Raw genomic sequence first — 124,198 nt, 5'->3', positions numbered from 1 at the left:
GCTCCCTGTGTGTGGGAATCTCTCCGCTTTGCCCTCCGCACCCCTGTGGCTGCGCTCTCCTCCGCTACTCCGAAGCTCTCCCCCTCCGCCACCCGCAGTCTCCGCCCGAGAAGGGGCTTCCTAGTGTGTGGAAACCTTTCCTCCTTCACGGCTCCCTCCCACTGGTGCAGGTCCCGTCCCTATTCCTTTTGTCTCTGTTTACTCTTTTTTCTTTTGCCCTACCCAGGTACGTGGGGAGTTTCTTGCCTTTTGGGATGTCTGAGGTCTTCTGTCAGCGTTCAGTAGGTGTTCTGTAGGAGTTGTTCCACGTGTAGCTGTAATTCTGGTGTATCTGGTCAGTAAGTACTGGTTTTTGTAGGGGTCTCAATTCCTTGTGACATGGAACCTATATAAGGTTGTCTGGACTTCTTTGGAAGCTGATAAGTGCTTCTGCCTGAGCAAATGATCGGTTACTCTTTACAGCGGTGCAGGAGGTGAGCAGAGCGTGCTGGAAGCGGCAGACACAGTCAACTTCGTGGAAGAGACTGCGGGAGGCGGCGCTCAAGGCGGTCCTTTTTTCTTTTCTCTTCCTTTGTGCTTAGTCTTGTTTCACTTGCTCACAGGGTGCCACGTCGTGAGACCTCGCACCAGGCACTTCACAGCAGAGTCCCTAGTGTGGAACAGCCGCACCGACACCTCAGTTCAAGATGGCTGCGGTGGGCCACGTGCAGAGACGCTACGCCCACACTGTGATCTGGAGCCAAATGTAGCACAGCTACCTCCGCCCCACCTAGTGAAATTTTTCTTAAACGGAGTTTTCAGTTCATCTCTATTTTTGTATACTCATGCTCTGCCTCTGCTCCTTGGCTCACCTCACAGAAGGCTTTGAAGCACGAGCAGAGCTCAGACTTTCTAATATGCCTCAACTATTCATCAGACTGGTAATTTAGAGCATTCGTTTTTGGAAAATTGGATTTTGACGAATTTTTCTCTCTGGAGGTGGCTTTCTGTAAATTTATTTTCAGCAAATTGACCTAGAGTCAAACAAACACACTATCTGGATTTTGAGGCCCTCCATAAATCAGTTTCCAAGGTGTTTATTAAATATTCACTAATTGCTAACACTCAGCTTGGTACTGTGTGTTGGGTATTCCTTGAAAAGTCAGACTTGGATAGAGGAGTGGGCCTGGGGGACATAATGCATTGTTCATCTTAGTAAAAAGTTGGGGGCAATGTACCGTGCCCATCACTAAGTGAATCAGTAAATACATTATGCTACATACTATCCAAGTAAAAATCAAAAGTAATAAAGTGTAACTAACAAGGCAATGTGGATAGATCTTAAATATAAACACAAATAAGAATCCGAGTGGTATTCATAGCACAGTGCCTATATTGGCTGCACATCTCACGTACCTCCTCAGATTCCCTCCATGCTGCCCACCTCCCCAGTGCCCTGTCAGTTGCCCTGGAAATGCCAGTCCTTCCTCCGCTGCCACCACACAGCCAGCTGGACCAGCTGGACGTTTAGTTTCTGACTCCCTCCAGCCACTTCCAGATTTGGGTGAAATACCCCACAGAGCATGAGACTGACATCCCTAGAGGCCACCAAAGGGGCCAAATGATGCACATGTTACTTTCAGCAGGACTAAATTGCTATAATTTTTTTAGTCTTTGTACATTATTTTAATTAAAAACATTGTTATGTATAAATATATAGATCTCAAGTATAATATAAAAACATAGACTACAATAATGTAGCATTATAAGTTTTCTTCCCAGACAGACCTGTCAAATTTAGACATTGGACTATTAACACAGTGACCAAGAGAAGTACAGATTTTCCAACCTCATGATTAATAAATTTTTTTGGAGAGTGGATGGAAGTATTAGAAAACAGCAAATTAGATGGTCCTGCCTACATTATATAATGTAGGCGACACAATAAAAGCTGTAAGAAACTATAGTTAAATGTTAGAGGCAATATAGCTTTCTTAGACTTTTACCAATGATTATGTAATTCATATAGAGACATCCTTAAATGTAAAATTGTTCAATATGTATCTTTATTCCACAGTGACAGTTTGTCATGTATTAATCTGAAAAAATATCTTGAACTGGAATCATTTATAAAGAAATAATGACAAACCTTTAAAAGAAACTCTTAGTCCCAAATCAAATCATGTTTAAAAATTAAAAGATCTATAGAAAGCAAGAGTGGAGGCAGGAAACATTGGCTACATGTCCATTTTTATTTGTAAAAGTAATTCCTGTACAAACAGTAGTATTATTGAGTCAAATAAAATAAAACAAAATTTAAGCATTCTAAAATTAATCCCACAAGCCCAAATGTTCAGTTTGGAGTAACAAAGTCAAAGCCAGTCCTACCATCTGCACATTAATTTGATAAACTGCATTAAAACAAACAACAAAAAAAAACCTACATCTGCTGCGGTGCACAACGGATGATTACTTTCGGCACTTGTATAAAAATAACTGTGACACTTTTGTTTTTGGTTTTGGTTTTAGAAAGCTGTGTATCAGGGAAACCCAACATAACGTATCATTCGTGAAATTCCATTAAAGCTACAAGGCAGCCAAGAGTTAAAGTCATATAAGGACAGGTGCACGTACATAACTTGCCAGTCCGCTGCCCCCCCGAAACGATGATTACAACTACATAGTACAAACTGGGCCCACAAAAATTCTGCAAAAGGGGGTACAAGGCGCATGTGCTTCCACTTAAGCACAATCTGGCAATCTGATCCCACCGCGTCGAGGAAGGTTGGAGGACTTAATGCCCTTCGCGGACCCCTTCGAGGAACAGGGCCTGGCGAGGGAGTATTCCGGCTCATAATGAAAGGCAGGTGCCTGGCCACCTACGGAAACCGGGGTCCCGAGCGGCTCCCAAGAGCGCTGGGCCTTAACGGACACCTCGGCCTTCTTCTACAACCCCGCACCTCCCCCGTGCAGGACCGCCGCACGTGCAGCTACAGAACGCAGCTGGGAGGGGCCCTAGGACGCTTCACGCATGCGCCCCGCTTTCGTTGGCGCGCCCCAGAAGCACTAGCCCGTGAGGGTCGGAGACGTGGTGAGCGCTGGGCAGTTGGGAAGGTAGCGTAACCGCAGCTGGGACAGCTGGATTCGGATCTGGTGAAAGGATCTGACCCTGGCTTGAGTCCTGCGCTTGTCTTTCGGACGGGGTTCCTGCAACCGTGCCAGTTGCAGCTCTGGCGCTGAGATACGGTTTTTGTTGGGTTGTTGTTGTTGTTGTTTTTTAATACTTATCTTTTACTCTCTTGGGATTTCCCGGATGTTGCTAACAGCTGGGATGATTGGAGGAATGATGCTCTCTGGGACCTGGGTGGTACCTTCGAGGTTCAGGGTGTCCCCCGATTTTAACCAGGGAATTACTGAAATGGAGGATTAAATTTTTTAATATTAAAAAAATTTTTTATTTGGTTTTAAACGGATACATTTTTTGAAAGAAATTTAAGTAGTTTCAGAGAAGTTTAAATGACATGTGTTCTCAACACTATTGTCTTCCAGAGATAGTTTGAGGTTCTAATTTATGATTCTTTAAATAACACTAAGTTTAACCAAAATGTAATATGATAGGAAAAAGTGATTTTTTTCAGAAAGAAAATTCTTAAGTTTATTGGCCTAAAGTTCTTATTTTACCTGAGCTCTTTTTTAAAAATTTATTTTTTGAAGTATAGTTGATTTACAATGTTGTGTTAACTTCTACTTTACAGCACAGTGATTCAGTTATACATATACATACATTCTTGGAAAAAGTAATTTTTGATACACCATCACTTCTGTTCTTAAAATATTTTCAAATTATCTATTTTCAAATAGTTCCTAAATAATAATTTGCTTTGGATGATTGAATATAGGAATTTTGCTCATACAGTATGGAGGCTTAATCCCCCCCCCGCTCCCCAGGGTGTTTGGCATTTTGGATTTTGTAAACTTGTTCTCTTGCTTTTCCCCACCCCCAAAATATATGTAAATAAGTGTAAGCAATATATTTTTACTAGAAAAGATGACCATTGTAGAAAATGTACAAATAACTGGATGTAAAACTCACCCATAATCTCCTGCCTAAGAAGACAAATTTTCATTTTATGTTTTATTTTTTAGTATATTACTTTTGCATATATGTATATGTCGTCTTCCTTTTTTAAACAAGTCATACTTTACATGCTGCTTTGTATCTGCCTTCTTTAAATAAACAATAGGTTGTAAACATTTGCATGACATTAAATATTTTCAAGACTGTCTTGTATTCGGTTGTCTGAGTGTACCGTAATTGATTTCATCAGTTCACTGTTTTGGTTGTGAGATCGTAACATTTTTGGTTTGGTTTGGTTTGGTTTAGTTTAGTTTCAAAAACAAAGCTGCTCTGAGCGTCCATTATTATCTCTTCAAGTTAGATTTCTAGAAATGGAAATTCACTCTTAAACTCTGGATTTGTCTTGCCGATTGCACTTGTGAAAGGTTGAGAAATGAAAATTGCAAGACCTCTAAAATTTCCTTTGCCCTAGATTTTTACCAACACTGATTATTATTTTGCCAGTTTAATAGATGGAAAAATCTACATTGGTTTATGTTATTTTCAGTTGACTTTTAGTGTGGGCTAATACTTTTTACACGTGTACTGGTCAATTATATTTCCTCCGTGGTGAATTGCCTGTTAATGCCTTATTTATACCTAAATGAGAAGGCTTAAAATATTTATTTGTAAGAACTTTTTTTAACAGTAAGCATAGTAACACCTAGTTAATGTTGCAGATGTTTCCCAAGTTTGTCTATTTGTTTTCTCTGACATAGAAAAAAAAAACTTTCAAATTAATGTTACTGAAATGTATCAATCATTTTCTTTATGGTTTTCTGTCTTTGGAACATTGACTGGGAATGCTTTCCCTACTCCAGGATAATTTAAAAATGTGTCTATATAACCTTATAACTTTTTTTTTGTTTTAAAAAATCTTATTGTGAAGTAGATATGTAACATTCATACTATTTATCTTACTATGAATATTTACCTTATACAAAAAGGTAAAAAGAAGTAAAAAATGAGTAGCCATAATCTTACCAACTAGTTTAAGAAAACTTTACCGACAAGTAAAACTTTACCACTCTACTATACGAGTGTGGTTGAAATCCTCTTGTGTACTTCTGCTGATTACAATCCTGTTCCTTGGCAGTGTTAACCGCACCCTAAAGTATTTATCATTCCCATATATTTCTTTTTTTAAAATTAATTAATTTATTTAATTTTTGGCTGCGTTCGGTCTTCATTGCAGTGCACGGGCTCCTCACTGTGGTGGCTTCTTTTGTTGCAAAGCACAGGCTCTAGGAACGTGGGCTTCAGTAGTTGTGACACACAGGCTCAGTAGTTGTGGCTCGCGGGCTGTAGATCGCAGTCTCAGTAATTGTGGCACAGGGGCTTAGCTGCTCCGCTGCATATGGGATCTTCCTGGACCAGGGCTCGAACCCATGTCCCCTGCATTGGCAGGCGGATTCTTAACCACTATGCCACGAGGGAAGTCCCCCCATATATTTCTTTGTACTTTAATGATGTGTGTGTGTATCCCTGTACCACATCTTATGGCTTCATTTTTAACATTCAGTCATCAGCAATTCATTTTAGAGTGCTGCATGAAGTAGGTACTAAAGTTATTTTCTCAAAAGGTAAGAAGTTGTTCCAATGATATTTGCTGGATAATCCATATTCTTCAGACACTTGAGATGCCACTTTTATCAGAGCCTGAATGTGGGTTCTGGATTTGCCATTCTATTTCAGCTTATTCCTAACAACACTGTTAGGATTGTTACGGCAATATCTTGAGTTTTGAAGTTTAGAAGGACAAACCATTGTTATGCCTGCTTTTCAAAATATCTTTAGCTATTCTTTCATGTTATTCTTTCAGGTGAGCTTTTGAGATAGTTTTGTGATATCTGAAAACAAAATCTTACTGAGAATTCTTTTGGGAGTACATAGGTTACAAACTTAACTTTCAAGATTTGACATCTCAGCTATTATAATTTCCCATCCTCTCTCTAGTTATAGCTCTTTAAATTTTTGTAGCTTTTTTCCTCTATGTACTGCACCTATATATTGTTCTAATTTTAATGTATTTTGGATTTTATAATTATCTTTAATTAGGTCTTTTATTTTAGAACTTGTTTATTATTTTATAACATCAAAATTGATGTTACAATCTGATAGGACAGATTTCTCTCTTCATTGTTTACCAAAAATATCCTTTTGATTCTTTTATTCTTCCAGATAAACTTTTAAATCATGTGTCCAAAGTTCATTAAGACTTTGGTTTACATTAGAGTTATGGATATTTTGATTAGAATTGACATAACATTACCACTTTGGTAGGCACTGTTTAGAGTACTCTGGTTTAAGAGGGTCTCATCTTCAAAAGAGACAACCACTGGGAACTGTTATGTAATGGAGACTGTTTTCGAATGCCCAAACCAATTATAAAATGGTGTTCTAGGAAAATCAAACAGAGACCTGCATGGTTTGGAGTAGTTTGAGGGTTTACATCAAGCGATATGGATCCTTGTTATGAAATGTGGGCAGTGTCAAGGAAATAGAAAGAAATGAAATCATGAGATATTTTGAAGTAAGAATAGGCAGAATTTAGTAAACAAGGGCATGGATAATCACCCTGGTCATTTCTCTCAAGTTGTTTTTCCCTGATAAAAGTCCCTGCACAGAAGTCAGTCCAGTTTCTTGACTGGCCTTTCCAAAGGCCATGCTAATTCCTTAGTTCACTGACTCTGCCCCTCTCTAGTCCTGTTTAGAGTGTTCTTCCTTAGGTTCTGCTCTTTCTAATTTTGTCCAAGCTTTGGGCTGAAGTTGTCATCCAGCAAGCCTTTCTGACTATTCCAGCACGTTACTCTCCCCCTCCTGTAGCATTTTTGATATGTGACACCCAAATTATCAGTGAATTGCCTGATATCTAGTACTATTTCTTATGGTAAGCTGTTTTCCAGCTATACTGTATAACTCTTAAGAGGACACTATGATTTGTGCAACTGATCATGTAAGGTAGTTTATACAAACAACTTGATTAAATATTTATTTTTATTTAAAATTACATAATTAATACATGAATATATTCTCCTTGTATAAAATAAAATCTTACAGAGAAGGTTTAATTGCCTTTGACTATAACTCTTAACCCTAATCTCTTTTCTTGCCACCTCTTTCTCCTAAGGATTAACTTCAATTATCAGATTGGTATGATCCTTGCAGCCTTTTTTTCTGTGTATTTACATAATATATATGTATCCATATAATATTGTTTTATAAATTAAAAAAAATTTTAGACACAAATGGTATTATGCTGTACATATTACTCTATTTGCTTTTAATTTAAGAATGTCTTAGAATTCTTCCCATGTACGTACAGATAAACCTCTCTTAACTGCTGCCTAATAGTCCATAGAATAGATATAATTTACTTAGCCATTCCCCCAATGGATAGACACTAGGTTGTTTTCAATTATCTTGCTATTATAGTGTTTTAGTGAACATCCTGCAGCATGTCTCTGTATGTATTTTTTAATCAGGGTCCAGTCAGGAAAACAAACTTCACTACTTATTTATAAAGAGAAAAAAATTTAACATGGGAGATTGGTTAAAAACGAGTATAAAAGCAAAAAGAGAATCATGAGGTAACAGGTGATTACTGCACAGCAGCTACGATCACTAGGGCTAGTAAAGGAAGGAAGGAAAGAAGAGGTTGGGGTAATCCGAATTTAGAAGTTTGGAGGAGGGCCTGGAAAAGCTGGGGCTCAGTTCAAGCCTATGAAGAGAGGGTGGTGCCTGGCTGTAGCTGCTCTCTGGAGCTCAAAGAAGGTACTCCGTGATGCTGGGGCTCTGACTTCTGAGAAGGGGGCACCACTGGCCGTCTTAAGAGCTCAAAGGAGGGGGCCTGTCTGGCTGCTGCTGGTACCCCTGAGGGGTGCAATGAGGTTGACTCTGATGGTCAAAAAAAAAAGATGGAGACGGAAAACACCTGCTGCCTAAACCAATTGCTGCTACCAGGGCAAAGCGCTGCTGCTGAGATGATGCTAGCAGTATGGAGAAAGCCGCTTCTTCCTCTTCTCTTTCCGTCTCTTTCTAGTCCATTGTCCCCCGCCCCCGCCCCCCCCGCCCCCCCCCACGTTGAAGTAACCTAACAGGAAGCCAGCTGACTAAAGGAGAAATGGTCTGCAGAGCCTCCGTGTCATGGAGTCGATTATAATAGGGTGAGTGTGTGGGCATGAGAGATAATAACCAGCAACATGTGCTTATGTTTCTTGCTGTGATTCTGAGGAGCAAAATCACTAACTACAAAACCTGTAAATTTCAAATTTTAAGAGAGACTACCCTCTTTTCGAAAAGCTGCACATAACACTTTTGATATGGGGGGAAAAACGCGGGGGGGCGGATTTAGAGAATATTGCCTAGAGCACTACTTTGCAAATTTTAACGAAACCTGGGAACATTGTTAAAAATGCAAAATCTGATTTAATAGTCCTAAAGTGGGCCTGACAGTCTGCATTTCTAAGAAACACCCAGGTGATACTGATAATTGCTTTTTTTGGCGGGGGGGGCCTGCGTTGGGTTTTAGTTACGGCACGCGGGATCTTCCTTGAGGCGTGCGGGATCTTTTCGTTGCAGCACGCAGGGTCCTCTCCAGTTGTGGCCTGCGGGTTTTCTCTCTCTAGTTGTGGCTCGCCAGCTCCAGGGCAGGTGGGCTCTGTGCTTTGTGGCATGCTGGCTCTCTCGTTGAGCTCAGCGAGCTCAGTAGTGTGGCACGAGGGCTTGGCTGCCCCTCTGGCATGTGGGAATCTTAGTTCCCCGATCAGGGATGGAACCCTCGCCCTGTGCACTGGAAGGCGGATTCTTTACCACTGGACCACCAGGAAAGTCCCGATAATTGCATTTTAAAAGGTCTAACATTGTCCCATCTTCCTTCAGCCACTACTGTGTCATTCTATTGCTACCCTTGTATGAAAACACCTCTCTTATAGCCCATGCCGATCTCCTACCCACTAAGCAGTGAACAAATCTTCGCTGCAGGAAAGGGAAGAAGCAGGATTTGACGCTATTGGTCCAATGCTTGGCTTCCTATTGGGCAGGAGTCACGTTGACTCAGATGGGCGAGGCTGCAAGCGTGACATATCCCGCCACGGATAGCCAGGGACGCGGCAGGAGGCGGGAGCGGAAGTGGGGCGGCATGTGGGTGGGGTGGGTGACGGAAGGGGAGGGCCAGGGGAAGGCGGTCCTGTGGGCCCTTTTCCGGTGCAAGGGGCCGGAAGTTGTAGACGGGCCGTGTCAACTCGGGGGCTGCGGGTTGAGAGTGCCGCTGAGACCGCGACCATGGGCGGGAAGAACAAGCAGAGGACCAAGGGGAACCTGAGGGTGAGTGCGGGGTGGCCCAGCCAACCTAGGAGTCCTCGCCTCGCAGTGTGGCTGGCTCCGCCCGGCGCAGGGCCGGAGGATGTATGGAGCGCGGCTGTGGGGAGGCGTGCGTTTGCGTGTCGAGTGTGACCTCTCTGTTGTGTGTGCGTCCCCGCGGGCGGGGTGGGTTATCTCTGAGCAGATTGGGGAGTCGTAAGAGAAAAGATGTTCCGTGCCAGAGCTGTCCTCACCCGAGCACATCCCCCCCGCCCAACATTTTCATTAAGAATTGGTTCCGTGTCAGCTTCAAGAGGAAGGTTACCTGGACAGGGTGGTAGGGGTGAGCAAGGGAATTGGGTGGGAAGTAGTTAAGGTGAGCCTGGTGTGCAGGGTATCTCGGATCATGTCGCTCCTTCGCTTATAAACCTGCTGTGGCTGCCCACATCCCGCGGGGTAAAGGCTAAAGCCGTTACGACGATACATACACGGTGCATGGTCTGCTGCGGCCCCTTTCCACCTCCGACCGCATCTTCAACTCCCTCCGCCTCGCTCACTCCATCTGGCCATGCTTATCTCTTCACCGAAACTTGACCTTGCCTGGCAGGCTCCCCGACGCTCTTTTGTTAGGTGCCTCCAAATTTTGCCTGAGATATCTCAGTGAGGTCTCCGGTGATCACCCTATTTTAAGTTGTAGCCCTCCACCCCGCTCCCTTTTCTCCTTTCCTGCTTTATTTTATTCCGTTGCATTTATGACTTCTAACATATTAGTTGACTGTCCCGCTTCATTTACTGTCTTGCTTCACTAGGATATTAGTATAGGATATAAGCATCTTGAAGGCAGGTGTTTTTATCTGCTACTGTTATCCTTGGAGCCTAGAACAAGGACTAGCATATAGTAGAAGTTCACTAAATACTTGTTTAAACCCCAAAGTGGACTAAACCTACAGGATTGGGGATGCCATAATGATATTTTTTTATAGTACTAGGTTTATTATGGCACAGTCTAATTTTATGAGGATGCTTTTTTCCTGTTTCTGAAACAATTCTCATGATTCCAGTACCACATTTTCTTAGATCTGTCACTTAATCTGTTTTGGAGGTTAATAATAGTAACAGTGATAATAGTAACTTACCTTGTGTTAGTACTCTCCTAAATGCTTTACTTGCATCCTCATTTAATTTAAAAAAATTTTCTCAATGTTTACTTCTGAAATATTCCAAATATTAGGAAAAGTTGCAAGAATATTAGAGCAACAACTCATAAATTCTTTACCTAGAATTACCAATTGTTAATCTTTGATCACTTTTGCTTTCTCTTTCTAAATATATGTATTTTGCTGAACCGTATGAGAATTAGTTGCAGAAATCATGACCCTTAACTCCTAAATACTTCAGCATGTATATTCTAAAAACAGCGCCATTCTTCTACATAACCGTGAGCAATTATAAAATGCAGAAAATTCAACTTCAGTATAATACTATTATCTAATAATATACATTATCATATTCAGATTTCTATAGTCATCTCAATATTGTTCTCTGTAAGTTTTATTTAGATATAACATTTAAAAATTTTTTTAAATTAATTTTTGGCTCTTGGTGCGTGAGGGCTTGCTTTCTCTAGTTGCGGTGAGCAGGGGCTACACTTCGTTGCGGTGCACGGGCTTCTCATTGCAGTGGCTTCCGTTGCAGAGCACGGGCTCTAGGCACGCGGGCTTCAGGAGTTGAGGCACGTGGGCTCAGTAGTTGTGGCTTGTGGGTTCTAGAACACAGGCTCAGTAGTTGTGGCGCACGGCTTAGTTGCTCTGTGGTATGTGGAATCTTCCCGGACCGGGGACCGAACCCATGTCCCCTGTATTTGCAGGTGGATTCTTAACCTCTGAGCCACCAGGGAAGTCCCTAGATATAGCATTTTTAAAAACATCCAAGATCCATGAAAGGATCACTCACTCCATTTAGCTATCATTTAAATCTAGGCAGTTTTCCTAGTGCCTTTTTTTGGAGGAAGATTCTTTTATGACATGGACAATTTGGAAGAGTCTAGGCAATTGATTTGCTTAACTTAGATTTGTCTAATTGTTCCTTATAATTACATTCAGGTTAAACAGTTTTTGACAGAAATGCTTCATAGATGATGTGTATTTCTCAGTGCCTCTCACACCACGGGGACACATAATGCCTGTTTATTAATGAGACACATAATCCCATTATTGGTGGTATATGTTTAATCACTTGATTAAGGTGATGTCCATTGTATAAGTGTCTCTTTTTATTGGCTATTAACAAATAATATGTGGAGTAGTAACTTCAGAATAACCTGTTCTCTCATAGACTTTCACTTAATGGTTTTTAGCATCCTTTGATAATTCTTGCTGGAATCAATTATTATTATGGTGGTTTGAAAACTTATATTTAATCTTGACTACACCTAAGTAATGATTTAGTGACTGTTGTCTCATTTTAAAGATGATGATTCTGACGCTTTGAGAATTAACTTGCCTAAATTCATGTAGTCAGGAAGTTGTGGAGTTGGGATTTGAACTTCAGAGTGGCAGTCATTCATTCAACAGAAGACTTTGAATACTGAATGCCATGTATTCAAAGATGATAGAGAAATTTTCTGCTCTTGAACTATTAGTTTGATGATAGACAGATAAGTAAAAAAATAATTGTAATATATTAAAGAATTATGATACAGGTATCAATAGAAGCAAAGTGGGAGAACAGAAGAGAATGGTGATTGACCGGAGAGGCAAATGTTGAAAACATGAATGTGTTTTCAGGATTAAGTGGGAGTTTGTCAGGGAGAGAAAAGATTACACAAAGACCAAATTGTGGATAACTAATAAGAACATGCTGTGTAGCACAAGGAACTCTACTCAAATACTCTGTAATGGCCTGTATGGGAAAAGAATCTTAACAAAAAAAAAAAGTGGATATATGTATATGTATATGTATATGTATAATTGATTCACTTTGCTGTACACCTGAAACTAACACAACATTGTAAATCAGCTATACTCCAATAAAAATTTTAAAAAAAAGAAACGTGTTTGCTGTTTGAAAAAAAATGAATAAAAAGACCAGATTGTGAAAAGGCATGACATATTCGGGGAACTTTGTATTGAGTTTGGAACTAGAACATAAATAGTGGGAACAAAAGGGAGCACAGGGAGGAGGAAGTGGGACAAGGGAAGAAAAAAGTGTTAGAAAGATGACTGGAGAGGTCGAGGCCAGATGGTGAAAGGTCCCGAAAGCTTCCTGAATTTGGTCTTTAAACTGTAGACTCAGGATTGCCACCTCAAATATTATACCTCTAGAAGCCAGGCACAAAAGAATGAAGTAGGTGTAGTGTAAGAAAATTAACTGCCAGAAATAGTATCGAGGTTCTTTTTTTTTTTTTTTTTTTTTTTTTTTTGCAGTATGTGGGCCTCTCACTGCTGTGGCCTCTCCCATTGTGGAGCACAGGCTCCGGATGCACAGGCTCAGCGGCCATGGCTCACGGGCCTAGCCGCTCCGCAGCATGTGGGATCTTCCCGGACTGGGGCACGAACCCGTGTCCCCTGCATTGGCAGGCGGACTCTCAACCACTGCGCCACCAGGGAAGCCCAGTATCGAGGTTCTTAATTTTTGAACTGTGGGTATGAGCATATAACGTACAGTTGAGAAAGTAACAAGAAACAGTAACTACATTTTAAGTTCAAAGTAGACGTTGAAAAAAAGATACAATTAGTTGAAAATAATTTGTTTCTGTGAAACTGGTCGTCTGATACCTTTTCTGTACCTAGGTATCACTGTCAACTCTGGTCTAAAGGTCAGTTCAGAATTCAGCCTTGACTCCTTTAGCTTTTAGCTTTTTATACTATTTCATTATTCTGTTTCATAATAAAACTGTTTACACATGAGATTATAGGTAAGATTCCAATCTCTTAATGTCATCATAGTTTTCAGAATTATAATTCACTAACTTCCTTTGTAGCTCTTTATTCATGTATCAATATTGAGAAGGTAAACTGAATAATGTTAGTTCATTTTAATCAAGTTTTAAAATAGAGAACCTTTTTTGAAGTTAGGCCAAGTGCCACTGTTTTGAAAAAATACCTAGTCCATCATTTTCATTTCTGGTCACTCATTTCAGTTTAGAAAGTAGTACAGATTATTATTCCTTGATAAATGACTTTCCCAAGCACAGTTTTGCTAGGTATGAACAAACTGAATCACACATTTGGATTTTCAGACATTCTTACGGAGTAATAAGAAATAGATGAGTTTAGATGGGTTGTGATGTCATCCTGGACATTGAACTGAGGCATTTTCCTATTAGATGACAATGAATACATTAATTTCTTTCAACAGTTCAAGTATTTTCTTTCTTTGTCACAAAGAATCCTTAAATTTTTAGTACTGGAAGCTACTATAGTGTGTATCAATCAAGCCACTGACTGTGTTTCAAAGCAAAGGAGTGTATCTTATATCCTGGTCATTGTATTGATTTTTATGTACATACTAATGTAATTTGTAACCATTTTAGCCCAGAGAGATTTGGTTAGGCTTCGCGTATGTGGAAATGAGTGTGTCTGCCCACAAGGAACTCCTGGTCTAGAAGTTGCTATCATTAGACTTGTCCTAGGGTAGTTGCTTAATAAATATTTGTTGAATGAGTGGATGAATGAAGAGATATCCATTTATGGGTTAATTTTTCACCACTACACAGTATACATATGTGTGTATACATACTATTTATACAAAAGTTGGAAATAAAAAATTTCATAAAATAGTACTTATTCTTACCATATGTGATGCATTCTGATTTTTTAAATTTTGTCCTGTTTCTTTAAAATGTTGCCATGGCCCATTAAGTTGATATCATGAGCCTCTAATGGCTTGTAATCGCAACTTTAAAAACATGGTTCTGATGTTTAGGAAACTAGGAAATAGTTCCTAGGATCATTATTGTTAAGTTCTTGGTGACAAAAATATTTATCTTTGGCGAACATTGCAATAGATGCATAGGCTAGAGGGGAAAAGTCCTCAAATAGAAGTTTGCTTCATTGTGGGAATTGTCAAGTAATTACTCCAAAGAACTCAAAGTTAAATTTTGAACTCTACCTTGACTCTGACTTTTTTTCTCCCTACTTTCTTACCAGCCTTCAAACAGTGGCCGAGCTGCAGAACTCCTTGCCAAGGAACAGGGAACAGTGCCTGGATTTATTGGTTTTGGAACATTTCACAGTGACCTAGGCTATGTTCCTGCTATTCAAGGAGCTGAAGAAATAGACAGTCTTGTGGATTCTGATTTCCGAATGGTGCTGCGGAAACTTTCAAAGAAAGATGTCACGACAAAACTAAAAGCAAGTTTTACTGTTTTCATTAAAATGATCAAGAAAATCTTTTTGTTAAAATGTCATTGGCATATTTTATGTAAAGAAGAATGAGGAATCATCACTAATAAGTACTTTTACAATTGTAATTTTTTCTGACACAGACTTTAGGTTATACTTATCTTCTGGGTTATAAGTTAGTTTGTTGTTCTGCACTTTTTAGAATCACTTTGGAATTCTGGCTTTACAGTTTTTCCTATTAAGTAATGTAATTTTGACTCTATAATTTTAAATGGGTTTTTTTTGTTTCTGTACGTTTTATATATTTTTTAAAACAACTGAAAAGTTTCTACCATAGTAACCTATAAAGGAACTCTTCAGATTAGTCCCATATGGCACAAACAGGGATGGTGTATTCTCACGTTACATAAAATAGACTAAGCTTCTAGAACAGCATAAATATAATCAACAGCCAATATTATGGCTGTTGATCCTTAACGATTTTAATAATTTATTTTAGGCTATGCAGGAATTTGGAACCATGTGTACAGAGAGAGACACGGAAACTGTAAAAGGAGTTCTTCCATATTGGCCAAGAATTTTCTGCAAAATTTCACTAGTAAGTATTAAGACTTGACTAGTTTATTTCTGTTGTGGTTTTTTTGTTTTGTTTTTTGTGTTTTTTGTTTTTGCTTTTGGTTGAAGTTGTGGGGACTGTCAAATTTATATGATTCATTTTTGGTGAGGTTATGGAATGTTATGTCAATATTATTATGCAGATTGGATCATGTTGGGTTATAAAAAGGAGTCTGTTAGGTCCTTACTATAGAATTACCTAGATACTTTTAAGTCATAGTAAATTTTGACAACGTAATTTCTTTGTATACTTGCTGCAGAAGAATGAGAATGAATTGCTTATTTATTCCAGGCTTAGCCCTGACTCTGTCTTGAATACAGTCATTTTTATCTCATTGGGAAAAGGAAAAATTAATCAGTTTTTTAATATAATGATTGATCTTAGTTTAGCTTTGTGCATAGGTGAATTCTTATTAATGGGTCTTCATCACATACCCAGAAATGTCAGTATTTATTTTTATGGGTTAGAGCTGTTTTAAACCATATTATATTTTCAATAGGATCATGACCGCCGGGTTCGAGAAGCCACACAGCAAGCTTTTGAAAAACTTATCCTTAAAGTTAAGAAACACTTGGCTCCTTACTTAAAAAGTTTAATGGGCTATTGGCTAATGGCTCAGTGTGATACTTACACACCAGCTGCATCTGCAGCAAAAGATGCCTTTGAAGCAGCTTTCCCTCCAAGCAAGCAACCTGAAGCCATAGCATTTTGTAAGGATGAAATTACAAGTGTAAGTCTTTGGAACCATCCTGTATCTATTTTTTAAAGTATTTAAGGGATATAAGGCATATTACAAAGGCAGCTCTTTTACCTAGTATTGTGAGGGTATGAGAAGTGAAATATTTTTCAGTGGAAGATTGCGTTTTTTAAATGGTGTTTATCAAAGTTGATCATTTTGGCTTCTTAAACATAATTAACTTTTTGGATTGGATCTTTCTAAATGATTTAAGTTTTCCCTGTTTGTTTTAATTTACTGTATCTAAAAAAATTTAGATATGTGCTTTGTAATATATAATCTAAAAAAAGAATACATCTAAAAATCAAATCTAGGGGCTTCCCTGGTGGCGCAGTGGTTGAGAGTCCACCTGCCGATGCAGGGGACACGGGTTCGTGCCCCAGTCTGGGAAGATCCCACATGCCGCGGAGCGGCTAGGCCCGTGAGCCATGGCCGCTGAGCCTGCGCGTCCGGAGCCTGTGCTCCGCAACGGGAGAGGCCACAACAGTGAGAGGCCCGCGTACCGCAAAAAAAAAAAAATCTAAACTTTTTTTCCCCATATTTCCAAATCAATATGTGTATACAGAACTGTTTCATCCTGGTATTCCTTTGTATATATAGATATACAACAGTTTATTTAACTTCTTTCATTTTAATACACATTTGGGATTCTTCCCCAGTTTTTTTTTTAAGAATAGTTTTATTTATTTATTATTTTTTTAAATATTTATTTACCCAGTTTTTTATAACAAACACTGTGCCTCAGTGAACATTCTTGAATAGATTTCTTTATACCCTGTAGGAGTGGGAGTTACCAGACTTCTAGTAACTATATGTTGGGTCAAAGGGTTTAAATTTTTTATAGATATGGATAAACTGCCCTTCAAAGGGCCATACAAATTTGTACTCCCATTAACAGATACACATTTCTCCAACACTTGGCCAGCAGTTTTGCCAGACCGATATCAGCCATAACTTTTGTGGCTTTTAGTTTGTACACAATACTGTCCTTCCTCATTTTTTCTCTCCTTATTTGCTATTCCTGATATACAGACTGGAAAAAACTAGATACCAATTTGTTAGTATTATACCAAGAAATAAAAATAGATGGACTGTGAGTCCATTGAGGAGAAGTAAAAATTTTTTAAAAAAAGATAATGCTTGCATTTATTTCTTTATTTAGTACTCTTATATTTCCATAGCACCATATGTATAATCCTACTTAAACACCTTCCCTCCTCGACTCCCTTGTTTTCTCCCTGCTTCCCTCCTTTCAGTTAGTCGACCTTTCTGTGGCTTCCCATTATACTTACAAGTCCAGATTTCTTATCTTGGCCTACAAGGCTCTGCATGATGTGGTCCCTTCTTACCTATCTGATCTCTTCACCCAACATCTCTCTCTACACACACACACACACACACACACACACACACACACACACACACACGCATTCTAGTTCCCCCTTTAAGTTCTTGGTTCTTACATTCTTTATTTTTCTGTTGTACCAGAGTTGTTTTTCTAGGGTGATGGTTTGTAGTTGTGTGGGTTTTTTTGGCCACACCGCGCAGCTTGTAGGATCTTAGTTCCTGGACCAGGGATTGAACTGGGGCCCCAGCCTTGAAAGCGCTGAGTCCGAGCCACTGGACTGCCAGGGAATTCCCTAGGGTTTGTAGGTTTAATCATACTCTCAAAGGGAGTTCTCTATCCCAACTGTAAATTAAATACCATTGGTTTCTTTAAAATATCAAGTGATGAATGTTATGAGTGAAGTATCATGAGTTTGGATACTTAAGAGTTTCAGAAAATGGATTTTGAGATAATTAATTTGGTTATTCATAGTTTTGTTTATTTGGTTGGTTTTTTGTTCTTGGTTTTATTATGGATGGGTAACTGATCATTGGATATGTGGATTATTTCCTCCATTATTTTACCTTTAGTTGGCTGTGTCACAGATATACAGATATTGGGTTTGAACTTTCCTAAGTTCAAAACAAATTTATTAGAGAGTAGTTAGGCAAATGAGATCAAAATGTCATAGTGTCTATAAGAGAACATGGGCTCTGGGTCATACCACTGGGCTCTAGTCCACTCTGCCATTAGTTGGGGTGTTTGACCATGGGCAAGTTTCTGTGCTTCCATTTCCTCATCTGTTAAAGTAGGAACTAACTTGTACTTCATCGAGTTGTTCTGAGGATTTCATTAACGCATGGAATGTGCTCAAAGCAATACATGGTAAATGGAAAAACTCAGTAAATGTTGGTTATTATTATTGCTGATAAAATTGATACTGGAACAGTGGACGTGCTAGTACTGTACCCCAGAAGTAAGCAGACTTACTCCGCATTTCAAATGGAACGTTGAACCTTCCTCCATGATGGAGCAGAGCACAATGGTGTTCTCTGTGAGCAGGGAGGTGCTCGAAAAAGAGGGGCAAGGAGGGCTTCCCTGGTGGCGCAGTGGTTGAGAGTCCGCCTGCCGATGCAGGGGACATGGGTTCGTGCCCCGGTCCGGGAAGATCCCACATGCCACAGAGTGGCTGGGCCCGTGAGCCATGGCTGCTGAGCCTGCGTGTCCGGAGCCTGTGCTCCGCAGCGGGAGAGGCCACAGCAGTGAGAGGCCCGCGTACCGCAAAAAAAAAAAAAAAAAAAAAAGAGGGGCGAGGAAAGCAGAGCCTAATTCCCTCCCAAACTTACTAATCGGACAGCCCATTCACTTCACTGCTGTGTGCAAGAGGAATGGAGAAGCAAGAGGCCAGGAGTATTTAAGGGAAAATTCCTCTCAGTGGAAACTGGAGGTGTTTGGAAGAAGTACCTTATCTTTCTTTACCCCAGCAGGTGCCAACCTTGGGGATTGACGGGGGAAAAAAATTGGTAAAATTCAAACCTTTTAGTTTTGCTACTTAATTTTGCTACTTTTGTGAGAAAGGAGATAAAAACTTTTAGTTAACATGAAGTTTATGTTCTGTCTCTTCACCACTGACAATTCAATAAAATCTCAAGGCTATGGCATTTTTCCCCCTCTATAGGTGCTGCAGGATCATCTTATAAAAGAAACACCTGATACACTCAGTGACCCACAGTAAGTTGTATTGTTTCTGTGTAACTCAGGTTAAGTGAAACTATGTTTCACTTATAGGTAATAAGATGATAATTTCAATGTGACATTTTTTAAAAAAGGGATGATAAATGTAGAGGTGAAAATACTTAATATAGTGCTATTTGCCAGGTGCTGTTTTAAGTGCTTTTACCTGCAAGCTGTCCCGCTATTTAACTTGAATTATCTGGGAGCGCATGTGTTTGGTTCTTTTACAAAGAGATGTTTTTTAGGTTTTTTCCACATTTGCCTTTTGACAGTCATAGCAGGAACCATTTTAAGGTCTGGATGAAATAGTTGAAGAACTATGAATAGTTCTATTGTAAGAATAGTAAGATGTTCCATTTACTTTTTACTCTTGTGTTCTAATCAAACTATTAAGCGTCTGTAAGGGAAAGGACTCTTAGATGCAGTGTTATTTATTCTCTAATCATCCAATTAACTGCTACTGAGAGCAGTGTACGTGCACACTTATTTCAAGCCACAACTCTTAATTTACTTTCACCTTTTATTATTCGAATAATATGTGATTAAAATTCTATGTATATTGGCATTTTGTGGGGGTTTGGCACAGGGAGAATGAATATAGAGATGAAGCAACTTTGGTAGATATTCAGTGATAAAACATTTAAAATAGAAGTGCTGAATATGTAGTTTGTCTTATTCTCAATCCTTATATGTATTTATTTTCTTTTTCCATCAAGAACTATTCCAGAGGAAGAGAGAGAAGCTAAATTCTATCGGGTTATAACTTGTTCCTTATTGGCATTGAAAAAGTTGCTTTGCCTCCTACCTGATAATGAGCTTGATTCTCTGGAGGAGAAATTTAAGTCTCTTTTATCACAGAACAAGTTTTGGAAGTATGGAAAACACAGTATACCTCAGGTATCTTAATCTTTTTTATTTTAAGACATTCCTCTGATTCCTTTTTCTCCCCTGATCGTATTATTTTTTATTTAGGCTTCATGTTTATTGTTTATGTTTAAAGTTCTGCAGACACATTTTTTGTGGTGAGACTGAATTACCTCTCTTACTAGAATGTTCCTGTATTTTCATTTTTTTATTTAGTTGTTTGGACCTCCGATTCAGAGTTGAATCATCATCTTCCTCTGTTCATGGCACCTTAAAACTGCTGGGTGTGTGCAAGTCTCTTCCTTTTAATGTATTTATTTTTTCCCTTTTGTCTGTCTGTCTCCGTTTTCCACCTCCACCAGCTGCCCGTTCTAAGTGTGATTACTGTATGTGCTTTCGTCTGCGCAGTCGATTCTCATTACTTACTGTGATTATATTCTGTGAAGTCCACGAACACTGAATTAGTGAACACTGAAGCATCGCTCTTAGGGGAAATGCAGGCTTAGGCTCCTGTTAGTCTCTTGTCACGACATTTTTGACAGTTGGTCAGTACATAACCTTGTTTTATGTGTGTCTGTTTAAAGACACCTTATTTAATGTATATTGTTGATTCACTAACTTTGAATTCCCACACCACAGCACTAGACATCATGCCTGAATGAAGTTTATCTAATTTTCTCTATTAGGTATGTCACAGCCTTTTTGCATGTGTGTTTAATTACATAAATGATACTAATGATACTTTGTTATATTTCATCCCATTTATTGCTTTTTACTTAGTAGTTTTTTTTTTTTTGCGGTACGTGGGCCTCTAACTGTTGTGGCCTCTCCTGTTGTGGAGCACAGGCTCTGGACGCACTGGCTCACGGGCCCAGCCCCTCCGCGGTATGTGGGATCTTCCTGGACCAGGGCACGAACCCGTGTCCCCTGCATCGGCAGGCGGACTCTCAACCACTGTGCCACCAGGGAACCCCTTAAATTTTATACATGTACTTTTTGTTTGCTTGTTTAAAGAAATATTTATTTATTTATTTATTTATTTAGGCTGCGACGGGTCTTAGTTGCAGCATGCGGGATCTTTTTTTTTTAATTAATTAATTATTATTTTTGGCCGTGTTGGGTTTTCTTTGCTGCGTGTGGGCTTTCTCTAGTTGTGGCGAGTGGGGACCACTCTTCCTTGCACTGTAGGTGCGAGGGCTTCAGTAGTTGTGGCTCGCAGGCTCTAGAGCGCAGGCTCAGTAGTTGTGGCGCACGGGCTTAGTTGCTCTGCAGCATGTGGGATCTTCCTGGGCGGGGGCTCGAACCTGTGTCGCCTGCATTGGCAGGCAGATTCTTAACCACTGCACCACCAGGGAAGTCCCAAGCTCGCAGGGTCTTTTAGTTGTGGCATGAGAGCTCTTAGTTGTGGCATACATGCAGGATCTAGTTCCCCGACCAAGGATCAAACCCAGGCCCCCTCCATTGGGAGCACGGAGTCTTACCCACTGGACCACCAGGGAAGTCCCAGTAGTTTTTTAAAAAGTACTAAGATATTTAAATCCATTACATTCCTGTATGTATATCTGGCCCATGGCTTCTAACTGATGTGTAGTACTCAGAAGTTTGCATACATTCCATTTTACCTGTTCATTCCCCCAGTGATAGACACCCTGATTGCCTTTGACTCCCTGCTCTCACAAATAAGGCAGCAGTGAGCATCTTCATTCATGTATCCCCAGATCTGTGAGAATTTCTTTTTCTGAAATTCTCTTAATTTCTGAATTGCTGAGTCAAAGAGTATAGGCGTACTTAATTTTCTGAAGTAGTGCCAGATTGCTTACCTGATTGGCTGCATTAGTCTAGGCTCAACTATCAATACATGATGACTACTATATATCCTTATACTGTAGCCAGGACTGGGCATCATTCAACTTCCTATTTTTCAGTAGTCTAATTAGGAGTTCAAATGATACCTTTCTTTAATTTTAATTACTCTGCTAACTAGTGACTTTTAACATCTCTTCATAAGCTTTTTAGATTTTTATGTTTCCTCTGTAAACTACTTATTCATATCCTTCACCCCTTTTTTTCTATTGGAGTTCTCTTTTTCTTATTTTACTGGAGTTCCTTGTATATTTTAAATATTAGTCCTTTTGTCATTTTTAGGCATTGTAAATAATCTCCCATTCTGTCACCTTTCATGTGTCCTCTTTTATAAAGAAATCTTAATTTTGATGTAATCAAAACCACTGATTTTGCCTTATGAAGGCCTTTCTCACTTTTAAGCCATAAAAATATTGTTATATTTAATAGTTATATCTTTTTAAACAGCTATATCCTTTTTTTTTTTTTTTTTTTTTTTTTTTTTGCGGTTAGGCGGGCCTCTCACTGTTGTGGCCTCTCCCCTTGCGGAGCACAGGCTCCGGAGCACAGGCTCAGTGGCCATGGCTCACGGGCCCAGCCGCTCCGCGGCATGTGGGATCTTCCCAGACCGGGGCACGAACCCGTGTCCCCTGCATCGGCAGGCGGACTCTCAACCACTGCGCCACCAGGGAAGCCCTCCTTTTTTAATAGTTACATCTTTCTTAACAGTTATATCTTTTAATCTCTTTAGTTTTATCTTTCATAAGAAGTTTTTAATCCATCAATAACCCACCTTTTTATGTGGTGTTAAGTGGAGATCTAGTTACATTTCTCTTCATGTACAGTGAGCCACTTTTCCTAACATCACCTAGTTAAACTGTTCATTCTCTTCCTATTGATTTATGGTCCTGCCATTACGGTATATTAAGTTCCCTTATGTTCATGAGTTTTTATCAAAACTCTATCTTCTGATCTATTAGTCTTTTTTTCTTCTTATGTGAGCACCACTGTTAAAATGACATTATGATATGTCCTAATAATTGCTCAGGTGAGGCACTCTTTTCTTCATCTTCAAGACTAAGTTGTTTTAGAACTTTATTCTTCTGTATAAATTTAAGTAAATTTATTGAATTCTTCAAAAAAAAAAATCTAACTGGAATTTTGATTGGGGTTCCACTGAATGATTTGGGGAGACTTGCTGTTTTTAGGTTATTGAACCTGATGTTATAATTAACTCACAATTTATTCAGGTATTTAAAAAATATCCTAGAATAACTTTTTAAACAAATTTTATTAAGGTATGATTTACATACAATAAAATGCAGTCATTTTAAGCTTACAGTTTAAGATTTGACAGATGTATACACTCATCTTCATGTACATACCCACATAACCACTACAGTTAAGAAGTAAAACACCTTTATCACCCAAAAATTGGTTCCTTGTGTCCCTGCAAGTCATCCTCTCCCTTAACCTAGGCAACTATTTATCTACTTTTCTGTCACTACAGATTCGATTTGTCTTTTTTAGGTTTTCATATAAATGGAGCCATATATTACTCTGTATCTGGCTTCTTTTCTTTTTTCTTTTCTTTTCTTGCCGTGCTGCATAGCTTTTGGCATTTTAGTTTCCCAACCAGGGATTGAACATGGGCCCTTGCCAGTGAGAGTGCAGAGTCCTAACCACTGGACCACCAGGGAATTCCCTCTGTCTGGCTTCTTTTGCTCAGCGTAATGTTTTTAAGATTCTTTGTTGTTGCTTGTATCAGTATTTCAAAGTGGTTATACTATTGTACACTCTTAATCAGCAGTGTATGAGATTTTTAGTTCCATATCTTTATTTCAATATTGTCCGTTGTTTTAAGTCATTCTCTTGGGTGTGGCACCGGGGATCGGCAAATTACAGCTCATGGGTCAAAATCTGGCACACCTGACCTGTTTTTGTAAATCGCTTTTGTATTGTATGAGACTTTACATTGTGGTTTTAATTTGCATTTCCCTGATGGCTAATGGTATTGAACATCTTTTAATGTTTTTATTGGCCATTTGTATTTTTTTTTTTTTATTTGGCCACACCACTTGGCTTGCGGGACCATAGTTCCCCAACCAGGGATTGAACCAGGGTACCAGTAGTGAAAGTGCTGAGTCCTAATCTCTGGACTGTCAAGGAATTCCCTATCTTCTCTTTTTTTGAGGTGTCTGTTTAACCCTTTTGCTCATTTTTAATTTAATATGTTGTAGTTTTTATATCTAAAATTTCAACTTGGTTTTTGTATTTTCTATTTCTTTGATGAAATTTTCTACTTTTTTAAGACTTATTTTAAGAGCAGTTTTAGGTTCACAGCAAAATTGAGGAAAAAGTACCAAGGTTTCCCATATATCTCCTGCCCCTCACATACATAGCTTCCCCCATTATCAACATCCTCTCACCAGAGTGGTACCTGTTTTTTTTTTTTTTTAAACAGTTGATGAACCTACGTTGATACATCATTATCGTCCAGAATGCATAATTTACATTAAGGTTCACTGTTGATGTTGTATATTCTGTAGGTTTGGACAAATGTATAATGACATGTATCTGTTTCCTGTTTTTTCATTCATGATTAGCATATTTTTCTTTACCTTAATGAGTATAGTTATAATAGCTGCTGTAAAGTACATGACTGATAATAACATCTGAGATCACATTTTCTTGGCTTTCATATGTTGAGGGATTTTAGATTGTATCCTACACGTAAATATTTAGATTGCATCCTAGACGTAAATATTTAGATTGTATCCTGGAATGTTATGTTTTGGAGACAGGATTATTTTATATTGCTCCAAAGGGCATTGATGTCTTTGTGTTAGTGGGCAATCAACTTGGTTAGACTCAACAAACTCTCATGCCTGCAGTGGGCATGGTTCAAGTGTCAGCTGTAGATTTATTAGACTGTTTAAACACAGAACGTGGGGGTTCTCTTCTTTGATTCTCTTCTTTCTGGAGTTCCCTACTACTCTCTTGCCATCTTGGTTACCCTGGGCTCCTTTTCCTTGTTCTTTCAGTTCCTCCAACCAGAGGGATGTCAGGCTTTCTGTTGCAGTTGTAGCTGCCCCAGTGCCTCTGTGGTGGTGACTGCATCCACCTTCAGGGCAAAACTGCACAAAATGGGAACTCAGTAGGTGTGATTGCTTACTCCAAGTTATGATACCCCCTCCAAAATGTGTATTTCAGTCTTCAGAGCCCTTGGATAGTTTTTTTGTGTTGGGTTCACAGAGTCTCTAGTTGTTCTTTGCAGGAAGATCAATGGATCAGTCTGTCACTACTTGATATTCTTTTGCCTATTTTTAAGTTGGGTTTTTGGTTTTTATTTGTGAGTTATGAATATGCTTTAGTTATTCTGGATACAAGGATTTTGTCAGGTAAAGTATCATGAATGTTTTATTATAGTTTGTGGCTTGCCTTTTCACTTTTTTTCCATGGTTTTTGGAGAGTAGGTGTTTTAAAGTCCCAGTTATCAATTTTTTTTTTTTACACTTCATACTTTTGATTTCTTATATAAGGAGTCTTTGCCTACCTGAAGGTTGCAAAGATGTTTTTATATTTTACTCTAGAAGTTTTATAGTTTAGGTTTATTTAGAGTTAATTTTTGTGTATGGCATAAAGGTGAGAGTCAGATTTTTTTCACATAGGTATCCATTTCTTGAAAGACTACCAGCTCCTCCTCACCCCACCACCCTGGCCCCTTTGGCAAAATTCAGTTCAACATATGAGATTTTAATTTTGAACTCTTACTCCGTTACATTTTATGTCTGTCTTTACACCAGTACCACACTTTCTTGATTATTACTGTTTTACGGTAAGTCCTGAAACCCTTCAACTTTGTTCTTCTTTCTCAAAATTATTTAGCCTATATTAGGCCCTTGCAATCCTGGAATAGTATTTTATAATATACTCCATACTGAACATGACTTCATGGTTTTTGTTACTATTGTGAAATGGGGTTCCTTTTTTGATTCCATTTTCTATTTTGTTTCTACTGTTGTATAGGAATGCTATGATTTTGTGTGTTAATTTTGTATCCAGCAACCCTTCTAAGCTCCTGTTCTTTTCTTTTTTTAAATCCTTTTATTATTTACAACGATCTTTTGATAATTTCTGCCAAATTTGTTCTGATATATTCTTTTTCTTTTAACATCTTTATTGGAGTATAATTGCTTTACAATGTTATGTTAGTTTCTGCTTTGTAACACAGTGAATCAGCTATACCTATACATATATCCCCATATCTCCTCCCTCTTGCATCTCCATCCCTCTCACCCTCCCTATCCCACCCCTCTAGGTGGTCACAGAGCACCAAGCTGATCTCCCTGTGATATGCGGCTGCTTCCCACTAGCTATCTATTTTACGTTTGGTAGTGTATATATGTCCATGCCACTGTCTCACTTTGTCCCAGCTTCCCCTTCCCTATATCCTCAAGTCCATGCCTAGTAGGTCTGTGCCTTTATTCCCGTCTTGCACCTAGGTTCTTCAGAACTTTTTTTTTTTAATATTCCATATATGTGTGTTAGCATACGGTATTTGTTTTTTTCTTTCTGACTTACTTCACTCTATATGACACACTCTAGGTCCATCCACCTCACTACAAATAACTCAATCTCGTTTCTTTTTATGGCTGAGTAATATTCCATTGTATATATGTGCCACATCTTCTTTATCCATTCATTTGTTGATGGACACTTAGGTTGCTTCCATATCCTGGCTGCTGTAAATAGAGCTGCAATGAACATTGTGGTACATGACTCTTTTTGAATTATGGTTTTCCCAGGGTATATGCCCAATAGTGGCATTGCTGGGTCATATGATAGTTCTGTTTTTAGTTCTTTAAGGAGCCTCCATACTGTTCTCCATAGTGGCTGTATCAATTTACATTCCCACCAACAGTGCAAGAGGATTCCCTTTTTCCACACCCTCTCCAGCGTTTATTGTTTGTAGACTTTTTGATGATGGCCATTCTGATCGGTGTGAGATGATATCTCATTGTAGTTTTCATTTGCGTTTCTCTAATGATTAATGATGTTGAGCATTCTTTCATGTGTTTGTTGGCAATCTGTATATCTTCTTTGGAGAAATGTCTATTTAGGTCTTCTGCCCATTTTTGGATTGGGTTGTTTGTTTTTTTGATATTGAGCTGCATGAGCTGCTTGTAAATTTTGGAGATTAATCCTTTGTCAGTTGCTTCATTTGCAAATATTTTCTCCCATTCTGAGGGTTGTCTTTTGGTCTTGTTTATGGTTTCCTTTGCTGTGCAAAAGCTTTTAAGTTTCATTTGGTCCCATCTGTTTCTTTTGTTTTTATTTCCATTTCTCTAGGAGGTGGGTCAAAAAGGATCTTGCTGTGATTTATGTCATAGAGTGTTCTGCCTATGTTATCCTCTAAGAGTTTGATAGTGTCTGGCCTTAGGTCTTTAATCCATTTTGAGTTTATTTTTGTGTATGGTGTTAGGGAGTGTTATAATTTCATTCTTTTACATGTAGCTGTCCAGTTTTCCCAGCACCACTTATTGAAAAGGTTGTCTTTTCTCCATTGTATATTCTTGCCTCCTTTATCAAAGATAAGGTGACCATATGTGCATGGGTTTATCTCTGGGCTTTCTATCCTGTTCCATTGATCTATATTTCTGTTTTTGTGCCAGTACCATACTGTCTTGATTACTGTAGCTTTATAGTATAGTCTGAAGTCAGGGAGCCTGATTCCTCCAGCTCTGTTTTTCTTTCTCAAGATTGCTTCAGCTACTCAGGGCCTTTTGTGTTTCCATACAAATTATAAAATTTCTTGTTCTAGTTCTGTGAAAAATGCCAGTGGTAGTTTGATAGGGATTGCATTGAATCTGTAAAGTGCTTTGGGTAGTATAGTCATTTTCACAGTGTTGATTCTTCCAATCCAAGAACATGGTATATCTCTTCATCTATTTGTATGATCTTTAATTTCTTTCATCAGTGTCTTATAATTTTCTGCATACAGGTCTTTTGTCTCTCTAGGTAGGTTTATTCCTAGATTTTATTCTTTTTGTTGCAATGGTAAATGGGAGTGTTTTCATAATTTCACTTTCAGATTTTTCATCATTAGTGTTTAGGACTGCAAGAGATTTCTTTACATTAATTTTGTACCTTGCTACTTTACCAAATTCGTTGATTAGCTCTGGTAGTTTTCTGGTAGCATCTTTACGATTCTCTGTGTACAGTGTCATGTCATCTGCAAACAGTAACAGCATTACTTCTTCTTTTCCGATTTGGATTCCTTTTATTTCTTTTTCTTCTCTGATTGCTGTGGCTAAAACTTCCAAGACTATGTTGAATAATAGTGGTGAGACTGGGCAACCTTGTCTTGTTCCTGATCTTAGTGGAAATGGTTTCAGTTTTTCACCATTGAGGACGATGTTAGCTGCGGGTTTGTCATATATGGCCTTTATTATTTTGAGGAAAGTTCCCTCTATGGCTACTTTCTGCAGGGTTTTTATCATAAATGGGTGTTGAATTTTGTTGAAAGTTTTCTCTGCATCTATTGAAATGATCATATGGTTTTTCTCCTTCTATTTGTTAATATGGTGTATCACATTGATTGATTTGCGTATATTGAATACTTGCATTCCTGGGATAAACCCCACTTGATCATGGTGTATGATCCTATTAATGTGCTGTTGGATTCTGTTTGCTAGTATTTTGTTGAGGATTTTTGCATCTATGTTCATCAGTGATATTGGCCTGTAGTTTTCTTTCTTTGTGACATCTTTGTCTGGTTTTGGTGTCAGGGTGATGGTGGCCTTGTAGAATGAGTTTGGGAGTGTTCCTCCCTCTGCTGTATTTTGGAAGAGTTTGAGAAGGATAGGTGTTAACTCTTCTCTAAATGTTTGATAGAATTTGCCTGTGAAGGCATCTGGTCCTGGGCTTTTGTTTGTTGGAAGATTTTTTTTTTTTTTTAATTTTTGGCTGTTTTGGGTCTTCGTTTCTGTACAAGGGCTTTCTCCAGTTGCGGCGAGTGGGGGCCACTCTTCATCGCGGTGCACGGGCTTCTCACAGTCGCAGCCTCTCCCGTTGCGGAGCACAGGCTCCAGACACACAGGCTCAGTAGTTGTGGCTCACGGGCTTACTTGCTCCGCAGCATGTGGGATCTTCCCAGACCAGGGCTCTAACCCGTGTCCCCTGCGTTGGCAGGCAGATTCTTAACCACTCCGCCACTGTTGGAAGACTTAATCACAGTTTCAATTTCAGCACTGGTGATTGGTCTGTTCATATTTTCTATTTCTTCCTGGTTTAGTCACCGAAGGTTGTGCATTTCTAAGAATTTGTCCATTTCTTCCAGGTTGTCCATTTTATTGGCATTGAGTTGCTTGTAGTAATCTCTCATGATCCTTTGTATTTCTGCAGTGTCAGTTGTTACTTCTCCTTTTTCATTTCTGATTCTGTTGAGTTGAGTCTTCGCCCTTTTTTTCTTGATGTCTGGCTAATGGTTTATCAATTTCATTTATCTGCTCAAAGAACCAGCTTTTGGTTTTATTGATCTTTGCTACCATTTCCTTCATTTCTTTTTCATTTATTTCTGACCTGATCTTTATGATTTCTTTCTGTCTGCTAACTTTGGGGTCTTTTTGTTGTTCTTTCTCTAATTGCTTTAGGTGTAAGGTTAGGTTGTTTATTTGAGATGTTTCTTGTTTCATTTTTTTAAAAACTTATTATTTATTTATTTATTTATGGCTGTGTTGGGTCTTCGTTGCTATGCACGGGCTTTCTGTAGTTGCAGTGAGTGGGGCTACTCTTGAGCGGGGGCTACTCTTCGTTGTGGTGCACGGGCTTCTCATTGTCCTGTTTTCTCTTGTTGCAGAGCACCAGCTCTAGGCGCGCAGGCTCAGTAGTTGTGGCGCTCGAGCTTAGTTGCTCTGCAGCATGTGGGATCTTCCCAGACCAGGGCTTGAACCCGTGTCCCCTGCATTGGCAGGTGGATTCTTAACCACTGCACCACCAGGGAAGCCCCTGTTTCTTGTTTCTTAAGGTAGGATTGTATTGCTATAAACTTCCCTCTTAGAACTGCTTTTGCTGCATCCCATAGGTTTTGGGTCATCATGTTTTTGTTTTCACTTGTTTCTACGCACTTTTTGATTTCCTCTTTCATTTCTTCAATGATCTCTTGGTTATTAAGTAGTGTATTGTTTAGCCTCCATGTGTTTGTATTTTTTACAAATTTTTTCCTGTAATTTATATCTAGTCTCATAGCGTTGTTTTCGGAAAAGATACTTAATACGATTTCAATTTTCTTAAATTTACCAAGGCTTGATTTGTGACCCAAGATATGATCTCTCCTGCAGAATGTTCCGTGAGCACTTGAGAAGAATGTGTATTCTGTTGTTTTTGGATGCAGTGTCCTATAAATATCAATTAAGTCCATCTTGTTTAATGTATCATTTAAAGCTTGTGTTTCCTTATTTATTTTCATTTTGGATGATCTGTCCATTGGTGAATGTGGGGTGTTAAAGTCCCCTACTATGATTGTGTTACTGTCAATTTCCCCTTTAACGGCTGTTAGTATTTGCCTTATGTATTGAGGTACTGCTATGTTGGGTGCATAAATATTTACAATTGTTATATTTTACTCTTGGATTGATCCCTTGATCATTATGTAGTGTCCTTCTTTGTCTCTTGTAATAGTCTTTGTTTTAAAATCTATTTTGTCTGATATGAGAATTGCTACTCCAGCTTTCTTTTGATTTCCATTTGCATGGAATATCTTTTTCCATCCCCTCAATTTCAGTCTGTATGTGTCCCTAGGTCTGAAGTGGGTCTCTTGTAGACAGCATATATACGGGTCTTTTTTTTGTATCCATTCAGCCAGTCTATGTGTTTTGGTTGGAGCATTTAATCCATTTACATTTAAGGTAATTATTGATATGTATGTTCATATTACCATTATCCAAATTGTTTTGGGTTTGTTATTGTAGGTGTTTTCCTTCTCTTGTGTTTCTTGCCTAGAGAAGTTCCTTTAGCATTTGTTGTAAAGTTGGTTTGGTGATGCTGAATTCTCTTAGCTTTTGCTTGTCTGTAAAGGTTTTAATTTCTCCATCAAATCTGAATGAGATCCTTGCTGGGTAGAGTAATCTTGGTTGTAGGTTTTTCTCCTTCATCACTTTAAATATGTCCTGCCACTCTCTTCTGGCTTGCAGAGTTTCTGCTGAAAGATCAGCTGTTAATCTTATGGGGATTCAATCCCTTGTTTGTTATTTTTCCCTTGCTGCTTTTAATATTTTTTCTTTGTATTTAATTTTTGATAGTTTGACTAATATGTGTCTTGGCGTGTTTCTCCTTGGATTTATCCTGTATGGGACTCTCTGTGCTTCCTGGACTTGATTAACTATTTCCTTTCCCATATTAGGGAAGTTTTCAACTGTAATCTCCTCAAATATTTTCTCAGTCCCTTTCTTTTTCTCTTCTTCTTCTGGGACCCCTATAATTCGAATGTTGGTGTGTTTATTGTTGTCCCAGATGTCTCTGATACTGTCCTCAATTCTTTTCATTCTCTTTTCTTTAGTCTGCTCTACAGTAGTTATTTCCACTGTTTTGTCTTCCAGGTCACTTATCCATTCTTTTGCCTCAGTTTTTCTGCTACTGATCCCTTCTAGAGAATTTTTAATTTCATTTATTCTGTTGTTCATCACTGTTTGTTTGCTCTTTAGTTCTTCTAGGTCCTTGTTAAACATTTCTTATATTTTCTCCATTCTATTTCCAAGATTTTGTGTCATCTTTACTATCATTATTCTGAATTCTTTTTCAGGTAGACTGCCCATTTTCTCTTCATTTTTTAGGTCTGGTGGGTTTTTACCTTGCCCCTTCATCTGCTGTGTGTTTTCCTGTCTTCTCATTTTGCTTGACTTACTGTTTTTGGGTTCTCCTTCTTGCAGGCTGCAGGTTCGTAGTTCCCGTTGTTTTTGGTGTCTGTCCCCAGTGGCTAAGGTTGGTTCAGTGGGTTGTGTAGGCTTCCTGGTGGAGGGGACTGGTGCCTGTGTTCTGGTGGATGAGGCTGGATCTTGTCTTTCTGGTGGGCAGGTCCTCGTCTGGTGGTGTGTTTTGGGGTGTCTGTGGCCTTATTATGACTTTAGGTAGCCTCTCTGCTGATGGGTGGTGTTATGTTCCTGTCTTGCTAGTTGTTTGGCATAGGGTGTCCAACACTGTAGCTTGCTGGTCGTTGAGTGGAGCTGGGTCTTGGTGTTTAGATGGAGATCCCTGGGAGATTTTCGCCGTTTGATATTACGTGGAGCTGGGAGGTCTCTTGTGGACCAGTGTCCTGAAGTCGGCTCTCCCACCTCAGAGCCACAGGCCTGAAGTCTGGCTGGAGCACCAAGAGCCTGTCCTCCACACGGCTCAGAATAAAAGGAAGAAAGAAAAAAAGAAGAAGATACAATAAAATAAATAAAATAAAATAAAGTTATTAAAACAAAAAGTAATTATTAAAAAAAATTTTTTAAGTAATTAAAAAAAAAAGGAAAGAAAGAAGAGAGCAACCAAACCAAAAAACAAATCCACCAATGATAACAAGCACTAAAAACTATACTAAAAAAAAAAACAACGGACAAACAGAACCCTAGGACAAATGGTAAAAGCAAAGCTATATAGACAAAATCACACACGGAAGCATACACATATACTCACGAAAAGAGAAAAAGGGAAAAAAATACATATATCGTTGCTCCCGACGTCCACCTCCTCAATTTGGGATGCTTCGTTGTCTATTCAGGTATTCCACAGATGCAGGGTACATCAAGTTGATTGTGGAGCTTTAATCCGCTGCTCCTGAGGCTGCTGGGAGAGATTTCCCTTTCTCTTCTTTGTTCGCACAGCTCCCGTGGCTCAGCTTTGGATTTGGACCTGCCTCTGCATGTAGGTCGCCTGAGGGCATCTGCTCTTCGCTCAGACAGGACAGGGTTAAAGGAGCAGCTGATTCGGGGGCTCTGGCTCACTCATGGTTGGGGGAGGTAGGGGCATGGATGCTGGGCGAGCCTGCTGTGGCAGAGGCCAACGTGATGTTGCACCAGCCTGAGGCTCTGTGCATTCTCCCGGGTAAGTTGTCCCTGGATCACGGGACCCTGGCAGTGGTGGGCAGCACAGGCTCCTGCGGTGTGGAGAGTGACCTGTGCTCGCACACAGGCTCCTTGGTGGCGGCGGCAGCAGCCTTAGCGTCTCATGCTTATCTCTGGGGTCCGCGCTGATAGCTGTGGCTCAAGCCTGTCTCTGGAGCTCCTTTAAGCAGCGCTCTTAATCCCCTCTCCTCTTGCACCAGGAAACAAAGAGGGAAGGAAATGTCTCTTGCCTCTTCGGCAGGTCCAGACTTTTTCCCAGACTCCCTCCCGGCTAGCCGTGGCACACTAACCCTTTCAGGCTGTGTTCACGCCGCCAACCCCAGTCCTCTCCCTGGGATCTAAGCTCCGAAGCCCGAGCCTCAGCTCCCAGCCCCCTCCTGTCCCGGCGGGTGAGCAGACAAGCCTCTCGGGCTGGTGAGTGCCGGTCGGCACCGATCCTCTGTGAGGGAATCTCTCCGCTTTGCCCTCCACACCCCTGTGGCTGCGCTCTCCTCCGTGGCTCCGAAGCTCCCCTCTTCCGCCACCCCCTGTCTCCGCCAACGAATGGGTTTCTAGTGTGTGGAAACCTTTCCTCCTTCACAGCTCCCTCTTACTGGTGCAGGCCCCGTCCCTATTCTTTTGTCTCTGTTTATTCTATTTTCTTTTGCCCTACCCCGGTACGTGGGGAGTTTCTTGCCTTTTGGGAGGTCTGATGTCTTCTGCCAGCGTTCAGTAGGTGTTCTGTAGGAGTTGTTCCACATGTAGATGTATTTCTGGTGTATCTGTGGGGAGGAAGGTGATCTCCGCGTCTTACTCCTCCGCCATCTTGAAGCGCCTCCTCCTCCTGTTCTTATCATTTGTGTTTAGCTTTTCTTTTCCTAAATTTTTTTAAAATTTATTAATTAATTAATTTTTTGGCTGCTTTTGGTCTTCATTGCTGCGCGTGGGCTTTCTCTAGTTGCTGCAAGCGGGGGCTATTTTTCATTGCAGTGCGCGGGCTTCTCATTACGGTGGCTTCTCTTGTTGCAGAGCATGGGCTCTAGGCACGCAGGCTTCAGTAGTTGTGGTGCACGGGCTTGGTTGCTCCATGGCATGTGGGATCTTCCCAGACCAGGGCTCGGACCCATTTCCCCTGCACTGGCAGGCAGATTCTTAACCACTGTGCCACCAGGGAAGTCCTGTCTTCAGATTTTTTGGAATATTTTTTATAGCCTTTTATTTTGCTATTATTATAAACAGTAATTTGGGTTACTTTCTAGTTTCTTTTTTCCCCTTTTCTCTGCATTAATTAGGTCTCAGTACCATGTTGAATAGAAGTGGTGGTAGCTTGCATCCTTTTCTTGTTTCTTACTTTAATGGAAATAGTTGCAGACTCTTAATGTTGAGTATGATGCTCTTAAACTATGAATTGTGCACTTATTTATTTATTTGTGTATTTATTTTTAGTTTGGGAATTGTGCTTGGTTCTTTTTCAGATCTGCTGTGCTTTTTCTAAGATCCTTTTCCTTTCAAATTTCTGTAAACTTTTGTTTCTTTAAATATAATAAACATTGTTGATATGGAGTTTGTAACTGATAGATAATTATAAGATTTAAAGTCTCAGGTCTCTGTTATCTTTTGTTTCTGCATAGTGGCTTATGGTGTCTTATTTTTTTTTGGCTGTTTTTAACTTTGTGCTGACTAGTATATTCATAGGGATAATTTGAGCCCCCAAATGAAGACTTCTTACACTAGAGAGGATTTGTATTTGCTTGAGCCAAAGAAATAGAAAGTTGAATTTTTTCTGCCTTCGCTTTTGGCTGGGTAATTCCTAATGTCTTTTAAGCTCTGTGGTGTTCTTAAGATTTTTAAAAAGTATTTTTTCTAGCCCCTTTAGTTTTATTAATGGAATGGTTAATAATAATAACCTACCTGCCATTACCATAAATAAAATTTTATCATACCTTGACTAGGCTTTAGTTTCTATTCAGCTTTCCGTTTTTTCTTTCAGATCCGCTCAGCCTATTTTGAGTTAGTTTCTGCTTTGTGCCAGCGTACTCCACAGCTGATGAAAGATGAAGCATCCAAAGTGAGCCCATCTGTCCTTCTTAGCATTGATGACAGTGACCCCATTGTATGCCCTGCTCTCTGGGAAGCTGTGCTTTACACACTTACAACTATTGAGGTGGGTTAAAGAGGTACATTTAATACAGCTGGGAATATTTGTCTTCTTAGTTGTATTTTAGAAGCCTTAGATACCATGTGAGAGAGCCTATCAGATTGTAATATTTAAAACTTGCTAGAAAAATGCTTTCTTGGGAATAAAATATTTAATCCAAAACTTTGTATAAGTCTTAAACTGACTATAAAATGGTAGAGCATTTTTATTTTATTTTCAGTTTAGTCAATATCAATATCCTTTAAACTTATATGGCCCAATGAAATCAACATATTTGAATATTATATTTACGATTAAATATTGCTATCCCTTTTAGAAGGCAGGGGTTTTTTTTTTTTTGTTAGTTTAGAAAGCAGCTTTTATAGAAATCTTCTCAGTTAAATATTACTTCTTTTTTGGCTGCCTCAGGCCTTAGTTGCGGCACGTGGGACCTTCATTGAGGCATGCAGGATCTTTCGTTGCTGTGTGCGGGCTTCTCTCTAGTTGTGGCATGCGGGTTGTTTTCTCTTCTCTAGTTGTGGTGCGCAGGCTTCAGGGCACATGGGCTCTGTAGTTGTGGCGCACGTGTTCCAGTGTGTGAAAGCTCTGTAGTTTACTGCACACAGGCTCTCTAGTTGAGGTGTGCAAGCTCAGTAGTTGTGGCGTGCGGGCTTAGTTGCCCCGCAGTATGTGCGATCTTAGTTCCCTGACCAGGGATCGCACCCACGTCCCCTGCATTGTAAGGTGGATTCTTTACCACTGGACCACCAGGGAAGTTCCTAAATAGTTATTTGTGATCAATATTGTCCTGGAAGCGTGTTGTATACATAATTACTAAATGTAATAAATTTCTTATAATTTCAGACTTTTAGTTTTTAATGGTGGTGAGAGATTTTGACCCTCTTTAGGTAGAATACTTGATTTTTATTTGAGAGTCTATGTCTTTTCTCTTAATTGGGAAATGTATGTTTATGATCTCTAATTATTATTATAATCTTCTTTTTTTGGGAAGGACTGTTGGCTTCATGTAAATGCAAAAAAAAGTGTGTTTCCCAAGCTGTCAGCTATGGTTCGTGAAGGAGGTCGGGGTCTGGCTGCTGTCATATATCCTTATCTTCTGCCATTTATCAGCAGACTCCCTCAGTCTATTACAGATCCAAAGTTGGATTTCTTCAGAAATTTTCTCACCTCCCTAGTTGCAGGGTAAGGAATTTAAATTCTTGACCTTTAAAGCAAAATAGATGTTTTCTTATTTTCATAAATGGGCAGAACAACATACTTGTTATTGTCATATGTAAATTTCCCCAAATTGTTTTGCTGTTTGGTAAACACTTTTAAAGTTTTCAGAGAATTACAATTGGAATTCTTTTTTTGGGTACTTTCAAGACTTCCGTGGTAGTATGCAGCAGAAAGTGAGATAAATTATGGCAAGGCCCTTAGGTGGAAATAGGCTCTTTTTCAATGACTCATATTTTGGTATGTTGATAAATACAAATGCCCGAGTGCAGAAAATGAACCAGTGAACTTTTCCATTAACTTAAATATAATAGCTGTTTAAAGTCACACTTAAAACGTCATTTCAGTGTATTTGTTGAACTAAGTAAAAGATACCCAGTTTTAGTAATGATTAAAATTTTTTTTTCCACTACAGTATTATCTTTATTTGGTTAAATTCTCTCTTTGAGATTTGCAGGTAGATTGGTCCATGAATAGGAGATAAATATGTTATTTTCTGTTGATACATTTTGAAGAGATGCTATTTTTCATAGTTCTTCAAGTTTATATTCTAATCAGGCTGTATTTTGGTTGTTCTTAGTTTTTCATTGAAGAATTTTATTTTTAGAAATTCTTTTTCATGCCTTTATTTTGGTATTTTTATATTGCTTATTTTCTTTTTCATGAAGGAGTAAGCCACAGGTATTTATTATTTCTTAGGCTATCAACAGAAAGAACCAAAACCAGCTTTTCAGAGTGCTCAGCAGTAATATCTGCTTTTTTTGAATGCTTACGTTTTATAATGCAGCAAAACTTAGGTGAGGAAGAGATAGAAGAGATGCTCGTCAATGATCAGGTATTTATAATGTAAAAATCATCAGTGCCTTTGCACACTAACTATAAAGAATCAAGCTTATTGTGTCTTGTTGCCATTTTTATTAATTAGCCTTCCTTGTAAAGATTTCATTTTTATGATTTACAAATTAAGTAATGTGTATTGCTGACCAATAAATGAAAATTTCTGTATTGTTAGTTGTTAGCATAATACCATAATGCCTAAGTACTAGTCACTCTCTGGTTGTACAAACTCTGTTTTAAAGAGTTGCAATGCAAAACAATTTAGAAGATGCAATTTTCAACATTTTGTATTTTAGTTTATATTATAATCATCTTGTTCCTTCTAAAATATGTAGTACATTTATCCTTTTGTGAGCAATTGTGCTTGGCTTTTAGAGCTAGTGATGAGAGCAGGTCCTGGAATATGGTTCCTTATGGTAGGAAATTAATTAATATGATTATATAAGCCCAGATCCTAGTTGATGTCTCATATAGTTAATTTCTCTTTGTAATTTAAGAGAAAGCATTCTGAATTCTGTGGGTCCTATATGTCTTTCATATTGGTTTAGAAAAAAGCAAAAAACTTTGAATAAGTTCAGAAGATGCAAAGAGTTGATGACCAATGATCTTGGTCAATTATATCATAAAAAAGAAGTAATTTGGGGAGATACAGTGAAATCGTTAGGCTCTTTGAATGATATGAAGATGATTTTCAGGTTCAAATTAACTCTTTTCATAGTTCTGGGAAAAATTCATGTTTTTCAGTTATTAAATATGAAAATTTATAATGTTTTACAAATACCTTGTTTAAATTTTATTTTCCCTGAAAATTGAACTTTAATATTTCTACCTTCTCTTTCAGTTGATTCCTTTTATTGATGCAGTTCTCAAAGACCCAAGATTGCAAGATGAGCAGCTATTTAACCATTTGGCAGAAACTTTAAGTTCATGGGAAGCTAAAGCAGATTTGGATAAAGATGATAAAACAGCTTACAATTTAGAGAAAGTGCTACTGAATTTCTGGGAAAGACTGTCAGAGATCTGTGTTGAGAAAATCAGTGAGCCAGAAACCGATGTTAAGTCAGTTTTGGCTGTTTCTAATCTATTACAGGTCCTTCAGAAGCCAAAGAGCTCCTTGAAGTTAAATAAAAAAAACGTTGGTAAGGTTAGGTTTGCTGATGAGATGCCTGAAAGTAATAAAGAGAATGAGAAATATGTCTCCTCAGAAGGAGAGAATAGTGAAGGCTCTGACTTAATGGCTGAACCTTCTCTCACTCACAGTTGCTCAGACCTTATATCACCCCTAAGGAAAAAACCTTTGGAAGACTTAATCTGTAAGCTAGCAGAAATGAGTGTTAATTATGTCAATGAACAAAAGTCGGAGCAACATCTAAGGTTTCTTTCCACTCTGCTCAACTCCTTCTCTTCAAGCCAAGTATTTAAAGTGCTATTAGGTGATGAAAAACAGAGTATTGTCAAAGCCAAGCCTCTTGAAATAGCCAAACTTGCACAAAAAAATCCCGCGATACAGTTTTTATACCAGAAAGTAATAGGTTGGCTAAATGAAGATCAAAGGAAGGATGCTAGTTTCTTGGTGGACATTTTGTACAGTGCCCTTTGTTGCTGTGATAGTCATATGGAAAGAAAAGCTATCTTGGATGATCTAATTGAGGTATTACTATTCTGTATCTTTTTATTTTCATTTATTTATTTATTCATTCATTCATGCATGCCTGCATGCAGGATCTTTGTTCCCCGACCAGGGATCAAACCTGTGCCCCCTACAGTGGAGCATGGAGCCCTAACCACTGGATCACCAGGGAGTTCCCTGTATCTTTTTAAACTATAATGGTTTACACTGGCACACTGATTATGGATGAGTAGAATGAGACCTGTATGGGGATTATTTTGGGATTGTTTCTTAACTATGAATGTCAATTTAAAGACAATATATTCTTGATTGGGATTGGGAAGTACGTGAGACTTCTGGGTAGCTGTTCAGTAAGAGTAAATATGTTAAGATGACAAAAGCTTGGTAATAAAGGGTAAGTTCTTTCAGTCCATACTTTTTAAAGCTGGACTCCCTAAAAAAAAATGTTTTAGTTTTGTAGTGGTTCCATGGTCACTTCATTTACTTATAAAAAGTTTTACCAGTTACTGTTTTTTCTAGCAGATTGTTTCTCTTTTTCTTCTTTTAGGTGGATCTGAAATGGAATTCTATTCTTCAGGTCATTGAAAAGGTATCTTAGAGATTTTTCTTCTTTTTTTTGTAGTTATAGGCATACAAAAATTAAACTACAGCTATATTCACATAATGGTATGTGATCAGGTGTCTCTGTTAGAGAACTTCCTTATTATTGTAACTTTCTTCTCATAATTTGAGAAGCCATGGTGTTCACCTTTCTATAGTATTATTTTTCTGGTTAGGAATATCAGGGAAGAATGAACAGGTTCTGGAAGATCCAGTGTCTCTTCCCTAGTGGGTAACAAAGGAAGAGTTAAGCATTTATCTTAGTTTATCTTTTAAACTAAGGTTTCTGCTTTTATCCTAGTTATTTTTTCTTCTGTAGAAATGGGTTGAATGGTTCTAGCTTTGAGTAGAACGCAACAGGAAATTAAGTTTGTTTTACCCTGGAATACTATACAGGCAAACTAAAGTCTTCCCACCTTTATTTAATTGCCATTTGACTAAGTAAGAAAATAATAAAAAGAAATCAAGGAACATAATTCAGAAAAATTTTTAAATGGCTTAAGTATTCTTTCCGAATGAAGATGTAAATGATGTAACGTAACACTTTTCTAACCATAGAAATGTTATGACTAGCTGCCTAAAAGTCTTCCTTTTCTTAAAGAATTTTTTCATTATTTTAAAATTTTACTTACAAAACTCTAATTTACAAGTTTCTTTTTTTCTGTCTTTTTAAATTATGTTGAAAAAAACATACAATTTGCCATAGTAACCGTTTCTAAGTGTACAGTTCAGTAGTGTTAAGTTTATTCACATTATTGTGTGGCCAATCTCCAGAACTTTTCACCTTGTAAAATAGAAACTATACCCATTAAACAATAACTCCCTATTTCCCCCAATAATTTATTTTTCAAAATAAATACAGAGTATTAATTTACTCTTTTTCAATGGGAAATATAACTTACTAGGCACACCATTTGAATTACTTTATTCAGTACCTCCTCTTCCTATAGGCAGGCTACATGAAAAGCCAAATTATGAGAAAGCTGCTTGATAAGTCTAGAATCAGAGCAAAAGTATATAGTTAATAATTTGATAAGATAAAGATTGATATATCCATTTCCAACTTAGGAATGTACCTGCCAGTAGTTCAGGTACATCTGTTTGGAAGACTCCTCTTCCTGGGCAGTGTTTGGAAGTTCATAGCCAGTGTCTGCTTCCTGTACTTCTGTGACTAACTAGTCTCCTTAACCCCTGTTAGATTCTTTCTGTGGATATGTTAAAACATTGAGAAGTTGGACTTCATGTCTTAATAACCTGAGAGACATTTTATTCAGAAGTTTGCTTTTTGGATTCTGTAGTATTCTATAAAATAGATTGGTTTTATTTGGTAAGCTATCTTAGGAAAGCCAATATTATAGCCATCTAAATTCTAGTTTTTCTTGTTTTTATGCAACCTCATACTTTATGAGCAGAGTCCTAAAGTCAGCTTCCTTAAAAACAAACCTGACTTTTGTAACCAAAAAGAACCTTAGAGATTTTCTAAGTTAACCTCCATTTTTCAAATTAGGAAATAGGCCCAGGTTGGTTAAGAGCTTTGTCTAAGTTCATAAAGCCAGAATAGTGGTAAAGCTTGGACTAAAATAGAAGCTCTCGTTACCTACAATTTTTTAAATAAGGAGATAAAACAGTTTTGGGGGCACTACCCAATCTGCACTTGGATTTTTTTTTTTTTTCCAGATTGCTTTGAAATGAGCCAAGTTGCAAATTCCTTTCTTCTCAGCCCTTAAACCAAAAGAAGCTCTGGGAACATGGATCACCATGCTTTTGGGGGTGGATTTACAGTTTTTTTCCTTGCTTCCCCACCCCATGAAAATAAACCAGTTGCTGTCAGCTATCTGCCCCAGTAACTATTTCAGAAAATTTGGGCAAATGATAAGTCCCACTGTTCATATTGAAGTAATTTACCACTATTATATGTTAATTGTTCTTTAATTTTAGCAAAATTAATGAACAAAAATTTAATATTTGTAGAGCATTTTAAAATCCGTCTTTAAAGTTCATTCATTATTCATTGAACATATCTGCAGTGTTGATAGCAGGTATCAAAGAAGTTTAAGACAGTCTCTGCTCCCAAGGAACTTACAATCTCATTGGAAACAAGACATACACAGATGAAACATTATAAATAATAATACAACCCAGTAAGTGCTCAGGAGATTCAGAGAAAAGCAGTGATGAGTAGGGGCTGGCATGGATGGGGGAGAATTCACAAAGCAGGTGGGATTTATACTAAATCTCAAATAACGGATGTGATTTTGATAAATAAAGAAGAGGGGGAATATTTATGGTTGGGAAGATAGCATGAACAAAGCATGGAAGCGTACATAAGCAAGGCTTAGTTGGGAATAGGGGGGAAGATACCAGCCTTCTTAGAACTTGAGGAGGAGGCATGGGGGATGATATTGAGGCCATGATGATGAAAGGAGGTAATATGGTACAAGTAATACTTTGGCAAGTCTACTTTTTGATCTTCTAATCTTTGCTTTAATTTTATGGTTTTAGGCATGTTCTAGTTCAGATAAACATGCTTTAGTAACTCCTTGGCTAAAAGGAGATATCCTTGGCGAGAAATTGGTAACCTTGGCAGATCATCTTTGTAATAAGGACTTGGAATCCACAGTATCTTCTGAATCTTACTTCTCAGAAAGATGGTCTCTTTTAAGCTTGGTATTATCCCAACATGTTAAAAATGGTAGGTAAAAATATGGCTTTTGTTTTTTAGTAGGGAGGGAGTAGTTTTTTCACCTTTTGGGAGGATTCCATGCTGCTCAGTTTGCATACTATTAGTTGAGAATAACAAGAGTTAGTTCACTCAGATATCTGAATTTTGTAAGCACCCTAAATGTTTATAAATCTCTGTAACTTGACATGGAAGATATTTAATACTTTTAGTTTTATATTTTAAAGGGTTTTGAATTTAGTCATTCACTCTAATTTTGTCTAGCATTGCTTTTTTACTTAATTTAAAATAGCTTTTTTTTAATGTGAGGGCTTTTATGCGTGGGGAACAGATTGATTTGTTGATGTGATTTTCTTTTATATAAAACATAAACACCTTTTTTTAAAAAAAAAAAAAAAAAACACATGGAGAGACCAAGGTGGAATGTTAACCCCAAGTAAAGTATTAAAATACACTGGTTAAAAAATTAAAAACAAAGATTTAAAAAAAGGAAAACACACTGTTAATATTTCTTGTATTTTGTCTGTTTGAATTTTTTTCTGTAGATTACTTGATTGGAGAAGTATATGTTGAAAGAATTATTGTTAAACTTCATGAAACTTTATCCAAAGCAAAGAAATTGTCAGAAGCTGAAAATAATGACTCATCAGTGTCTTTTATCTGTGATGTGGCCTATAACTATTTCAGCTCAGCAAAAGGATGCTTGCTAATGCCATCATCTGAAGATTTATTGTTAACTCTCTTTCAGTTGTGTGCTGAGAGCAAAGAAAAAACACATTTGCCAGGTAATAGCCTACTGCTCAAATGTTTTGTTGGGAATCTCCGGCTCTGACCTTCATAGTGTAAGTGCCCAGGCTTTATTAATTGAATCATAATGTGTTTGAACTTTGAAAGCATTTTGAGTAAAGGACTACAAATCTTAAACACTTTCAGCTTTAGAAACCAAGTTAAAGGTGTATGTAGGCATTATATCTAAAGTTTTTACTTGATATCAAGGAAACGGTTTTGAAAGGGGCCATGATAGATGAGTTAGAATCTTAGCTCCTTCACTCAGTAGCTCTCGCAAGTTGCTTAATTTCTTGATGCCTCAGTTTCCATATTCATAAAGGGGGACATTAATACCTTCTTCTCTTATAGTTAAAGACATTCAATCTTGGTGTATAGTAAAATGAAATTGAGATTCCCTTTTTAAGGACTATATTCCTGTCTTATATGCTAATTCAGACTTATTTGTGAAAGGAATGTAAAAAATACTCTTGAAAAAAAAATGCTGTTAATGGAGAGCCCTCCTCCCCAACCCTTTCTTTAATACTAACTTTTCTATTTGGAAAAGGTATATTTTTCATATCTCCAAAAGGTCAACTCTCTTATAAATAAGTTCAGAGCAGAAAAAAGCTGACTTTAAAAATCTTAACATTTTTACATTTATATGGCATGAATTAGCTTATATTATTGCATATTTATGACATAGTTGTTTTGTTTTAGCCGTTGAATAGTAATTTTATGTTTTCTTAATGGTACCTTACAAATCTCAGATCTGCAATGAGTTCTTTCAGACATTTTGTACTGATTAGTTACTTCGTAGGGATTATGAATCACTGTTGACATCTTGATTTTAGACTTTCTTATCAGTAAACTGAAAAATACTTGGCTCTCTGGTGTGAATTTATTGGTCCATCAAACTGGCGACACATATAAACAGAGTACTTTCCTACGTTTATCTGCTCTGTGGCTGAAAAACCAAGTTCAGTCTTCATCATTGGATATCACAAGGTAACCTTTTTTTGTGCTCAGTTGCAGAGTATCCCTTTAATAATTGATCATTGTCCTTAATAAGATTCCGTGATTAGTGTGAGTGCCTATGAAAAATGACTTGTTATGTAAGAAATCTACAGGATTGTAAGGGAAGATCCAAACAGATTTTTCCAAAAGGATTTTGTTTTAATGATCATCCATTTAAGCTCAATTAATTGGAGAGTGATTTGTTTTGACCATAATAATTTATGGTCAGTGATGTGATAGGGGTGCTGTCCTGTGTCTTAGGCTGGTATGGATTGTAACCGTAAACCCTTACAGCCACCACGGACAATGATTGTCCTTCATTGTTTATTTTTTGGGGGAGTCTGGTAGCCACTGTTGTAAGGGGTTGAATTGCAGATGTATTTCACATTTCATGCCTAAATCCATATATAAAAATGAAAACTAAGAGAATGCATCCAGAGCTACTGGGGTTGGGTTAAATCTTTTTCTGTTTATCATACTCTTTTCATGGAATAAAGTAGCTATATTTCAGAAATATCTGATCTGAAATAGGTCATTCCCCTTCATTCTGAAATAGAAGCAGCACTTGATTTCAATTATAAAAGGTTGGATAAAATCCCCTGTTTGGTTGTGTGTAAGTCACGAGGGGAGGGTGGAGAGGCCATTTACTTTTATTTTGAATTGTCTTTTTTGTTCAGGTAAACTGTTATCTGCCGTAGGGTATTTGATGTATACCAGGGTGTTCAAATTGGTTATAACATAACTGCAGTTGTTAAGTTATTTGCATTATTTTCAGTCTTCAGGTCCTCTTGTCTGCTGTTGATGATTTGCTAAATGCGCTTCTAGAGAGTGAAGATCCTTATCTTCTGGGAGTTTATATTGGAAGTGTAATGCCAAACAACAGCGAATGGGAAAAGATGAGACAGTCTCTTCCTATGCAGGTATGTTTGAGATTGGAGAGTACTTATTTTATTCTGAAGTTTGGATTTCATGCACGCTTAAATATTTTAATTTTATTCTGGGGAAGAAAAAAAAGTAAATGAAATGAGTATCTTACTTTGCGTTTCTGCCTTTGAATGCTCCTGTGTTGGGTGTTTGCTGTTTGCAAGATACCAGTTGACACTTGGCAGTTGCCATGGTACAAGGTAAATAAGACCTTGCTCTGTCCTGAAGGAATCCTAAAGAAACACACACGTTGATAATTTCTGTTCGTAGAAACCAAACTTCTAGGCTTCTGTGGTTTTACTAGAAAACTAGCAATAGCTTCATTTTTGAAGTTATTCTAATAACATTTTGAAGATATTTTAATAACTTTATTTTTGTTCCCTTCTTAATTGCAGAGGTAGTAATTAATTGAACTATTGAATGCTTTTGTGTATAATTTAATGTATTTTTTTTGCAGTGGTTGCATAGACCTCTTTTAGAAGGAAGACTGAGTTTGAATTATGAGTGTTTCAAAACAGATTTTAAAGAACAAGATACAAAGAAACTTCCCAGCCATTTGTGTACTTCAGCATTATTGAGCAAAATGATATTAGTTGCACTGAAAAAGGAAATAGTCCTAGAAAATAATGAGCTTGAGAAAATAAGTAAGTATATATGAGCATTCAGATAAATACATATAAACATAAATCTTGAAGTAATTAAAATGTAATTTTGAAATAATTTTGATTATAATTCAATCTAAATCTTTAAAGAATCAAAAATCCTCAGCTCCTTTTAATTATTTTAGCAATGAGAAACTTGAGGACACTTAAGAGATGAATGTTAAATTGCAAATCAAATGGAATCATACTGAATATCTTGCTGTAGTCTTGTTAGCAATAGAGCAGAATTTGGTGTAAGATGTTACTCTAGCTGGCATGACATCAATATCCTATGGCATATCCTATGGCACATAACCCTAAAGAAAATGGTTAAGTGAGTCTTGTGTTTCATCAGGGATTCTGAACTTTCAATTAATTTTTGAATCAATCTACCTTTGTGTAGGGCAATAATTTTTTTCCCAGGAAGTGGAGCTTCAAATGTTGAATTTCAAAAGGATTTAAAAATTCCCGCATTCCAGGAAATGGTGTAGAATTGTAGGTAGCAGTGTGACCTGTACAAAATGGCGTGAAAGATGGAGGACTTGCATAATTCCTGTATCAGTCTTGATTGTGAGCCCTCAGCTGAGTACAGTTACTAGCGGAGGAGAATATTGCCCTCTGTGGAAGAAAGCTGGAACACCTCTCGTGAGCGAACTCCACATACAGTTGAGGTCGAGGAGATTAGCCTGCTCTTTACTCATAGAGTGAATCTGTCCAAAAGCAACAATGGAAATTAGAGTAATAATTTTTGTTGTTTTTCTTATCTGGAACTTGCAAGGGATGGGATTTGATTTTTGAGCCAGGTTCCAAGTCTTCTAACTCCAAAATCCATACCTGGCTTTATAAAAGAGAGCTGTGACGAATTATGTATTGAAAACCTGTGACATGCCAGGTTTTGTGATACTTAGTCATTTACTTCTCACAGTAGTCCCGTGAGGTAGATTTGTATTATCCTAGCTGATAACGATGTGTGCAGCTCATTTGAATCCAGACTAGTCTGTCACTGAGGCCCATGCCCCGCTGTGTACTAGATCATGTTCTCTCCCATTTCTTCCTTTTTTTTTTTTTTTTTTTTTTTGTGGTACGCGGGCCTCTCACTGTTGTGGCCTCTCCCTTTGTGGAGCACAGGCTCTGGACGCGCAGGCTCAGCGGCCATGGCTCACGGGCCCAGCTGCTCCGCGGCATGTGGGATCTTCCCGGACCGGGGCACGAACCCGTGTCCCCTGCATCGGCAGGTGGACTCTCAACCACTGCGCCACCAGGGAAGCCCCTCTCCCATTTCTTAACACATTGACATGAACTTCTCAGGTCTTGGGTCCCATAGTTGTTTATCCTGGATACAACTTCTTACCATTTGTGGTAAAAATCTTAGGAAGATTCTTCCAGTATCTCTCTCTGATAACTTAGGTTACTGTCACATTCTTAACTAATCAGAAAAGGGACCAAGTAATGTTTGGGAGAGGAGTGATATTTTGTGTCAGGTATTCTCAGCTTTCATTATAGTTGAACATCAAATAGTTGAAAATCAGTTCATAGATATTTTATTGATTGATTGATTGATTGATTGGCTGCGCTCTGCAGCATGTGGGATCTTAGTTCCCTGTATTGAACATCAAATAGTGGAAAATCAGTTCACAGATTATTGATTGATTGATTGATTGATTGCGCTACGTAGCATTTGGGATCTTAGTTCCCCAACCAGGGATCGAACCAGTGCCCCCTGCATTGGAAGTGCAGAGTCTTAACCACTGGACCACCAGGGAAGTCCCAGTTCATAGGTATTTTGAAATTAGTGGGCATAACAATGTTAGGGAATGGGGGAGACAAGTGAAAACAGTTCAAAGGTCTGTTCACAACGTATACTCAATAACGTGTTGTCCATTCTGTTAGTTGCAGAACTGCTCTATTCATTGCAGTGGTATGAAGAATTAGACAATCCACCTATTTTTCTAACTGGATTTTGTGAAATGCTTCAAAAAATGAATATTACATATGATAACTTATGTGGACTTGGTAATACTTCTGGCCTTTTGCAGCTGTTATTTAACAGGTAAGAATCTCTTTCAATTTCCATTTTTTTATGACTGTTTTGCTAGTTTATGGCTTGTGTCTTTACAATGTAAGCCCACTTCATGCTAATCTTTGAATTAGAGGGTTTATCTAAATTAATCCCAATTCTTAATGATAAATACTTTGTGGATCCTAAGTACTTGATTTACTCTTCTGGTGAGATATTTGGACTTTGCCTGTGTTATTAAATCCTAAATACATTCAAGGGCTGGATGACAATGAAAGAAATAGAATTCTGTAGAAGTTGTTTTAATTTGTCATATGTAACCTATCCTTCCACTACTCTAAATTTAACCTTTTACCTTGCATGTTGTTGCAGGTGTGTCTTAATATCATAACCACAAAACCCTCTCCCCTAGACGAGGAAGTAGGTATGAAAATAGAGTTGTTGTAGAGGTTATAGCAGTTTGACGGTTAGCTCATTGAAATTACTGTGTTGAACTGCTCTCTTGAAGAGTTTTTCACTTGCCTGTAGTATTTTTCATGTGCTTTGCAGTATCAGAGGCCCCAAGCTGAACAGGTCTTCCTTTCCAGTCCCACTCTACACACTTGACACTCAGAATTTTCCTCAGTGGATATCAATACCTCCTTGCTTTCTCAACTTCAACAATCCTCGGTGTCCTCTGGGATATGTCCTCTTTCCAGCTGCAACCTCTGGTCCTCAAGCTTAATCTTTAAGGTCATCTCCCCTATTGGAACTTGAGGGGCTTTGGGATTGCCTTGGATGAGAGCTCAATATCAGCTGTAAAGGAGTTTCAGAAGTTAAGTTCCCAATCCTTTTGGTAACAGCAGTTGTTTGGGTGCAGAAGTGCTGTGTGAATTGATACCCTTACAAGGTGATTTATTTAGTTCTGTAAAAGGAATCCAGGTAAGCATTGTTTAAAAATCTTAAGTACACTTTAAAAACTGAATTTTTTTTCCTTTTTTAGATCCAGGGAAAATGGCACCCTTTGGTCTCTTATTATTGCTAAGTTGATCCTTTCCCGAAGTGTTTCATCTGATGAAGTAAAACGGCATTATAGGAGAAAAGAAGGGTATTCTTATTGAAAATACTTTTACTTTGAAATTTATTATGAGTGGTCACTTTGGCAACCCCAAACTAACAAACAGTCTCTAATGAATCAGGAAAACAAGACTTAGGAAATGAGGAAATTAAAGAAAATGAGACTTAACAATTTAAATTGCATTAGGTTGTGACACGTCTTTTTTTTTATTAAGCATTTTTAACCTTATAACATTTTGTTGAGGAATTTTATACGTGCTTTAAATAATTAGCATTTCATAAACTTGTTCTCTTTTCCCTAGAAATCTCTCTGGTAAAATCTATCTTTTCCCCCTTCCTATCCTTCTTGCATCACTTTATTTGCTAAATGGAAATGATAAGGAAAGTTACTTACTCTTAACTTTATTCAATATCCTGTGATAAGCCATAATGGAAAAGAATATGAAAAGAATGTATATATATGTATAACTGAGTCACTTTGCTGTACAGCAGTAATAAACACAACATTGTAATTCAACTGTACTTCAATAAAAAATAAATTAAAACAAATTAAATTAAAAAAAGGTTACTTACTCTTAAATAAGGATCATCCTATTGAAGTATATTCTAAAAATGCAATAAATATGTTCTTAAGACAAATAGTGAGGTTGGACATGTTACAGATTTACTAGAGTTGATCATACTAGAGAAGCTGAACATTCGAATTAAACACCTAGCTGAAATTTACCAAGAAGCGTTTTGAATTTACTGATTTACCAAGAAGAATTCAGAAATTATGTGTGTGTGTGTGTGTGTGTGTGTGTGTGTGTGTGCTGGTACAGTAGAGTTGTTAGCTAAATTTTGATATTTTTAATCTTATTTAAAAATTTAAAAATTTATTATTACTATTTTTTAGAAGAATTTATATATATATAAATTTATCTATTTGGCTGCATTGGGTTTTTGTTGCTGCACGCAGGCTTTCTCTAGTTGGCGATGAGCGTGGGCTACTCTTCATTGTGGTGCACAGACTTCTCATTGTGGTGACTTCTCGTTGCAGAAAACGGGCTCTAGGTGCACAGGTTTCAGTAGTTGTGGCACGTGGGCTCAGTAGGTGTGGCTTGCCGGCTCTAGAGCACGGGCTCAGTAGTTGTGGTACATGGGCTTAGTTGCTCCGCAGCATGTGGGATCTTCCCGGACCAGGGCTCGAACCTGTGTCCCCTGCATTGGCAGGTGGATTCTTAACCACTGTGCCACCAGGGAAGTCCTAAATATATTATTTTGAGTTCAGTTATTAATGTGGGTTATAGGTTCACATGCAATTATAAAAAATACAAAGAAATTCTATGTACCTTTCATTCAGTTTCTTCCAGTGGTACCAGTTTGCATAACTTTAGTACAATTTCACAACCAAGAAAATGGCATTGATACAATTCACTGACCAAGTTTACTTGCACTCACGTGTTTGTGTGTGTGTTCTGTATGGGTTACCACCACCACATTACAAGCTACAGAATAGTTTTATCATAAGGATCCCCTATGTTACCCTTTCTTGCCTCAGCCACCTCCCCTCTTACCATTCTCCTCACCTCTGGCAAACAATAATCTGTTCTCTATATAATTTTATCATTTAGGAATATTATATAAATGGAGTCATATAGCATATGATCTTTTGATGGTAGCTCTTTTTTTAAGTAATTTAATTAATTTATTGATTTATTGATTTTTGGCTACGTTGGGTCTTCGTTGCTGTGCGTGGGCTTTCTCTAGTTGCGGCGAGCGGGGGCTACTCTTCGTTGCGGTGCGTGGGCTTCTCATTGCGGTGGCTTCTCTTGTTGCAGAGCACGGGCTCTAGGCGCATGGGCTGCAGTAGGTGTGGCTCGTGGGCTCTAGAGCGCAGGCTCAGTAGTTCTGGCACACGGGCTTAGTTGCTTCACGGCATGTGGGATCTTCCTGGACCAGGGATCAAACCCGTGTGCCCTGCATTGACAGGCAGATTCTTAACCACTGTACCACCAGGGAAGTCCTGATGTTAGCTTTTTTTATTCAGCATAATTTTTAATTTTTTTCTGATTATAAAAGTCATAGGGAATTAACTAAAGAACTATTAAAACTAATTACAAATGAGATGGACATATACTTGACATACAGAAATCAATATCTTTCTTATTCACCAGTAATAATCAGTTAAAAAATGGCATAGGAAAAAAGAAATTCTGTTCACAATGACAACAAAACTGTAAATACCCAGAAATAAATTGAACAAAAATTTAAAATGTAAAACTTAAGAGCACAAAAGAAGGTGCGAAGATAAATTATAAAAATTGTCGTATCTATAATTTCAGTGTAATGTCAGTCAAAATTTCAATAGCATTTTTTGAAAAACTTGACAAACTGTTCTAAACATAGTATGCATTTGAAGGAAGAAAATGGTTAAGAATAACTGGGACATTTATGAAAGAGAAAAGTGAAAAGGACTTGCCCTACCAAAATAATAATTAAGCGGTATGAAATTGGTGAACACACAGATCACTGGATCAAAATATAGAGTCCAGAAACCAGTCCACACATATATGAATTTAGTTTTTGATACAGGTGGTCTTTCAAATCAGTGAGATGAGTCAATAATAAATGACATTAGGAAAATTGGACAGGTGTTTGAAAAAAATTGTGAGACACACTCCCTTACATTATACATAAAAGTAAAGCCCAGATGAAAACTAAATGTAAAGAACAGACCTATAAAAGTATTAGGGGAAAATGAGACTGTATAATCTTGGCATGGGGAAGATCTTAAGCAAAGCACAAACCCAGAATCCATAAAAGAAACAATAGATATCTGATTTTGTAAAAACAAAAACCTTTGTGTCCATCAACAGATAAATGGATAAACAAAAATGTGGTATATACATATAATGGATATAATGGAATATTATTCTGCCTTAAAAATGAAGGAAATTCTGACATGTTAAAATGTGGATGGGGAGGGTGGGCGGGAGATGCCAGAGGGAGGAGATACGGGGATATTTGTATATGTATGGCTGGTTCACTTTGTTATACAGCAGAAACTAACACACCATTGTAGAGCAATTATACTCGAATAAAGATGTTAAAAAAAATGTGGATGAACCTTGAGGACATAAGCTCAGTGAAATAAAACAGTCACAAAAAGACAAATACTGTATGATTCCACTTATATGAGGTACCTAGCATAGTCAAATTCATAGAGACAGAAAGTAGAATGATGGTTGTCAGGGGCTGAGGGGAAGGGAGATGGAGAGTTCTTAATTAATAGATAGAGTTTCGATTTTGTGAATGAAAAAGTTCTGGGGATTGGTTGCACAACCGTGTGAATGAACATAACACTGCTGAACTGTACACTTTAATATGGTAAATTTTACACAATGTGTATTTTACCACAATTTAAAAAGAAAACTTCTGTATGATAAAAGTACAGTAAGCAAAGGTTAAAGGGCAGGTGGCAAAATGGAAGGAAACACTTGCAAGTTAATAAAGAATTAATATTCATAATATATAAATAGCTTCTATTAATAAAACTATTCAAATTGAAGAATGTGTCTAGGACTTGAAGAGGTAATTCCTAGGTGAAATAGTCAAAGATAATTCATTTATGAAATGTGAAATACGAAAGAAATACAAATTAAAAGTAGTACATTTTATCTACCATATTGCCAGGAATTAAAAAGAGTCATTAAGCGTGCAGCAAACCAAACTTGTACATTTTTAGTGAAAATGTAAATTGATTGTGCTTTTTTGAAAAGCAACTTGAAATTATCAAAATATAATACACTCAAATCCTTTGATTTTACAATTCTACTTCCAGGAATCTAGCCTAAAGAGGTATTGCACATATGTAGAATAGTATTTGCCCAAAGACAGTTATTACAGCATTATTTGTAAGAGCAAAAATTTGGGGGGAAAAACTTAAATGTCCGCTAATAGGGAAATAGTTAAATTATGATAGTGTGGAATATTTGGGGGTTTCTTTTTTAATTTATATTTGGCTGCGTTGGGTCTTCGTTGCTGCACACGGGCTTTCTGTAGTTGCGGCGAGTGGGGGCTACTCTTCCTTGCGGTGCGTGGGCTTCTCATTGCAGTGGCTTCTCTTTTTGCAGAACACGGGCTCTAGGCGCTCGGGCTTCAGTAGTTGTGGCACGTGGGCTCTGTAGTTGTGACTCACGGGCTCTAGAGCGCAGGCTCAGTAGCTGTGATGCACCGGCTTAGTTGCTCCACGGCACTTGGGATCTTCACGGACCTGGGCTCGAACCCGTGTACCCTGCATTGGCAGACAGATTTTTAATCACTGCGCCACCAGGGAAATCCCTGGTTTTGTTTTTAATCTAGTTATGTAGCTTTAAAGTGGAAAGAATGGACTTCCCTATTGGCGCAGTGGTTAAGAATCCGCCTGCCAGTGCAGGGGACATGGGTTCGAGCCCGGGTCCGGGAAGATCCCACGTGCCGGGGAGCAACTAAGCCAGTGCACTACAGCTACTGAGCCTGCACACCACAGCTACTGAAGCCCACACGCCTAGAGCCGGTGCTCCGCAACCAGAGAAGCCACCGCAATGAGAATCCCGCACACCGCAACGAAGAGTAGTCCCTGCTCGCCACAACTAGAGAAAGCCTGCGCATAGCAATGAAGACCCAATGCAGCTAAGAATAATTAATTAATTAATTTTTAATAAATAAAGTAGAAAGAATACTTTATACCTATATGTTCTGATGTAAAACAATCTACAAAGTATAGAAGTGTATATACTTATATACAAAGTATATAAGCTGCTGCATAGCACAAGGAGATCAGCTCCATGATTTGTGACGACCTAGAGGGGTGGGATAGAGAGGATGGGAGGGAGGCTCAAGAGGGAGGGGATATGGGGATATATATATAGGTATAGCTGATTCAGTTAGTTGTACAACAGAAACTAACACAACATTGTAAAGCAATTATACTCCAATAAAGATATAAAAAAAAGACAATCTACAAAGTATATAAGTGGCAAATAATACAAAACTTAGGTAAATAAAACCCAACTATATATATGCACATATATGAACATCAGTTCATACAAACAACATGCAACTGGTACTCTTTAAATTGAATCAGTAGACTCTTAAAGAGAGCATAATCATGTATAATTTTAAAAAATTGTACATGGGGAAAGTTACTTTAAAAATTAGAAACGTGCAAAAGAGAAGCAGCAAAAAATAATTATCCACAGTTTCGTCATCCAGAATCAGCAAGTGTCAATCTCTTTCCTAGTTTCTTTTTTTTCTCTACAATTATTTTATATAGTGGAAATATTAGTCTTTCTGAATAGTCTGAATAAGAAGAATTTTCTGAAATAACTAAATATTTAGGATAAATATAATTCATACCTTTTTTTTGTTCTTTAAACAGTTTTTTTCCACTAACAGAAGGTAATATGCATACCATTCAAAGTCTCTGTCCATTTTTGTCAAAAGAAGACAAGAAAGAATTCATTGCTCAATGTATACCTGCCCTTTTGGCCTGGACCAAGGAAGATGTTTGCAGTATCAATGGTTAGTTGCTTGGTAATAAATATTTCACTAATTATTGCTTGAGATGAAAGAAGTGTTTCTTAATATCTAAATCCAAATCTAGCAGAGATGAATTATAGTTAATTTTTTTCCTAGTTTATACTTTTGCTGTATAACAAGTTGACTCAGTAGGACGAGTGTCATTGGAGAGTGGCTGTTACCATTTTGCAGGTCAGGAATGCTGCAGCCTTATGGGAAGATTCACAACCACAGATATCCTCTAATCATTTCTTTTCCATGTAGAGCTTTTTTTAGCTATGCGTCATCTCTCCCTAGTCAACCAGTGATTGAACTTACAAAGGCAAAAGAAGGAACAGCTTTTGTTATGTTTTAAACTTTTCGGACATTCTGTACTCTATTAGTTCATTTGCTTTTTAATTTAACAAGCACTTACTGACCCTGGCTATGTGGCAGTTCCTTTTGTAGAGAAGATAGACATAAAGTTGTATGATAACTGACGTAGCAAAAAGATGTCATATGTGTGGAAGTGCAGAAAAGGAGTTTTCCACTCTGTTTTGAGATGTTCTGGCTATTTCACAAAGAGAAACATTTCAATAGAGCGATGAAAGATAGTTTTCCGTATGGACACGGTTGGGAAAGGTATTCCAGGTACACAAAAACATAGGAGAATGCAGATAGTTCATTTTGGTTGGCATTTAAGGTAGAAAGTTGGGGACAGAGCTGTTAGGATGCACAAGAATATGGATTTTTGAAGAACAGATCATAAAGGCCTTGTTTTGTCCGTTATGGAGTTTGGACTTTAAGTGGTAGGAGGTGAGCTATTGGCCCAAGTTAGGCAGGAAGGTAGTAAGACTATCACATTTACGTTAGAAAGATTATTTTGACAACTATGTGAAGGGTGAATGTGAAAGAAGAGAGATTAGGGGTAGAAGACTAGGTAGAGAGCTATGGGAATAATCATGATGAGAGATAAGAGAGCTTGAATCAAGGCACAGATGGAAGAGAGGAGAAGGAAATGAAAGACATAGGAAGTAGAATTGATGGGGTTCTGTGATTATGTTTCTGGATTGGGTATATGGAAGTACCATTAAGCCTTACAGGAAACCCTATAGGAGACTTGAGGATTGGAAGGAGGATGGGGAAGGAGTATACAGGGAGCTAGTGTTGAGTTTTAGACACATTAGGTTAAGGTGTCTTTGGAATAAATACTAAAATGGAGATTGTCAGTAAGCAATAGACTATTGGCTGGATGGAAATACTGCTTTCAAAGTCCATGTCATGTAGGTGATAGTATAACCTGTAAATGAGTATGAGCTTGTTTAGGGAGAGTGAAGAGTGAAAAGAACATCAAGGGAACACCAGTACATAGATTTAATAAGTATGTGGATGGAGGCACATTTGAGAATAAGGACTAAAGATAAAAAAAGATAAGCCAAAGCAGAGTTTTAGGTAATATTCATCACCCGTTAAATGCCACAGTTCAGCCATTGGCTTTGGCATTGTTGGAATGAATAGTGGTGAGAAAATGGGAGCAGATAGTCTGTTCTGCGTGTTTGGCAGAAAGGGATGTTGAAAGAGGTGAAAGCTGGAGATGAACACAAGGTCAAAGGGGAAATATATGTTGTGGGGACGGAGGGGGAATAGAAAATAGAGACGGCATAACTGACGATAGCTCCCAGTGAGAAGGTGAGAGGGGAGGGCATGTAGGGCTGGATCTAGAGCAGTTAGAAGATACCAACCACGTATAGGTGGAGACACGGTAAGGAGAGGTGTAGGATGGACGCACATGTAGGTATAGAGGGGGTTGGGAACTTCATGGCTTCATGTCTCTTTAGGTCATTTAATAAGTAAAAACTGGATTGTAGTTTTAGGAAGGGTAGGGAAAGTTTGAAATAGTGGAAGAAGAATATGTCCATCAAAGAACATAATGAAACAGAATTGCCTTGTTAGCACAAAGGGTCAGCCAATGTCAAAAATAAACTTTTGTGGCATTAAGCTTTACCGTTGAGCTCACTTACGTAGTTAAACTGTGGGATTAGGTTGGGATTTGCAGTTCTGGAACAGGGATACAGTTGAACTTATAGTGCATGGAAGAGAGGATTACCTGATGGAAGTGTAGGTGATTTCTCCAGCACGGGTTATAACTGAAGAATGGCAGAGAGGGGGAAGGGGCAGGAGACAGGACCGCTGTGCCACACAATTATGTGCTGTTCACACAGACCAGAGGTGCCCAGCTGTGCAGAGGCCAACAGGAAGGGGAATGTTTTTAAGATTTGACAGTCAATTTTGCTCTTCCAGCCAAAGTGACAAAACAGAATTAGCTAAGAAATGCTTTTCAGGTATTAGAAAATCAGTTGTTTCTGATTAAACTTGAGCCTCTTCTATTTTGTCAGGAAGATTTTTAAAAAAAATTCTTCCTCAGCCTTTAAAGGAAGATTACATTGTTATTAATTAATTAATTTTTGCTTTTTTCCTTGGTTCCCATTTGCCTACAGGGTAAAAACCTAAGTCCTTAGTTTGGCCTATAAGACATTTTACAATCTTACTGCAACTGATTTCTCCGGTTTTACCTCTTTTGCTTCCATCCTGGACCCTGACCATGCTAAATTCTCATGAATTTTGAACACTATACTTTCTTACAACTTTGTGCCTTAGCATTCCTTGGAGTGTTCCTTTTCTAGGCTTGCAGACCTTGATCTTTTGATAAATCCCAGTTCACACACCAACTTTAGGAAGCCTCTTCTGACTCAATCTGATTTCCTGTTTTGGGCTCTCAATTTTTGTCCATATTATATTCTAATTTGTTTTTAAGTCTGCCAGTACTGCTAGATGAGTCCCTTCACAGACTGGATTTTGTTCAGCTCTCTCTCCCCAGCATCTAACAGTGTACCTTGTATTCACTCATTTATTTGTTCTTCATTTAGTCAGTCAAAATAAATGTCTCTGGATCTCAGGCATCATGCTAGGGGGACATACGCTAGTGGTAAGTAAAACAGACAAGGTTCCTGCTCTCACGGAGCTTACTTTATAATTAAGATAATAAATAAGTAAACATGTACACCTAGGGAATAAGGTCAATAATATTTTAACAACCTTCTATGGTGATAGATGGTAACTGATCTTACTGCAATGGTGATCATTTTATAATGTATAAAAATATCAGAAAAGCTATGTTGTACACCTGAAACTAATATAACATTGTATATTAATTTAAAAAGTAGAGCTCCTCCCCCCAAAATAAACAAACAAATAAACATTAGTGCTCTAAAGGCAACAAATAAGTGATATTAGAGAAATGAGGAGATGCATACTTTGTATACTTGGGAATTTCAGTGTGGAGGCAGTATTTAAGCTGAGAGTTGAAGGATAAGGAGCCACGAGGGATACTAAAGAGTAGGGGACCCTTAAGAACTTCCCAGACATAGTAGATGCTTACTGAGTGAATATGAATTATGAAATAGTATGTTCTATCTTCCAACTTTATTTAACTTTGCACTCTAACTAGGGTTTGTTTTTTGAGAGGTAGGTATGCTGAATAAGTCATATACTTAAGAAAACAAAAAAGTAACATAGGTTAGTTTAATGCACAGTATCATTTACTTGCTTCCCAGCTTCCCCTCCACACTTTCTTTTCTGTGCTGGCTGTGGAGACAGGGTCCCTGCCCTGTAGAGTTTATAAGCTCATTTGTTGACTCTTTCATGTAAGCCCGAATTTTCAGAGTTCTTAACCTGGACACTTCTGAAGAAAGTTTTTAACCTATCTCAAAGTAGACTTTCTTTTTTACAGTAACAATACAATTTAAAAGATTTTTAATTTTTTATTTTGCTTTAGGAGGTTTTGGGCATCTCGCCATTTTCAATTCTTGTCTGCAAACCAAAAGCATAGATGATGGAGAGCTATTACATGGTATATTAAAAATTCTGATAACCTGGAAGAAAGATCATGAAGATATTTTTCTTTTCAGTTGGTAGGTAATACTTTATACAGTTGTTTTCCCTCTATTTGTGATGTGGACTGAGATTATGTATCTTATAGTCACAGTTTTGTAGAGCAATAAGATGGTAGACATTTCAGTCAGTCTGCTGTAAATATATGAGATTTAAATGTTTCCAATTGAATGTCTATATAATTCTTCAATTCTTTTTTGTTTTTGTCTTTATCACAGTAATCTGTCAGAAGTAAGTCCAGAGATACTCGGTGTAAATATAGAAATAATACGGTTCCTTTCCCTATTTCTGAAATACTGCTCATCTCCTTTGGCAGAGAGTGAATGGGACTTCATCATGTGCTCCATGTTGGCTTGGTTGGAGGTAAATTAACCTGCTGGGTCATCACAGCTACTGGGTCTTCGTGCATATCTGTGTACCAGAACTATTTGCTAATCTTCTTCAAGTAATGATTGTAGTTAGCTCCTTTGCAAACGTTTAAACACTTTACATAGATATGTTCCACACCAGCTACTACTTGACAGATCAGTAAAATAATTGAAGTTTAATGTCTGTCAAAATCATTCAGTAACAAATCTGCTAATTGCTTTTAAAATGTTCTCTCCATTAGCTCATCCTGGTATAATATTTGCAGTACAGCCCATTAAGGTTTTATCTTTTCATGACAAGTTTTTAGGTCTTTTGGTTCTAAAGTACTGTTTCAGTATTGCCAGAGTAATGCATTAAAGATTAAGCAAATTCAGAGGGAATTAGTGTTCTTTTTATGACCCAAAGCAACTAGATGTGTAATACTTATGGGCTGTCACATAGCAAGTCAGTCAGGGTTGAATTTGTCTGAATCTCTGCTTTGCCTGCTGTTAGCTGTGTGGCTTAGAGTATTAAAGTTTACCTAGTTGAGCCTCAGTTTCCTTATTTTAGAATAGTTTAACAATGCCCAATTACTAGGGCTCCTTTAGGGCTCCTGAGAAGATTATAAATGTGCTTTTAATGTACTCAACTTGGTAAATGTAATTGATAATATTTTCTTTCATAGTTTTAGAAATAAAAAAGAACATTTCAGAATAAATGGATTGATTCTACTGATAATTCCTAATATTTAATTTTGAAACGAAGTTATTTTGATGTAAAATATATAAATGTCTTCTGAGACTATGCATTTCACCTGCTTCTTTTCAAGTTTAGAGAAATGAAAGGGACTTTTCTTTATTGCCTTGATTTGTAGTATTCTAGAAGTCTGCTTACTTATTTAATTTTTGTTTCTTCAGACAACAAATGAGAATCAGACATTGTATTCTGTTCCACTTGTACAACTGTTTGCCTGTGTCAGCTGTGATTTGACCTGTGAACTCAGTGCTTTTTTTGATTCCACAACTCTGGATACCACTGGCAGTCTTCCTGTAAATCTAATCAGTGAATGGAAAGAATTTTTTTCTCCAGGCATCCACAGTTTGCTTTTACCTCTTTTGGTGACTGTTACAGGCAAGTGAAAAAGGGAATAATAGTGAGATTCATTGAAAATGACTTGTTGAAAAGTTAAAAAAAAAAAAAAAAACCTCTGGATGTTTAAGTCCCAGAGTACAAAATAATAAAAGAGCCAGAGAGAAATCTTGGCATCTCAGAAGCATCATATATGTTTCTGCTTTACAGATAAGAATTGAAAAATGGCAAGACATCCGAAGACCATTGAAAATTAAAATAATACTAATTCAGATAACAAGAATAGATTTTTTTAACTCACATATTTTTTTTTTTTTAAGGATGAGATAATAGAAGTCATTAAATAGTTGAGATTATCTGAAACATATATTCAGTTCATGTTTCTAGTTAGGACTGCTTAAATGTCAAGTTTTTATTTCATTTTCTTCAGTAACATTTGGTTGTCTGTGAATGGGTCAAGCTGTATTACTCACTTTGTTTTGGGGTATGAATATTTCTTTCCTTTTTGTCATCAGGAGAAAGCAAAGATACATCTGAAACATCATTTCAGAATGCAGTGCTGAAGCCCATGTGTGAAACATTAACTTATATCCCAAAGGATCAGCTATTGAGTCAAAAACTCCCTGCAAGATTGGTTGCTAGCCAAAAAACAAACTTGCCAGAGTATCTCCAGACTTTGTTAAATACATTAGCCCCATTACTCCTTTACAGAGCTCGGCCTGTGCAAATTGCTGTTTATCATATGCTATACAAGTAAGAATTCTTTCAATTGAATCAATGTCGTGGTGCTCTAAAAAAATGGAATATATATTTAGCTTTAACTTTTAGTCATTAAAAAAAGTCATAGTTAAAACAACAACAAAGTAAGCTTGACTATGCATTTCAATAACAGGGATGCCAAGTTTTTGATCTTTTAGATCACTGTTCTCCATGCACAGTTTATATTTAGATAGTCCTGACCATGATGGGTTACTTCAGAAAAAACTCAGTAGAAAAAATATACTCATTACAAAATAAGTATTGGTCTTTCTGCTTTTAAGCATGATTTAACAATGAACCGTTTAATATAATTTAAATATTCTAACTTCCAGATTGATGCCTGAATTCCCACAATATGATCAGGATAATCTAAAGTCATATGGAGATGAAGAAGAAGAACCAGCCTTGTAAGTTTTTTTTTAATACAAAGCTTCTTTGACTTACGGGGTTACATTCCAATAAATTCATTGTAAGTTGAAAATCGTGTTGAGTCAAAAATGCATTTGAGGGGCTTCCCTGGTGGTGCAGTGGTTGAGAGTCCACCTGCCGATGCAGGGGACCCCCGGTACGGGAAGATCCCACGTGCCGCGGAGTGGCTGGGCCCGTGAGCCATGGCCGCTGAGCCTGCGTGTCCGGAGCCTGTGCTCTGCAACGGGAGAGGCCACAACAGTGAGAGGCCCGCGTACCGCAAAAAAAAAAAAAAAAAAGAAAAAAAATGCATTTTAGGGCTTCCCTGATGGTGCAGTGGTTAAGGATCTGCCTGCCAATGCAGGGGACACGGGTTCGAGCCCTGGTCCGGGAAGATCCCACATGCCGCGGAGCAACTAAGCCCGTGCACCACAATTACTGAGCCTGCTCTCTAGGGCCCGTGAGCCACAACTACTGAGTCCGCGTGCCTGGAGCCCATGCTCCCCAACAAGAGAAGCCACCGCAATGAGAAGCCCACGCACTGCAGCAAAGAGTAGCCCCCACTTGCCACAACTAGAGGAAGCCCACGCGCAGCAACGAAGACCCAACACAGCCAAAAATAAATTAATTGATTAATTAATTTTAAAAAATGCATTTGATACCCCTAACCTACCAAACATCAGCTTAACCTCACCTACTCAGCCTCAGAACACTTACATGAGCCCACAGTTGGGCACAATCATCTAACATGGGGACTTCCCTGGTGGCGCAGTGGTTAAGAACTCGCCTGCCAATGCAGGGGACACAGGTTCAAGCCCTGGTCTGGGAAGATCCCACATGCCGCGGAGCAACTAAGCCCGTGTGCCACAACTGCTGAAGCCTGCCGCCTAGAGCCCGTGCTCCACAAGAGAAGCCACCACAGTGAGAAGCCTGCACACTGCAACAAAGAGTGGCCCCCGCTCACTGCAACTAGAGAGAGCCCGCACGCAGCAACGAAGACCCAAGGCAGCCAAAAAAAACCCAAAATCATCTAACACAGAGCCATCTTATAAAGTGTTGAATATCTCATGTAATTTATTGAATACAGAAAGTGAAAAGCGGAATGGTTGTCTGGGTAAGAATGGTTGTGAGTGTATTGGTTGTTAACCCACGTGATCGCTTGGCTGACTGGGAGCTACAGTTCGCCGCCACTGCCCAGCATCCTAAGAGAGTAGTGTACTGCATATCGCCAGCCTGGGAAATGACCAAAGTTCTTAGGATGGTTTCTATTGAATGCTTATTGCTTTCACACTATTGCAAAGTTGAAAAATTGTAAGTCAAACCATCATAAGTTGGGAACCATCTGTAGTTTGCTTTATTAAATTCTCATAATCCATCATAATGACTTTAGAAGACTGAGGCAATACAAAAGCTCTAAATTTAGAGTATATGTTCCTTCAGATCTTGTAAGTTTATCTGTAAGATACAAATGAAATTTAGAGTTCACCCAAAGAGATAGTTACTCTCTCTTCTTAATTGTTCCTAAATCATTTTCAGTTTGCTACTGTTTAGTAAAACTGTCTTTGGCCACATGGGAGCTGTGGAAAGAGTATATCAATTCAAAAATCTATTGTCCACCCCTTTGTGCAAAGTATTAATTAAACATTGAGGGGAGAATACAGTGTTAGGTAACAGTATTTTTCTTAAAGAGTTTATAATCTAATTTAGATGATATTACCCTATAATAGAAGACAGTGTATGACAAGTGCTAAGAAAAAGGATGATGTTAGAGGAACACAACTGCTGTGCCAAGAAGAGAAGACATTCTTGTGAGGAAGAGACATTTATGCTGGACCTTTCAGATTAGGGAGCACTTTAGTAGGGCAGGGGAAAGTTGTGTGAACACCATGTGCAAAGGCATTGAGGCATGAGTGTTCAGGAAATGCTTGGGGAATATTCAGTAGTTGCCATTTAATGTATTTTTTAATTGTCTAGATCTTCTTCCACTGGAATATAAGCTCTGTGAAGGCAGACATTTTTGTCTCTTGTTCCTGACTGTATTCACAGACCCAGGTTTTTTGGCCTAAAACAGTCATGAATAGTGCTCATTTGTTGAATAAAAGTATAAATGAATATGTGTGGAGTAGGGAAGGAGGGTAGAGTGGAAGATGAAGCTGGAAGGGTAATGAAGGGCCTTCAAAATGACATTTTCTAGGAGTCGGGGCATTGTTTGGTAGAAGATGGGATACCACCAGCTGATTCTGGCAATAGTATGAAGCCTAAACTGTACGAAGAAGCAAGCAGAGGGGGACGCCATGCCAGAAGTCATAGCAGTGCATGCAGGTTAGTGTAGAAAGTGGAGAGCTGTTGTTTGTAAAATCGAGTGACGGTTGGTATGGAATGGAAAAGGGTTGGTACATGAGATGGTGGCGTTGAAGGTAAAAACTTAAGGGCAGAAGCTTAAAGAAGACTTGTTTATGGACTGGTAGTAGGAAACCACAAGGGAAGAAAGATCACAGAGGTGAAAGGAGAGAACCAAGCTAGATGTCAGAGGGAAGAGAGTTTGACAGGAGATACACGCAAGTATTTCACTTTTTGAGAATCTTATAAGCTCATCTGTAAGTGTTAATGAGTGCAGTACTTCCGTAAAGAATAAAGTTACTTCACATTGTCATGAATTAATGTGAATGTTAAAATTTACTTCGTTGAAGAAACACAGAGTCTTATGATCTTTTTACCCTTTATAGGATGATAAAGGACCCGATAGGATTTGTTAGCCCTAATCATTCCCCTGACTAGCCAAGGGACTTCAGACTAATAATTTAGCCTCTCTGGGTATCTAATTTTTTTTTCATCCATAAAACAGAAGGTTGAAATATATGTTTTCTAAAAGGGTCTTTCCTTTAAGTGCTAACCTCTAGAGTTCATATTTTATAGCATATTTTATATATTTATAAATATAAAAATTATATTTTTATATATTTTATATTTATAAGTATGGAAATGTAGGTATATATTTATATAATACTTTATGTCTTTCAAATTCTGTAACTGCCTCTGTGAATTAGGGGTCAAAATTGAATCTATAAAGGGGGACTTTTAAAATGGTTTTTGGAAAATAAAGATTTTTTTTAAATGCTTGAAATTTATATGTGCTGTCAATTTGTTAAGGGACAAGTTATGAAGAAAATTGTGGTGTTTAATCATTGATTCTTAGGTCACCACCAGCAGCACTGATGTCTCTTCTTAGCACTCAAGAAGACTTACTAGAAAACGTTTTGGGGTGTATTCCTGTTGGACAGATAGTTACTATTAAGCCACTGAGTGAAGACTTCTGCTATGTTCTGGGATACCTCCTCACTTGGAAATTAATACTTACTTTCTTCAAAGCTGCTTCATCTCAGGTAAATAAAATGAGACGACTTTTGACAGTTGTGTCCTATATGTATTTCTCTGTTACTGTCCTAAACCCTTTCCTTCCCCTCCTTTTGGAAAAAAGGGGGAAATGCCTCACATTTATTCTAATCTTATCTGGGTAATTTCAGACATTCTGCTAAATTTATTTCTGTCTCTGCTTCCTCATCCTCCCACAGGTTTTTACACACACACACACACACACACACTGTTTTTTTGCAAAAGTAATTAATCTCTGGAATGTGCTTAGATCAATTTTTTTTGTCTAACTGAATGTAGCCACCAAGTCCTTTTATTGCAGGAAACCAGATTTCTATAATTTAATTTTGTGCTACCACAGTAAGAGTTTCAAAAGAATCGGATCTTGCTATTCTTTTTCCTTTGTGGTCAACTTCTGACTCTTGTGGAGATGTCAATTACTACATCATTGGAAATTTACCTTACTTGAAAATCAGTGTTCAGAGAAAGATCTGTAAAATACTACCTTATATAATTCAGACCATTATCGCTAAATATAGAAAATATCCTATTGTAATTATTTTGACCAAATCATTTTAGCAGGCACTAGGTGTCTCTGTTGTCTCATGTTTAAGAAGGAAGCTGGAGAAATCTACTCCATTTTAAAAAATTCTTTTAGACAGATTCCCACTTTTAAAAAGATTAACACATTGATTGAATCAGTTTAATAAAGTAGGTGGCTTCTTTGACAGGTTAATACAAAAGAATTATTACATATTTAAAGTGTGACTAAACATCTTGGCATTCATTTCCAATGTGATTTTTTAGAATCCTTAAGTTACAATTTATGTTGCTAATAACCCATACCTTGGTATAAATATAGAAACCTAAGCACTTTTGCATTTGTTTAAGGGGAAAATCAAATCACAGAGGCAACACTGATCTAGATGTTCAAATTATTTTATTTCTTTTCAGTCCTACCACTTATGTTTGTGATTTGAGCTAATTTTAAATTGCTGTATGATGTATTTCAAGAGCTCCTTGTTAAGCATTTAAATTTGTTTCTTAAAATATTATTGGTCTCTAAAAAACTGCAGCAAATTGAAGTTTTTATGTGTAAGAATTTCGTTTTTGTTATCTTATATTCAGAAATTAGGAATCTGGCCACGCCTCATCTTTCCCTTTAGGCCAGAGTGGGGGAGTGGGAGGGGGCACAAAGCATTACAGCAGCATTTACTGAGCCTAGAAATTGAACTGAGCTGTCAACAGATAAACCAGCATAACCCAGTAAATAACACTAATTAGAGGAATCCTTAAAACAAACCGAAAAATTAAAAAAAACTTTGGTCCTTAATCTGAGTTGTTTTTAACATTCTTCTTAAAAGTAGTGAATCAGATTGCATTAGAAGCAAAGGTGTGTGTGTGTGCATGCACGCGCGCATGCACGCACCTGTATGTGTGTCTTTTATAGTTTTGTTGAGATATATTTCACATATCATCAAATTTATTTAAAGTGTACAGCTTCATGTTTCTAGTATATTCACAGAATTGTGCACCTATCACCGCTATCTAAATTTAGAATATTTTCAACATCCACCCCCCCAAAAAAAACCCCTTACCTATCTGCAGTCACTTCCCATTTCCTTTCAAACTCCCCAGCCACTGGCAACCACTAATCTATTTTCTGTCTCTATGGATTTGCCTACTGTGGACCTTTCACATATGTGGCCTTTTGTGTCTGGCTTATTTCATATGGCATAATGTTTTCAAGATTCATTCATAGTATAGCATGTATCAGTATGGCATTACTTTTTATGCCTAAATAATATTGCGTTGTATGACTATACCACATTTTGTTTATCCAGTCATCCAGTGGGCATTTAGGTTGTTTCCGCTTTTTGCCTATTGTGAATAAAGCTGCTGTGAGCATTTGTGCAAAAATTTTTTGTGTGTACATATATTTCTCATTTCTCTTGAGTTGTATACCTAAGAGTGGAATTGCTGGGTAATAGACGTGTTTTTAAAAGCCCACTGCTATATGTATTAAGTTTTTAAAAAAATTCTACTTCGCTTCCAACTTTTTATTTTGAAAAATATTCGGATTTACAGAGAAGGTGGACAGCAGACATCATGATGCTTTACCAAAAGTATTTAAACATATGTCTCCTAAGAACAAGGACATGTTTCAACATAAATGTAACATAAATGTTACACTCAAATTTGATTTCGATGCAGTAATATTATCTAATTTGTATTTAAATTTTCCCAGTTGTCAGATGTCCTTTATAGTTTTATTTCCTTCTATATTGAGGTTTCAATCAAGGGTCATGTTTGCATTTGTCTGTCATATTTCTTTAGCTTATAATTCCTCTGCTTTTCTTTGGTGTCATTCACCGGATCAGTTATTTTGTAGACTGTCTTCCAGTTTGGATTTGTCTGCTAGTTTCCTCAACATTAGATTCTGGTTGCTTTTCAGCAAGAGTGTTTACTGCACAGTGGTGATGTATTCTCAGTGCCTCACCTCAGGAGCACAGAATGTCCTCTGTCCTTTTATTGGTGATGTTAAGTTTGGTTACTTGGTAAAGGTAGTGTCCTCCAGATTTCTTCATTGTAAAGGTTCTTTGATGAATTTTTTAAGAATCAGTTCCAAATACTATGGCTTGATCTTTGTATTTGACCATTCATAGTGTTCAGAAAATGGTATATTTGTACTATGAAGAAACATAGTGTAAGAAATAATTTTAAAACAGGTACAAATACCAAAGAGCTACAAGGTAAATGTGAGCAAATGAAAACTGCGTTATTAAGGAACAAGTCGAAAGCACACGTCTCACATAGATGCCTATAGGACACCCAGTGGTGCCAGATTTTCCTGTTTTTAAAAAAGAAACCAGAGGGCTTCCCTGGTGGCGCAGTGGTTGAGAGTCCACCTGCCGATGCAGGGGACACGGGTTCGTGCCCCGGTCTGGGAGGATCCCACATGCCGCGGATCGGCTGGGCCCGTGAGCCATGGCCGCGCAGCCTGCGCGTCTGGAGCCTGTGCTCCGCAGCGGGAGAGGCCCCAACAGTGAGAGGCCCGCGTAGAGCAAGAAAAAAAAAAAAAAAATCCATATTTTTTATGAAATGTCCTGATTTATAAAACAACTAATGAGAAGACCCCAAGACATTTTGAAATACTAGTTTGTGCTGTCATAAAGGGATGCTGAAATGTTTGATATAGCATGAGGTCAGCCATAAAAATGGGATTAGTTTTAAGCAGAATTTTGAAAGATTAGAGATTATGGTGCGGAAGGAACGTGTGGAAGATTTGGGAGGAGAGTGAGCAAATCGTCTGTGGGGAACGGCGAATAGATTTTTCTCAGCTCAGAGACTCCAAGTGGGGGTGAACTTATCAACAGGGAGACAGTTTGAGAAAGATGTTAGAGGCATATGTCTGATAATGAGGGGATAGTGAAAACTTCTGCTAGTTTATGAGAAGCGGGAGCAGTGCCTTCAAATGACACAACTGGAAAGTAAGACTGTGGCATATATTTTATAGGACTCTTCCATGCCATTCTCAGTGTTCAAATGAATTCATTTTTGTATTGTGTTCTTGTACAGTCTATTACACTTTAGTTTGTTCATATCTACTGATTGTCTTGGTTTAATTGGGTTTCCTAACAAAAATTGTTTACTCTCCACCAGCTTCGAGCTCTGTATTCAATGCACCTTCGAAAAACAAAAAGCTTGAATAAATTGCTCTATCACCTGTTCAGGCTTATGCCAGAAAATCCGACCTTTGCAGAGACAGCTGTTGAGCTCTCCAATAAGGACCCTAAAACATTCTTTACAGAAGAGCTCCAGTTGGGTATTAGAGGTCAGTATGATGTGCATTTGTGTTCTTTCTTAGAGACTAGGTTCGGATCAGTTTACCCTGAGGGCATGGAGAATAATCCCAGATGTCTGTCCTGGCTATGAGAATGTTGAAGTGCCAGATTTTCCGTATTTCTCTAAATAGGACATATAATTAGATTTTGTGGATAAGGTTGTTAAGAATTTAATTAATTTTTGAAGTTTACTTTGTTGAGACTATTATCTTTTACTCAGTAAACAAGTATTTGTTATGCAATAATGTTTTGTAGGCCTGTAAATAAATAGTCTTCAGTTAGGGAAACAAAGATAAGTAAAATTTATTTTTCACTCCGGGAGCTCACATTTTAGCTGAAGGGATAGACATGCATGCATTTAGCTGTGCCGCAGTGTTACAAGTGATTTCCTGAGAATAGGAATTTTTTAAATGACTTGGAGATCTGAGGATGGGACTTTGTCTTGTGAGTACTGAGGTGGGATTCTAGAACTTTTGCATAACACATCAGTGAGCTCTGGGAAAAGTAAAGGAGGCCAGACTCTTTTTCATAATTTATAAGAAAAAGAATCTTTTATTCTTCCTCCTCTTTGAAGAGTGTGTGTTTCACTGTATTTGTGATCTTTCATGTGAAATAAAGAGTGCTATTTCTAAGCAGATTTTTCAGTGTCATTCAGGATTTTCATTATTTTTACAATTCTAATTGTTCATTTTGAATGTGTGAGAAAAAGCTAATACTCCAGAGTTCTGGTTTCTTTGGTATGTTTGTTTTATGAGCACTAGTGTTAAGGAATTGAAAATGATTTTCTAAGAAAATACTAATATTAGTCTGTTATTCTATGTAAGAAATGTATGTTACTAACTAAGAATTTGTTTTTTCCTCAGATACCTCAACTCTTCCATACCATATTCCACACTTGGCTTGTTCAGTCTATCACATGACATTAAAAGACTTGCCCGCCATGGTTAGGCTGTGGTGGAATAGTAGTGAGAAGCGTGTTTTCAATATTGTAGATAGATTTACAAGCAAGTATGTTAGCAGTGTTCTTTCTTTTCAAGAAATATCTTCTGTGCAAACAAGTACACAGCTATTTAATGGCATGACGGTTAGTATTGTCTTGGATTTTTTCTAGAAAAGTTGTTTCAGTATTGGTTATGTCTATCAGTTGTAGTGAGTATCATCATAATTGTAACTCTTGGTTCAGAATTTACAGAAATTGTCCACTTTATTTTTGGATTATTGGATATCAAATCTCAAATTAATGCATAGGTTAAAATGATGTTATAATTTTATTTACCCCCACCAAATAGTTTTTGAACATTCATTAGTTAATTGAAAATATATATTGGAATACTTACAGATGCCAGGCACTGTGTGCCAGTCACCTGCAAAATGAACAGTTTAGAAGGGTCAGATTCCTGTCCTGTAATAACATACAATCTAATAAAGAAAAGAGCGATACTGATAATGTTTTTTTGCATTGGAAACTGGAAAGTGGCACATTTTTAAGAGGAAGAATGCTCTGCGATCAGAGTGGGAAAAGTTCATCTGGCTGAGGGGATTAGGTGAGACTTTATGAAGGAATTTTACTTTGAGGTAGGCAGGATTTTTTTATGGGGAAAAGCATTTAATATAGAGAAAACAGTATGGTAAAAGCAAAAAGCTTGAAGATGGGAATGTAATTTCTGTGATGGCCTAAGAAATAATGAATAGCCCAGTATTCATATGGAGTAGGATTCATGAAGGTAAATAGAGAACAAACTACTTCTATGATGAATTGGAGACATATTGGGAAAGGCCTCAAGTAACAGTCTAAAATATTTGGAACTATGTAGCCACTGAAATTTTTCTTTTCTTTTCTTTTTTTTGGCTGTGTCGCTTGGCTTATGGGACCTTAGTTCCCTAACCAGGGATTGAACCCATGCCCTCAACAGTGAAAGTGTGGAGTTCTAACCACTGGACCACCAGGGAATTCTCTGAAATTTTTCTTTTGGGGCAGTGACACTGTCAGAGTTATAATCTGTGAAATTTCTCTGACTGAAATCTTATAACATGGGCTATTGGCATGGAGCTTGGGTTCAGGTGAATAGTTAGGGAGACTTGTAATGTGTAGACATTAGGAGGAGGCCCAGGGAAGGCAGTATCAGTGAGAATAGTCCTTAAAGGGGGAGGGATGTGAGAAATTTTGTGGTGATTTATCCAAACTTGCAACTAGTTAATATCTGGAATGTGGTAGAAGGAGAATTTTAAGATGATGCTACAGTTTTTAGCGTGGAAATAGGAAAGCCAGAGGAATAAATCTTTAAAGCATGATAATTTGTGTTTTATGTTGAGTTTGCAATGCTAGTAAGAAAATCAAGATCAGGTATAAATACTCTGTCAGTTGCTGGTTGGCTCTAAAGCTCAGGAGAATTCTATGGTAGAGAAAGACTTGAAAAACATCTAAATAGAAGTGATATTTGATATGTTAGCTTTGGAGGAGAAGGAATAATTAATAATAACCCATTCTGTTATTGGTCTATGCAAAAACTATGATGTGGCAAGCCTAATATACTAAAACATACTTTTTAGTGAGTAGTGCATTTCTTTTTGAAACATCTTTGAATGTCATAACATCACTATAAAACATTTCAGGTATTTGAACCTATTTTATTAAACATGTCATGTCAGATAAGTGAACAGTTTACCCGTGTTTTGTTTGAATGAGGACTGGCTGCTAGCAGTCAACCTGTCAAGATGGTTTTTGAATGAAAGGGAAGAAAAGAAATTTGGCAAAAAAATATTACCTTCCATGTGTTGCAGGTTAAAGCTCGAGCTACTACTCGAGAAGTCATGGCCACTTATACTATTGAAGATATAGTTATTGAACTTATAATACAGCTGCCTTCAAATTATCCGTTGGGTTCAATAACAGTAGAAAGTGGGAAAAGAGTTGGAGTAGCCGTTCAGCAGTGGCGAAACTGGATGCTGCAGCTAAGCACTTACCTTACCCATCAAGTAAGTGTCTGTGTACACATTTGGCTTTCTAAACTAGAGAAAGTTTGCTGATTTACTATTTGAAAGGGCAATAAAACAAAAATATATCTCTTCTGCTTAAGTAGAAATAGATACTGTATTTTGTTGGATAAACAGATACATGCCTAAATGATTTGAACCTGCCAAGCTTGTGGGTTTTTTTTTGTTTTTCTGTTTTGTTTTTTTTTTTTCGCTGCTTTGGGTCTTGCTGTGCACGAGCTTTCTCTAGTTGCGGTGAGCGGGCGCTCTTCTTTGTTGTGGTGAGCGGGCTTCTCATTGTGGTGGCTTCTCTTGTTGCGGAGCACGGGCTCTAGGCGCGCGGGCTTCAGTAGTTGCAGCACGTGGGCCCTAGAGCATGCAGGCTTCCGTAGTTTGTGCCACATGGGCTCAGTATTTGTGGCACACAGGCTCAGTAGTTGTGGCACACGGGCTTAGCTGCTCCGCGGCATGCGGGATCTTCCCAGACCAGGGATCAAACCCATGTCCCCTGCATTGGCAGGCGGATTCTTAACCACTGTGCCACCAGGGAAGTCCCCTGCTGAGCTGTTTTAATTTTTCAGGCTCTACAGCTTTTTTTTTCTGGTGTTTGAGAAGAATTGACTTTACTTCATTGACATTGTAGATGATACAGAACAATACATGGTATTAAACTTTGAGAGGGAATCTTTTTGTGAGACATGGGACAGATGAATGTCTTCTGAGCTACTTTACTTTAACATTTCAACTTTCCTTCTGTGGTTAGAGAAATCCCAGTACTTTCAAAGACCTTTGCCTTTTAAACAAATTGTGAGTCTCTAGTTTTGTTTGCACATTGTGATGTATCTCAGACATTCTACAGTAAAGAAAAATTATTTTAAAACAAGTATATTCACCAATATTGTAGAGCTGGAACAGATCAGCATTTGAGTAGGTGAGATAGTTAATTTCATCATTTTTAGTTAAAAGTTAGGAGAGCTGATCCAAATGATTTAATTATTTAAAAAGTTTCATCAAACAATAAGCTAAGACTATAAAACTTGAAAATTGGGGCAGGAGCCTTTCTTTCAAGACTGCCTTTAATGTAGAAAAAATAAATCTGGTTCCTAAAACCTGGGAGGTCATTTTAAATACCAGTATTCTTAAAACTTAGAATTGTGAATATAGCCAAGCAGATTCTCTTCTCTCCAAGTTATAATACAACTTTAAAATTTGTGAAATTGAATAAGAATAATACTGGTGGTCTTCAGTATATATTGACTTTATTTATGTATTTTTCTTGTTAACAGAATGGCAGTATTATGGAAGGCTTAGCATTATGGAAAAATAATGTAGACAAACGTTTTGAGGGTGTTGAAGATTGTATGATTTGTTTCTCAGTCATTCATGGTTTCAACTATTCTCTTCCCAAAAAAGCCTGTAGAACATGCAAGAAAAAGTTCCATTCAGCCTGCTTGGTAAGCTAAAGAGAAATTAACTTATTTATATCTTATATATATTATATATGTATGATATTTAACCTTGGAAAACAGTAGATGTTAAACTCTTAATTGTGGTTAATGGGAGACATATTAAAAATGATTTTTCAAAATTTGTGAAAGATAATTAGTAATTTACTGAGACTGATGGCATCAAAGCCCTTTAATAAGTAGATGTTTCTAAAATAGCTCTCGGCACTCAAAAAATAGATGGTCTTGTAAAATCTACACCGTAAGTAAAGGAGACTGAAAATATTGGAACTGAGAGCCATCTGGCATCAGAGCTTTTTGCTCTTTTTAAACAGTATATTGGAAAGAAAGCCACCCTATGTTCAGTTCCTTCACAGGAGGTCTTCCTTACACATCTTCGTGGTTGTGTACATGAGCCTAGGTGGAGAGCATCACAGTGTGGCCTTTGGAAGGAATACTGAGTTGTGTTGACTTTGGAGATGAGCGGAGGGGAGCAAACATTTCAGTATTCTCCCTTGTCTTTATCATTTGAAGGTAACTTTAGATGTGTATGTAAAATGGCAATTTTAAAAGTTTTTAACATTTAAATACACTTTTCTTTTTCAGTACAAATGGTTTACGTCTAGCAACAAATCCACTTGTCCGCTCTGTCGTGAGACCTTTTTCTGAGATTTTTTTCTTTTCCCCATTGGAATTGATCCCTGAAGTAAATCAAGCAAAGGCAGTGGATTTGGATTCATCTTGAAGTGTTGATGTGAGAAGGCCAGTGAGCATTCTTTCAAATAGGACCTTCTCTGGAAAATTATTTTGGTTAATGTAATGATCCTAAAATCAGGTGTACTTACCTTTAGATTGCTTTGTAAATGTTCGGAAACCTTTTCTTTTACATAAGAATATTACGTACTGGAGAGAAAATATTTATATTAAAAGTTTAATCTCTTTGTACATTTAAAAATAAACAGGGAAAAACCCTAAATTACAGAACTGGAATTTGTGAAAGTGTTGTACAACTGTATTATACTGATAAACCCATTCAGTTTGTTGATCTATGTTCTAGAACAGTCTGAGTGAGGTAAGTGAATTGAGAGGGTTGATTTACATTTACAGATATTTTAAGACTTATTTATTAGTTATGACAACAAAATTAATTAGTATTCTGATATTTGTAGATTATTTTAATGATAAAATGACATTAAGCTATTAATATAGCTTATCTTAAGCTATTTAAAGCATGCTCTGAAATCCTATATAAAAGAGTATAAACTGAACTTTAAGGTGCCTCCATTTATAAAGGTTTATGAAATTCAGAAAATTAAATTCACAACACTGACCTTTTACTGTAGAAGAAGAATTTCCTTGTACTAGTGAAATTTGAATTGCAGACTTGTCAGTGAATTTATTACTCAGTTGGAATGAGTCTCCAGAGGGTGAGAATTTGAGAGAAACAGGAGTTAGATTATTTTATTCGTGAAGCAGAGTGGTAGTTATTCCTCTATCAAGAGCGAAGAAATAAATGAGTTATTTCTGAAACTTAAGTGGTGGAAAAAACAAAAAATATAAAAATGTAGTAGGAGGCTTTCAATTTTGTAAGCAAATTTTGCTATTCTTACTGGTCAAAGTTACACTAAATTAGAGAGTTGCGGGGAGGTGATTTTTTCTAGCCTTCAGAAGTACAAGTTAAGAATTTTAATACTAAGTAAAATTCAGTTTAACAGGCTGAAATGGGGTAGGTAAAAACCTGCCTTTTGCCACAGCACTATTGCCCTTAAAAATCGTGCCCAAAATATAAAAGTGTGGAAGTTTGGAACTTGGAATAATTTTATTGCAGTCTTCCATCACATGGGAAATATTAGCATCTTTAATAGCAAGGTTACTTGAAGGATCAGCTCATCACCTCTGCTGCAAATGTTTAATTGGCAAAAAGCAACTCATGTTAAATAAAATTACTGCTTACCATAAACTGGGTAAAATGGTTATTATTGAAATAGTATGAATGTGGTCAAGAGTATTGTAGTGGAGAGTGAAGTATTACGTGTGAGTTAAATATCTCAAGTTGTATTTGTAGATGCAGTGTCCGGCCCAGTTTTGTCTGTCTCCTAAATTTTTCTCTGTAGTACTTACTATCTTATAGTCTTGAGGCTCAAGGAGTCAGTAAGTGAAGTACAGGTAGCAAAATGCTACTACCTCTTCTTACCCCCTTTCTTAAAATATTCTCTCTTTTTCTGTGTCTGTCTCTGACATAGTAAACCCAAAGGATTGTGTTACTCCTCTGTGAAAATTACACACTTTTCCTTTAAAAATTGTTTTATAATAAGACTTTGTTTATAACTTTTCCAGTATTGGTACATCTTGATTTCTGACCCAAACCCCAAGTAGAAAAGAAAAGGGAATAATGGAGCATTGTTTTTCCACATTATTATTTAGGGCATCAGGTTCTTGGTGAAACACTAATTAAGTGGGATACCTACTCTTCATACTTAGGACTCTTAGCACATTTCTTTGAGACTTGTAAATATAAATGTAAAGCTTGTTATTGTTTATATGCTAAAGAAAAAGCTTTCCGGGCTTCCCTGGTGGCGCAGTGGTTGAGAGTCCGCCTGCCGATGCAGGGGACACGGGTTCGTGCCCCGGTCTGGGAAGATCCCACATGCCGCGGAGCGGCTAGGCCCGTGAGCCATGGCCGCTGAGCCTGCGCGTCCGGAGCCTGTGCTCCGCAAGGGGAGAGGCCACAACAGTGAGAGGCCCACCTACAGCAAAAAAAAAAAAAAAAAAAAAAAAAAAAAAAAAAAAAAAAAAAAGAAAAAGCTTTCCAAAATAAGACTGAAATTCAGAATATCACATTAATTAAAGTTTATTTATATATCTTTGTTAACTCGAGAGCATCCCTTAAAATTCTAGCATAAGGACATTTTTAAATTGCATGAGATTCAAAGCCCATTAGGAAAATTATTAATTTAAAACCCTAATGTAAATTGCAAATTTTAGAATTTCTTTTTAACTCATATTTATCACATGCTGTAATGTATGTACATAAGTTCTGTGGCTTAGAATAATGTTATTACTTGACAGGTTTTTGTGGTGTGAATAGTTAATGTTATTATTTGATTGTTATACCATATGTGCCCATTAAAATTCTTCTTAATTGCAAAATATTTCAAATATACATAATAATAATAATATAAATGCCCTTGTACTCTTCATAAACTATTTTGCCATATATGCTTCTGATTTTTAAAGAAATAAAATGTTACTCTTTTGTACTCTTCCCTGAGGCCATCTCCTCCTTCCCTCCATGGAGCTAACCCACTCTTCTGAAGTTGGTGTGACTCCTTTCTACTTAAGATTTTATACTTTACCATGTGGTTACATCGATAAATAATATATAGCAGCTTTTTAAAAGTTTATGATAGCCTATCACAAGTGCTCTTTTGTAATTTGCTTTCTCATTCAACATAACTGTTCAGTACCATTATATCAGTTCCCTTACCATTTCCCTCACTACTGGTCATGTCTGTTGTTACTGTTTGCCAGTTTGAACCATGCTGCAAGTGTACATTCTTGATAATATTTTCTCATGCAAATGAAATGTGCTAGATATTCTGGACATATGCACCCACATGGAATTTCAGGTGGTAGATACTCTATGATGTTAGATATATGCTCTGTGACTTTAGATGTTGTCAAGTTGCTCTCCAAAGTGGTGTGTAAGTTTGCACTCCCAGTGGTAGTGTAAGAGAATTCTGGTTTTCCTAAGTCTTCACTAAAACACTTAGTCTCACCACTTTTGAAGTTTTCCAGTCAGAGCTGTGAGATAGTAGCTGTTTGTTTTAATTTATATTTCCCTGGCTACCATGAATCTTAGTTTTATTCCATATATTTATTGGTCATTATTTTGTGAATATATTATCTATGTGCCTATTTTTCTCATGGACTTTATATATTATTATTTTGATCCTAATGCTGTATCTCTTACAGGGATTCTTCAGGTAGGTGGCTTGACTTTAACATGGTCTGTAGCTGTCTTTAATTATACAGAATTTTTCAGTTAAATTGATCATTCTTTTCCTTTATGTTTGAGCCTTTTCTGTGTTAGGTTTAAAAAATTGGTTCCTTCCCTGAGGCTTAAAAAAATTCTTTTATATATATTTTGTTCTAAAAGTTATGAATTTCAAAATATACCGAATTCACCTGAAACTAAATTTTGTGACTGTTGTAAAGTAGAAGTCCTGCCCCATATTGATAGCCAGTTTTCATAGTATTATTTGTTAAATAGTCCACCCATTGCCCATTGACTCTGTAGTGCCTCCTCTCTTATATTACCAAATCTTGTATGTGTATTGGTTTCTGGCCTCTGTATTCTATTCCATTGGTCTATTTATCTGTGTTAATTCTACACAGATTTTTTTTTTCTTTAAAAAACCGCTTTATAATTAATCTTGAAGAGTAGGCAAGTAGTCTTCTACTCTTGCTCTCCTTTAAGACTTTTCTTGGATAGTCATATCGTCTGCATCCAAGAACTCCCTTTCCCTCTGCTTGTTTCCTATCATGGCCAGTTTGTCCTTACTACAATGAGTTGTCTTATGGAAGAATTTGGCAGGTGTCCATCCTAGGTTTTATCTGGTGGAACCAGGAGGCTCTTCGGGCTTTGCCAGATTTTATACTTTAGGTTTTACAGTCCAATTTTTCTGTTTGCTTGTTTGGTTTTCAAAATTAGAGGCAAAAATTTTGTGTATTTATGGTGGAATCCTTGAACCTCTCCAAGAATTTTTCTTTCTGTTTTGTAAACGTTCCTTGCAAAAGGACTTTGGACTAAGCAGAGTGTTTGGCATGCGGGTCAGCTATTACCAATTAATGTCTTTTTTTTTTTTTTTTTTTTTTTTTTTACCTGTGGTTTTCTTTTTTTTTTTTTTTTTGCGGTACGCGGGCCTCTCACTGTTGTGGCCTCTCCCGTTGCAGAGCACAGGCTCCAGACGCGCAGGCTCAGCGGCCATGGTTCACGGGCCCAGCCGCTCCGCAGCATGTGGGATCCTCCCGGACCGGGGCACAAACGCGTGTCCCCTGCATCAGCAGGCGGACTCTCAACCACTGTGCCACCAGGGAAGCCCTGTGGTTTTCTTTTTAAGGACAGCAACTTCTTTGTGTAGCACCAAGGCATCAAATAATTTGTATATTTGTTGTCCAGATTTTATAGGGGTACCTGAGGAGGTTAAGAAACTTCAGTTTCCATGGCATTCCAAATTGATGTGCTATTTCAAAAATACTGGCTACAGTATATCGATTTACTCTTTTATTTTTAGTAATGTGATGTACCCTATAGAAGACCATAAGTTGGACCACTTGAGCCTATCTGGTTAAGTCCTGGATACTACTGTATAGCCAGATAACATTCATTCTTTAAGATAAGACCCATTAACAATCGACATCTGTAGGAACTTAGTAGTGGAGTATTCAAAATGTCTGTTCTGGCACGGACTTGAACTGCAGAATCATAATCATGGGAATCTCTTTTATCAGCTACAGTTAAGAGAGTTTCTGTATTTCAGAGGGCATACAGTTCTGGTGTACAGTTGATAAAATGAGAAGGAGAAAGTGAAAATATACATTATATAGTATCATCAGACTTACTTTTGCATATTGATCTTTTACCCTGCAACCTTGCTGAATTTGTTTACTAGTTCTAATTGTGTGTATTCCTTAGAATTTTCTATATATAAGATCTTGTCATTGGCCATAGAGACAGTTTTATTTCTTTTCCATTCTGGATGCCTTTTATTAGGCATCTGGCTAGAAACTCCAGTGTTGAATAGAAGTAGTGAGAACAGATATCTTTTTTTTGTTCCTGATCTTCGGGGGTAAGCTTTCAGTCCTTCAGCATTGTGATGTTAGCTGCTGTTGTTGATACAGTCAGATTTAAAGGTGAACTAAGTACAAATTCTGAAGATACTTCAACTAATTAGGCTGCAGTTTCTCAGTGCAAGAGAAAGTAAGCTATTGGATCAAAGGATAGGCTGTAAGAGGCAACGAATTTTTGATGTATGTGGTGCTGTTGAAAAACCATTAGAGCAGGGTTTCTCAACCTCACTACTGTTGGCATTTTGAGCTGAAAAATTCTTTGTTTTGGGGATTGTCCTGTGCATTGTAGGATGTTTAGCAGCATCTCTGGCCTCTGTTTACTAGATGCCAGTGCAGTATCCCAGTTACGAGAACCAAAAATGTCCAAACATTGCTAAATGTCACCTAGGTGATAAAATTGTCCCCAGTTGACAACAGTTACCTTAGAGCATGGACTAATCAGGCACCATTCAATAGAAATATAGTGTGAGCCACATATGGTATTTTAAGTTTGGCTAGTAGCCAAAAATGTAAGAATAGGTGAAATTTTAATAACACAATTTGTTTAACTTGGTATCCAAAATACTATTTCAACATATAATCAATTAAAAAATTTAGATATTTTACATTCTTTTTTCATATTAAGTTTTTGAAATCCAGTGTATCTTCAATTTATAGCATTTCAATTTAGATAGGAGATTCTCATCAGAAATACTTTATCTGTATTTAGATGTCAGGAAATTTACTGTTAAAAAAGTAAATTCATATACCCAAGTTTTTTCCAAACACGCTTAACAGTTTTCCAATAACTGGATCTATTTTCTAATTTTAATTAATAAAAATTAAATAAAAATTTGAAATTTAGTTCCTTAGTCTTACTTGCCACATTTCAAGTGATCATTAGCCACATGTGGCTAGTGGCTATTGTATTGGACAGTGCAGGCCTAACCTTACATGTACATACAAAAAGAAAGGTTCTTGATAATCTAGGAAGAATCACTCTGGACTCAGACTCAGCTACAAATACTTTTACCTATGTCTTGAGAGTCTTTTGCCCATAAAATTCTGGGATCGTAGCTTATCCTTTGGTTAATTTTTGAATCACACATAGTGTAGTCATATGTCAGAATCAGCTATACTTTGGTCACATGTAGCATTTTCCAGAATTTAAAAAAATAATTCTGCAGTAAATTTTAACTGGCAGTTCCATTTATTAAATGGTTGTACCATGAGGAAAGTACTATATTCTGATAATGGTCCTGAAATAATAGTTATAGATTGTTGGACATTTCCATTATTTGAGTGGTTTTAGTACTCTGATGGGTCTGATGTACTATGGTAATAGAATTATAGGTAGGTAAAGTTAGTAGTAGGTAAGATACCCATATCAGTTTATTGTTGTCCATCTGTATTTATAGATCTTTCTCCTTAGGGATCTAGAAGAAGGTCGGGGAATTGTTAAGTGCTAGTGTTTACTGGAGTAACATTACTAGAGAGGTTTTGGATAGTTGTCCTGTTTCTTAGCCATGACTGTACATTAATTCTTCTCCTAGCCCTTCTGCTTATGGTATTGTTAACCACAGCTGCCCATTTCTCATAGAACAGAGAACATTTTGGTCTTATTTTTGTTTTGATTATCAGTTGCTTTATCTTGAAGGTCAGAAGTTTGTTTTGATTTCTAGATTTTTGAATTGTTTAACGACATGTTGGAGATCATCTAAATTGGCATTTCTGAGCAAACCCACGCCCTCAGCAGTGAAAGCCCTGCGTCCTAGCCACTGGACTGCCAGGGAATTTCTTTTTCAGACAGAAAAATTCAAGAAATGACCTTGAAAGGGTAAGCAAACAGGAAATGCACTACCAAGGCCATTTCAGATGCCTTTCCCTTAGGAAAAGTCTTAACAACTCAACAACAACAACAAAAATTCAAAACTATGAACAAATAGGCTTGTCCTTTTTTTTTTGTTTTTTGAAAATCAAAAAAAAAGAAAAAAAAAGGACAAGCCTGTCTGTCTTTACATTAGCTCTTGAGGATAGTCCAGAATATTGTGTGAAATTTTTTCTGGGTTTGTTTTTGGAGTCTGCTACTTATTCATCTTTTTTGTTTGTTCATAGTTTTGAATTTTTGTTGCTGCTGTTGAGTTGTTAAGACTTTTCCTAAGGGAAAGGCATCTGAAATGGCCTTGGTATTGCATTTCCTGTTTGCTTACCCTTTCAAGGTCATTTCTTGAATTATGAAGAGCTGAGTTATTTAAACCATCACCTAATTTTCTGTGGTTTTTTGTTGTCATTGTTTTTGCTGCTTTTAAGCTTTTTACCCTCATCTGAGGGGCTGACAATTAAGTGAACCGGTTGGTACAAACCTGGTAGTCCAGGACAATAAATATCAAACAAAATCCTGGGGCTTCCCTGGTGGTGCAGTGGTTGAGAATCTGCCTGTCAATGCAGGAGACACAGGTTCGAGCCCTGGTCTGGGAAGATCCCACATGCCGTGGAGCAACTAGGCCCGTGAGCCACAACTACTGAGCCTGCACGTCTGGAGCCTGTGCTCCGCAGCAAGAGAGGCTGCGTTAGTGAGAGGCCCGTGTACCGCGATGAAGAGTGGCCCCCGCTTGCCGCAACTAGAGAAAGCCCTCGCACAGAAACGAAGATCCAACACAGCCAAAAATAAATAAATTAATTTAAAAAAAAATACGGGAGTCCCTGTATTTAAAAAAAATAAAAATTCTGAATTCTGCATAAATTTGTCTTCCTAAGGTTAAGAAAATTCTTGATTAAAGCTCTCAACTCTAGATCAAGGTTCAGATATCAGTTTGTTTAGATCTGCATTCTGGTCTAATTGTTTTGAAGGAATATATATAATGTAAATGATCTGTGTTAAGAAAAACTTTGAGGAAAGGATTACTTGTTTTGGAGGTAAAAGAAGGTGCCGAAGGATAGAAGGGGTTTTAGTGGATGGTAAAGCTACAGCTGGGTAGAGAGAAAGGTGCAAGCAGGGTGGGTTTAGAAGGTTTGGGAACAAACTGGTATTTCTTTCGCAGAGGCTTTCTAAGAGTCATTGTTTCATTTTGAGGCCACAGCATACCAGTCAAAAAGTTGACTGTTGAATGCTTTAGGCTTTTTTCCCCCCTAATTTTTCTAGAGCTCCTTTGAAATGTATTAATTTTGGTATATCAGAAGTTCCCTATAATGGCTATTGTAATTCTAAGACATTTTTAGCAAAAAATTTGCCTTTATCAAGTTAAGCACAAGAGTTAGGATTATAGTGAAAATTGTGCCAGGAGGAGGTTGTGTCTTTGACACAGACAAATCAGTGACAAACGAGAAAAAGGCACTACGTTAGTCGAGTGTGTTTGTTAATGGTAGATGAGGTTCTTCAAGGAAGCAGAGGATAGGAAGGAGCCAGGTGATCAGTGACCCCAACAACTGATCCTGAAATATGGACTAAACAAAGTGAACTTCTTTCACAAATTGCCAGGTCTTGGGGAAAACTCTTAAGAGGATCTCACAGGGGACCCAAAGCAAAGTTTGACCCATCATTTTAACAGCCAGTTTTCATCAGTCTAATGAATCATTAGTCTTTAGGACCAACTTGTGTTAATTTGGAGACTTAGCTTATGCCTCCATCTGTTCCCTATGAAGTACTTCCTTATATGTTCAACACACACAAGACAGTAAGGGACAAAATAAGAAAACAGAAGAATTTGTATAAATAGATGAACAGGAAAGTGAAAGCAAACCAAGCAGTGGGACTGATTATCATAAAGACAGAACTAAGTATACTAAGTAACCTTATATGAAGATCTATTTGTTTAGAACTCATAGATAAAATAAATTCAGCAATTAGAGCTCAATGAACCCTAGTAAAAGTTCAGATTGTTTTTGAGAAACTCACCTGGCAACAGGTGTGAGGACTATTGGAGTTTGGGACTCAAGAGGCCGCTGATCTTTCCTGTTGGTCCAAGGGTCCATTGGGATACTGTCAACTGAGGTATTATAAATAATCTTGATGTGAGAAATGTCCAAGGAAGAGATCAAGATTACTACTAGATATCTGAAACAAAGCCTATATTACCTAAGAAAGGGAGAGTTATTCTGGTTTGGCCCATCATTTTGAGTAAATCCAATTGCTAATTTTACGTAAGGTTTTTGACTCGGGTATTGTTCTGGTGTTGTGTTGGTTACAGAGGTGGAGTGGGTTGATGTCACTCTTACAGTCATGGTTATTCTGGCAAGACCTGTTGGCCAGCTGGCTTTCAGAAGATTTAGTGATAAGTTTATTGTTGACTGGTTGACCTTCAAAACTGTGAGACAGTCACTGAATGATTGGCTTGCAGAGGCAAGGTTGCTGAATCAAGTTATTGTTGATTACATAGATTTTGAATTGGTTCTAATTTACTTGTTACTGGCTGTAGAACAGTCTGTTATCAAGACTGGAGAGAGGCTTTTTTATTCTTAACAGGTTTGTTGGTTGTATAGTTTTTTTTAATTAAGTGAAATCCACATAACATAAAATTAACCATTTTATTTTAGTTTTTTAAAGTTTAGTTTTAATTTTTGGCTGCACCATGCGACTTATGGGATCTTAGTGCCCCAAACAGGGTTTGAACCCAGGCCCTCAGCAGTGAGAGCATGGAGTTCTAACCACTGGACTGCCAGGGAATTCCCAAAATTAACCATTTTTAAGTGGACAGTGGGAATTCCCTGGCGGTCCAGTGGTTAGGGTGCAACACTTTCACTGCTGTGGGCCTGGGTTTGATCCCTGGTCAGGGAACTAAGATCCTGCAGACCTCGGGGCATGGTCAAAAAATAAAAAAAATAAAGTGGACAGTTTAGTAGCATTTAGTACATTAAACAGTTACTTCCCAACCTCCCACCCTACCCCTAGTAACCACCAACCTGCTTTCTGTCTCTATATATTTACCTTTTCTGGACATTTCATATAAATGGAATTGTATAACATGTGACCTTTTATGCCTGTCTTCTTTCACTTAGCATGTTTTTGAGGTTCCTCCACATTGTAGCATGTATCAGTACTTCATTCCTTCTTTATGGCTGAATAACATTCCGTAGCATGTATATACCACAACTGGCTTGTTATTCTTTTGTTGATAGATGTTTGGGTTGTTTTCACTTTTTCACTATTGTGAATAGTGCTTCTTTGGACGTTTATGTACAATTATTTTTATGAGTACTTGTCTTCAGTTATTTTGGGTATACACATAGGAGTAGAATTGCCGATGATTCTGTGTTTAACTTTCTAAGGAAAACCAAACTTTTCCACAGCAGCTGCCACATTTTACATTCCCACTCAGCCAGGTATGAGGGTTCCAGTTTCTTTACAGTCTCTCCCACACTTGTTATTTTGCATTTTTAAAAATTATATATAGCCATCCTAGTGGATATGTATTATTATTTCATTGTGGTTTTGATTTGAATTTCCCTAATGACTAATGATTTTGAGCATCTATCTATTCAAATACTTGTTGGTTGTATATCTTCTTTGGAGAAATATCTATTCAAATCCTTTCCTCATTTTTAAATTGAGGTAAAGTTTTGTTTTTATTGCTATTGAGTTGTTAAGACTTTTTAATATATTCTGGGTATGAGACCAAGATCTAGCTTAGAAGGATGTTAATATTCTTTAAGTTTGGGAGAAGTCCTTGAGAATTCAGTATTGATTAGGTTTGGCTCTGAGTGACAAAAAGTTCAAAGTAAATATGGTTTACACAAGAAAGAAATTTATCTCTTTTGTAAATGAAGTCTAGATATAAGCAGTTCGGGGACCTAGGTTTCTTATGTATGTATATGGACCTCGGCTTCTTATGTCTGTATATGGACCTAGGTTTCTTATGTATGAATATAGACCTAGGATTCTTATTTTGTTGCTCCACTATTCTCAATGTGTGACTCCACTTCATGGTCCAAGGTGACTGCTCAAGCACCAGCCATTTTGGGTACTTTACATTCAGCACAAGGAAGAAAGATGAAGAGGAGCATGCTCCTTTGCCTTAGGGACTCTCCTCCTAAGTCACACACAACACTTTTATTTATTTCTCATTGGAAAGAATTTGTTCTGGTGTTCACCACTAGCTGCAAGAGAAGCTGGAAAATATAATCTTTATTCCAAGCAGCCACATATCCAGCTAAAAATCAAGAGTTCTATTGTTGAGGAAGATGGGGAGAACAGATATGGGAGGACAACTAACAGTGTCTCTTTGCAGCTCCTCTGGTATTTGTGTAAGCACTGTTGTTGCATATGCCATTAAAATGTACAATCTTTTCTATCCAGTTTAACAGTCTTTTAACAGTCTTTTAATTGTCTTTTAATTGTAATATTTAGCTTATTTACATAATATAGTTGTGGATACATTTTATAATTAGTTTTCTGGTTGTCTCGTCTCTTGTTCCTTTGTCTCTCTTTTTCTGCCTTTTGGATTAATGAATACTTATTATTTTCATTTCCTCCTGTTGTCCTATTTTACATTATAAATAAAATTCATATTAGCTTATTATTTAAGGTTATCCTAGAGATTATAACCTTCATACTTGACTTAACAACATCTCATATATTAATACCTTTACCACTTCCTGGACAATTCAAGGACCTTTATATAACTTCAGTACTATTGTTTTCTGTACTACTATTTTCAAGTATTTTATTTTTCTTTATATTTTAAAACTAATAGTGGGAATTCCCTGGTGATCCAGTGGTTAGGACTCAGTGCTTTCATTGCCATGACCCAGGTTTGATCCCTGGTTGGGAAACTAAGATCCTGCAAACCGCATGGCACAGCCAAAAAAAGAAACATAAGACGTTATTGTTTTTTAAGTCTGTATATTAATGTGTATGTGTCATAATTACTATTTGTATTCCTTTTCACTCTTTGCTGCATCTTTGACAGTTCTTTTCTTTCATCACCTTGACAATATCATTCATTTGTCTTTTGGAGTTCCATTGTTTCTGTTGCAAAAAATCTGTAAGTGCTATTATTCGTTTTAAAGAAATGTGTCCCTTGCCCCACCCTACCCCCAGCTGCTTTTAATATTTTTCTCTTTGTTTTGTTTATGGTGTCAGATCTTTTCTGCTAGGAGTTGTATAACTACTTGACTCTGCAATTTGATTTTTTAAGTCATTTTGGGACAATTCTTAGGCATGAATTCTTCAAATATCATGTTTGCTCTATTCTTCTTTCCACTCCTACTTAATTAGTACTTCCACAATGAACCATATGTGTCTTAGATTCTCTTCTGTTTTGTTGTTCTTTTTTTCTTTTTCATGTTCAGCCTGGATTTTTTTCTATTCACCTATCTTCTAATTCACCAGTCTTCTCTTCAGCTGTGTCTAATCTGTTTAACTCATCTACTGAGTTCTTAATTTCAGTTACATTATTTTTCATTTCTATAATATCTATTTAATTCTTTTTTATTGATTTAAACACTGCTAAAATTCTTCATCCTGTGTATTTTCTTGAACATATTACAGTTACTTAGAAGTTATTTGGAAGCCCATGTTTGATAATTCTTAATGCCAGTTTCTCTTTTTCTCTTGATTTTCAATCATTTATTGTTGCCTCCTGGTATGGTAGGTAATTTTTGCCTGAATGCCTGACATTGTACACGAAAAATTATTGAGATGGTGATATTAACTTGATGATGTTATCTTCTTTCACAAAGGATTTACTTTTTTGCTTCTAGCAGGCAGTTTGTATAAGAACAGATCAGTGTAAGAATTAGCTGGTTCAAAGCTGATCTTTGGCCCTTTTTTTAAATTTTATTTTTTCTTTGGCTATGTTGGGTCTTCATTGCTGCACGTGGGCTTTCTCTAGTTGCAGCGAGCGGGGCTACTCTTCCTTGTGGTGCGCGGGCTTCTCATTGCGGTGGCTTCTCATTGCAGAGCATGGGCTCTAGGCACGTGGGCTTCAGTAGTTGCAGCACGCGGGCTCAGTAGTTGTGGCGCACGGGCTTCAGTAGTTGTGTGAGGGCTCAGTAGTTGTGGCTCGTGGGCTCTAGAGTACAGGCTTAGTAGTTGTGGCGCATGGGCTTAGTTGCTCTGCGGCATGTGGGATCTTCCTGGACCAGGGATCGAACCTGTGTCCCCTGCATTGGCAGGCGGATTCTCAACCACTGCACCACCAGGGAAATCTGATCTTCAGTCCTTTTGAGGGTTGGTATATTTACATTTCATCTAGCACTCTTTTACCTTGGCTGATCCTGAACTGCAATTTTTATATCCCCACACCTCTAAGAATGCCTTAAACTCTACTTACCTTTTCAACCTCTGGGCTACCACTTTCTGCTCAGCTTTTCCCACCTTTAGCTTTTCAGCCTTGGGCCCCTGCTTATGAATAGGCTGTTGCCTTAAGGGGAAAAAAAATGCTAAATGTCAGTCTCACTTCCATACTTCCCTTCTGCACATGATCTGGATTCTTCAGGTCCTTACTGCCTTGGTGGCCCTGGTCTTTTCAAGCAGACCACAGAGATCTCTATCTTTATATCTGTATCTATAATTATATCTAATTTTTGGCTAGGGTAGTTGGCCTGATAAAAGTTAGTCTACTGTAGCCAAAAGCAGAAGTCCCCATAATCTGTTCCATGACAAAAACTCTTACTAGAGGAGAGCAGGTACCTAGATTAGTCCTAGAATATCAATTCCATTCATTTTCTCCTCTCTCTTCTTTTAAAAACTTTATGGCCTTCATAGCAATACTCTATACATATGCAATATTTTGGTATCTCTGTTTGAGCACACTCTGGAACCCTTTACCCCTCTATGTCATGTCTCACTCTATGTAGAGCTTTTATATACTTTCACCAACTCATGCTTGGATGGAGAGAGGCTGTGATGTAGAAGCACTGGCAAAGCCAGCTGCAGATTACACTTTCCGTTTTTATTAGATCTCAAACTAGAATCTGATCTGTCTTGGTTCAGGAACTTTCACTGTGTGTTTTAGTTTGCATTTAACTTAGTCTTTTCGCCTGGTGTAGACTCTATATCGATTTTAGTTCACAAAAGTGACTCACTCTAAGAGGCTATATATATTCAGTTTGTTGCAGGGAAGAACATAGATATGCCAAGTCAATCCTTGAGTTAAACCTTTTTTTTTTTTTTCCTCCCAAATGCTCGGCAGTGTGAAAAGGCTTCCTGAATGATGGCTGCCTTTCACTGTCCACCTCCTCCAACTCTCCTTCAGATAAATTTATCAGTATAACTTGGGACAATATGCAGAAGTGGCTGCATTTTAATTCATAAGCAGAGACCCTCATTGATACTACACTTACTCCTAAATCCGAGATACAGCAATTACCCTAATTTTACCCAGAACAGAATTTAACAAATAGAACACACCAAGACTTTTCAAGAGGTACTTGTTGTACATGGAGAATTTTAAATGAATCTATTTTCATTTTCTCAACTCCCATGTACTCTCCAAAAATCGATCTTCCTGTTAATATACCTGTCTCAGACTGATTCTCTTTCCTGCCATCTCTTCCACATTTGTCCTTCTGTTTACAGAATTAAGAAATAATTCTCACCCATCTATCTCTAATTTTACAGTGGCCAAGGTAGGGAAAACAAAAAACCCCTGTGAGCCTAGAGAGGTAATTTGAAATATGTTGAGAAAGATGTTCGTAAGGGCTAACAAATCCTTTTTTTGCAACTCAGTGGTTTTCAGTTGCTTACTTTTGATAAAATAAAAGCCTAATAGAGGGGCTTCCCTGGCAGTCCAATGGTTAGGACTCCACACTTCCACAGCTGGGAGCACGGGTTTGACCCCTGGTCGGGGAACTAAGATTCTGCATGCCGCCTAATAGAGCTGTCAGTCAATACATCATTAGAAATTATTTCATGTTTAGCATATTACTCAGAAAAATTTAATGAATGCAATGACATTGAGTAACAAAGATTGAGTTACTATAAAACTCCATTTTCATCTACTTATTCACATGAAGAGTTTTCTCAGTGATTTTATTTATAAATAGGCAAAATAGGAATAGAATTTATGTCAACTGCTATCTTATTTTAGTTATATATTTATAAGCAATTACAGTAATATATAGTTATAAGTAATATATATATATATGTGGAACTATGAACTAAAAACAATAAAACTACAAACTAGTCTCAACTCTAATAAGAGGTGAATTTCCAGTAAGATTTAAAATATTTTATGCTTAATTACCTATAAAATTTTTAATGTTTATATTTTTATTATTTGTGTTCTAATAGTTATTTAATAACAATCTAGAAAAATATTTTTAATACCTATAGCTTAGTCACAGGAAATCAATATTTAAATTTTTAAATTTATATTCATATTTTTACTATACAGCAGTATTATAAGGGGATAAAGAAAATATTTTAAGCACTCCAAATATACTATAATTCTGTAAGGGAAATGGAGTAGAAATACAGATCCATTGTATTAATGTTAAATGTCCCACTGTTGAGTTTTTTTGTATTATTTTATTGATGATGGGAATCAAATTGCTCTAGGATTTAGATTCTGTTAGGTATATTTAAGAGAACGATATAACAGTTTGTATTTTTTAAAATGTAAGTGTTTATAGTATGCCCCTGGAAATTATCTTATTTATACTTATTTAAACTTATGTTGATAAACTTTAGTTATCAGTTTTAAAATATGTGAAGTGGTACATACTTTCCCAAAATTTGTTTGGGAAATTCTGTTCTGGCAGATGGAAAGAGAAAGGTTGGCAGCAGGTTCCCATATGAGTTAAACAGACCTACACAGACAGCTCTTTATTGATAGTTTTAGAGACATTTTAAAATGTTTCTTAATTTTAGATTTGGTGCCAGAGAGTTTGTCAGGAATAGCATGTCACACTATCTTCCAGGTGAGCCAGTCAAGTCATGGTGCTAGAAATGTTAAAGAAACTGCTGTACTGCTTGGGTCAGATCTTTCAAAGGCTATATTGCTAGGATTCTAGCCATTGCCTGAAAAAAGAGAGAAATCAAACAGAACTATGTAGTCAAAGCCTAATTCTTCCATAATAACAGAACTGACAGCTCAAATACATATTTATTAATTTATGTTAAATAACAATATCAAATCCAGCACCTGTTAATATAGAACTGGCATATTTTTATGATAAATAATTATATTTTCCAAAATAAAATGTTTAGTGAGAGAGCAACATAGTTTTACAATTTTTGCAAATTTCTTTAATGTCTGACTTGTTAGAAAGCAGCTGGATTCTCATATCTGCTTCTGCTTTCAATTGGCTGCCATCTGTTGTTTTGGTTGAAGTATATTAAAAAAAAAAACATTTTGACATGTCTTACTAGAAGTGAGTTTTTAGTTGTCACAGGATTACAATTAGTAGTTACATTTTTTGGAAAGCACTTTCCTTAATTTAACACCCTTTCGTGCCTGTGTAACTGAAGGTTTGTTATAATCTGCTTGACAGTAGTTCTGAGAACAGTCCTATAGAATTTCACATCTTGTTTCCTCATCTTAAGTCCCGAATGGATGGTGAGTTTAAGCAAATACTTTTCTACATCTAATTAAATGACAAGGTTTTCTTTTTTCTTTCTCTTTATCCTCGTGGTGATTACCTAAATAGATTTTCTAATCTTGAACCATCCTTGCATTCTTAATATAAACCCTACTTAGTCATGATCAATACTATTATTACTAATAATATATTTGTGGATTTTAAAGATATTTTTTCAAAGTCTGCTTCTTTGTTCACAAGCCACCCTATGATAATCTTTATTGTACTGTATTTATATTCATAAGTGAGATTAACCTATAATTTTCTTTCTTATAAGGTTTCTGTTTGATTTTGGTATCAATGATATACTGGTATATCAATGATATAATAGCTCATATTAAAAAAATGAGTTAGTTCTTGAGTGTTAGATAAAACTCACTTGTAAAGTCAGCTGGGCCTGATGCTTTTGTTTTGTGGAGTCGAGTGGGCAGATACTCAACTAACTTTCTTTAAAGTCATAGACTCTTTAAAATGTTCTATTTTTTCACAAGTTAGTAAGTTTTATTTTCTTAGGAAATTATTCATTTCATCTGTTTTTAAATGGATTGGTATAAAGTTATTCATGGTATTTTCATATGATTTTTAGTATTTATATACTATTTGTATGATTTTTCATCCCTAATATTATTGATTTGTGCCTTATTTCTCTTTTTTCTTGATCAACATAACTAAAGATATATCTAGGTAATCTTTTCAGAGAACAGGTCTTTGTTTTGTTTAACCACTCAGATTCTTTTATGTTTCATTAATTTTTTATGTTATTTTGTTATACTTGTAATAGTTTATTCTTTTTGTAACTTCTTGAGTTATACATTGATCTTCTATAGTTTTTGTTTTCTAATAGATGTATTTGAGAGATATATTTCTCTATATTACTTGAACCCTTTTCCACAAGTATTGATATGTGGTACTTTTTCATTTCATAATTTTCAATATGACTGTTAATTTGACTCAGTTATCTAAAAGTGAGGGTTTAAATTTTTTTGTTGTTGTTTAAAAAATATACGAAGCATTTTGGCCTTCATTTTTATTTTCACTTTTTGAAATAAATTTCTACATATACTTCATTGTGGTTATTATTTCTACTTTGTTGTGGTTACTGTTTTTTCCTTTTGCATACTCTAATCCTTAGAAGTGAATCACTAAGACCAGCTCACACTCGAGGGGTTAAAAAGTAGACTCCACGTTTTGAAGGGAGGAGTGTCAAAGAATTTGTGTACATACTTTAAAATCCCCACAGTGGAGATAATGCACATACAGATTTTGGTGGAGCACAATGTTGTGCTGAAAACAATGTTCTTTCTAATTTATGAAAGTTATGAAGCAGAAGTGAATTTGAAATTGGTTGCAGTGACTGTATTATTTATGATAACATCTAAAGTGTGATATACTACCAAATAGCCGTGTAGTTAATTTACACACACACACACTTTACACTAACTGAACTATTAAACATTTAAGCTAATATTAAGACAAAAAATAAAAATTAATTTAAAAAATATATTTACCATACACTGTGGGAGCCATCCACCTACTTCAAAAATGTATAATTATTTTAAAGTGACTGCTCATAGACAATTGTTTTATTACATGCTACTGCAAAAAGTGCATTTATACATCACTCTGTGAAGCATGACTTTCCATTTAAATTAAGTGATTATTCTCAAGTAATTTCATTATTTTCTGTTCTCATTTTTATTTCACACATGAAAAGCAAAGCTATCATTGTTGATGTGTTTCATTAGCAGAACTTTGCAGTTAAATAAGGTCAATATCATCAGATATGTCAAAAGAAATCAGTTAAGTCAATGCCAAAATTGGTCCAGAAATTTTAAAATTCAATTCAAGGAACTGAATAAACCTCTTGGATATTCATTCCATTGAAGATACAACCAACATCTGACAACATTGTGCATGTTACAAATTAAGTTAAAAAGCTCCACATTGAATAGAAAGCCATTTGACGGTTTTATTAGTTATTACTATGTAAAAAATCACCCCAAACCTTAATTTAAAACAAACATTTATTTTCTAACACAATTTCTATGGGTCAGGAATTTGAGTCTGGCATAACTGGGTGGCTCTATTTTGGGGTCTGTCATGAAGTTGAGGTCAAGATGTTGGCTGTGGCTGCAGTTATCATCTGAAGGCTTGATCGGGGTTGGAGGATAATCTTCCAAATGATTCAGTCACATGGCTGTGGGCAGGAGACTGTGGCCTCTCACCACTTAGGTGTCTTCAAGGGGTTGAGTTTTCTTACAAACATGGCATCTGGATTCCTCCAGAGAGAGTGATCCAAGACAGTAAGACAGAAGCTGTAATACCTTTTATGGCCAACTCTCAAAAGTCTACATCATCACTTTTGGGCTCTCTAGTACTTACACTCCTAGCTGTGGCACGTCTAGCCCCACTCTGCACTAGCGCCATGTTACACATGCCAGTCACTGCATCTTGTGCCCTCCATTTGAGCATACTTCACTAATGATTACTTGTACCTTAGATAGAATAGGTCTACCAGGTCCTCAAGGACTGACTTAGCCCATCAACATCAGTTATGCCTTCCTTCTGAAAGCAGAGATTGGCACCATCTGCCAGTTCTCTGACTCTTGTGTAAACTGCTCTAGTGAGATGCTCAGCTAGCACTGAAGCAAGGGATGTAATGGCCATTGGTTCAGGTTCTCTTCTTAGGTCCAGTGTCTGTATTCCTAGGGCCAGTTCAGGGCAAGCCCAGCCCTTGCCAGTGTAGGTGCCCCCTTTTCCTCTACTGAGACAAGGGAGTTGCTCAGACTTCTACAACCATTACTGCACCTATGAAGGGGAATGGACACCCCTTACCAAAGCCTCTATTCCTGTGGTTATCAATCCTGGCTGCATATTAGAGTCATATGGGGAGTTTTAAAAATATACTGATTCCCAGCTCTCATCCCTCAAGATTCTGATTTGATGGTGTATGGTGGGGCTCCTGGCATCAGTATATTTTGAAATATATTCAGGCAATTATAGTCTGCAGTGAGGGTTAAGAAGCATTGCTCTATTTTCTCCCTGGTTAACTCGAACAGGGGTTGTCCAACTTTCTGTAAAGGGCCAAGTAGTAAATATTTTAGGCTTTATGGGCAACTATTTAACTCTGCCAGTGTATCGCAAAAGCAAATGAATGAATGAAAAGCTGTGGTCCAATAAAACTTTATTTACAAAAGCAGGTAGTGGGCCAGATTTCGCCTGTGGGTTGTAGTTTGCCAGCCCTTGAACTAGATCAACACAACATGAATAGCACCCCAAAGCTGTTAACAGAAGCCTCTGTCAGTGCCACCAAACCTCAGGAGACTCACTAATGTATTCTGAATTCTGGCAATGGTGAATGGTTAAATTTCACTAGTTGTCACCGGTTTGAAACCAGCTGGTTATCATAGCCCTAGCTGTGGTGTCTTGAATAGGATTGGACTCATAGGACCTAACCTTTAGCCAAAATCTCAACTATCACCCTATTGTGGCAGTTATGCTCAGGGGCTCTGAGCCAGAAGACCTAGTCTGTGGGACTCTTTTGTCACACGAGCTATGATATTCACTGCAGTGTCTCAGCAGAAGGCCCTATGGACATGCAGTCACTGTTCCTAGTCCCTGGTATCTCCCCCACTTGGCTGAAGATGCATGTTGGAAGATAAATCTTCATGGATCTCTTGTGTTTCTTCATGTCTTGAAATTAAGGCACTAGCTTCCCTTTGCTCTGGATTATCTCTTCAAGAATATTTGTATAGGGCTTCCCTGGTGGTGCAGTGGTTAAGGATCTGCCTGCCAATTCAGGGGACATGGGTTCGAGCCCTGGTCCAGGAAGATCCCATATGCCGTGGAACAATTAAGCCTGTGTGCCACAACTACTGAGCCTGCGCTCTAGAGCCCACAGCCACTACTGAGCCTGCGTGCCACAACTACTGAAGCCCGTACACCTGGAGTCCGTGCTCCTCAACAAGAGAAGCCACTGCAATGAGAAACCCGTGCACTGCAATGAAGAGTAGCCCCCGCTCACCGCAACTAGAGAAAGCCCGTGCGCAGCAACGAAGACCCAACGCGGCCAAAAATAAATAAATTTAAAAAATACATTTTTAAAATACATTTGTATAGTGACCATCCTTTAGAAAATAGTGATAGTGTCTCTCTCCAAAGCAGAAGACATTTCTCAAAGAGCGGGTACTCTTACCCTCCAGTCTAATAAAGTGTCTCCACAGCAAAGGGAAGGCATGCTTAATGCCCACAAGGAAAAATTGGGGTTCCCTTAAGTTCAGGGTTTCTCTTCTATAATGCAACCCACTGTGTGTGCCAGTTATCCTTCTGGGTCCCGCCATGTTGCTCCCATAGGACTCCAGGGCAAGGAGAAGCTGATGAAAATATGCTGGTGCTCATATTAATTGCTAGGCTGAGTAATAAATTTCTTTGTCTCTGATTGAGAAGCATTCTTTCTTCTGCCAACAGTGAGAGTGTGTCAGGTTAACCTGTTAGCTTACAAGTAGGGTAAAATCTCAGATCCTTTACATTTCTTGACAGTGCCATGTCCTGCAGTGTTTTCTGTGGAACTGCCATTAGTGCTGGCTTACTGGAGCCAATGGGCCTTCATACGGTAATCCACTCCCCAAAATGTTGTTATGGCATGTTTGCAAAAGTACTGTCATAGGACCCACAGCCAAGGGCTATAGGTTGGAAACAAGTCTCCCTGGTGACCTGTACTTCACACTCCTTTCCCACTCTTCACTTAAATCATGAGGTTTTTCTTACCAACTCTACTGCCTATGCCAATGAGCTAAGCCAATCTAGTTGGAGTTTATAGATCTGTGAGAATGACAGTGAAACTCAGCCTAAGTTGTTTTCACTTTGCCGTTTGGAGCAAAAATCAAATTCATGGCCTAAAGATGAAATTAAAGATATGACTATAAAATCCTTTACTAAGACCTCAGAAAGATCAAAGGTGGTGTCTTAGAGCATTTTCAGTCAGAATAAAGGACCTTTAAATATTTTAAGGATAAGCCTCACAGATTCTCTTAATAGGGCCTCTAGGAAGCTTAAGGGCATTAACCCTAAGATATCTCAACAGAAGCCCAAGGTAGAGCAGAGCTTATCTTGAAAAGATTTATGTGTGTGGCATATATCTAATCTAGTTAACCCCAAAAAGATTTTCAGGAGACCTTAAAGTTTTAAAGAGAACTACGTCAGCGGAAATACAACTTGGACTGAGACCATCCAAAATGAAAAGAGATTTTGGACCTCTAAACATCTATAAGCAGGGACCAGCCTGAGAAAACGACTCAGATGCAAACATGTGCTACCTTTATCTTGTGGTTTAACTACCCATACAGGATATTGTAGTGAATGCTGAATCTTGAGAAAGTTCTAGGAAGTTGTCCATTTCATCTCTATTTAAAAATTATTGGCATCGTTCATATTTTTTCATTTGTGACTTCTCTTTTTCATTATCAATATAATCAGAATTTCTCATTTTTCAGATATTTGTCCTTTGATATATTATTGTATCTTTCTTTTAAAATCAATTTTTGGGAATTCCCTGGCAGTCCAGTGGTTAGGACTCAGTGTTTTCATTGCCGAGGGCCTGGGTTCAATCCCTGGTCAGGGAACTAAGATCCCGCAGGCTGCACAGTGTGGCCAAAATAAATTAATAAATAAAAATAAAATCAATTTTTGCTCTCATCTATATCATATTGCCAATTTTCCTACTTTTTTAGAGAATTTATTCTAGCTTCTCAAATTGGACACCTAGTATATTAATTCTAAGCCTTTCTTCTTTTCTTTTATAAGCATTTAAGGCTGTAAATTTCCTTCTAAGTTTTACTTCCACTGAATTCCCTAAGTTCTGATATTGAAATTTTCATATAACTCAGTCATTTAAAAAATGCCCATTATCACTTAATTTTGACCTATAAATTATTTAGAAGCATGTTTTAAATTTTGCAAATGTATGAAGAGTTTTAAAATTTATCTTTTTCTTAATGATTTATAACCTAATTACTTTATAATCAGAGAATATGAGCTATATGATACTGATTCTTTGATTATTCCAGGGACTTGCTTTTGGCCTAATAGGTAATTATGTTTGTAAACATCCCACGTATGCTTATGTATTCTCTAATTGTTGGCTCCAGAGCTCTATTATACGTTAGTCTATAAATCAAACATTTCTATTGTTCAAATCTACCTTTATGTTTCTTGTAAATCTCCTTGATATTGTGGTAATTGAGAGGGGATTTGAAATCTTCCTGTATGACTGACCGGTCAACTTAAACTTGCACTTCTCTTTTTATTTTGTAGAGTATGAGGCTCTTTTAGAGTTACATTCAAGTTTCTAACTGTGAATATCTGCCTGTACACCTTTTGTCATTCTTTAATGTCCATTTCTATCCCTAATAACGCTTGTAACTTATTGTCAGTGTATTAGCTTCCCAAAGCTGCTGTAACAAAATACCACACAGCTGGGTGGCTTAGAACAATAGATATTTATTTTCTCAGAGTTCTGGAGGCTAGAAGTCTGAGGTCAAGGTGTCAGCAGGACCATGCTCCCCATGAGGGCTTTGGGGAAGAATCCTTTCTTGCCTCTTCCAGCTTCTGGTAGTTGGTGGCAATCCTTGACACTCCTTGGCTTGTAGACTCATCACTCCAATCTCTGCCTCATCTTCATGTGGTATTTTCCCTGTGCCTGTGTCTCTACATCCAAATGTCCTTCTTCTTACAAAGACAACCATCATATTGGATTTAGGGCCCACCCTAGTCCAGTGTGATGTCACCTTAACTTAATTACATCTGCAAAGGCCCTATTTCCCAATAAGGTCACATTCACAGGTTCTGGATGGATGTGAATTTTGGGGGGAACACTATTCAACCCAGTACAGTCAACTATTAATGTAGCTATCTCAGCTTGTTGATTTGTCTAATATATCTTTTCCCATCCTTTTATTTCCAATCTTAAAATGTACTGTACTTCAGGTAAGTCTCTTAGAATCACTGTATAATTGAAATTAAAAAATTATAACATTTTTCTTCTAGCTAGTGAGTTTAATTCAATTACTTGGATAACTGAGATATTCTAAATTATATCTCATTACCTTCATTTACCCCCCTTTTCTATTTGTCTTTTTTAGCTTTTAAAAAAAATTTTTTTAAACATTTGTTTATTTTTGGCTGTGTTGGGTCTTCGTCTCTGTGCGAGGGCTTTCTCTAATTGCGGTGAGTGGGGGCCACTCTTCATCGCGGTGCACAGGCCTCTCACTGTCATGGCCTCTCTTGTTGTGGAGCACAAGCTCCAGACGCGCAGGCTCAGTAGTTGTGGCTCACTGGCTTAGTTGCTCCGTGGCATGTGGCATCCTCCTAGACCAGGGCCCGAACCCATGTCCCTGCATTGGCAAGCAGATTCTCAACCACTGCGCCACCAGGGAAGCCCTATTTTTCTTTTTTTTTAATTGAGGCTTTTTGTTTTATAATTTGCTGTTTTCCTCTCCTGTTTCTACTATTTTGGTGGTTACCAGTGAAATTTGACCATACTGTATTAGCTTCCTATGGCTGCTGGAACAAATTACTGTAAACTTAGTGGCTTAGAACAACAGGAATTTATTCTCTTGCAGTTCTGGCAGCCAGAAGTCTGAAATGGGGTTCTCTGGGCCAAAATCAAGGTGTCAGCAGGGTCTCACTCCCTTGGGAAGCTTTAGGGGAGAATCATTTCCTTGCCTTTTCTAGCTTCCAGGGCTGATTCCTTGCAATCCTTTAGTTCCTGGTCCCTTGTTCCACCTTCAAAGCCAGCAGCAGCATCATAATAAACTTCTCCTCTTTTGTATTAAAATCTCCCTCTGCCTCTGTCTTATAATACACTTGTGATTACACTTAGAGCCTACCTAGATAATCCTGGATAATCTTCCCATCTCAAAATCCTTAATGACTTCTGCCAAGTTCCTTTGGTTGTATAAAGTAACATTCACAGGGTTCTAGGGGTTAGAATATAATATTTTGGGGGCCATTATTCAGCCTACCACACATATATATTAAGTACTACCTTCACCTTCTGAACATTGCAGAGAATTTAGAACACTTTCACCCTAATCAAAATGCCCTAATTTATACACAGCTGTTCAATATTTGTTATTTCTAATTTCAAACCAATTAAATCACACTGTAATTACTAGTAGTATTTTATATAATGTTTGTTTGCATTTATGTATATCTTTCGCATTTTATTTGCCATCAGTTATTTTTTCCATTTGAGACCCCTGGGATGTTTTTCCTTTTTCCTGAAATACGTTTTTAGAAGTTCCTTTACTGTAGATCTCTTATTGGTAAACGCCTTCATTTTTACCTGTAAATGTTACTTTTTAAAACCTCACTTGTAAGAGTTTTGCTGGGAACACAATAAGTGGACCACTACTCTCAACATTTTGAAGATCTTACTCCACTGGCTTCTGGCTTCCACTGTAGCTGTTTAAGAATTCTGTTGTTGTTTCAATTATAGTTCCTTTATAGCAGGGATTGGCAAACATATTAAAGGAACAAAGAGTAAATATTTTGTGGTTTGTGGGCCATATGGTTTCAATGGTAACTGTTGCAGTTACTCAACTCTGCCACTGAAGTCTGAAGCAGCCACAGGCAATGCAGAATTGAACCGGAGTGGCTGTGTACTAACATTTTATTTACAAACACAGTTTGTCAACATCTGCTTTATAGTGATGTGTACCTTCATTCTCTTTGATTGCCTTCTAAGATCTCTTTGCCTTTGGTGTTTTGCAATATCACTACTATATGTCTAGGTGTGGATTCTCCTTTATCCATTTTTTTGCTTCCAGGATTCATCTTCTTTTTAATTAATTTATTTATTCTTGGCTGTGTTGAGTCTTCGTTGCTGCGCACGGGCTTTCTCTACTTACGGCAAGCAGGGGCTACTCTTCGTTGTGGTGCGTGGGCTTCTCATTGTGGTGGCTTCTCTTGTTGCAGAGCACAGACTCTAGAATGCGGGCTTCAGTAGTTGTGGTGCACGGGCTCAGTAGTTGTGGTGCATGGGCTCAGTAGTTGAGGCTCACAGGCTCTAGAGTGCAGGCTCAGTTGTTGTGGCACATGGGCTTAGTTGCTCCACAGCATGTGGGATCTTCCCAGACCAGGACCTGAACCTGGGCCCAAACCCATGTCCCCTGCATTGGCAGGGGGATTCTTAACCACCGTGCCACCAGGGAAGACCTATAGTTTTTATCATTTTGAAAAATCTTGGCTATCAGCTCTTTAAACACTTTTTTTCCAGTTCTCCTACTCTTTCTCTTCTCTTTCTGGGAATTTGACTGCATATATATTGTCCCACAGATCACTGAGGTTTTGTTCCTATATTTTCAGTGTTTTTTGTTTGTTTTTAAATCTCCCTTTTTGTATTTGGATTGTGCTGTCATTGTTTTCTCATTCACTCATCTTTTCCTCTGCTAATCCCTTGTAGTGTTAATTTTACTTCAGATATCATATTTTTGATCTTTAGAAGTTCCACTTAGTTCTTTTTAAATGTTTACTTCTCATTATATTCAAGTTTTTCTTTATATCTTTGTACTTATTCATAATATTTATAATAACTATCTTAAAGTCTTTGTTTAGTAGTTTATAATCTATCATTGTTGGGTCTGTTTGTACTGATTGATTTTCCCCTGATTATGGTCTATATTTTCCTGATTTCTTCACATTGTTGCAGGAAAGAATTCAAGAGCGAGCCATAGTGAAGTGAAAGGTTTATTCAGGGAGATACACACTCCAAAGACAGAGTGTGGTCCAGCTCAGAAGGTGAGAGAGGCATCATCTTCTTTTTAAAATGTCAGTTCAGGAAAAACATTAGCCATTACCTTTCCAAACAGTCTTTCTTACATTCTTTTTGGTTCTTGTTTTGCTAGACCTTTGCATTCTATCCTCCACAATCATTATTTTTCTTCGTATTTTCTCTTTTTGTCTCTCAGAGCTACATTCTGTGAGTTTCTTTCAGTTCATTAATTCTCTTGTTAGCTATCTTTTTTACCCTCTCCATAGTGGCTTTTTTAAAATAATTTATTTATTTATTTATTTATTCTTGGCTGCATTGTGTCTTTGTTGCTGTGCGCGGGCTTTCTCTAGTTGCAGCGAGCAGGGCTTACTCTTCACTGAAGTGTATGGGCTTCTCATTGCGGTGGTTTCTCTTATTGCGGAGTACAGGCTCTAGGTGCACAGGCTTCAGTAGTTGCAGCACGTGGGCTTAGTTGCTCCATGGCATGTGGGATCTTCCCGGACCAGGGCTTGAAACCATGTCCCCGGCATTGGCAGGCAGATTCTTAACCACTGCACCACCAGGGAAGTCCCCATAGTGGCTTTTGATTTCAGGAATTCTATTTCTCATTTTTAAAAGTTGCCTTGAATTTCTTCTTTCCAAACAGTATCTTCTTGTGTGTCTCCTTCGTGATTATGTTAGCTCTAAATATTTCAAACATTCTATATAATAATTCCAGTAACTGTATTCTTTGGGTGACCAATTCTGAGTTAATTTTTTCCCTCCGCTCTAATTGACTGTTTGCAGAATGTGGGTATTTCCCTGTCTTTGGCTATTAGCTTGCTAGGGTTGCCATGACAAAATAACACAGGATGAATGGCTTAAACAGCAGACATTTATTTCCTCACTGTTCTGGAGTCTAGGAGTACAAGATCAAGGTAGCAGCAGGTTGTTTTCTCCTCAGACCTCTTTCCTTGGCCTGAAGGTGGCCACCTTCTGTGTCCTCACATGGTCTTTCCTCTGTGTGCAAGCATTCCTGATGTTTTTTAATCTCCTTTTCTTATAAGGAAACCAGTCACACATGCGCCCCAATGTTCACTGCAGCACTATTTACAATAGCCAGGTCATGGAAGCAACCTAAATGTCCATCGACAGATGAATGGATAAAGATGATGTGGTACATACATACAACGGAGTATTACTCATCCATAAAAAGGAACAAAATTGGGTCATTTGTAGAGATGCGGATGGACCTAGAGACTGTCATATGAGTAAAGTCAGTCAGAAAGAGAAAAACAAATATCGTATATTAACGCATATATGTGGAATCTAGAAAAATGGTACAGATGAACTGGTTTGCAAGGCAGAAATAGAGACACAGATGTAGAGAACAAACGTATGGACACCAAGGGGGAAAGGGGGCGTGGGATGAATTGGGAAATTCGGATTGACGTACATACACTAATATGTATAAAACAGATAACTAATGAGAACCTGCTGTATAGCACAGGGAACTCCACTTCACTGTACAGTAGAAACTAACACAACATTGTAAAATAACTATACCCCCGTAAGAAAAAAAAAGAACACCAGATTGGATTAGGGGCCACCCTAATGGCCTTTTTATTTAACTACCTCTCTTAAGGCCCTATCTCTAAATACAGTCATATTCTGAGGTTAAGAGGGGATTAGGGCTTCAACACATGCATTTGGTGGTGGTGACAGGGGTGGGGTAGTGGGGGAGACACAATTCAGTCTGCAACAGCTATGTATGTGAAGTCCTTGGTGTTTTACATAGCATTTCTATGTTTAGTTTCCTATGTTGATAGAAGTCCTCTATACTCATTTAAAAGTATTTCAAACATTATTTGAAAAAGTATTCAGGACCTCATTCCTCAAAACTATGACTAAGAGCCCACAATAAAATTCTAAGTTAATTTTTTTTCTCCTGGGATAGAGGTTATTTACTGTAAGACTTCATTCAGATGGCACTGTTTCTGGGAATAGAAATTTATTTACAGATATCAGATTTAAGTAAATACTAATTTTGACATTTTTGCTGCTGAAAGCAGCATAAGCAAAGAAAACGACAGCTTTTGGAGTCAGATCTGTGTTTGAAATGTTGCCATACTGTTTTCACTCTTTACTACTGTGTTTCTTTGAACAAATTATTTAACCTTTCTGAACATCAAAGGTGGATAATTCTATTCTTTCTGTGGATTGTCGAAAGGATTAAATGAACATGCCATCTAAAGCAATAGTTCTAAAATTTGACAGGGTGCCTAAAGAATGTTGAGAAGTACATTTTTAAAAATACAGTTTTTAGGTCTGGTCAGCAGAGTATTCCATGGGTTTATGGTGGGGTTTAGGAATGCATAATGTTGAACTTCCTCAGGTGATTCTGAATGTAGCCAAAATAAAAAATTATAGATTGCTCTCACTCTGGTCCTACACAGTCCTGCTAATTGATTTTGATAAATACAGTTGACCCTTGAACAACATGGGAGTTAGGGCGCTGACCCCCCTCACAGTCAAAAATCCACATATAACCCTACAGTCAGCCCTCCACGGTATCCACGGATTCAACCAACCACTGCTTGTGAACTACTGCAGTATGTCTTTATTGAAAAACATCTGTGTATAAGTGGACCCGTACAGTTCAAACCCATGTTGTTAAAGGGTCAACTGTATATTTTAAATGGTGGGAAAGTTACAGAAGAGGTTCCTAAATTTAGTAAAGGTAATTTGACATTTCTTGAAAGATACATGTGGGCTCTTAAAAATGTGATTAATTTGACTGCTGGGTTTATTTACATACAACTCTCCCGGACCTAAGAAAAAAATGAAAGCAGTCTGCAATATATATGCAAGAAGAAAACAGAAATATATGATAGAGGATAAAAAGCGGGAAAAACGTGACCAAGGAGAAGAATGGAGGCAGAAGCCATTCTAAATAATAGAGAATGGAGACAATAAGTAAAGGTAAACTTAAAACATTTTAAATAAAAGATTGTGTTTAATTACAGAATACACTATCATTGTACAGATGCCAACACAAAAGAATGAAAGTTCCTCTATTCCCAGCTGTTATTTATCTTTTGAGAGTTTCTTATATACACATATACACAAACTTTCTTTGTTGGTTTTTCAAAAATATACATATAGGTTAGTACTATTTTGCAACTTGATTTTTTTCACTACTCAATAGTACATCACGAACCCCTTCTGGTTCAGTATATACAGAACTGACTTGTGTTTAATGGCTGGATATGTCACTCATGTTCAGTAACATGGATATACTGTAATTTATTTTACCAATCCCTTTGCTGATGGACATTTAGGTTAACTTCATTGTTTTGCCATTACAAGTAATGCTGAAATGAACACCCTCTTCATATACAAATATAATTTTTTTTTTTTTTTTTTTTTTTTTTGCGATACACGGGCCTCTCACTGCTGTGGCCTCTCCTGTTGCAGAGCATAGGCTCCGGACACGCAGGCTCAGCGGCCATGGCTCACGGGCCTAGCTGCTCTGCGGCATGTGGGATCTTCCTGGACCAGGGCACGAACCCGTGTCCCCTGCATCGGCAGGTGGACTCTCAATCACTGCGCCACCAGGGAAGCCCTACAAATATAATTTTTTATTATATATTCTCCACATATATGTAATATATAAAATTCAAATTATATATATAATATATGTATTTACTTGCATTTGTGCAAATATTTCTGTAGGCCTGATTCCTTGGTAAAAGGAAATGCCTTACTCTTCTGCCTTTTTCTATATGACAAATTTCTGACTTTACCTGTTAACTAAGAAATGACTTCTGTTTCAAAATATGCCAAATGCATGCAGCTTTCAGTAGCACACACTGTAGATTAGGACTTGGTGAACTTGAGGACTGAAAGGATTTCTTGGCCTGCTTGCCTGGAAAGTGCAGTGGTCCCTTGTAGACCTTTTGTCTTCATTATTTTCAAAATTTCTTCTAAAACGAAAATTAAAACAAAAGGTAAAATCCAATTAAATCATATGGTGAAGTACATATTATCACTAAACAGTTTAATAAGATGATAAACAGACTATTTACAAATTCTATTTATCTAAGAAAATAGTGTATACCATGTAATTTCTATTGAAGTGAACTTGGACTTCAGACAGATGAGAGCACCTTGGATTTTCAGGGTGTTGCTGAGAATTCTAATCAGACTGAATAACTGCTTTGCAGTGGTAGCCTACTCTGGACTCAACAGAAACGTTAGTTATACTTGCTGTTACAGTAAATGATTCATTTTTTAGTTGCTTGGCTCTAATCTCTGCCCTATATCCTCCCTTTTGAATGAAAAATGCCAACGAGGGTGTGTGCAAATCATATACTGACGTTGAAAAGTGGCAGTAAGTGAAGTAGCTTATTTCTTTCAAGAGTACTGAAAAAAGCAAGACCTTCCCTTTCCAAATAAGTAACACTAAAAAGATGAAACCAAGAAACTGGGGTTACAAAAAACAAAAAAAACCCCTCAAAACCAAACAAACCGAAAACCCTAGTTAATTATGATGTGATTTGAGGGGCTGAGAATGTAACATATAAGATAATAATCAAACCTGAGATGTACAGAAAAGAGAAGAAAGATTATGGTCGATTTAGTTAACCAAGTAATCTGAAAACCAAGATATAAAAATCGTATCAGGAGATACCTTTCATGATAAAACTTCAGATGAACTAAAGGGTATGCAACAGAACTGTCAAAGACATGAAGACTAGAATATAAAGAGAAAATTCACAGGGTGAATTGAGGGTGAGGTGTTTTAGGAAGATTATAGATTCTGTATTTGAAAATTAGTTGATAAATTAGGGAAAAAACTCTCCCTCGCTCCAAAAAAGACAATACTCTTTAAAATCAGAAAAATCTACCTCTAAAAAAATCTCTCTCCTCTTTGAACATGAATGTTATGTCTGTATTATCTGTTGTCAGTGATTACATTCAATAACATTCTGGGTTACTACCATCTTTGACATAATTAGCCTTGATTTCAGCAAAGTAAATGGTTAAAAGATAAACTGGTCTGTATTACCTGGATTGTTTTCTTTAATGGTGACTAAATAGAACAAGCCTCTTGGTGAAAGGAGCTCTGGAGCCAGTGGAAACAATCTGTCCATGACTTCACGACCATTTCTGCCACCAGCCCAAGCTGCCTCTATCCCGTGACTCCTTACCTGTGACCAATTAGAAAGATTGTTCTGTTTTGACTTAAGTTACATTAAAAAAACGGAATCTTTTTGACAAGTAACGTTCACCAAACAGGTATATACTTTTTATTTTACTGCTGATGAGGAGGCAGCAGTAAAGCTGAATCTGAGCCCCACCATTTCCTAGCATGTGTGACCTTGCATAAGCCTGTCATCTTTTTTTTTTGCCCTTGGGATAGATCTTTGTGTGATTAGCAACATAAAGCTAAAGGTCCTAAATATCTGTCACCATTTCACATTTAATTATGGCAGCTGGCACTACAGGAGAAAACTCCTTCACAGAGCCCTTCATGTCTCCAAATCTTATACAGATAAGTCTGTAATCTTGATGAATTAGTTTCCTCTCTTACCTGTAAAATTAGAAAAACAACAGTTTTATCTGTAAAATTAGGAGAATGATAAAAAATTATTTTTGTCCTTTAGGAATAAATGAGGAAGTATATTTAAAGTTTGAGAACAGTGTTCTGTGCATAATAATGTGGCTTAATAATAGTTGATACTATTAATACAATGTTTAAATTCTTATACTTAATATAGAACAATTAGGAAGAAACTAAAAGGGAGAACTTGTATTATAAGAGATCTACTTTGCAGAAACAAAGTTTCAAAATGTCCCACTGTATCTGGCTCTCTTCTAGATTACTGAGAGTACTACAGCCCTTTTTTAGGAACCCATTTATTACATAAAAGTACACTGAAGCATTTTTTCCTATAATGATCTAATTATAGTATAGAAACAAAACCCAGAGTTTATATAGTATTAAAAATTTTTAGATTCTTAACATTGTATATTGTTTCTAAAACTTAAGAATACATCAAGAGATGAATGGATAAAGAAGATGTGGCACATATATACAATGGAATATTACTCAGCCATAAAAAGAAATGAAATTGAGTTATTTGTAGTGAGGTGGATGGACCTAGAGTCTGTCATACAGAGTGAAGTAAGTCAGAAAGAGAAAAACAAATAACATATACTAACACATATATATGGAATCTAAAAAAAAAAAAAAGGTCATGAAGAACCTAAGGGCAAGACAGGAACAAAGATGCAGACCTACTCGAGAATGGACTTGAGGACACGGGGAGGGGGAAGGGTAACCTGGGACGAAGTGAGAGAGTGGCATGGACATATATACACTACCAAATGTAAAATAGCTAGTGGGAAGCAGTTGCATAGCACAGGGAGATCAGCTTGGTGCTCTGTGGCTAGCTAGAAGGATGGGAGGGAGGGAGACACCAAGAGGGAAGAGATATGGGGATATATGTATATGTATAATTGATTCACTTTGTTATAAAGCAGAAACTAACACACCATTGTAAAGCAATTATACTCCAATAAAAACGTTAAAAAAAAGAATATCTTGATGAAATCACTCAAAAACTACTTAAACCCTAATACAATTATTTTCTTCCTAATCTCTTTAATGGTTTTTGTCCACATTTTAGTTTAAATTACTTACATACAATTATACATTCTGCTTTTATTCATTTATCATGGCATATATTTCCCCATTATAAATAATTTCTTGGGAATTGCCTGGCGGTCCAGTGGTTAGGGCTCCACACTTCCGCTGCAGGGGGCATAGGTTTGATCCCTGGTTGGGGAACTAAGATCCTGCAAGCCACATGGTGTGGCCGTAAAAAAGAATTTCTTTATACCTATAACCATATACATGTACAAATAAGAGAAATATGTTCTTATACCTCCTTTAAAAAAAAAACTGTACTTTTCCCTTTTCCTGTTTTGCTTGTCTGCTACCCTCTCATCTTACATACACACACACACGTTTTTCTTTTTTGTCCGTGTTTTACAGAAAAGGATTATATCTACATTCTTACCTGTATCTTGCTTTTCTCAACAGTACCATATGGAAATCTCTTCATGTGATCAGGTATAGTTCAATTTCCTTTTTAATGGCTGCATAATATTTTATTGTGGAAAAGTATCACTTCTTATTTAGCTATTGATGGGCATTCAGCATGTCCATTTGTTTAATTTTTTTTGTATCTAATTTAAATTATTCTCATATTTATCATAAGCTCCTCAATATAATTTCCCACATAGTTAATCATACTAGGGAATTTATCAGTTCCTCTGCTTTTTTTGTCATGCCTTTCCTCCTGGAGACTTCCCTTTTCTATCATTCCAAGAATTCCCTTTTTCTGGGGCCCATATCTTCCCGTTTCTTGGCTTACTCCCTTATTTTGGTGGAGCCCATTATCTGGATGTTTCACAGGGTAAAGTTACCTGTGGAAAGAGTGCATGGTGATGACAGCTTTTGCCAAGACTGTCCCTTGTCACTTCTGTTTCAATGTGGACTAGGAGCCCTCTGTGCTGGACCCTGTTTACATGCCCCCAAGGGATGATCAGCCAGGTTTGTCTGCTTGCACTAGAGACCACCCTCCAGAAGGATTGCCTGGTAACAAGCACATTCTCACAGGCCATGGAGGGGAAGTTTTCATCTCTGGAAGGAGTCACGTTCAGTGGTCTGCTGACTGCCTACTACCTGGGCTTTGCTGTGCCTTCTCCTGATCCTTTATAAGTCACAGTTACAAACCAACAGTACCTAACCTCATGTTGAGGGATGTAATAGTAAGTATAGCCACAACTTTTTATATGCACAAACTCCTATTATTTGTATGTCTCCTGGATCTAACCTCTAAGTCTCTTACCTTTTACCTTCATTGTTTCCTTCTTTTTATCTTCATGCTCAATGCACTGAAATATTTTCATTTGGTTTCCATGCCACTGATTCAGGTCTTGACAGAGACTACATTATCTTTAAATTCATTTCCTAATGTTTTACACAGTAAAACATGTTTTCAGGCTCCAGAAAATCTTTGTTGTGCTGTATTTAACCCTGCTCTCCAGCTAATTGCTCAGCTAATGGAAATTATGACACTAGCTCTCTCTGTTGGAACTGTGACAAAGCCCAAGTCATTGCCCACACTCAATTACCTACATAATTACACACACAGCTTAGGAGTAGGAATGTGGGAGAAAGGAAGCCCATTCATCTCACCATGTTCCCAGAATCTCCTCCTCATTCACTAGTCTTCCCAGTAGTCTGTAGACCTGATACACCAGGATTTACTTAACTGTCTCTCTTCTGTTACATATATAGGTTCATATTACTTGTCATCATAAATAAAGGTGCACTAAACATATTTTTGTAAATTACAATTTATATTCTGTTGTTAATCATTTTCCTAAATTAGATCTCAAAGACTGAGATTATTGGACTAAAACATTTTTGTCACGCTTGGTATTTATTTCCATAGTGCTTTTCTAAAGAGTTTTATTAAGCTGCAGGGACTTCCCTGGTGGTGCAGTGGTTAAGAATCCTCCTGCCAATGCAGGGGAGACGGGTTCAATCCCTGGTCCGGGAAGTTCCCACATGCAGAGGAGCAACTAAGCCCATGCACCTCAACTACTGAGCCTGTGAGCCACAACTACTGAGCCCACATGCCACAACTACCGAAGCCCACGTGCCTTGAGCCCACGCTCTGCAACGAGAAGCCACTGCAATGAGAAGCCCGCGCACTGCAACGAGGAGTGGCCCCCGCTCGCCGCAACTAGAGAAAGCCTGCGCACAGCAATGGAGACCCAACGCAGCCAAAAATAAATAAATAAATAAAGTTATATTAAAAAAAGTTTTATTAAGCTGCATTTCCCTCAACTGCTGTCCACCTTATGACAATGACTTTCCTTCTCACATGAGTTCATATGTCAGGGGAGCAACAACTTCTCAGTAGTAACAGCAGCAATATAGACCCTTCCCATCTTGGTAAAGGTGAATGTAATATTTATCAGCCTTTCCAGAGAGTGATCATCAAAGAATAAAATAGGTACAATAATTCAGAGGAAAGCTAGCTAGTCCATCACTAAACTTTTGTCTGCTTTGACCATCCTTTTGCGGTACGTGGGCCTCTCACTGTTGTGGCCTCTCCCGTTGCGGAGCACAGGCTCCGGACGCGCTGTCTCAGCGGCCATGGCTCACGGGCCTAGCCTCTCCGCGGCATATGGGATCTTCCCGGACCAGGGCATGAACCTGCGTCCCCTGCATCGGCAGGCGGACTCTCAACCACTGCGCCACCAGGGAAGCCCTGACCATCCTTTCTTTAAACTGGGAAATGGTTACTGCGGTTTGCCTCTTCATCACTGGAAATGCTACAGCGATGCGTGTCAGTGTTATAGCTTTTTCCTACCTGAGATGAGGACTGCTTTCCCCCACACCCACTTCCTGACACCTGTGAAAGGAGGAAAGCTGAGGCTTTCAGAAATAATTCCTATGTGAATTTAAGGTGATTAAAAATATCTTTTTTTGCAAATTTGTTATTCATGATAAAGATACACACAGATACATGAATTTAAACACCATGGCTTGATTTGGATGGGATTTTAAAGAATAGGTATGGACCACAGTTTGTATTTCCATTAGTTTCAGGTTCCTTTCCTATGTCTACCAATAGTATCCAATAATTGACAATTACGAGTAAAATGAGAGCAGTCTGTGTTATTAGTGGCTGACTGATGTCATATGATGAAGTATGTTTGACTTTTAGATAGAAAAAAGCTGAAAATATTGGTAATTAAATTTTGTTGTATGTCTTACCTCTTCAGGTGGAGTCACTACATAGGGAGGATTAAACACCAGAAGATCAACTTTTTCCTTCAATCTTGGTAGCAAGCCTTTGACCTAAAAAATGTTCAAAATAGTCAGAATTTTAAGCTGGACCCAGAAACAGTAAATAAGTAGATGGATAGATAGATATCCATCTAATCAATCTTTAAATATACTCTCTCATGTTTTTAGAAAAAATGTGTTAGAGAGCCAAATTTAAGACAGAAATGGAGATAAATATCTTTACGCTTTCATTCAGATAAAGATTATATGCATTTACCTAAAAATAAGGAAAATAAACTATTTATCAGAATGAACACTCTGCTCTTCAACAGCTCACATGTTTACATTCTGGGCTCACTTTTAGAAGATAAAATAAGATGGAGGCAAGCTCTCATATATTCTACATAGATTTGTGCACAACTTTAAAGTTATAGCTGCTAACTTACACTTATTTTCTACAACCAAGGGAAATATTTTACAAGATGACAGAAAACATATATGAATGACAAAAATATCAGAAGACAGAGTTTTATTTTTCTTTCTACTTCTTTAATTACTTGTATATATATTGGCTAAAACAATTAGATATTAAAGAAACAAAGGACTAAAAATAGTGGGAAGAGACCTGTAAAACATCAGTTGTTTGGCATTTTATAAATATTTGAACTGATACAACTTTCTATAGAATAAGAAAGATGTCTTTTTAAAGAAAGTATATTTAGGGCAAAATTCCATTTAAAGCATCCCTCTGATTGAATTAAATAATGAAGTATTTAAAAAATTATGTCTGATGATGTCATCCTATACCTTCACAGGCACAGTAAAGTAAAAATGCTGTATCTGGATGAGTTCTCACCCCTAAAGCCATTTCCTTCAATTATTACTTCACACTGACTCTCACTCATCAATTCCAACCCTGTTATTCTTCAAAGGTAACTTCTTTCTCTACTCATTTAAAAAGAGAACAGATAACTATTTTGCGGAACATAATTCAGGTGTATCTTCTGCAAGTAGAAAGGCGACTAGTTAATCTGCTGTTCTTTCTAGTAATAACATTGGTGAGGAAGTATATTTGAAATAACCAAAAGCTTTGTCTTCAATTCCATAAAGAAATTAAGTTTCCCAATTGTAAAAAGAATTCAAAAATGTAATTTTCCAGAAATGCTGAGTAAGGAAATTAGAAAAGAATTTGCTGTGTAATTATTTATGATGGCCCTGAGGTACTATATACTAATAATCATTTCAGTACTGGACTTCAAATAAAGGAACAAATTGATACTAAAAAAATAGAAAATTACCGAGTTAAAAAGAAAATGGATTTAAATGAGAAGTCACTGCAGACTGGATATAAAGTCTAATTACAGGCAACCCTCACTCATCCATATCTACCTTTTGAATAGCCTCACAGCACTAGAATAAACCCAAGAATTAAGAAGTAAGCAAAACAGGCCTCTGACAGCAAGTTTTAAATCCATACAGCAAAAGGTACTTTGTGTGAGAAGCACTTATTCAGAATCCCTTAACTCTTAGTTTAAATACAAGTCTAACTAAATTAATTGTTTGGTATTCTAGCACAAAGCACATGAAAAGAGACAGGAAAGTGCTATCAATGGGCAGCAGTGAAACATGACAACATAAAGCAAGTGTAAAGACAGACAAAGAGGAGAGAAAAAAACCCCTCAAAATCACTGCAGGCTATAGCTACTTAATGTAAAGGCAGAAACACCTGAATAAACCTTAGTAATTATCATGTATAGTACAGAATAATAACTGATATTCATATTAATGACCCTGAATCACTAAAAGGTAAAATTATGTTCATTTTGTTTTAAGAATGTAAGGAAATGCATAAGACATATATGAAAAAGATTTTCTCCTAAAACTAAAAAAGAAATACAATGAACGTACTACTTTGTGAACAAACTCAGTTATCCAAAACAATGATTTTCTTTTATACGATAGCTGTGACACTCTATGTCCAGTGTTCTGAATACAAGCAAATGTAAATAGTTTTGTAAACTGATCACAATACCTATGCTCATACCTATCTCTTCCTACCTTCTTTGCCACAAGTCAACACTCCACATCATGGTCAGCTTTCATTACTGAAAGAATCGATTCTGACAGCTTTAGAACTGACTACCACCAGTCATGTTATAATACAGCTGTGAGACCTCTCAACTTTGATTTGGAAGATGTGGGCTTAAATTCTGGATTTATCACTTTATTAATTATGTGACTTTCAAAAGTGTCCCTTACCTCTGTTAACAAAAATAGATATTCTGAATTTCTTGTACCTCTAAAATTTTATTGTTCTATCAAAAAAATATATAATACTAATTATGGACACATTAAAGAAACAACTTTAAAAATTTAGGGACTTCCCTGGTGGCACAGTGGTTAAGAATCCGCCTGCCAATGCAGGGGAAATGGGTTTGATCCCTGGGTCCAGGAGGAGCCCACATGCCGCGGAGCAACTAAGCCTGCAAGCCACAACTACTGAAACCCGCACGCACTCTAGGGCCCGTGTGCTGCAACTACTGAAGCTCGCACGCCTAGAGCCCATGCTCTGCAATAAGAGAAGCCACTGCAATGAGAAGCCTGTGCACCGCAACGAAGAGTAGCCCCCGCTCGCTGCAACTAGAGAAAGCCTGCGCGCAGCAACAAAGACCCAACGCAGCCAAAAATTAATAAATTAATTAAAAAATAAATAAAATAAAAATTTAAAGAGTGAAATCACCACACTGATTATCTTTCTTGATAGTCTAATTTTTAATGGCAGTAACAACTTCTAGTGATATGTATAGAATTTCTTAGATCTTTGGCTTAATTCCTTCTAAGCTGTAAAATCATTTGTGAATTTTAAAAAAAGAAAAGCTCAATACCCTTATCAGTACAAGAATAATACAGGTCAAGAAGCATGGAAAGCATTTTATATTTCTTATGCTCACCTGGTACACACTATTATGATTTTTGCTTATAAAAAGGCAATCACATTTAAAACTGAAAAAAAGTTCAGAATCATCCAAATTTTACTAATATAATGTAAAATGTTTTAAAAAATGGAACTGAAAAACGTACGATGTGTAACTTAAAATGATGGTTCTGTAGTTGTCATTTGTTGTTTTTACCTGCCCAGGAACCATTCTGCCTCTCATCTGATTACATGTCCTTGACTTTCATTGGGGAAACTCTACCTCCTCTCATTCTCAATCCAAGTGGCTTGGATTATCCCAACCGAGCTGCTGGAGTGGGACTATGACTCAGGCTCAAGCCAATCATGTGCATATTCCAGTCCCCCTTGAGAGATAGGCATATGACTAAAGCTGATATAAATGGTACTCATTCTGGGGCTTCTGCTAGAGTAACTGAATAGAAAGTGTTTCTTTCCCTGTGAAGTTGCTGAGAAACAAGATACATACATGAAAGTATCTTGTTACCATGAAGGGAACGACTGCTGAGGAATACAGCCACTAGAGAGAAGTTTACAGCTAAGAAAAAGATGCCTGTAACATCATTTGAGTTCCTGACACTGTTCACTCTTTTTATTAAAGCCAGTTTGAGCATTCTTCTGACTGAAAGATACCTGATCTATACAGGCCAAGAGAAAGTCCCTTTGAATTATGGAAAAGATGGATTATATCAGTCAAGAATTTACTTTGTTCAGCGGGTTAAAAGTTAATTAATGACTCAAGTTTATTTGACCTAAATCACCTTGACCTTAACTTACTTGAAAAGAAAATTAATTATTACAGTACTGGACAAGAACTAACAGCTTACCAAATCTGTAATTATTGGTTGAATGTGGACTTTGTTACAGCGTGCTGTCTCCAGTGTACATGCTGCTGCCTCAGGGTTGACATCAGTGCACCTATAAACAGAAAAGAAACCAACTACATCCTGTGTCTACGGACAAAAATTCAAGGAATGTTCTACTCCTTTTACATAAAGTAGATCTATAAAAAAATCGGAATGCTTTAATTATGGTGAATAAAAAAAAGAACTCAGATTTGTTATACTGATGAAAAAGATTGTTATATTGATATAATGTCCAAGAGTAGAAGAATACACTTACATGCACACATATCTGGAGGAATTTATTAAATTATGAATCCAGCAGAAGAATACTATATAGCTACCAAAAATGAAGTTTAAAAGGAAAATGCTCATCATATAATATTAAATGAAAAACATAGGAAATGAAAAAAAAAATAGAGGAAACACAGTTGGACCATGTGTGGTAAAATTTATAGGTGATTTAAAAAAAATTATTTATTTGGTTGCGCCTGGTCTTAGTTGTGGCACGTGGGCTCCTTAGTTGTGGCAGGTGGGTTCCTTAGTTGTGGCATGCAAACTCTTAGTTGCAGCACGCAGGTGGGATCTAGTTCCCTGACCAGGGATGGAACACAGGCTCCCTGCATTGGGAGCATGGAGTTTTAAACACTGCACCACCAAGGTGATTTTTATTTTCTTCTTTATATTTTCTATATTCTCAAATCTTCTAAAGAGAAATTTTATTAACTTCCATTTTTTTCTGATAATCAACTTATTTATCTAAAATAAGATTCATTTTTTTATTCCAATAATTTAATATAAAATTAAAGTAATAAATAATATGAAAAAAATTGAGAAGATGCTGAGCTGGTGCAGGCCCAGGCCCACGTAGTACCAAGTTAAGGAGGTAGGGAGGAAGGTGGGGAGGCAGGAGGGAGGCAAACTGTCCTGCACAATGGTGAGGAGGCAGCTCAGAATGTGGTGGGTGTTATTAATGGCTGGTTTGACACTTTGGTGTGTACAATGTACTAAAAAAAGACAAAGGGAATTCTAAATCCTTCTAAACCAGCTGGTGAGGGAAGAGGGCAGGACAAGGATGGGGATAAGGGAACCAATGTAGGCCTTCTGAAGGCCTCTGAGGGGAGGGGCTGGAATGTACTGTGTGGTTAGCAATGAGGTGGGAATGGATGGGAAAGGGCCGAAGTGAACTGTACCATGCAGTGAAGCAATGGAAGAAAGACCCACGACTTGGCCAGCAAAGCCGGGGCAAAGGTCTGGGGAGGGGAGGAAGAGAGAGAGAGGGACTGGGTCCCAGTAGCCTGGGTGCAGTGGTTAAGAATCCACCTGCCAATGCCGGGGACACGGGTTCGACCCCTGGTCCAGGAAGATCCCACATGCCACGTAGCAACTAAGCCCGTGCACCACAACTACTGAGCCTGCTCTCTAGAGCCCGCAAGCCACAACTACTGAGCCTGCATGCCACAACTACTGAAGCCCACACGCCTAGAGCCTGTGCTCTGCAACAAGAGAAGCCACTGCAATGAGAAGCCCGCGCACCGCGATGAAGAGTAGCCCCTGCTCGCCACAACTAGAGAAAGCCCACGTGCAGCAACGAAGACCCAATGCAGCCAAAAATAAATAAATAAATTTTAAAAAAGATTCAAATTTAGAGATGACCTAAAATTATTATGTTTCTTATATAATTATGCAGTATGATGGAATGGTTTTGAACATGTAATTATAACTTTTAGGGAAGCATAACTTGCATCTGAGTACTCACTACGCTTAAATAGACACTATCAGATACATATTATTTACTTACAAAAATGATTTCATTCAAGCAAGATGTGGATGAATTTGTATACTTACATGTACAAAGCTTGAGGACCTATCATAGAGGCTAGGAATGCAGATACCACTCCAGACCCTGACCCTACTTCAAGGCATATTTCCACTCTAAAAAAACAAAATAAAACAAGTATTAGTAGTGGTATTAAAATACACATCTCGGAAAATAACTCATGCTACTTGTATGTCTGTTTCTCCAGCATCATCCCTCACCTACAAATATATGGAAATATAAAACAAATTTATAAATAAGCTGATTTCCGACAACCACTCTGTGCTTAATACTGAATAGTTCAAAACTGTTTTGGGGTATGTAATTTATTTTAAGTCTGTAAAATAGTAATATAACAGGTAGTTTTCAATTAATTTCTATAAAACATTACATAAACCATGGAATGTTAATTTAGGGTTGGAAATATTAATATGGAAGACATCAGCCCTTCCCACAAGGAGCTTCTAGTTTGGTATTTCCTAAAATGATAGGATATTATTACAATATTTATTTATGAAAAACATTTTCTCTGTCACTTTGAAGTAATTTGTAAGTCCATCCGCATATCCTAGGGAAAGAAAAGTTCCCCCATTCTACTGATAACAGATTTAGAGCAGCAAAGAAATTCCCTATTTGTACAGCTCTACACTGAATTGGGAAAATATCTGAGTATCTGATCTTAGAATATTAATAATACTCCTAAGAATGCTATTGAATATAATAAACTCTTGATTCTACTGTATTTGACCTTCCCTATAATCATATATATACATCAAAGGCACGAATTATCCCCATTACAGAAATAGGTTTGATGGGATACAGGGGCCTCTCTAGCGCCTAACTTTCCAAACAACTATTCAAAAACAACAAACTCCAGGGGTTTCTCACTTTTGGAACCATTTCTACACATCTGACAAGCCTTTACTGTGCTGTAGGAAGGTCTGTTGAATCTTCCCAGGCGGCTTCTACTTGAAAATAACTATTGTGGCCTCATAAATAATTAAAACTCCAAGACCAGAAATACCTAAGACTTTAAAACAAAATCGGTTCCTTTTAAAGCACACTTTGCAAGGCACTTTGTGCTTGTAAATCTTTCTGTGATATCTTGATAATAAAAGACAAGTTATAAAACAGTACTGTCCCATTCTATATTCCAGTAAATCCAAAAGTTCCACCGTTCACAATGAAAAACTAGTTTAACAATAGTTGGGGCATTTTACACATGGAAAAATCTGACCACGAGGGATAAATAAACACAATATGGATCTTTGAAGCCTGACAACTCTTTGTTTCATCCTGAGGAAACCCATTTCAACTCTTGATCTTTACATAAATCTAATTATCCAAATTTCCTTCATTTAAAAAATGACAATGTAAGTATTCACTCTTTTTATATTATTAATTTAAAACTTATATGAGCACTTCAACAAATCAATTTTAATACTTATTAGGAGCTAGGGTATCTTCTATAGATAGCTAGCTGCATGTAACTTTAATTTTTTTAGTTCAATGAAAAATTCAGTACTAGTCACAGCTCAAGTGCTCAGTAGTCACATGGGGCTAATGGCTGTTGCTAGATAGCTGACTATGCTATTCAGTAGGTTTAAATACACTCCACTACTCCAATATTTTACAACCTCATTTCCTTTTTGTGCCCTTCCATTGCTAGAGGATGCTTTTATGTACTGAGTAAATTAATGCCATGCGACGCTGATATTTACTAAAAGTTGTAATATTAAGACGCAGCGTTTTCAGAATGTTTTGCTTTTGAACGTGTTATAATATCGCTACTCTCGGGGGCTTAGGGTCCTCAGTTAACAACTGATAGGAAAAGATACATCCCGGCGTGGTGAGGAAGCATGGAGCCCCTGAAACCAAAAGACCACCTTGGCAACTGCGGACAGATCCCCGCTACACTGACTACGTGTATCCACGGAAAAATCCTCAGTTACAGTGTTCTGGTGTCAACTGTCGCCAAGTGGACCGACACCGCCTCCTCTAGGGGACGGCGGCGACAGTCCTTGCCTTGATCGTCCGCCGCCGCCTCTCCAGGACTCCCGAGCCCTCTCCCGCGGGGACCCTCGCCCTCCTCGCACCCCGTGAGTTCGGCTGCCGCCGCCTCGAGCGCGTCCAGCAGCAGGAATGTGTCCTCCGCGGGCTCGTACACGTCGCTGAAGGAGCCACGGCCCACATGCCTGTGCAACGGCGTAGGGAACCAAGAGGCCGCCATCTTTCGCTCCTCCGGCTCACGCTTATGCGCAATGCGCATGCGTGCGTGCAAGGGCGCAGGCCCAGCAGTGGGGGCGGGGCACCGGGGGGCGGAGAGTCGCCTCGCTTACAGGTTGTCAGGAGATGCACTTGGAATGTCTAATTAGACGGTTATGTAATCTGCAGCTACTAACATTTGCTTTCCTCTTTAGAGTATTAAAATTTGTTTTATTTTATGGACTAGCACCGGATAGAGGCAGCCTCTATTGTTTTTGATTAAGGGGAATGTTTTCTCTCTCTATTCTACACTTAGAAGTTTCCTTCTATTCCTAGTTGGCAAAGATTTGAAAAAATACATAATGTAATGGTTACTAAATTTAACCTTTTTTTTTTCTTTTACATCCATTGAACTTTCAACATTGAGCCTTAAGGTTAAGATTTGTTTTCCTTATTTCATTTTTAGTAGTGCAATATAGTACAAAAATTGCCTTTCTTATGTTGAATCATGAATGCTCTCTTTTTATAAACCTCACTCAAGCAAAACGATGCATTTTTCTTTTATTTAATACACGGTTGAATTTGAAATGCTAATGATCTAGCTCTGTTTTGTATCAGGGTTATGCTTCCTTAGGACATAGTTTCTGGAGCATTTGGTAGAACTACCCATAAAACTGATTGGGCTTGGTGCTTTTAGTGGGTGGTTCTCTGGTGTTTGGGGGAATCTTTTATAGGTTATTAGACTATTCAGCTATTTGCATTCTTTTTGAGTCAGTTTTTGAAATTTCTTTCTCACTAAAATATTTAAATTTGAGAAATAAAAATACAAAGTACTTGGATAACATTTTTAAAAACCTTGAATATCCACCACCCAGAATTGACAATTGGTAGTATTTTCTCATGTTTCCTTAAAATAGTTTTAAAATATAAGAACTAAAATATTACAAGTGAAGTGGATGTTCTTTCTGTACTCACTTTCAGTTCCATTTTGTAATCCTCAATCCAAAATAACTTCTTTCATGGATTTAGGATCCATCTAACCCATGTTTTCATGCTTTTATTCATACATTCATAGACAACATCTGGTTTATGTGTTTTCAGATTTGTGTAACTGGTGATAGGTTGGACGTATTGTTCTTCAAATTTCCTTTTCACTCAACCTTATCTGAGATTTGTGTTTTGGTATATAAAGTTAGTTTACTCCTCTTAATTGCCACATAGTCTTTTTGAAATTATAAAACAATTGCTATCTGGCATGGATAAATATCAATTGGTAAACATTTAGTTTTTTCCAGGTTTTCACTGTTATATGAACGACACTGTAATCAACTTTCTTAAACGTGGCTTTTTCTGGTCTTTACAGAAATTTCCTGGGATTCAACCCAGAGTGGATCAGCAGGGTTGTAATGTGTACACATTTTAAAATTTACTTGACATTTTCAAATTTCAAAATTTCTCCCCAAGCTAATTTTACTTATTTATATTTCTGCCACCATTTTGTGGCAGATTTTAATATTTAATATTGTTAGATTTATTTTTTTATTTATTTTAAATTGAATTGTTCTAATTGCTAACTGAGGTTAGGCATATGTTCATATTTTCATCATTTGAGTTTCTTCCTTTGTGAACTATCTGTTCATTTTTGCATGTTTTTCCTTTTTGGTTTTGTTTTTATTTTTACCAAGGTTAATAACATACATAGTCCAAATAATTCTACATGATTTATTATGAAAAAACAATCCACTCTAGCACCCCAGCACCCAACTTCTCATGTCTCATTTCCCAGGGGTGGCCATTTTCAACTTTTAGCTGTTTCTTTGTCCATCTATTCCCATCTTTCTATATACCAAGCTTATAATGATATTACTTGATTTGTCAACTTTAGCGTTATCTGTTGAGTTCCCATAGTAGGAGGTAAAGTTCTCATGATAGAAGGCAAGAATTTAATTCTTCTGCCTCAAATAAACAAATGCAATTGCCACCCCCTCTCTCCCCATGTTCTCAATATGATTATATCATGATTTTTTTACATTATTTTTTATATAAATGCTACTCAAAACAGATGTGTAATATACTAGTTACATTTGCTTTCTTGTACAACTTTTTGCTTTTCCTTAAAGTTAATAATTATCCAGTATATTAGTTTCCTAGGCCTGTCATAACAAATTACTACAACCTAAGGGGTTTAAAAGAACAGAAATTTATTCTCCCGTAGTTCTGGAAGTGAGAAACTCAAAATCAAGGTGTTGGATAGGCCATGCTCTCCATGAAGCCTCTAGGTAAGAATACTTCCTTGCTTCTCCTAACTTCTGGGGGTTACCAGCAATCCTTGACCTTCCTTGGCTTGTGGCAGTGTAGCGCCCATCTCTGCCTTAGTCTTCACATGGCTTTCTTTCCTGTATGTCTTTGTATCTCCAAATATTTCCTTAGTAGGACACCAGTCATTAGATTTAGGGCCCTAGCTATTCTAGTATGACCTCATTTTAACTTGATTATATTTGGAAAGATTCTATTTGCAAATAAGGGCATATACACAGAGGTGGGGGTGAGTGGATGGTTTAGGACCTCAACATGTCTTTTGGGGGAATATGATTCAACCCACAACACCTAGTGATAAGTACTTTTTCACTTGCATAGTGTTCTACATATCAAAGTTCAGCCTCAAAGTCTCTTATAATTGTTTATCCTCTGCCTGCCCACCACCCCGCCCCACATATATTTAAAGACATTGAGAATACCGATTATTTCTATCTAATCTATTTAGGCACCAATATATGGCTCTGGGGTTCATTCCTTAGTTTTGCCTCTTCACCTTCATTCTCAGGCTAATCCTCTTTTTGGTACCAAGATGGCTGCATCTTTACAGCTTCATGTCACCAAATTCAGTGGAAGAGTCTTTTTTTCCAGTTGCTTGCACAGAAGTCCTTGTCATTCGCTCTTTCTTATTGGCTCCGAATAGGTCATGTGCTAATGATTGACTTGATCCTGTGACCAGGTAGATGACATGAGCTCCCCCAACCTCTCTTGGGATGCGGAGGGGGTGGGCCCAACACAACCAGAGAGCCAGAATGATCCACCAAAGCAAAATTGTGGTACTGATATAGATGCTGGGCAAAAAACATGAGCTGTCTACTACATGAAAGTTTTTCATATGTTTGGTAATTATTTGCCTTCAGTTTGTTATTGCATTTAGATTTTGTTTTTCAGTATTTTTTGCTATGCAGATATTTTAAAATATTTATTAAATCTACTTTTAAAGTTTCTGATTCTTGCATTGTGCTTAGTAATGTCTTTCCCACTCTCTGCTCTTTATTTTCTGGTTTTAAAGTATAGACTTCACTATATTAATTGGATCTACCTTATTACTTAGGTCGTTAGATCTTCTAGAATCTTATTTTATATCTACTTGATTTTCTATGGCCTGAATGAAGTGATTTAATTGTCTATAATTGATGCAATCAAAAGTCTTTCATTATTAGCATGCTCCTGTCTACTTATATATTTTTTGGTAGTTTTTGAATTTTCATGATATACCAGTTGGGTCATTGATATTTATGATCAATACATCTTATTTGAGGATTATGTTTACTATAAAATGTCTTTGTCTTGCTTACTGCTTTTTGTTGTGAATTCAACCTTGCTTAAGATTAAGAACACAACACTGCTTTCTTTTTGTTTCCATTTTCTTACTATGCCTTTGTCCTTTTTTCACTGTAATTTTTTCACCCTTAAACTTTGAAACACACACATGCGCACAAAGACATTATGTTCTCACAGTGTTCCCACTGATCAGCATCATATCCTCTCTTAATAAAGATAAAAATGTTAGCATGCTTTCACTTGTTTCTCCTAATGTCTCCCAACCCCATTTCACATGTTGAGATCACCTGAGAATTTAGATGATACTTTTGTTTTTTTTAAAAACAGCTGACATGGGCTTCCCTGATGGTTCAGTGGTTGGGAGTCCACCTGCCAATGCGGGAGACGTGGGTTCGTGCCCTGGTCCGGGAAGATCCCACGTGCCGTGGAGCGGCTGGGCCCGTGAGCCATGGCCGCTGGGCCTGCGCGTCGGGAGCCTGTGCTCCATGGCGGGAGAGGCCACAGCGGTGAGAGGCCTGCGTACTCCTAAAACAAAAAACAAACAAAAAAACAGCTGACAGTGATTTTAATTTAATGACTCTACTGGCTCTCTGATCCACATATTTATAGTATCCCATGTTTTTTCCTAGGACTCATATTTAGCTGGAATACATCCTTTATTAATTTTTACTGATGGTAGTATCCCAAATATCTTTATTTTACTCTTCAACCTAAGAAGTAGGTTGTGTGTGTAAAGAATTCTAGGTTGAGAATCATTTTCCCTTAGAATTTTGAAAACATTTCTCCAGTGTCTTCCTAACATCCAGTGCTGCTGATGAGATGTAGTGCCAATCTGAGTCTTATTCCTTTATGGAAAATGTAATTTTGGCCCTGGAAATGTATATTTTTGGTTTTCTGAAAGACTCAAGGTAGGAGATGCATATCCATAAGTATATCTATATGTGTGATGGTTAATTTTATGTGTCAGTGTGGTTGAGACATGGTGCCCAGAAACTTGGTCAAACCTTATTCTGGATGTTTCTGTGAGGGTGTTTTCAGATGAGATTAATATTTAAATCAGTTCACTTGTATTAAAGCAGATTGCTCTCCCCAATGTGGGTGAGCTGACACCCAATCAGTTGAAGGTCTGAATAGAGTAAAAGACTGACCTCCCCAGAGCAAGAGGGAATTCTGCACCAGATAACCTTTGAAACTGCACTACCACATCAGTTCTTCTGGTGTCTCCAGCTTGCTGGACCACCTTGCATATCTTGGGACTTGTCAGCCTCTGTAATTGTGCAAGACAATGCCTTGAAATAGAACTCTTCCTATATATACACATCCTGGTTCTGTTTCTCTGGAGAACACCAACTAATACTATATGTGTATATTATACTTTTCATTTTGTTAAATACTTGGTGGACTCTTTCAATGTGATCAGTCTTTCTTCCATCAGTTCTGGGAAGTGTATTTCTATGTTTTCTTTGATTTTCCCTCTCCTTCATTCTCTGTTCTTGTCTCCTGGAAATCCAGTCATATAGATGGAGATACACCTAGATGTCTTCAGGTCTTTTTATTTTTATTCTTTCAATCTGTCTTAGATTGGGTTACCTGAAATGGACTCTGAGGTATGTGTACAGGAAGTTTATTGCCAAAGTTCTCTAAGAAACAGTATCTGTGAGGGGGAGAGAGGCAAGGTAGGGAAAAGGGAGAAGTTGAGCCATAATGCAGTTGCAACCAAGGCCTCAGCTGACCTTACATGGAGCTCTGGAGCTGGGGTGACCCTTCAGATTGTCCCAAATTCAAGCAAGGGGACTTGTGTGCCTTTGGGGAAAGGACATATAACCTTGGGCAGACAGTTCTCTTTCTTAAGGGCAATTCCTGCAGAGAGACTTGGCTGTGAGCTGTCAGCAGCCAAAGGTGGTGGAGTGCCTTGGTCCCTAAGGGGCAATCTGGGTGACATACTACAGCACTCCCTACACCATCTCTGCCATTTAGAGGGAAATTCAGGCTTCCAGCTAACATGTCCTCTCTTTAGTTGAACATATTCTGCTTTTTGCCTTCTCTAGTGAGATTTTTATTTGGTAAGCCTTTTTCTTCCTAGTATAGGGTTTTAAAAAATAATAATCTTTTGTTTCATGGAGGCAATATCTATTCTCATCCCTTTGAGATTTACTTTTTTTTGAAGTTTCCATTTGTTTGCTGTATAAATTCGAATTTGGTGAAGTTTCCTTTTTTCATTATGTTGTATGTTTCTCTTTCATGGTGTTTATTTACCTCAGGTGTTTAATTTTCGATTGCATGCTCATCTTTGTAGTTGAGGTTCTGTTAGCCCACGTATGCTTACCACAGTTAGCCTCCAGGGATTTTGAGAAGATGAGGTGTTGTGCTGCCAGGCAGGGCATACCAGTAACTTCTCTTAAGGAAGTGGAGCTCCCTGTTTCTCTTAAGCATGGCCTCTGGCCCAACACTCATACCCAATACTCCAGTCTGTGTCTGTTATCTGCTCAACAGAGGGAGTTAGAGGAGAGTTAGAAATCGCCTGCCTACTGCTCTGATATTGATGGAATCAGCCACCCTGGTGGTTGCTCCAGGATTCCCTCCAACTCCTTGTGTCCACAAGCCGTACACTTGGTGTTCTCTGGTCACTCCTGACTTTCCTCTGACTGTCACATCCTTCCTGCTCCCTTTTTAGGATGAGTGGGACACTGTATCACCTCACTCCCTGTATCCTTTCCATCTTCCTTATAGTAAGTCTTCCTGGATTCCTGAGGCTGCAACCCTCAAAAACTACATTTTTTAGATTCCCCTGAAGCTCCAGTTTTAGATGTGATTTAAATCCCACCAATCATTTACAACCACGTAAGTTTTGGAAGGAAGAGTGGAACACTCTGATGTAGAGGCTGACTTGTTGCCTGTGTTATTTCTGCTGGCAAGCTGCATTGTAGAGGAGTTTGATTCTTTTGCAACAACTGTGACAGGATTCTCAGTGTTAGGCCTCTAGCTTCATGGGTATCGAGAGGCAGAGCACAGTTCCTTCATTTTGCAGCTGTAGATGGGCGTATATGTGATTTGAGCCTGCAGTTAGCAGCTACAGCAGCTGATTCCTGGTTCCATGGTTTCCTGACTGTGGCAGGGCCAGTAGCTCAGTTCTGTAATGTGCCTTTAGGAGGTGTTCCTGGAAGTTCAGCTCAGAGCTGATCTTCTTTAAACCTTTCAATGATTATAACACCCATTGGATATCATATTTTAAAAATTCCTTTTAGGGCCTCCCTGGTGGCGCAGTGGTTGAGAGTCCGCCTGCCGATGCAGGGGATACGGGTTCGTGTCCCGGTCTGGGGGGATCCCATATGCCGCGGAGCGGCTGGGCCCGTGAGCCATGGCTGCTGAGCCTGCGCATCCGGAGCCTGTGCTCCGCAACGGGAGAGGCCACAACAGTGAGAGGCCCGCATACCACAAAAAAAAAAAAAAAAAAAAAAAAAAAAAAATTCCTTTTAGCTTGAACTAACTGGAGTGGATCCTATGGTATGCAACAAAACCCTCACTGATACATGGGGATTCCCTGCATTTTCTGGTATGTTGTGATAATACCTTCTTATTTCAGAGATGTTTTACATTTGTTATT

The 124,198-nt window shown here is 37.6% G+C and overlaps 2 protein-coding genes across 4 annotated transcripts; one reads left to right on the top strand and one right to left on the bottom strand.

Annotated features, from left to right (window-relative positions):
- Positions 1-9,379: 9,379 nt before the first annotated feature.
- On the top strand, positions 9,380-72,864 carry LTN1 (listerin E3 ubiquitin protein ligase 1; the record flags this gene model as incomplete). Of its 2 annotated transcripts, XM_079705447.1 has the most annotated exons (30): positions 9,380-9,421; positions 14,548-14,751; positions 15,242-15,340; positions 15,858-16,088; positions 19,100-19,152; positions 19,872-20,052; positions 34,936-35,109; positions 36,095-36,285; positions 37,018-37,153; positions 37,997-38,806; positions 39,333-39,374; positions 41,888-42,077; positions 42,611-42,850; positions 43,685-43,838; positions 44,623-44,767; positions 45,229-45,415; positions 47,303-47,462; positions 48,412-48,516; positions 53,887-54,029; positions 57,841-57,976; positions 58,175-58,319; positions 59,222-59,435; positions 59,909-60,146; positions 60,485-60,559; positions 63,757-63,943; positions 67,596-67,767; positions 68,641-68,861; positions 70,559-70,753; positions 72,037-72,204; positions 72,802-72,864. In XM_079705447.1, the coding sequence occupies 30 exons, from the start codon at positions 9,380-9,382 to the stop codon at positions 72,862-72,864; spliced, it is 5,301 nt and encodes a 1,766-aa protein (XP_079561573.1). The 2 variants fall into 2 exon arrangements, with proteins under 2 accessions (XP_079561573.1, XP_079561574.1); XM_079705448.1 differs by lacking the exon at positions 39,333-39,374.
- Positions 72,865-103,177: 30,313 nt separating this feature from the next.
- On the bottom strand, positions 103,178-117,019 carry HEMK2 (HemK methyltransferase 2, ETF1 glutamine and histone H4 lysine; the record flags this gene model as incomplete). 2 transcript variants are annotated; one of them, XM_079705480.1, is made up of 6 exons in its annotated part: positions 103,178-103,284; positions 104,370-104,511; positions 109,164-109,247; positions 112,956-113,046; positions 114,819-114,905; positions 116,886-117,019. In XM_079705480.1, the coding sequence occupies 6 exons, from the start codon at positions 117,017-117,019 to the stop codon at positions 103,178-103,180; spliced, it is 645 nt and encodes a 214-aa protein (XP_079561606.1). The 2 variants fall into 2 exon arrangements, with proteins under 2 accessions (XP_079561606.1, XP_079561607.1); XM_079705481.1 differs by lacking the exon at positions 109,164-109,247.
- Between the last annotated feature and the right edge of the window lie 7,179 nt (positions 117,020-124,198).

This window comes from Hyperoodon ampullatus (genome assembly GCF_949752795.1).
Source record: "Hyperoodon ampullatus genome assembly, chromosome: 5".
NCBI classification, from domain to species: Eukaryota; Metazoa; Chordata; class Mammalia; order Artiodactyla; family Ziphiidae; genus Hyperoodon; species Hyperoodon ampullatus.
The sequence above is the reverse complement of the archived record's forward strand: the minus strand, read 5'-3'. Positions and strand labels throughout refer to the sequence as shown.